Source organism: Chamaea fasciata, unplaced genomic scaffold, assembly GCF_029207755.1.
Source record: "Chamaea fasciata isolate MVZ Bird 193981 ecotype frontalis unplaced genomic scaffold, bChaFas1.0.hap1 SCAF_8, whole genome shotgun sequence".
Lineage (NCBI taxonomy): Eukaryota > Metazoa > Chordata > Aves > Passeriformes > Sylviidae > Chamaea > Chamaea fasciata.
This window is the reverse complement of record NW_027094093.1, coordinates 39,033,565-39,171,770: the sequence shown is the minus strand read 5'-3', so window position 1 is coordinate 39,171,770 and position 138,206 is coordinate 39,033,565. Positions and strand designations below refer to the sequence as shown.

The following is a 138,206-nucleotide window of genomic DNA, read 5'->3' as shown; positions in this document are numbered from 1 at the left end:
GCTGAATTGCCATTCATTTTAATCGCATTGAGGCCTCAGTTTTGTCTTCTTGAAAGTAACAGACATTGGCAGGCATTTTTACTTGAGGGGAAGATGTTGCATGATGTAGGAAATCAGGAGGTAATCTTCCCAAATTCTTAAAATGCCAAGTCTTCGCGTAATCAGAGATTTTAGATTAGCAATCCTAAACAAATGATGATTTCCAGCGTCTCTGGCCACTACAGAACACGGCAGAGACTTCACGCTGTGTTTCTGAGCCAGGCCCTGAAGAAGACTGGTTATGTTATTACTAAGGAGTCTAGACTTGTATCAGAGCAGACGTGAGTCTCTGTACTTTACTGATCCGACGCCCATCTGCCATCAGTCTGCAGCAGGGCTCTCCTGAATCCCAGCACCAAAGTGAGTGCCATAGATCACACTTTGCAAGTCAGATAAGGGGGGTGTGCAACAGTAGCAAGCTGGCTATTCTTTAAGGGATGAAAAAAGGGAAAAAAAAAAAAAAGAAAATCTAAAGAGGGAAGAAAACACAACCAGCCACCCTGGCATGGGGCTGCAACACATACAAATTCAATGTGTCCATGCCTAATAGGTCTGACAGATCTGGGACACATGTAAGACCAGCCAGACTGGTTAGAAACTAGACAGGTGGCAGCTAAATTATAGACTGTCCTATTGCTATGTTTAGTAATACCCTTGATTCAGTTTCCACTCATGCTTATTAATATGGTTGGATTGTATTGCATTTTATTCACTTCCTCCCACAGAGAAATAGTGGGTAAAGTACTATATTATTGGAGACAAAGATGAAGAGCTAGGGACAGCTGTAAACAGAGAGAGGAACAATTGAATAAAAACTGATAGGAAGAGAAAGGCTGTTGGGTTTTTTTGCTGATGGGCATGTTGTCTTTCACCATCATGCCTAGAAAAATGCCTATTGGACTTGGGAAAATCTTGTCTATAGCACCCAGAAGCAGGCCTACTGCCCCAGACAATACCATTTACTTGGCACAACTGTCTCCAGGGGAAGAGGACAGCTAGAATGGGTTCATGAATGATTCCAGGAGTAGCAGCTGCTCTTTCTCCTGGCTAGCAAACAAGAGCACTTGTACAAAGAGCACTTAGATCTGCAATAAATGCAATCCTTAAAGGAGTCATTCTGTGTTTTAGTATTGCACAAATCAAGTGTTATTCACAGATCTAGTGAAATGCCTGTGTAGATGTGGAGGATGAAGCGTATGGCCTTCCCTGCAGCCAGAACAGATCACAGCCACCACTAATCAAGGGCACTATGCTTGTCTTTTAAAAGCAAGTTAGAAGGTAAGTGGGGAAAGCCCCATCCAGTACAAAATTTCAGAGGTCTTCAACTCAGTCTTGCTATCATCAGAAGAGGATTTACTGGGAATGCTAGGATGTTATACCATTCACTACGTTAGCCCTGTCCAATGCAATTCACAAATTGTATTACTGGAGGGTTGATGCAATAACCTTTTATTAACCATCGATGAGCTCTATCAGCCATGTGCTAGCTAATAGAAAAAAAGAAATTGGATTATCACCCGAGTTCATGAGCTTTTTTGTTGTTGTTGTTGCTTTAATCTGCATAATGGATCAAAGATTTACCCTGTAACAACTAGTTTAATTACAAATATACAAAATCAGGGAAGGTTAAGACATAGTGTTCAATACTACCACGTTGCACAAAGACTTGTCTACATTCCGAACCATGGCTAAAATGGCACTATCTAATTAACGTGGATATGATTTGGGTTTTGTCTCAAGGAAAATATCTAATCTTGGGTGTTAGTGGCTGAAGCCACAAATCCTGAGTAAGAGTGTCCTCTTTGTAAATGGCAAAGCAGTAGGTTTTATCACATTCTTTAACCATATCAATGATATGGAAACGGGCAGATTTAAATCACATAATTATTAACAGTAACTATCCTTAACTGTCCATTCTTACACCTCTTCACAGAAAGGGATTCACAAAGGCTGTTTTTTCCACAAATGGCTTAACTTTTTGTAGTGTCTGTCCTTAACTTCAATAGGTCATAGTCTGAAATTTTAAGATTATCAGAAATTGGTGTTCTCTAGCTGAATAGTTTATACTTATCCCTATTAGTAAGTCGTTCTTCAGTAAAATTCACTTTTAATAACCATTTGGAGATAGGAAGTTTCCAAAGACTTTTTGTTAAATTTCTGACCAAACTGCTAGAATCTTGTTTGAGAGCACATTTTTTTAAAATGCAATTTAGACTACATCTTGACTATTCATTTGTTATGAAGGATTTCAGGCAACATCCTAAGAACCTTAACCCTCTTCTTTCAAAGAGAAAAGGCAGCAAAAAGGTCTCAAATCTAGAAAATGGGTTTTGATATGGCATGTTATCACACAGATGATCCCAAATATTACAGTAACCATTTCTGAAGGTGACAGAGGCGGGAAGAAGACCTCCATGGACAGCAGTCCTAGAAAAAGGAAAATGCATCCTCGGGACAAAAGTCCATTTATTCCACATTCGCTATGAAATACAGGTTTTGAAATACACCACCTGCTGTGGGTGTGTGGCTTACACAGCCAAAATGGAATAGGTTGAAGAACTTGCAGACAGGATGAAAACCAAGGCAATCTCAAGTCATCCTTCTAATGCGTTTTTTTTCTGCACTGAAGTGTTATTAGGGTTATCCATGGACTTGTTCTTTTTACTGTGTCAGCTAGAACAAGTACTAAGAGGATAGTCCCCACGGTTGACACTATACACATCCCTGGGGCTGTCTTTAACGAATTTAACCCTTTTCTTCCTTCTGCAGGCTGTTGTGTCGGGCACTGTGCAGGCTCCCCAGAGCAGCGGTCACGGCCCCGAGGCTGCCAGAGCTCCAGGAGCGTTTGGACAATGCTCCCAGGCACGGGGGGGACTGTTGGGGTGTCTGGGCAGGGCCAGGAGTTGGATCGATGATCCCGACGGGTCCCTCCCAGCTCAGGAGATTCTGTGATTCTGTGTGCACTAGAGCTACTGAGCATGACACTAAATGTATTAGAGGGTCCCTGGTTTCTGGACTGCCAGCTGGGGTTGTGGCGTTGCTCCTGGTTCACTTGCTAAACGGTAGGTCTGCACCATATAACTTTTACAGAGGAAGGAAAACTGGGATGTGAAGAAAAGCAGAGTTCATGTTCAACTGTCTGTGGTAAACATACACAAGGAAGATTCCTGAAAGTGGACAGTAAACCAGAAAGTTATCCTCAAAAAATAAATCCAAATCACAGTTCATAGCTTAAACAAATTGGTAGATGTGGTACCTGTAAAAGGCTGGTGGTCTCTATCCAAACTGTAAGATAAACTGCAGTGATTCTGGAAAAAAAAAAAAAAAAATTGCAGAGACAAGAGAGTTTAGAACAGATTAAGCCCTAAAGAAACTACTGTAATACTGACAGTGAGAAACACGGCATAACTCTTACAGAAGTAAATAATTTATCAAAATACATATGTAGGCTTTACAAGGCACTTTGACCATAGTAAATTTTTTTTAAGGCAAGGTTAAAATACCTGCTTTTAAATGTTTTTATATGGGAAATTACCTTAAAACCTAATTTTGATATGGGAAGCTTTGAAACTAAAAGACTTTAATTTCATCAAAATCAAACTGAAATAATTTTGGCCCATATGGATCCCAGTTTTATGAGATAAAACACTGTGGGGCACACCCATCCTAAAGAGGTTTCCCTCTAGTTGTTTTACCTTATAAATCTCTACTTCTTTTTTAATATCCATCTAAAATCATTGTCCAGTGTTCCTGAGAGGTTTTTTAAGCATAAATATATTTATCCTGTTACCAGTTTATTTTAATCAAGAAGCTTCTATGTGCCTTTTGAATCACATCTGTTCTTACTTTCAAACAGTGTAAAGTAAAAAGCAACTAAACCACACTAACAGATTAATTTTGTAAGTATTACTTATACCTTGGGTAGGTGGACCAAGTGTACCTGTATCTTCTTTTGAAATTTTAGGTTTTGGCTAAACTTGTATTTTGTAAGCTAAAAGCATGTGTGTTTAAAATTACAGAAATCATTAGAATTGTTAAAAAAATATTCAGTTATGTTTTATAAAGGTGATGAGTTCATTTGGGTTTTTTCCTATGATTACTATTTCTGGAATTCTCATACTATAAAAAGTGTCAATGTTTAAAAATCCTTCTTTACTTCTTTTCTTCTTCCCATGTTCCAAGTCAGGAAGAATAAAGCTCTATGGAGCACAAAATTATACTTCTAGTGCTGTTTTATTCACCAGGGAGCTCTTACTGCTCATTTTAAATAACCCTGATCAAAATGCTTCTGTTGGTTTGTTTTCTCAGGATATCTACATGCTCTTTCATTCATTTCTGAGGAATAACCAGTCTTCTAACTAGAGATACATAAAGTTAAAACAAAACAAATACTGAGAGCTTCAGAAAACATCTGAAACAGCTACCTTTTCCCTTTCCAACAGCTTTTATATTTAAAAAGAAAAATCTAAATGTTTGTATACCTTGTGAACAAATATCTTAATAAATAAGAAGAATTCCTCACCTTAAATCACATATGTCAATTGCTTCTCATTTTTGCAATAGAAGAAGCTACTAGGGAAAAGTCACAACACATTTTCGAGAAAAGAGAGTATTTAGACAGGAGTATTTTCTTCCATCTTCCTATCCAGGATGATGTATTCAACTCGGGCTAGAGCAGTGGAAATTACTCCACTGGAGGTGAAAATGTCTTTGTTTATTGTCCTTTAGTAAGAAATTTTAGCTACCAAAAACTTGGATAGCCTCAAACTATCTTTCTATATACCTATTAGATGGGATTAAAAGAGTTTTTGAACAAGAATAATAGCAGTGTAAGATTTTACTGAAATCTATCTGAGCTCTGCTACTGAGGATAGTGTGTAAGTAGGGTGGGGAGTGCAATATGTTTTACTTCCGTGTTGATGAGAATGGACTGCAGTCCAGATACAACGTAATTATCGTTTTTGTAACATGGTGACTAATTCAGTGTTAAAGCAGAGAAGGAAGTGGGAGCAGCAAAACATCCGGAATTATTGGTTACAGTATGTACGAGGAATTCATTCTGCTTTTCCTGTAATTGGCAGTGGAGTTGTCTCAAAAGTTGTCTCGAATTTATTTATTTACCTTAAGTTTTATTATGTCAAACATTTTTATGGGTAGGAACAAATGACTGTGATTGAAACATAATTAAAACCAGAAAGCATTTGCAACTGTTGCTGAAATTATGCCTCTCTCTTGCTCTTGTTTTATGATCGAACAGAATAATATCCCATTCTTAAGGTTCCAGTAGGAAAAAATGAAAATGAACATCTGTGTTTTGCTGGGCACTTACCAGGACCAGAGTAAATCTCTTTGTCTTGTGCCTTACACAAACAAGAAAATAAATATCAAGTAGCTTTGACTTGATAAATCATGCGTAGGATTAGGAATATAGGCCTTGTTTCTACTGTTGTATGTACTACAAGTGTATTTCACCTGTGGAAAAGCTGCTCAGCTTCCCGTCTGCTCGATTTTACTTTACAGAGCAGATGTGGTAGATACAGTGGTGCATTTAAAATATATAATCATCTATTTAAAACTAAAGGGTGTGTACATAAATGTAACAAAGGCCTAGCTAGAATTTACCTGAGAAGTGACTTACACGAGAAAGCCCCTATATGCTCCACTGTGCCCATTTTAAACCAGCTTAAGATGAAGAAATTGAAGGAGAAAATAAAAGGATTTTGTCTTGCCCAAGGATAGAGAACCACCAGCCAGCAGAGATGGGAAGGGAGGAGAAGCTAGATGAGGTCACAGTTCTGCATTTGGCAGAAGGCTTTCATCAAGGAGGCTCACATGAGGGTGAGACAGCGTATCTTCACCTTTGCCTCACACAGAGAGGACTGCAAATAACAAGAAGAGGTGGAGGGGGAGAGTGGCCTAGTGGGCATCTGGCAGCCGGCCAAGGTGAACCCACCACACAGACACTGTTGGAAACGAAATACTGTAGTGGATGCTCATTTTCTGATCTGGTACAGGGAGACTTGTCTGTTTATTCCTTGAATGTTCCATAAGTAGGAAATGTATCAAACTAAATCTCTGTCAACTTTTACAGACTTTTTCCTTTCTCACAAGTGAATTTGATAGCTCTGTTAGGAAGATGGTTGTATTACTGCTATGCACATACCTCTAAATAAATCTAAATCTTCCTGCCTGGAAGGACTGAACCTGAAATCTGAACCTCTGGTTAGTGACATACGGCTTTTTCGTTTGAGGCAAGCTTGGGTGAAATTTGGCAAGTCTGGAACAAATTAATTAGATTATTTCCTTTCTAATATTGTGCCCAAACCCACTGGGTGTCTCATACGCAGCACCTTACATAAAAAGGGGTTCGTTTTTGATCATATTACTTCGATCTGGAAAAGGGGGAATTTTTATGTGTTACTTTGTGTTCCGGCTAGCGAAGCTATCTTCTCAAGATGCATAAAGGAAGTGACAGCTGTTAATAACTTTCACTTCTTTCTTTTTATCTGCAGCCTCAAAGGTCATTTTTTGTGCTCTCCCACATGCCAGGATGGATGTGTGATCCAGAAAGGTTCTAAAAGCCTTGACCCAGTGCCTGAGAAGTTGTGCACAGGGGAGGAGGATGGGAGGGTTACCCAGGATGGGATTTTGAGTTGTGAGCGTTGCAAGTGAGGTAGCATGTTCCCACCCTGCAGATACCATTTGCTTGGGGGTTTTTGGCCAGAGCCTTAGGAGAAATACACAGTCCTTACAGAACACAGGGCCTATTCCCTTTTTGTGTTCCATTTAGGGGTCATACCCCAGTGACTCAGAGGGCTCTGCTCTTCATCTTGGAAATCAGGATCTAAGATTCAGGAATAATTAAATGCAGGCTTCTCCTGTTTCACATGAATCTTAACTTTATAACTCTGGGTGAGTTTGCATTTTAGGGAAACAAGAATGGCTTTGTGTCCCACAGCATCAAGTCCTTTATTTCTGGTTTGGCTTTTTTTTCTCTTTTTCTTTTTTTAAAATATCAAATACAATATAAAAGGCTTTCATCTAGATGCTTCACACAATTTTTGAATTTTGTAAATAATAAACTAGTTTTATCCAAACTGTACAACCTAAATAACATCACATTCATAAGACAGAATAAGAAAATTTAGATCTTACATTTTAAATCAGAATCTTAGTACAGTTAAGTAGCACTTCTTAACCTTTTCATTCTTAGAGCTTGAGACTACTAACAAATCTATTGTTTCCAAGAGTAGCCAAAGCAGATTTGGCCACAAGCTGTCAAAACAAGAAATTATCACAGCTAGAAGTATCTGCTTTCTTTATGTATGTTTGTTGAGTAGGTGGGAACTAAAACGTTAATGAAACAACTTCATTTTTCAAACCACTATTCAAATTATTATTAACATAAAAACCTTTAGTGTTTTGGCTGATGATTTAGCTGTGTTTGGCAGAAAGTCATAGAAAGAAAATGCATGGCACACTATTAGCATGTTCACTTCTCATTAAAGATTTAAAGGATAAAAAAAATTCTAAAAACACAACCAGTAATATTTTACTTCTAAAACAATGAAATCTGGGAGAAAAGGCTTTTACAATGGGAGCAGCTCTGAACAGCAGCTGGTAGAGCCTCTTTAGAAGACTTTTGTGTGAATCCTATGCTGAACAAAATGTGGAATTTAAGCTGTTGTTAAATGCAGATAAAGGTCAGAGATCATGATCTCCAGAGACAATTGTTTGCAGTATTTCCAACTTCTTTTATGTACAGGAGGCATGTGCAATGCAAGAAAGTGGACAAACCACTGCAAAATAAGGTTTTCTTGGCAACAGAGAAGAATTTACTGCTTCTAACAAAGACCAGCATACAAATGGGTTTGAAATTCAGACACGGACAACTGTTGGAATCAAGAACTGAGGATAAGCATTTGTCTTGCATCAGCTGGCTGGTAGGGAAAGGATATAATGTAACTTTGTTCCTAGGAATTTACCCCTTTGTCACTGGAGCACTTCCATATGAGTTCACAGTTAGAATCTGTAGATTTGATTTTTAGTTATAAGCATTTACAGCACCTGTAGTTCATACCTATTAACATCACATGTCATGTCCTGTGATGCTCTCTGGAATGGAGTATCCCTTCAGCCAGTTCAGATCTGCCGTCCTGGACGTGCTTCTCCCCAGCTTCTTGTGCACCTCCTTGCTGACAGAGCACAGGAAGCTGAAAAGTCCTTGACTTAGGAGGAGCACTGCTGAGCAACAACCAAAAGCATCAGAATATCAATATTATTCTCATACTGAATCCAAAACACAGCAGTCGCTGGACCAGCTACTGAGAAGAAAATGAACTCTGTCCAGTTTAAACCAGAACACCTGTGCAGACACTGGCATCTCCTCAGATTCTAGTGAAAACTAATATTGCATCTGCTAGTGTAGCGAGTACTGATATCTTGGACACAGTTCTGCAGATTTCACTCAAGTAAATAAGCTTTGTATATGTAACTGACTAATATTAAACTTATACTTACAAATATTACTGACATCTTGTGACACTCTTTCTTAGCTCACTAGACTGATTATCAAGCAACAGCCTTGATATGCTACGGGGCTTATGGACCTTCTCACAAACTATAATTGTTAGCATGCTCATAAATCTTTCTAATAAAAGGTGTTAGAAGAAGAAAAAAATAAAATTGATATGAAGATACTGGCTGCATCAACACTGTGTTCCCAAGTCTGCAATAAGAACTTGAGCTTGGACACCACTGACAACACATTAAAATGTATGTTTTATAATTTATTGAAAACATACAGTTTTCTCTGGAAACGATTTGGGGATATCTGTTTTCACTGGTTTGGAAATGTAGCTTTGTTTTTACTTGTTGATTACCATGAGATGTGCCACTCTTCTGAACTAACTACAGTATTTTTTTTCTTCTGCAAATACTGAGAAGCCTACAGTCAGGCTTCTTGTATAATGTATGTAACATTTCTCGTTCCCAGTGAGACGTGTGAAAAACTAGAAAGCAATTTAGTTTCCTTTATTTAAATGTACATAGTCCTAATGCTTTTGTATAAACGCACCAAATCTGAGTTCTAATTAATAGCCAACTAATTTACTTATGAAAAACAAAAAGAATGGATGGACATTTTAAAACAAGGATATTGTACTCAGCCAAAAGGTTTCAAATGGAATGGACTGTTTCTGTTGGAAGAAACCAACAACAATCATCTAGTACAGCTGCCTGACTTCTCAAGGGCTGACCAAAAGTCAAAGTTTGTAATTCAGGTCACCGCCCAAATGTCTCTTCTATACTTGGGACATCAACTCCCTCTCCAGGACACCTGTTCCAGCATATGACCACCCTCCTGGTAAAGAAATGTTCCCTCATGTCTAGTCTGAACCTCCCCTGGTGCAGCTTCGAGCCATTCCCACACATCCTGTCCCTGGATCCAGAGAGGAGTGCAGCACCTCCCTCTCCATGTCCGCTGCTCAGGACCTGGTAAAAAGCCCAGAGGTGGTCCCTCAGCTGCTTTCTTTCCTGACCAGACAGGCCCAGAGCCCTCAGCTGCTCCTCCAGGACATGCCTCCCAGCCCCCCACCAGCTCGGCTGCCTCCTCCAGCACGTCATCCTCCAGCACGTCATCCTCCAGCACTGGGGCCCAGTGCTCAGTGCGTCTCATGGTGAGGCCACACGGATGCTGAGCTCAGAGGGACCACCATCTCCTTTTGTCATCATCTGGTTCCTGCTGAGTGCTGCCAGCCAGCACCCCGGGCTGAGAATTGAAAGTATAACAGCAATTGATGCTTCTATACAAGAAGTACATGAAGAAAACAGATGGAAATACTCAGTCGGAGACTCAGGAAGCAGATCATTAGGCTAAACACGGGACTGCCAGATCATTCTTCAATAATTGGATCTGTAAGAGGAATTTGCTACGTAATACAAGAACTGCATCTCTTTGTGGTCAACTGATCCTTGCCTAGGAGAGGGAAAAATCAAGTTCAGTCTCCTTCTAGGAAAACTCTCCCTATCTTTTATGAAATGTCCTTACATTACACTATTGGCTAGGATGTGTATATGACAAAATAAGGAGGGTGGGTCCTGTCATTGCAAGCTGTTACGTAGAAAAAGGTTGAAAATAATTCAATATTCATGTAACCAGGAAATAGGATTATTTCTTCCAAAATATCATTGCCTTTACTACTAATAATCAGACATATTCACACATGAAAAATTAGTCTGTTTTCACATAAATAAACTGCCCTTCTGGATGAAAAGATAACTTTTACATATAGATTTTCACATTCAAAACATGATTTAAAAATCAAGGATCTATTGGAATGTTAATAAGCATAAATGAAGGTCTCATCCAAAATCCAGATAACAAAAATTGTTTGAAATCACACTGTTCTTTTGCTGATCTATTATATTTTCTTCCCTGAGACATATAGTTTTCTGCTGAACATATTTCTCTTGCCTAATTGATGCTGCTTATGTGATCCATCATGTTCCAGACAATGCCTTCATAATACTTTCTTTCGTGTTATCTGTAGCATGAAGCACACGTAAACTATAATGACCCATTGGATATTTTTTGAGCTAACTGCTGCTCTAACATAGAAGGAAAATCAAAGACAGTCCTAAACCCCAATATCAGGCCCAGTAGTGAGTAACCAGCACAGGAGACAATGAAAGCCTATTTCTCCATTGGATGGACGGTGGTCTCATGTCTTTAAAGGCCGAATTCCAATCCTTAGGTACAGGAGGCCAATGTAAAGATTATTGAGACGCAAGTGCGTAAGGTTTCGATGATCCTTGCGGGCCGCTGCCAACTCAGGACAGTGCGGTTCGGTGATTCAGGGCAAGACGCACGCTGGCAGACAAATCGCGGCAGTAACAGAGCAGTCCACCCGGTGGCGCCCGTCCCCCCGCAGCGCCCCGGCCCGCGTGTCGCAGTTAGGAAATATTTCGACTCTTCGGGATGAAAATTGCTCAATACCTGTCAAATATATACTGCTTTAATAGAAATACTGAAAATCCTCGTTAAATAAAACGCATTTAGCCTTTGTCTGAATTTTCAAGCCTCAAAATAAGAAGAATTCAGCCAGAACCAAATACAGAGCCAACTCCAGAACTCGCTGGAAATGGTGAGTTTCAGACCAGCAGGTGGAGATGGAAACGATCCTGTGGGGTGGCATTTATCACTTAACCACTGAAACCACACACGGCCAAGATACCATGTACAAAACCTAAAGAAAGCAACAGTACACCAACAAAACAGAAAAAAGGCCTTCACAATATTTTATTTACTTTAAAATACCCATTTGTAAGTAGAAAGAGGTTTCTGAAACATATTCCGGCTCAATTCCTCCGTTGTGTAACCACACAACATCGTGTGAGGTTTTTTCCCTTTTTCTCAGCACTCATTTTCCTCACTGATGCAGTGCGGTTTCTTTTCCCCTTGCCGTAAGCGTTTATTAGCGCCACTTGACACAGCAGCCCTGGCCGGTGAGATCACACACCCGGGGTTGGGGTAAACACTGATTTTGATGTGTCCCGCGACGCTATTTCTCCACTCTCTCGTGAGGACAGCTGTTCACGAGAACATCTTGCTCTGGAAGGCTACATATTGAAGCAATTTTATAACTTCATTATTATTGTTTAACTGGTTCCCAGTGATGTACAAAGAGGGGAAAGACCACACTGCAAGACAAACTGTATCACCCCAATCTTAATACTCTCAAACTGCTTTTAAATACCCTCTGAGAAATTGCTTTGTTGCAAGCCATTATGCTGCTTTGTTATGCAATTTCTGCGTATTTTTTGGTAGTTATATGAGAAGGACGAGGTCACTTATAACATCACTGAAATAACTGAGTGTATATACTGGGGATAAGTTAACGTCTTTAATTTTTGAAAATATCCATGGCATCTGCACCTTCTAATAAATTTCCTACTTTTCTTTGTATCCCTTGCTAATAAGGCTCGCATGCAATTTCACCAGACTGCAAAACTGCAATAAACAGATCCGCCTTGCTTATATCTCATTATCAATGTTAAAGATTCTTTTCAAAAACTATCAGAGACTTTCTATTCAGTTACAGTCATAAAGGCTGATGTCACTTTATGCCTTCTGAGTCTCAATCAATTAAGAATTGGTCAGCTTTGAAAACAGTAACGGATTTTTTTAACTGCCTCCTGCTTCTTCTTCAAGATCATCTGTCTTCTAATCTCAGACTATAGAAAGAATTTAGCATTTTGCTGAACAAGTAATATTGTCTGGAATTTAAATAATGTAGATTCAGTAAGAAAAATATTTACATTTGAGGAAAAGTGCATTGAATTATGGATTATTGCTTATCCGTGAAGTTACAATCCCAGATTTTGACTCTAGCTCTGGAGAGCAAAATAAAGGTCTCACAAAAAGAAAGCTTATAGCTTAAATTTTTGTAACATAACTCGGCCCGCTTCTATTTATTCCACAGAATTAAAATTTCTTATGCTAATATATTTAGATTCCTGTGATTACACTTCACGCAATTAAATTTAGAGTGTGTTTTGTTTGGAAGGTGTCGTACCTATTGCCTCTGCATTATTGTCACTTCATAAAATAAAAAGCAAATACAGTAAAAAACACTTGTAATATCTCACAATTTAAGGCACATTCATGGCATTAGGTAAATAACTTAGTATCTTAGCTATCAAAACTGTAGGTTCTTCTGTTTACCTTAATAAATAAGCAGAACTGCCAGTTTCATATTAGGAAATAATGTAGAGAAAAGCAAACAGATAATTTTAGCTCCATAACCAAGTTCTATGAGTTGCAAGTGAAAGGGAAAAACAAATGCAGTGTACTCCTTTAAAATCATCAGTCCGCATTCCTCATTGCCACTTCTAACATAAGTGATTACAGGTAATGATTATTTTATGATAAAGAGTAATTCAAACAATTATGCAAAACAAATATATGCAATTGACATTGATTATGTTCATGAATCCAAATAGTAGCAGGAAGGAAGGAAGGAAGGAAGGAAGGAAGGAAGGAAGGAAGGAAGGAAGGAAGGAAGGAAGGAAGGAAGGAAGGAAGGAAGGAAGGAAGGAAGGAAGGAAGGAAGGAAGGAAGGAAGGAAGGAAGGAAGGACACTAGAACTGAGTCTACATATTACACCTTCTCAGAATTTCTGCCACAACTCATTTAGACAACAGTTCTAGACTTTCAAAAGTCTGGTTGTTATCTGAAGATTCACACAGGATTTATAAAGTCTGGATAAAATCAATGTTCAGAGCCTTGGGCTCACTGGTCCCTATTTACCTGGCATAATATTAAGTGCTTTATAAGGATCCAAATTGCTGGGTTTGTCCTCAGACTAAAATAAAGGTTAAATTGTGCCTCTCCAAAGATTTGTTTACTAGTAAGTTTGGTGCTTTCTGCAGTGAGTTTTCATCAGATGGGTAGTCATTATCCTGGCCTGAGATATTGATGACATTAGGGGGGCTTTCTGTGCTCACCTTCACTCACGTGCTAAGACATGGCAGTATTGTTGATACAGCATTTGGAAAAAAGTCCTGCACTGTGAGCTAAGTCCATTGCCCACAGAAAAAATGACATTAGGACAAGGGGAAAAAATAACCACTAATTCCATAGTTCATTTAATCACAGTCTGCTTATTCCATCCAACTTCCATTGCACATCTCTTTCTGAAGTTAGTAAAACTGTTTTCTGTGTTCTTCGTTTCCTCTGTGTTGTATATATATATATTGAGTGATTTAGGAGTCCTCCAAATACAAAGTAGGGTAGGCTATTTAACACTTTACTAGACAAAATATTTATTTTACTTTTTCCCTACTTTTGCCAAATAAGTGCTTCTTTCCACTGGTACTTTACAATGAGGAAAAGGAGTATCCTGTTAGAGCCGAAAAATCAAGACTCAGGAGAAACCATCAGAATTGTCAAAGTAAAAAAGAATAAACATGAGAAACTTGTGTCTTTATCACATGGAAACACAGGCAATGGAGGAAAGCATAGGAATAATGCCAAAAAAATGGAAAAAAGAGTCTGATTATTTTGAGGAAATTACCTCCATTTTGTACTAAAAATATTGCATTAAAAATCAGATGTATGTCCGCATCTTATCCAATCATCTGCAATAAAAAACCAGCAACATGTACACATTCTTGGAGGAGTGTGCAATTATATGCTTGCATCCATTAAGGACAGCAAAGAAGCTAGTACCATGCTGCTGGGAAACATGCAAATGCCAGGAGTCAGCAGCCTTCTTACCAATTACCTACTTAAAATGAAACCTTTCCAAAACTATCTCTGGCCTGTGGCAATTGTTTCCTTTGTCTAGATGATTGCTAAAAGAGTTTTACACCTGAGTCTTGTATAAAGTCAATTTACCTGCCTAGTTTTAAGCAGTAGGCCAGTCTGTCAGTTTGAGCGCATTGTGTTAAAGTACACCTTGATGAGTTTCTGCTCCTGCCGAGGAAATTAACTTCAAGTGAAGATCAGAGTAAATATTTTAAAAATTTTTTGAAACAAATTCTGGCAAAATATGTTTTTTCATAGCCCTAAGTAATTTTTCCCCCACAACATGCCTCTGTTTATATTTGGAATGATATTTTGCAGATATTGGAAACTCATAGCTCTCTAAAATACCTGTGTGGTTTTGCTGCCTTCTTCATTTGTCCTTGCACACATCTGCCTCCTGCTGCCATTCCAGTAAGGTTCATTTTCAGCCTCTGCCACTCCTGGTTGTCACCCGTCTTTTGACTTGAAAAAGACAGGAATAATTATGTAAGCCATTCACCAATTAGCTTTTCTTTCACACTTACATGTCGAAGGTTAACAGCATACGTAAATTCCAGAGTTCTGTTACAGACTTCTTGTGAGATCCTATCAGTGGATGTGCCCAGGTCTGATGGACAGAGAGACTTTGATGGGGGTGTGTTCCGAAAGGGGGCCAGTTTATCTCTGCTTACCTGCATCTGGAGCCACTGGCCCCTGCAGAGGTGACAGTACTGGCACCAGCACGGTTGAGAGACATAATTCAATCATGCATTCCCGAGGAAACGAGGCTCATGCAAATGCCCTGCCAGTCCCACTGTTTACTGTCTTGACCAATTTCAACCCGTTTTGAAAGATGGATAGAAATCTTTCCTGCACGTTTTCTGAAAATCAGTGACTGTGCAAAAGTGAATGACAAAATAACAGTAGCCATTTGAGGGACAAGCCCAGAGTGTGTAAGAGTGGAGATGACTAGTTCCGAGCCTGAACAAACAGAGAGAAGCTGCTTGTTGCAACAGAGATGGTAACTGGAGATCCTGAGTGAGCAGTAAAAGCAGACAGCAAGAAAACTTGTCGGAGGTCTCGTTTGGTGGCTGTATCTTTCCAGGCATGAAGGAGAGTAATAAGAATTAATACTTTGAGTGAAGAAGAGAATGCATATGCTGTATATTCTGGTTGGAACAAACCTCCTGGCCAGCCAACTCTCACAGATTTACATTAAGATAACGTACATTGTCTCCACTCCTGGAAAGGATACCGAGGGGATCATGGGATAAACAGGACTACTGTGACAGAAGAGGAGTCAAAGGACAAAACCCCATGGAAATAATGTCTTCCCGACTGCTCTTTTCACTGAAAACTTGCATTTTGTGCAAGCATAAATATTCTGATTTCTTTTAACAACATCAATAAACACAAATTGAAATAACTCTATGGCTAGTGGGACTAGCAAGGCCTAGTTTCTTTTCCCTCTCCAGAAGGCCACATTACAGCTTTCGCTGTAGTTAACAGAAGGTTAATAGGAGATAGGGCAGAGAATCAATGCATGGGTTATTACATAGTTTTTAGACTAAAATATCTATTTTCTAATTCAATTTCCTTGAACAAGTTGGATTTTTAAATAAGAACTAAGCTTATGAAAGATCAAATGTTTAATTTATAGAGACAAAAGTACTCCTGAAAGTAGTGACAAAATAAAATAGATTCACTACCTTTTCACAGACTGAGGACTTAGAGAATTTTTTTTTTTTAATTGCCATGCTTACAAAGAAACAGCAATGAAAATTATCTTTGGATTGAGATGCGTAAGTAAAATCATTCTGTCAAAAATGCCAGCACTCTGAGAACAGGAATCTTTAATGAAACACCTCTCTGGTCATGGGTCTCAAATTGCTGCTGTGCAATTGTGCAATGGCAATACAGATCAGATTACAAGGAGATATTTTAAATAAGTCTTCATGTGTTTGTTATTGCACTGTAGGAAAGCAACTGTAGTCAAAATACAAAGCCTGATAGTGATGGTTGCTTGTGTGTGCAAAATGAAGAAGGACATCAAGCTTCTACTTCATGTATGGTAGCAACATACACACTATTAAGGCACATGAGGAATTTATCAACTCAGAGACAAGAACGAAGCTCTGAGTAATGACTTTTTTTACTGGTCAAAATTAATCTGGAACCAGAGCAGATATGAATTTAAATCAGTTCTTTACAATATGGTCATTAGGCCATATATGAGACCATGTTTATGTGACAGTTGATTCTGGAATAAGTAGTCCTGATTTGGCATGCCAGTTTATCTGTAAGGAATGCTTTTATCAGTTTTCATATGTGGCATATTAAAACATGTATTTGCCAACTTTGCTTGACTAGTTCAGATGTTCAGGTCAAGCACCTATGTTTGGTGAAGATCTTTGCTCAGAAAACAGCTCTAAATTTCTGTGCATGGAAGTTGGTGAATACCCTATACTTTTAGAAAACAGGTAGTCAAACTGCATATTCAGGTAATAAAGATTAATTACTGAACCTTCAATTTAATAAAAAACACTTCATGTCAGAGGTTGAGACAGAAAGCCTGTTTTTCTGTGTGGTTTTCATTTTCCTTAACTTAAAGACCAACAACTCAGTATTTCATTCATTCAGTGGTCCAACTTATGCAGTAACTGCCTAAGGAATTGAATAGACAACTGCCTCCTTTGTCTAGTGCCCTAATGCTCCACCAAACTACACTAGAATAATAAGCTCATGAGAACAAAGAGGCCAAACTGATGTCACAGGAGCTTTAGCCCTGTTTATTCTCAGCTCAGAGAACTTGTCTGTGCAGTCTTGAAAATATTTTTTTGTTATAATAGTAAAATGTAAGGCCCATAAAGTAGTACAGGATTATTTCTATAATATGTTAATTTTCAGTCCTTAGGACTGCTCAGCTTAATGGATGACTGACATTTAATTAGCTGTCAACTTTGTAGTCCCTTTCAGAAAGATGAATCTTAGATTTTTATGTATTCAGTTTTCTGAAAAATTTAAACCAATAGAATACGAATCAACGTTGTCAATTTCTCCTCCTCCCCTCCAAAAGTCTGTTCTTTCTTTCTTGTTTTATAGCTGCCACCCAGAATTTAGGAGGCCAGACACCTTTTTTTTGGCCGTCCAAATCTCCACTGCCCTGGAGTGTTATTAGACGAATGCATCAATATGTAGTTGTCTTTTGTGACGAAGCTCTTGTGCATATAGGCAACCCCAGTACTGTCCTCTGGTGTGGATTTTCAAACATTCACAAAAGAGGGATATCTGGAATTTCGAGTGGCTGCAGTTACTATTCTGCATACATCTTAATATTCACAGGAATGAGATGATCTTTCATTCAAACCATTCTATGATTCCGTATAACTGAAACGACAGAATGTCATGGCAGTTCACACAGATCAGGTTAAAGGGGATCTCATGAGCACCAATTCATGTTCACTCAAATTAAGAACATGTGGGCAGGTGAGGCAGATGTAATTTCCAGGGCTGACTGCATCAAGCCAAACTTAAAAGACCTACGCTGTTTAGTGCACCAGTTGTGCTGGTTTTTCAACCTAGCCCTAGTTGAAATACAACTAATATTTGGACTTGAGAAGAAAAAGCCTTACTTCTCACCTTCCACAAATTGTGTAGGAAGCTTAGGCTGGCTAGACCAAGGAACCTGCACACCACCTCCCCCCTGCCAACTTATTTTGGTTCCATGAACTTCAGTGCACATAGAAGACAGCCAAGAAATCTACAGATGTTGATGACCACGAGAGAGGAGATCAGGGCAAGTCTCAGACAACCATAGGAAGTAACTTAATAGGTAATACTAAATACCTCTGGTGTGCCTCTAAAACTCACACTTCAATGAAAAGACCTAGTATCAGTCAATAAAATGAATACTATTCAGCAGAAGTAGGGCAAAGAAATCAAAACTTGGATTACTTTTGTCAATTCATTTGGCTTGAAACAAATTGGTGGAAGTTAGGGTGGCACAGAGAATGGAACTAGTATATTTGATGTTGGCGAAAATAAAACCCCATACTTTTAACTGAACTCCTTGGTAGACTGAATGGAAAAACATCAGTAAAAAATAATGCACAGCTCAAGGTCTAACAGCAGAAGCACATACTTTTGTACTTTCTGTGACAGAAAATTAATGCTTAGTAAGAATGAGTCCACAAAGTTTGGCAGACCCTTAGTAAACACCTTGTCTTAATAAATGCCCATGAAGGAAAAGACAGGCTATTGAGGACTTGCTTAATGAAAGGTTTCAAATACAACTATGGGAATTCTTTGCTAGCAGTTTCCTTGACATCGTCTAGATCTCTTGACTGAAGAACTATAATGATACTATTTAGTTACCTCTTAAAAGTTGTCTGAGACTTACCTTGATCTTCTCTCTTGCGTTATCAGCATCTATAGAATTTGTCTCTGCCTTCTATGTGCACTGAAGTGTACAGAATGAGATCATTTCAGGTTAGCCCGCAATGGAAAATTGCCTATTGTTGGCAGTTAGTTCTCACTCTTAAACAATGTTCAATGCTGGACAATCTTGTTGAACTGCCTCGACCAACACCGATTTTTGAGAGCAGATAGAACATCAAGTAGTGATCAAGCCTTTTTAGTAATTCTTTGCCATTACTCCAGCTTTTTCATAGCGCTTTCACAAAACACGGCCTTTTAAGAAGCAAGTGCACCTATTTGCCTTCTTTGAAGAAGAATCCTTGCTAGTGACGTAGGTGAGAAAATTTAATTGTGCAATAAACCACTCTAGTTGAGTATGAGGTCACCTCCAGTCAAACTTGTACGAGCAAAACCCAACTTCACGCAGAGATAGAGTTTAATCACCAAGATAGGACTCGGACTCAGGTGCTTCAGTCTCTCTGCAGCTAGTCTGGCAGAGGGAGCACAAACTCCAAAAGGCAGGGTCTGCCCGGTCTGAGGCCAAGTTGCCTTGCTGTGCAAGCGGGCTGTGAGGCCACGGCCGCCCTCCCGGCCGGGCCGCAGCGCGGGCCGTTTCTGCTCACCTGCAGGCCGGGCCCCGAGCAGGCCGTGGGCGCTCCCCTCACGGGCCCGCAGCGGGCCCCGGCCGCCCGAGGCCGTGCGGAACGGAGCCGGGAAGATGGGGAGCCGGGCAGTTGGGGAGCCGAGGCGCCGTGGAGATGGGGAGCCGGGGAGATGGGGAGCCGGGCAGTTGGGGAGCCGAGGCGCCGGGGAGATGGGGAGCTGAGGAGCCGGGGAGATGGGGAGCCGGGGAGATGGGGAGCCGAGGCGCCGGGGAGATGGGGAGCCGAGGAGCCGGGGAGCCAGGGAGCCGGGGAGATGGGGAGCCGGGGAGCCGGGGAGCCGGGGAGCCGGGGAGATGGGGAGCCGGGGAGCCGGGGAGCCGGGGAGATGGGGAGCCGAGGCGCCGGGGAGATGAGGTGCCGAGGAGCCGGGGAGCCGGGGAGCCGGGGAGCCGGGGAGCCGAGGTGCCGGGGAGCCGGGGAGCCGGGGAGCCGAGGTGCCGGGGAGCCGAGGCGCCGAGGTGCCGGGGAGCCGGGGAGCCGGGGAGCCGAGGCGCCGGGGAGCCGGGGAGCCGAGGTGCCGGGGAGCCGGGGAGCCGAGGTGCCGGGGAGCCGGGGAGATGGGGAGCCGGGGAGATGGGGAGCCGGGGAGATGGGGAGCCGAGGCGCCGGGGAGATGAGGTGCCGAGGAGCCGGGGAGCCGGGGAGCCGGGGAGCCGGGGAGCCGAGGTGCCGGGGAGCCGGGGAGCCGGGGAGCCGAGGCGCCGGGGAGATGGGGAGCCGGGGAGCCGGGGAGCCGAGGTGCCGGGGAGCCGGGGAGCCGAGGCGCCGGGGAGCCGGGGAGCCGAGGTGCCGGGGAGCCGGGGAGCCGAGGTGCCGGGGAGCCGGGGAGATGGGGAGCCGGGGAGATGGGGAGCCGGGGAGATGGGGAGCCGAGGAGCCGGGGAGCCGAGGTGCCGGGGAGCCGAGGTGCCGGGGAGCCGAGGAGCCGAGGTGCCGGGCCGGCTCCGGGGGCCCCTGAGGGCGCCGGGCGGTGCCGCGGCCCCTCGCAGCCCTCAGAGCCGGCATGTGAGGGGACGGGGCTGGAGGCCCCCGGCCTCGGCGGGCTGGAGCCTCGGAGGCGCTCCTGCCGCTTCTCCCCTGAGGTGAAATTGCCACCGTCAGCGCCCAGGGCCGCTCCAGGGTGTGCAGTTTTCAACAGAAGGAAACTACAGCCACAGCTGAGCGTGGGCCGAGGGTCACTAATACCGTAAAGACAGAGAAAGGATGCAGGTAGGGCCTTGTCATTAACTCTAGACGTATTCCACTATTTGCCCCCCCCCCTTTTTTTTTAATAGCTGTTTTAAGTTTTTCCTAAACTGCTAAAGTACTACGGAAAATGAGATTGAATTAAGTATATATAACCAGCTAAAAATACTGGGAAAAGCATCGAGGTTATTTTTAACTCTTGCACTTCATGAACATACGCAATCTTTTATGAGATGCATAAAATGCAGCTGTATTTATAACTGCTGAGTATGAGTTAATGCAGACATTCAAGACTAGACACTTGGAATGTTTTGGGCTTTATTTTTATTATTTCTCTGTTTATGTTAAAACATAATGACAGAAGAGGCATCAAAGCAATCTTTATTGATTTCTATGATGAAAATGTGATGAAAACCCTGAATTTTTAGAAGCTAAAATTTGGAATGACATGCTTGATTTGAGAATACTACCTATTATAGTAATGAAAAGTTCAAACACGATACACCTTTCCCACTTAGGATAATTCTTACCAGCTTTCACAGAAGCACAAATTAGTCATTTTACCAGGCCAGGAAGTGATATAGCATAGAGATGTCTATAGTGGATAGCAATAGATTTATGCATTTTTAACTTTCAACAAAGAAAGTTAATATAATCTGGAGGGAGAGAAGGGAAAAGGTACAGGAAAGGCCAAGACTGGAAGTTTTGTCCTACCAATACACATATGCCAGCTTTTTACTATTCTAGTTACATTAAGTAGCTTTTTGTTACCTTTTTTTTTTTCCTGGCCTAAGATTTCCCCAGATATATAACAATAAATGTAGGGAGTTTAGAATTTTCAGTAGTGTGGAAAAGGTCCTTTTCTTCCTTGCTTCCCTGTAAGAAAATGTTGGTTACTTTTGTACAAAACAGTATGAAATTTCCATACTATTTGTTGCAGTCTTTTCAGAAACACTTTTTAAAATATTCAGGTTCTGATAGTTGCAATAATTATCTCTAGATCCATAGTTCAGCTCCCTGTAGTTCTGAAAGAAGCCTGATCTTGATTTGGGTTATCTCGTGACACATGTGGTGATAATGTTCTGAGGGTTCTAAGATAGTGCCAGTAGATGTGACATCAAACGGATGATGCAGAAAATGTGCTCGGATTGAGAAATAACAGATTAGCAAGAGATTCTGAAGACATGGCGATAGGATAAACACTTTTTTTTTTTTTTAAATGGCAATAGTATTGTACTCAGGACTATTATTACTGAACACTTTGACAAATTGTATTATTATGAATTCCTAGCAAACTATCAGTTCATGGAATGTGTATTTCTTTATCAACATATACAACTAATCTTGGTACAAAACTATTTCGAAGAAACTTTTTTCTAATATTTGGAACGTGGAGCTTTACAGGATACATGAAATCACAAGCTTATGATTTCAGCTCTTAGTTCTGTCTACCTCAATCCTTGTCTATAAAAAGAACATAATCATTAGTATTCTTTAAATGTAATAGTTACTCTTTGTAAGAAAATGAAGAAAGAGCAAGGGAATGTAACTTTTAAGGGCCTTTGTGTCTTTTACCTTTCAATATAGCTGTCATCTAGAATAGCATTTACAGTGTTGGAGGGGGAAATTAAATAGACCAAGGGGTTGACTGTGTTACGCCGAGGGCATTCTTGGACATTAGACCCGTGTCCTCAGTATTTCCCTCAGTGAGCGGTATTGCTGTGAAAGTCATTATCTCAATGGCCGAAGGGAGGTGTCAGTGCATTTATCCTCCATCCTAGCTTTTTTGCAGTAATTCTTTCTCTGTTTTACATATTTTCTGATTTACGGATGCATCACCAAGGTCTTACAATATAGAAATGTGTTTATAATGTCTTTAGCAAAATGGCAAACACAATAGGGATAGAGTAAGAGAAGAGCTATAAGCTGAAGGATCTGAACTGTGCAAGCAAAGCTAGGTTCTGCCTTGAAACTAGAGGTTTTGCAGGCACGAGACACCTTAATTAAATAAAACTTGAACAACATGCGTCCCTTAAAAAAAAAAAAAAAAGAAAAGCCAGAAACCCAGCCACCCAACCAACCAAAAAATCTTGGTTCTGTTGCAGTATTGGTGATCTGCATTATTCTGTTTTAAGATATAAAAATCATCCAGACAATATGCATAAATTTGACATAGTTTTAAAGGTAGGCAACTGGATGGTGTTTTATGGAGAAAATTATTAAAAGTACACTAAAGGCAACACCATTAATAGCCTAAGTGCAACTTGAAAATGCATATATGGACAAAATAATTTGCCACACCTCTTTTTGGTGCACACAGCACTATATATGCAGTAGTAATATGCTGTATTTTAAATTAGGTTCATGGACAATTAACTAAGACTGTGCTGAAATTTTTGCAAGAGTTCTTAATCCTTGTGACCTGGCCAGATTCCAAGTTGGCTGATTACATAAGATTACTTCCTGCTTAAATATAGTTTAATAAGAGATTCCGTCACTTCCTGTCCTAAACTACTGTATACTCTTGTCAGCTATGTAACAGCTGTTGTGTTCCACCCTGACAGAGCTTCTTTTCACTTAATGATGCAGTTACTATAGATCTACACTAAATTTTGAGGTAGGCCTTTTTGCATCCTTGTGGTTAAAGAAGCAACAGGAAAAAACCTCGCCACACAACATCATTTGATCAGAGAAAGCTAACTGCAGATTTGGTCAAGAAAATGAGAGCTTTGTAGGCATGAGAAAACTATCCGAGTTATCACGTAAAGTATTTTGTAGACCTATATAGGGAAGGGAAAATGCAAAATATGCCTAAATAGCAAAAAGCATCCATTTTTAGAAGGTAAAAATTAACTGAAATTGCAAGTTAGTGTTTCCTTGCTTTAGTTCTTCTAAAACACCTAGTGAAAAAATGATACAAAAGTAATCCCTGATTCTTTTGTTTTTTATGTATGTCTTTAAGTCACTTTAATTTGCAGAGTTTTTGATAGAACTGTGAGCTGTCATGGTAATCAAAGTTTTTCAGTACTTTATTTGCTAACATTGCTATCGGCGAGGTTGGTACTTTTCCAGTCAAACAGAAAAATGTTACCTAATTCTTTTCTAATGTAGAGGTAATTTATTGCCTGACTGTAACATTTAAAATGACCTTGGTTTTAATTAATTCCAAGGGTAAATATAACATCCTGGATGTACGTCCCAAACAACTTGCAGTCGAAAGCACCCTAGTCCTTAAAATCCAACGTTGGTTCTGAGTACAGGACAGAGCCAGATATTTTAACTGTAAAATTTAACAGGAGTATCAGTACAGAAGGGACCTAGTGAAGAACGGTTTTTTACCTCTCTAATTTCAAAAGGTTAATATTTTGATTGTTTCGATTGAACTGGCATTTCTCACTTTTAGAGATTTGATTGGTTAATGAAAGGACTATTTTTGATCACAGGCATGAAAGAGATGCTGCAGAAGCTATGGAAGGCAAGGTTGGGGTATGAGATACTGCTGAAATGGGATTGGCAGAACAAATCATAGGTTTCTCTATCTTTTAAGATGAGCAGAAGTATCCTTTAACAATTTATGAGTGAAAGGAAATAATGCATAGCTGCTTTCACCTCTCTCACGGTGAGATGTGTTGTAAGAAGAGTGCACTTTCTACAAACTGTATTTGGTAAGTTGTCTGTACCATAGGCTGATGCAGAAACTCCTTAGGGAAGATTTCCAGGTTTTTATAGAACATGTAAAGTCTAGATTCTTGCAGTCTGGGTTCTTTCCCATCCTTCAGAAGTTCTTATTTTGGTTCTTCAAACCTGTGTTTTCTACAAACCAGGTATGGCTGCTCTGTGGATTAATTTAGTTCAGCACCTTTGCAAAACTTGAAAACAAAATTTACATACATACTGAATTGCAACAATTACAAAGCATTTCTTAATGAAAGCAACTTAGTGGGGAATGTATTGATTAGTTTTATATTTTTTTATAAACTCATTTATGCTTTTAAAGATTCCTTGGCCTTTTGCACCTTGACCCTCATTCATTGTAGTGAAGTAGATACTCATTTGACCACTCCAGGATGGCATAACAAAACCACATGTATAAGAGCATAAAGCCAGGGGTACTTAGACATGTTAAATTGTATAAGGAGCTGCCAGAGAGCGGTAGCGTAACCTCTGCAAATGCCGACAAGTACCTGTGATGACAATAAGCCTCCTAAACACAGAGCAAATTCAGCAAAACGGCTTTGCAGTATTTTTGAATGTAAGGTGTTAAAAAACAGATTGCACGTCAAAATTGAATGATATATTCAGGTTTTTATGAAAATCAACCTTTTATTTTTTTATTAATAGTATTCATTAAATGATAACTATCTCAACCCTCCATCAGGGGATGGACTAACCCTACTAACGTTATAAAAATTTTGTTATTTTTGATTGATGGTAACTTCCTGCTGGTCCTTAAAGTGTGGCAAATCTGTTTTAATATATTTTATGATAATAAAATGCATGCTTTGCAAACAGTGCACAAGACACCTGTTAGCAGATGTATATAATATAGTTTCTAGTCCCTAGTGAATACTGCATAGCCTTTTAAAACACTTTCAAAGACCTTTTGTTTGTTTAGGTGTATAAGAAGGTCTGTCTAGAACAGATCCTGTTACAGGATCAGAGTTTGGAAATGTTGTGTGAATTTTAACTTTAGTGTAGCATCACAAACAGCTGGGCTGCTACAAACGAAAGGCTGTAAACCTGTGCTGCTAGCCTGTGAGTAGAGGTGCAGAAGGGAGAAACCTCTTAAACTGTCTGGGCCTCTGGAGAGATCATTGCAGTGAATGCTACCTCTGTGGTCCCACAGGAATTTTGGATTTGACCTTGCAGACATCTATGTACGGTATGTAAATGACCCTTGTGACATCAGTGTTATTATTCAAATGTGAGGTTATGTGTCTGTAAATACGGTGCTTATTTTATTCTTTTTTTCTCCATATTCAGCAGTTAAGATTATGAATGCATTGGTGCATGCAGCTAGTTAAAAAATATAATGATAGGGTCAAAAAGCATGGCAGAAAATACTAAGGGAACTACAAGACTCTGCCATGGTGTGTTTTTTTTAATGGTATTTACACTGGAAGCCTGAAAAGAATGTTAAGGCTAACTGTATTTGTAATTAATGCATCATGAAAAGGAAGCAAAAGAAAAAAGAATCCGGTTGTTGTGGTATATGTGCTGCAGTTTGAATTTGCATTTTTTAAAATTGAAAATTACAGCTTTCATACTGCCTGAGGGAGAACAGCCAAATTTGAAAGCTAGGGACCTTTCTGATGTAATAGTTAATCACTTTGAATGCATCAGTAACGTCCAGTAACAACAGCTTCTGTTCAGTGAGCATATTAAGACAAAGGAATTGTAATATGTTTTTAAAACCTAAGTAAGTTTTGCAGTAGTAAAACTGATTTGTTTGTGACTAGTGCAAAAACTGTAACTTTTTAAACATATTTTGGTGTAGACTATAAAATACTATACAGCTACCCAAGTCTGTATTAATAGTTGACCAAAATTCAAATTAATATTCAAGACAATGAGAAAGATACTGTCCATATTTTGATGACAAATATAACCCAGCGATGTAAACTTGGCTAGTTGACTAAACTTTGTGAAGAGAAACACGTGTTGGAACCTGTGGTTTTGTGCTCACGTTGATTAAATTCTGGCCTGCTGAGCATTTCAGAAAACAAGGATTACATAACATTGTCCAAACATAGACACATTTGTCGCAAGATACTATAATTGCTCTTACTAACAACAACAAAAAAGTATTTGCAATGGTTATTTAGAGAGGTTGTAATAATAAAATTTCTATTATAACTAGAATTTCTTTTAAATGTTACAAGCAGCAATATTAAATATGCACCAAACATCCAGTAAATTTGATAGTGAGTTATCCAAATCCATTGTTTGTTTCCCCTTACAAAATTCTGTTATTTCATGAGTGGCAGTGTTGTTGTATTGTAAAATGTGTGAGCTTTTGATGGATAACATTCTGAGCAAAGCAGCTGTTTATTGTATCAATACTAGTTCTTACCTCACACTTTTTTTAGACCATTATTAGTAAATTTTGAGGTTAGAGAGGTACTGACCCAATCAAACATGTACAGAGCTCAGCCTCTGAGTTAATTAAATGTGGGTTAATACCATATTATAAGGAAATCATTGTCCTTATTACAGTTATTAGGTAGTTAGTCAAATTATAGCTTCAAAGGAATGCAGAGCATGGAGAATTTGGGACTAAATTATGCATTTGAACCTTAGGCCAGCTTTTACTGTTGAGACAGTTTGCTGCTAAAAGAAATTGCGTGTCATTGAAATTAAATGCCTTTCTGGGGATGGATGCTTCCACTTTTTAATGAAATTACTGAGTGTGGTGTAGTGAAATGATTAAAATCTGTATTCCGAGAATGTGGTGGACAAAAAAAAAATCAATAAATGCTAGGAAACCTTTGCTGCTGGATGTGAATCCTTGGAATGAAATAGCCTGGTACAAAAATAATACTTAAAAACATATCAGTACATTAATGTATTTAGCATGAGTCTCACGAGACATCATCTTCACTAATTTTTAGCATAAATTTTACTGTGTAATGAGAAGCTTTCTTTTCTCATATCCGTATTAGGCAGTGTTTTTGCCCTTCCCCCAATGCTCCTGCACTGCAATCATTGTGCTTGCACTTATTATGTTACAAATGACCGAGGTAAGGCTGACATTCTCGTTGCATGCAAAAAGAGCTAGTCTGCCAGGCTTTTTTTTTTTTTTTTCCTAATGAAGCAGCTTTGTGAAATCTCCCCATGTGTTAATACTAATGAAGATCCTCCAGCACAATTAAAATCGAAGCCAGTGGCTGAAGAGGAAACAGAAGACAATGGCATCTTTCTACATGTGCATATTTCTTTATGCATAGATCGACTTTATTTAGAAATATTGTTGATTCTTAGAATGCTTGTATGCTTTAATAAGGTTTAATAAGTATTTAGTATTTAATAAGTATTTAGTGTTTTAGTATTTAATAAGTTTTTACCAACTCATACTGAAATCACTAAGCTTTCATTGCACTGTGGGTTAACTTTATGGTGTTATGGTTTGTAGGGAGAAGTCCTTGGGCTCTTGCAGTGTACTTTAACCCTGCTTGAGTTTGAGACTATGCCAAGGAAAGAAGAGGGAAAAAAAAGGAGGATACCATGTGTGTAGTGTGAAGGGCTGGTGTAGGGAAGCACAGCTTTTAATTTTCTGCAAATAACCTCTGTGGGTTGTTTCAGGCAAGACGAGAAGATTTGTATTTAAAAGATGTATTTTTAAATTTTAATTCTTGTGTCAGTACCTGGTGAGTGTTAATACTTCCCCTTCATTTTAATTTAATTCCGCCACCCTTGTTGCCTGCTTTACTTGAATTTATCGAGTACTTGAAGAACTTAAAAGTCGAACGTTGCTTCTTTAAAATGTCTCCCCTTTTAGAAGTGGATCGCTTTTTTTTTTTTTTTTTGTAGACGGCAGTTGTTTACACCACAGATTCTATTGTTGCTTTATTTATTTTTTTAACCTGAACCTAATCTGTAGGTTCTTAAGGTGGGCAGCTTTGTTTCTCCGCCGACCGATCAAGTCTTCATTAAAGACTGACCCCAGGAGGCGGCCTGGAACTTTCTGTCGCTGCTGAAGACCGCGGGCAGCTCACAACTTTTCCCAGCCCGGGGCGGGCGCGGGTCCCGCGGCGAGACTCGCGCGCTCCCGCCGCGCGCGCCCGGCGCGGCCCCGCCGCCCGCCCCGCGGGGAGCGCCGGCGGTGACGTCACCGGGGGCGCGGGGTCCGCGACCCCCTCCAGGGTCCCGCCGGCTGGGGGCGGCCGCCGCGCGCGCCGCCGCCCGCGCGCGCCCCCGCCCGGCTCCGGGGAGCGCCGGGAAGGGCCGGCCCGGCGCGCGCCGCCCGCACCGCGGAGGGGACGGAGCGGGAGAGCGGGAGCCGCGCACCCCGCGCACCGAGCGGCGGAGCTTCTCCCAGGTGAGCGGCCGGGGTGTGACGGCGTTCTGCCGCGCCGGGGCTCCCGAACCCGGGTAGCGCCCGCCTCGCCCGCCGCGTCCCCGCCGGTGCGTATCGCCCCTTTGTTGTGTGGGCCGAGCGCGAGTCCCGCTGCGGGGCCCTGCCCGGGCAGGGCTGCGGCCGGGAGGCGGAGTGGCTGCGTGGAGGTGAGTCCCGCGGAAGAGCCCGGGCCGGGGTGTCTGTCTGCAGACGGGACGGCCGCGTTCCGAGCGATTTTAAACTTTGCTCGTGGCCGCACGCCCGCGTCTCGGCCGGGCGGCGCCGGTCACGTCTCCGCCGACGGACACCCGCAGCCTCCGGGGCGGCGCGGAGGCTGCCGGCGGCCGCCGGGCGGCTCTTTTGTGTGGCGCTGTGCGGAACGCTCCGCTCCCGGCGGCCCTCCCGCCCCGCTCCCCTCTCGCGGCGGGCGCTGCCCCGCTCCCCTCGGTCGGGGCTGTCAGGGCGTGCGCGAGGCGGGGCGGCGCGGAGCGGCCGCGGGCAGCGGCTCCGGGTCGCGCTGCCCCTCGGCGGGCCGGCCCCGCGCAGCCCCCGCTCCCGCGCGGTGAGTCGGCGCTCCCTCCCTCCTGCCTCCTCCCTCCCTTCCGCGGGGCGCGGCGCGGGCCGGGAGCGGGCGCCGCTCCGCTCCGCACACCCGGCTCGCTGCGGGCCCCTCTGTCCGCGGCTTTGTGCGTGTCCTGTCCTTGTAAAGAGAAACAAGCAGCTGCGGTGCTGGGCCGAGTTGTTGAAATTTATCCCTTTGTGTATATTACAATATCCTCCATTTTTCTGCCCTCTAAACAACAAGCCTTTCGCCATCTTGGGCAAATTTTTATTCCTAGGTCTGACCGTCTCTTTTAGAAGGGAATGAGTAGAAAACCTGAAAGCGCTTCTGGATAAGCATCAAAGTTTAGGGAATGTTACAGGGACAGATAGTGACGTCATGTAAAGTTTAAGGGGATTTTTCTCCAAGACTCTGTGCTTTCCCCTGGAATTCCTGCTCTAACGTGCTGTAAACTGCACTTTGAAGAGAAAGATTCCTAGTTGAGCGTGCACGTACAGGGGACACTGTGAATATGCTTCTTTATCTGGTGTCTGGTTTCATATCAGGAAAACAATCGTGCGCACCCCCCCCTCCCCCCCCCTTTTTTTTTACTGCCCCGGCCTTAGTATTTATTGTGCAATGCTGAACTCTCAGATTATTTTGAAAATCGTTCTGAAGTTACTGTGTTAAATAACAAATTATCTGGAGATCTGCATTGGTTTTGTTTATGGCAAGTATTAATCTGATGTGAAGTTCACGTGAGATACTTGGTACAGGATCTTTGCTGAGAAATAAAGTGTCTTCTTGGCGTGAGGAACATGGCAATACAGACCTCCATTTTTAAGAGACAGACCTGGAGGTATGTTTGGAAGCAACAAACTTACTAAGGTATATTATTAAAAGGTTCCGTCTGGAAAGTACATATAAATATTACATGTAGTTTGGGTTACGTTCCAGGTGCTAAATAATGTGTGGCTAAACGTAGTAACTGTGCTAAACTCATTGAAATAACCAGCCTACAACAACTCCTTACCCAAAATCCAAAACCAAATCTCTTTTCCTCTGATTACAAGTTTTGCATCAGCTATTGTGAAAGGGAAAACAATAAACGGTACTGTTCTGTTAATTTGGTTCTCAATTGATTTTTTTTTTAAAATCTCATGAAAGTTTTTCTGGTCACATGACTTAATGGAACATGTAATTGGTAGGGAATAATTGTTGTAGGTAAAGTTTTGTTTTTCTATTCTTCTTTCCAAGCTTATTTGACTTGCTGCATATTTAAAGTCACACTATGGGGAACATAGAACTACTTGCGTTTAATTCACATTTTCTTTGTCTTCGGGACTGGGAAAAATACTGACAACAGTTAACATAGGAAGTAGTAGGGATAGCTGTTTGTCCATCAAGACTTTCTTTCTGTCCAAGTCAGTATTGAATACTGTACTTAAAGCAGCCTTAAGGTTATGTTAGAACAAATGTCAGATGCTTACTTTTATTTTTCTTTCCTAAATGCATCAGAAATTGTGGTTGGATTTGCTATTTCCCATCTGAAGGAAAGTGAAAACATGAAAACAGTTGAAAGCGTGTACAGCAGGCGATTCTAAATTATAAATGTGATTAAGGTCTAGAAGATTGGATAGGTTATAAATTGTGAGCAACAGAGGATGAGTAGTTTCCGAAAATGGCAGTATAGCTTTGATATCTCATAATAAACTACATGCATGTTTTTGTCAAAATGCTGCAAAATCAGTAAGCTGCATAATGTTAAGAAAATGGTAGCCAAGGTGATTCTTGTAAAGTTTATGTAGAGAAAGCACTAGGAATTGTTGAGGAATCTTCAGTGTTCAAGAAATTCTATGTTCGCTTCCAGCAAGTGATGCTGGTTTAATGATAGGTCGTACCAATTCCTGTAAGCACAGGGAGCATTCATATCAGGTTGTGATGAAGTTGTTCATAAACAGCACTCTCTGAAAAGTAAAAAATATTTCTTCAGAGGATCAGATATTGTTTCCTTTTCATTCCTGATCCAAAGTGTGTTCTGGATGGCACTGTGCAAGGTTTTGGGACTATTGTGTATTCAAAATAAACTGGAATTGTGATGCCGTGTTCAAGTTCCAGCCCTGACAGGGTTCATCTTTGCAATAGCCAGGAGGGGCTGGGACCTAGGACCCAGTAGTTCTGACCACCTTACCTCTGTTAGTTAGGGGTGGGAAAGGCAGGCAAGGCACTCTATTCCTTTTGGGGACATGGAAACAACAATACCACCAACAATACCCTAGGTTCTCTCTTCCAAGTGACCCTAGGGCATTGTTGTTTCCCTCTGTCACTGGTATTGTTGCTATTACTGTTCGTTTTCTTATCTCATTGCTGTTTCCAGTAAATTGTTCTTATCTCAGCCCATGACCTTTACCTTTTGTGCCTCCAATTCTCCTCTCCATCATGAAGAAGGACAGGGAGTGAATGGGCAGCACATGGTTTCAGTGGAGCACTGATTTGGAGAATACCATTCCTAAACCATGATATACAGGTATTTCTCATCAAAATTATTTTCTTTAACTAAATTCCCCTGTGCTGGGTTCCTTATAGGTCTGTGTTCGCACAAAAAGGTAATTGTTTTAAAGATTCTTGTGGGTTGTCAATGCCATTGTAAAATTTTTTGAGAAGTGTGAGAGACAGAAAACCTAAATACATACTTTGTACCTTTTGGTGAAAAATACTTGATTGTCTTGCACATGTAGTAAAATGTTTTGCATTTTCAAAGGATGAACTAGCAATATCTTTATATCCTGGAGGGAAAGAGCATTAGTTGACCGCTTTAGTATATTTGTTTAATCTTTATATTGACTTTCTGTTAAGAAGAAAGTTCTTCAAGACTGGCTTTTTTTGTCTTTTTTGGAGAGACACTTAAAATGCAAATAAGAAGGTAGTGGAAGCCTTTCCTTGTAGGTCCTGTTGCCCCTTTTCATGTTTTCTTTGTTTGCACGTTTATTGTAGAACTGCGTTGTAAAGGAGCAGATGTTTTGCAAAACATCCTGATGTGTTGCTTTTTCATATGGGAGTGCATAGCTGTTCCTTCTGATGCATCGATTTGACAGCTGGTTGATTTCATGAAACTGCTAAGAAGCCATTAGTGGTGTCATTGAATTCAAATGGAACAGTCCCTCCCAGCCTGAACTGCAATTGTTAAGGTCTCTGTTGCTACTTTTCTGTTTCTGTGCAGGACGTGAAATTTCAGAGTTGCAAATAAAATGAAACTTGTGCACCCGGTCTCATATCCCAGAATGAGGGGAAGGAATGTCTCACTGCTGTTAGTTCTATAATTTTCTTATAATGGCATATTTGAGAATAGGAGATCTTGGCTGTTGGGAGGTATAACCAACAATGTAGTTTCCTACGCCCGCCCTTCCCCCTCTCCCTCTGGCACATTAAAGGTTTCACTGTATGAACACTCTGCGTTCAAATCCCTTCTCTGTGATCTGTCTCCCAGACTCTAATGTGTAGGTATCTTTAAATAGAACTTAATAGTGTAAATAATGGTGAAATTTTTTATAAAGTTTTTTTAAATAATCGGTCTATTCTAATAGAGTACTAAGAGTGATACTTAGGGTGTTTGTCACTTAAATAATTTAGCCCAGGGAAGATTCCCATAGTCTACCAGTTTTTTCCCAAGTGTGGTTCAACTTCTGAGTTAATAATCTAGTTTTACTACAGTATATTCAGTGAATTATACTACATTATAAACTAGCTTGTGATTGTTAATTGCCCCCACAAGGAACACTGAAACAGTTTTCAAGGTTCACAGTGATTTTTGTGATAGTTTGATAGTTTACAACATTCTGAATGTAGACAAAATGTAATAAGTATGTGTTGGCTAACGTATTTTATAGAAATGGGAAGTTTGCATTGGAGAACATAGTGCAGTATTTGAAATCTTGGTACAGATGATTTTCCCCACTGCATCACAGAAGGAAATGAAACATTTTAAACTTTTTTAAACTGACATCTATGCTTTTAAAGATTTTTTTGGTTATACTACAATATTTTTACTGTACATAACAACAGACAAACCAACAAGGAATCTCCAGAAGATTTGTGTGAGGAAAACAGTAGGTTCTCATTAATTTTTTAGTTTGTCTTTCTTAGGACTTTATGAAGGCGAGGCAATATTAGTTTCACTGTTACAGAGATAAGGACTCTGGAAGAGTTTAGTCTTTTACCAACATCACAAGTAGTTGGTGGTAGAGGATGAAAAAAAGCTGTCTTCACTGTCTTTAATTTGTGGTGTGCTGGGTAGTTCCCTTGAAAACGGAAATGCGTGGTTTGTTAGTCTGTCGAGTAATTGCTGCGGGTAGGTAAGCAGAATGCAGCACGTAGTCATTAAACAAAACTGGGGCCATGTATTCGTTCAGCCTCTGCAGAAGGGCCAGGTAAGATGCAGTATTTTGCCATTATTTTGTGTCATAATCATACAGTCTTAAGTGGAAAAGAAGTATGTAGAACATAAAATCCAGTTAGCACACAGTTTCACCTGTTAGCTGTGTTAAGTTCTTGTCCAAGTTCTTTAGTGTTTAAGCTCTTTACTGTCCTGAATTTACTCTCTTAAACTACCATGGTCTTGAGCCATTCCTTAAAAAGAGAAGAACGAATATACTTTGTTAAAGTCCAATACAGAAATTCCTTTGAGATTTAAATGGAAATAAATAATAAAAGTAAAAGTAGTAATGTTTTTGTAAGTAATTCTTTTTGGGGGAGGAGAAATTGTGATTTGTTTTATTGTGGTGTTAGCATTTCATGAGACGCTAGGTGAAACAAACTCTTGGATTGTGAGGAAGTCTTAGCGCTTGTTTCAATTTTTTTTAATGTAGCAACAAGGAACAAAAGATACAAGGGTTTTTTCAGCTTAGTTTAACAGAATTAATCTATGCATTTGACACAATTCCTGATACCAGTTCCTTCTCTTTTTGTAGAATATCTTTCAGATCATCGGAAAAATGAGCAATATCAAAACAAGTATACATTTTAAAACCTTGCTTAGTGACAGATGGTCTTTCAAACATAGTCTCTGAAGGTAGGGACTTAGGAAAAGATGTGCTGGGCTTGTCAGTGTCTGTATGATGCCTGTGGCCTTTGATGTGAATTCTCTCCCTGTACCTTCCTCCTCATGCCCTTCAGGGCCTCCTGAATGTCTTGTTTTTTGTGTGTAAAGGACATAAGACTCTTTTCACTTGATGTAGGTCAGGCATTGTAAAGAGCTGAATGGGTTAAGCCTTGGTACTTTGCAAAAAGAGATTGCAGAGATTTTTCTAGCTGCTGAGGGAGGAATCATCCAAAACCTTAAAATTCAAACTACTAAAAATGTAAAGAAAAACTACCTGAAAAATTGTTCTACCTGGTGGACTCTACATTAGTAATTAATGGGACTGCTAAATTTAAGTACTTGTCAGTGGTAATGTTTACAGTATAAATCCTTGGGAAGGAAGGTAGACCTAAAAATAATACGGCGACTCTGATAATGCTGTTGTCTTTTTGGAGCCTCACACAGAACTTAGGGAATTCTGCTCTGGAATTGTTGGAAAGGATAATGAAGAATTTTCATTTTTTGAGTAGCGATCAACCCTACCAGTGTATGCCTATTCCTGTAAATTACAGGAAGTGTAAGGTAGATTTTCTTTTGACTATTTAATACAGTAATTTACAGGCACAAAATAATCTGCCTAGCTGTTCTTGAACTTGAACCTCAGTCATGAGTCTGTCAGATTAGGAGCTAAAACCTTGAAATCTTCTAGAGAGTGTTTTTTTCTTCATTGAGGATATAGATAATGTTTTTGGATTGTGACCCTGTTTCTTAATCGATTTGTGTTAATGAGCTAATGCTTTTCTAATGCTGAAAGATTCTTTAGTAAACAATTCAGTGCATTTTACCAGATGCCTATTTTAGAAGAGTATTATGTAATATCCAAGTATAATGAACAAAATAGTCCCACAACCCCCTCCTCAGCCCTCAGTCGTTCTACAACAGGAAGCCAGTTGGACAGAAATTATTGCAGTGGTCCGTCGGTGCACGGGGACATAATTGTGTGGATTTTGCCCCATTTTTTGTTCTTGCACTTTTCCACAAGCATGCACTCATTAATCAAAGGCACTGTACTGCTGAGGGCAAAGAGGTTCATCAAATTGGCAGCTAGTTTGGTGTAAAGAACAGTGTGCTGAAGCTCTTAACGTGCTAGGACATAAATAAATCTTATGTCTTTGTATGCAAACCCTGGAGGTTAATACTGTATAATTCAGTGTCCTGTCTTTGTTTTTATGATGGATGTTTTTAAGTGTTTGAAGCTTGATGCAAGCCTTCAAGCAGGTCAGGGCAGACAGGCTGATTGGCTGAAGCAGAAGCTTGGCAGAGGGGCTTGTGTGTCTGCTGTGGAGGGGTTTCGGGTTTTTTTTTTTGACTTGGAGATCATTGTTGTATTGCCTGCGCTGTTGTAGGTGAGTTCTCAAAACTGACAACCCTTGCTGTGCTAATGGACATTGTAATGAAATGCAAATAGTTTGGTCCTGTTTGTTCCAAAGTTGCTGCTGTTTGTATGTGGCCTTAACAGAACTAACGTGGAACAAACCAAAAACTACTAGGATTTCCTTGTTAAACGGTGCTGGGATTTGGCTTTAACATGAATGAGTTGCATGTTCATTATTTAAGAACAGCTGGTTACAGCAAGTGCATAGTCATTTTCAAGCTATTATAAACCATTCTTCTCACACATGGAGACTGTGCTTGAGCTTTTGTTTTTTATTGATCTACCTGCATTTGAAATCTGGTTACTGCAGTCACAGAGGGACTTCATTGTAGCTGTGCTCGCATCATAGAACAACCTCAGTATTAAATATTTATTTTTAACTAAATGCTGAATAAAATGTTAAACTCTGAGCTTTGAAGAAACAAGGTGTAAGAGTGAGCAGTGACATACATCTTAAACATGAAATCTTGTTAAGTAAAGATTAAAAAACTGACATCAGCCAAGCTTTGTAGTCCTTTTGTAACATTTGTTGTTCTGAATAAGAACACCTTGTTAGATTTACCCAATGTTACCTTGCTAACACTGTAGCTGCGGATTTTCTTTTTCATGCATTGTATACCCAGTGCTTTAGGGGGAAAGCCAAGAAGTATAAAATGTGATTGCATTACACAAAGTGAAGGTGTAGTAAAATACAAGTAAGTAGTCCTGTTGAGTATCCCATGGAGAAAATAATGGATGTATTAGGAATGACTGTACTTTTGTAAAGGTATGCTTATCTATCATTATAATGTGAAAAGTACCTACTTAGAAATATTAGTTACTAGTATACATAAGCCGTGATGTAAAGTTTATCTCCCTGCATTCAGTTTTGCTTTTCAGTTAGAAATCAAGCATATACAGAAAAGTGTGATAACTTTTCTGTATTTTTGTTCGCCCTAGTGACTAGAACTTTTATAAGGAGTAATATATTTTCAACAATAAAAGTCAGTTTTCCGAAAACGAACATCATTGGTTCTTGTGGGAGTAAAAGAGAGCCCAAAATTCCTGCTCTCCATACATCTTTTGATCCCGTATGTTGTAAATTATTAACTTGTTACTAATTTATAACCTGGCATGTAAATAGAAAGTATTGCTGAAGAAAGTTGTGAATAAATTCTTACTTCGTATGTATGGGTCCAGGAAAATGGGAAGCCATTAAGGGAGGTTTCTTACAAAACCTTCAGGTGGGATAAAAATATCAAACATACGTGTCTGAAAAAGTCTAGTTTTTCAAGCTGTATCAGTTGATTTAATAAAAGATGTTATCGCTCCTTACAGCTTTGGTCTTGTCTGAGTAGTTACAGCAATTGAAAAAAATGGATAAACTGTGAGAAATGCAAGCCAGTATTTTTCCATTGCATTTCTGACATTTATCTTCCTTGGAGTTACCCATAGCACTTCACTGCTTCATTTCAATGTTGAAGAAAGAGCTAGATCAGAGACAACTCAGGCTACAACTGTGTGGTTCAGGAGAGAAGTGAGGTGGAAGAGTGCTCAATAGGTCCCTGGGGGGACCCAACCTCTACAACAGTTGTAATGCCAGACACAATTTCTTCGTAGCACGATTGCAGGAGTTTTCAAAGCAGCAAGGAGATTTCCTATTTGGGTTTTTGGGGTGCTCTTAGTTACCAAGTCTAATGTTAGAAGCAATAGACGCTCCCATTTTGGCTCTTACAGTGAAATTACCTTACAGAGGAGTCTAAAGAAGTGAATTGTTAAGAGTCTGGAGGGGAAGCCATCTGAAGAATGCCTGAGGTCTCTTGGTTTGTTCTGTCTGGAGAAAAGGAGACTGGGGTCAGACTGCACTGGGGTCTACAGCTTCCTCAGCAGGGGAAGTGAAGGGGTAGCTCTGGTTTCTGCTGTCTGTGATCAATGACAGGACCTGAGGGAATGGCTGTAGCTGTGTCAGGGGTGGGTTTAGGCTGGATATCAGGAAAAGGTTCTGTCCTCAGAGGGTTGGTGGGCGCTGGACAGGCTCCGCAGGGAATGGTCACGGCCCCAAGGCTGCCAGAGCTCCAGGAGTGTTTGGACAGTGCTCTCAGGGACCGGGTGGGATTGTTGGGGTATCCTGGGCGGGGCCAGGGCTTGAATTTACTGATCCTTGTGGGTCTCCTCCAACACAGGATATTCTGATTTTAGGTGATTACACATCCACCCTCCTCTTAGTGATCGCTGACACTTGGTTAACAGCAGACAGTGATTAAATTTTTTTCGCTGCGTTGTCAGCCGAGACCATGGTAAAGAGCGACTGTCCCAAAGAAATGGGAAGACAGTTGAGATCCCAAGTCTTGACTAAAGGGAGTGAAATACTGTGGATTACTGAAAAGAATCAGAGCAAGACATTCCAATAATTATTACTTTTCTGGCAGCCTAGTAGACAGTGCGCTTGGATTTAGTCATACCAGAAATGTAACGGAGAAGGATTTGGAGGATAGGGTTTTAGAATGGGTGTGTATTTGAACACAAAGCAGGTATCCCCCATTTTGATGACATACTGAAGTCCTTCTGTTTGGTGTTTTTCATGTCTTTTTTGTTTATTTTACCTTGCTAACAACTTGCCAAATAAAAAATATCTAAAGGGTTTATATAGTTATATACTCGCCACCTAATGCATGTGAAAGTGTTCAGAGCATTATATTTCAGAAAAGAGAAAAATGCATATGGAAAGAATATATTGCTAAAATGATAACAGCTTAGTAAGGGTCCTTTATTGTTTGGCCTTTAACTGTGGTATTAGCACTGTATTTTTCTGCAGTTCTCTTTTCTTTTCTAGAAGTGCTTTTCAGGCCTGATTTTCCCCCTTCAAGGCTTAGAGGGTATAGCAAGTTGTCCTCATGAAACCAAATGTATTTTTGAATCAGAGTGGGAAGTACTGAATCCATGGCTGAGCCTTATCCAGCGGGTTAGTTTTGAACTGGTTTTTTATGATTTGTAAAGAGTAGCATGTTCTCTGTACAAAGAAACAGTCAAAGGGCGTGCGGGGAAGGAAAGAACTCGCTCTCACTTACTTTAGGTTAAAACTAATGTGAAGTGCACCAGTAAGTGCAGTCAGTTGTGAAGTGCCCTTTTTCGCCTGGTATTAGGAACTGAAAGGAACAGATTATGCTATGTCATTTTCCTTTTATTTATATGTGAGAAAGATACAGAGCAGCTTGAAATACTTGCCTGTTTTTTGGGAGATGTTTTTCTATGTCAGCCTGTTTCTGATGATCATTGAGGTAAATTTATAATCTTTTGACTCTTGCAGATGCCAGTAAATTTTCAGTGTTAGCAGTCAAGATGTTATAGATATACAGCATATTGCAAAGTTTATTGTGTTGATGTAAGTGGTTTATACAGAGCAGTGTTCAAATGTAGCCTGCAGTCTTTTTTTGCGGTCATGGAAATGAATTACGAGTTCTGAGAGATCTGTGAATAGTATAAAGACTTAATGTTAAAACAAGCACGGACAATCACTTTTAAAAGATGTCTAGGCCCCTAAATGCTTAATTTTTATAACTGTGGTAATTTTTATACCTTGCAATTTGTTTAAAATAAATAGATAAGCAATCGTCTTAAGGAGGGATCTGTGTTATATGTTCTAGGAGACATTTGAAATGCATGTAAGTGGGATCTCTTTGTAAAGCTGAGTTACTACTTTTGCTTCATGTGCCTCTTTCCCTTGAAGTACCTGTTGTCAACATGTAAAATTTTATGACCGTGCCTTGTGCTCACCTGTTTGACCATATGCCTGTCCATTCCATGCCATAACTTTTGTTTGTCATTTTTTCTCAGCCATAACTTAAAGTAGGCTAGACTTTCAGCAGTAAAGTTCTACAGTTTTCTGGAAACTAATCGCTGTATTGAAGAAGATGCACAGATCAGACCTGCCAGCTGAGGAAGTGGTAGGCCAGTATTAGTATTGCTTCACCAATGCCCCAAGCAGTTCTCTGATTCCTCAGTGTGTGCCAACAAGTGTATATGCTGTCAGCACTGTCCTTGCAAAGTGGACTGTTGAAGTGGACCTGCATTTCCTCATGCGGTCTGCTTTATGGCGATAGGAGAATGCAAAGAACCATCACAGGTACGCTGCTCACAGGAGAATTTTTTCAGCCACCTCAGAAGTAGCACATCAGGAGACCTGGAGTAAAAAGCTTTTGCATGGTAGCATGCGCATGGGTTTTGCGCACAGTAGAATACGGATAGTGGATACTAAATCTTACTTTTTTTGGATCAAAATTTTGTTCTCAGATTAAATTCAATATGACTTCAGTGAAAAAATGTTGCCGACTTTTAAAAGTAAAATGACTAGAATGATGTTTACGTCTGTAACTGCAAGCAGTAAGTAATCCAGTAATTTCTCTTGGTGAAAATACCTTAGAATCATTCCCATGCGCGCATTATTTCTTATTGAGGGCACACAGATAGTCTAGCACAAGTCTTGTGTTCACTAGACTTGTTATCTTTCCAGTCCAGTGTTATATGAGCGAACAAACATTTGCATTTATGGAATGCATGCACAGAGTAATACGCAGTTTTCCAGAGCTTTCATTTTAGTTGAAGGTGTTCTCGGAACCGAAGTCTGTGTTCTTACCGGTGCCCTGTGAAATGGATTGTGTGCATTTGTCACAGGGATGGCTTACAGACAGCTGATTGCTGTTTCATTAATAAAAGCAGGCTGTGCTATTTTATATAGTCGAATGTAAGTGAAAAATACAAGGTTTTAAAAGATAGTCATAGCTATCTGTGTGAGGCAAGCGAGGTGTCTGTCTGCCCTCCTCTACCCCCAGCCCCCTGCCATATATTGTGGACTGGATTTCAGTGATAAAGAAGATTCACTGCCATCCTGTAAATTGTAAACTAGACTAACAAGAGGCAGACTTGTTTGCCAGTTATTAAAGAGCCTGCATAGATAGCTACTTTTGTTGTAGTAGAAATCATACTGGTCCATGCATGTAGCAGTAATTACCTTCTGTGGATGCTAGAAAATAAGTTGTCATAGAATTGCTGATAAACAGGTTTCAGTATGTTTTCACTCATTGAACAGAAGTCAGGTGCCATTAGATCAGTATAAATTACACTACTTTGGAACAGTAAAAGTGTAAGACTACAATTTCTACAGGACTTGAAGAGGAGCTTAGTTTCTTAAGCAGGACATTTAAGTTCTTTTTTTATTGTCTTTTTTTCTTGTAGACAGACTATTTTACATATAAAAATCAATGAAATAATCAGAAGTTGCATTTTTAAAAGTGTATGGCCTCAGGATGATTAATTTTCAACTTGCCTGTTGCTTGCTTTCCTGTTCTGTGGTTTTTTTGTTTGTGTTTGGGTTTTTTTTTTTTGTTTGTTTTTTTGGTGGTTTGTTTTTTTTTTAATGAGCCATAAAGAGTCAGAGGTCAAATGATCAGCAGTCTGTAGATATCAAACCAAAAGTGAGTTTTAGATCAAACTCATATCTTGACCAGCTTTTCTTCTAAATAAATGTGGTTTGTTAAAAGCAAAAGAGTTCTGTGGTAGATTTTTACTAATCTGATTCAATGTTTCTTGTCTGAGAAACTCAGATACTGGTTGATACTTAGGGCAATATTTAAAAGATGCATAGCATTTCTCTTGATGTTCTTCTTAGATGTACTTTGAATTCCATTACTAGCAGAGTTAAATTAGTGCTAAGCAGTGGTGGAGGTTTCATTTTTGAGCTCAAGCTCCAGCTTTTAGGAGCTGAAAAGTCAGGGATATTCTATTAGGAAACACTTCATTAATTCAGCCGTGCTAGCTTGTGACCTCTTGTCGTGTCATACCCTGTAGTGGTCCTTTCCACTCAGGTTTAAGGCTGGTTTTTTACAGTATTTTCTCTTTTAATCAGTAGACAGTCAGCTTCCTTTTACGGATTCCTAAGTTATCCTGTCAAAACTGTGTTCTTATCCTGAACTTGAAAGCTCACAGAGCAGGAGAAAATACTTGCAAGCTTATTTTTGCCCAGAAAGAGTAGGGAAGCAGAAGAAAAATGGTCTGAAACACAAGTTTTGGATTTTCAAATAGGTACCCATTATAGTGTCTGCAGGCTTGCTGTAATCCATGCTGCTGTTAGCTTCCCATCTTGCAGAAACCTGGTAGGATGTCTAGTACATTGCTTTTGTATTAGAATGATGCTAGTATAATGGATGTAATACATGTGAATGGTTTGAAATAAAAAAATATGACTACCAGTAATTCCTTATTTTTAGACTATATTTTCTGAGTATAATTCACAGGGTTATTTTTTCCCCCCCTTGCATATGTGGCCAAGATTCACACCAGTGCTTCAGCAAGACTGAGGGAATAGGAGTGGAGAATCCTGACAGCAGAGCCCATCACTCACACCTAATTATCAATTTCATTTTAAACTAGGTAAGATTGCTAGCTTGCTTTACACTTGCAACTTCCAGTGATGCCTTGTAGTCTGTTGCTTTGGTGGCACAACACTGTCTCGATGTTTTTTGTTCATTCGTACGGTTGAACTGGTATGCGAGTTCTTTGAACTAGTTGTTACCATAAATCTTTTTGCCAGAAGAATTACTGCAGTTCATAAGTTGATACCATAATTCTTTATGGCATTTCACTGTTAAAATGCGGCTAAATAAATGCCGAAGGACAGAGGTGAGATTTGTAGAGTTGTGTGTGTAGTTCTGAGCTCCTCAACATGGGACTAGTGAAGTGCATCTGATTAAGGAGTTTAAGGGACTGGAGCATCTTACCTGCAAGGAAAGGCTGAGAGAGCTCAAACTCCTCAGCCCAGAGAAAAGGTTCAGGGGAATAGCATCAGTGTTCATAAATACCTGTCTGAAAGGTGCAAGAAGGACAGAACCAGGCTTTTTCCAGTGGGTCAGAGTAAAGATGGGCACAGACTGAAACACAGGAGGTTCCGTGCCGTGTGCTCTGGGATGACCCTGCTTGAGCAGGGAGGCAGGACTGCATGACCCGCTGCTGTCCCTTTCAAACTGACCCGTTCTGTGAGGTTCCCCCCAAACATCAGGAAACTCTTTCTTTGTGGGGTTGGCTGCGCACTGAGATGGGTTGTTCTGAGAGGCTGCAAAGTCTTCGCCCTTGGGGATACTGCAGAGTCATTTTTTGTAAGGCAGTAAACTTAAATTTAATGAATGTTAAAAAAAAAACCAGAAAACCCCCAACAAACCCCTGTTTGTAATAACCACCCCCACACACTTTTTCATTTTTAGTGGTTGTTTTGAAAAGTAATGCTGCCTACTACTAGACATGTAACTAGAAAACATGCTGTGTGATTCATTAGCTTGTAATTTTTATTGTGATTAGTAAGAGAAGTGTTCTGATCTAAATGTAGTGGTTCTGTAAACTGATAAAGATGACTACAAGATTTTTAATGTAAATTAAATATTTTACTAAACACTGTAAAATGAAGATACAATAATTGAATGCGATATGAGGTACTTGATTATCCCAGCTTATTTGAATCCTGATCTATTTTCCTTATGTATTGTGCTAGTTATATTACTAGATATTTGTTATTGGCATCTTTCAGTGCAAGGCTACGCCAGTCAGATTTGAATATGTGCCTCTTCTGTCAGAGCATGAAATCAGACTCTGGTTCTCAAGAGCAGAATGGTAGAGTATGCATTGGGAAGTGCAGAAGAGGGAATGTGGTATTACTGTCTAAGGACTATGTGAAACAAGTGTTACTCTGATTGTTTTGTATGACAGCTGCCAATGCAGGATTGTTGTCTTGGAAGAAAGAGCGAGAGCCTAAAATTGTAGGGGTTTGCCCTGCCGAGAGGGAGTGGTGTGTGTGTTTGAATATTGTATTATGGTGACTTGGTTTATGGATAGATGGAAACTGTAGGTCCCTGTGAGAATATTCCAGTGCCTGAAAGTGTCACATATGTGCATAAGAAGGGTACTGCTATCTTGGGTAGGAGCGAATTAGAATTGCAGTAATTTTTGTTTTTCCTTAACGTGTGTTTACGGGTAAAAGCTGTCTCTCTTGCTAAAATGCTCTTATTTGTTAAATCTGTTCATTTTTTTGTCTGATGCACTTCTAAAATAAAAGTAATGATATGTAGTTAATGGTTTCATCCTGGCATTATCTACGTTACGTTTTCTGGAAATGGATTTGTTCTTGGCTTTCCAGGAGTTCTCTGCCTAATAAGCCTTCCAATACATTACTTAGGATTATTTTTTTTTCAGATTTTAATTGTGAGTTCTGCTTTATGAAAGAAAAGGACATTAGGTCATACCTGCTTCAGGTTATGTGGTTTCTTGTGTACTTACTTCGAAAAAATCTTTGTGTATATATAGTCAATCAAGAGAATAATTACAAGTAACTTTAAATAGTACCTGTGTTTCTGCCCCAAAGATGCTGCTTCTGCTTAAGGTTTAAATTAACTCTTCAGTGTCACACAATATGGGGGGTATTTTTCTCTCATGGACCTTGGGCTCTAAACGCCACGTAATTGGTAGGGCAGGTTTAGACCAGATACTGGGAAGGAATTCTTCCCTGTGAGGATGCTGAGGCCCTGGCACTGTTTGCCCAGCGAAGCTGTGGCTGCCTTGTCCCTGGACGTGTCCCAGGCCAGGTTGGACAGGGCTCGCACCAACTTGGGATAGTGGAAGGTGTCCCTGTATATGCAGACGTATATATACACATGCATTTTTGAAAATTTATTTTTACGAGTTGAATTAATTGGTTTTGTAGGCAGGCACGGCCATGTTTCTGCGACCGATGTCGAAGTATACAGACATAAGATCGGATACAAAGGATGTTTAAAGGATGTAGCTGTGCTTGGTAACCAATTAATTTCCAGTTTCTTTTGGTTGAAATGCTTTAGCTTGCAGCTGGTAATTGCTTTTATTGGAGAAGATACAAGATGTTTATTGTTTGTCACATCAGAGTGTCTCAAAGTTTTGGAGATCAAACTGTTTTTTAAGGACCTGGAAATAATATCTTTACATAGAAAGAGTTATCTTCTTGTTACAGTTTCCAGAGTAGGACTCTTATATTAACTTGTGTACATGAAATAATCTAATTGTGAATCAAACCTATGTTTCACGCCGTTTCTAACCATTTATTACCAGACTTCAGTGCTGGGAGACTTAATAGAAGTGGCTTACTCATGTTTTCGGTATGTCTCAACTGCCTGTGTGACTATAAACACATGTTTAATAAAGGTACCTGTATCACTGGTGAGAATTTCCAAAATATCAAAGAATTCAAAGTTTTTTGTACTCTTCATCGTCATCTTCATCCTAATAGTCTCAATTCCTGTGAGACTTCACAGTTGCATTGCATTTTTGTTTGAAATAACTTAAACTACTAGTTTCAAAAGGGTTTTTTTTAAAACTTTCTAATAACTTTGGTTTTTTCTTCCTTTGATTTTTTCGTTCCTACTTTCTCTGTCTTGTCCTGAGCTATGTTTGTTTCTGTGCGATTTTATAATACTGTCTAGGAGTCTCTGAATGTACAGTGCAGCGAGGCTTTGTCTGTGACTGGGGCACTGTGCGAAACAGTTACTGTGTCTTTCAGGCAGACTGAAGCAGCTAGCTGTGTCAATGCTGAAGCCGTGTCTTGCTGCTCCCCTCTGGTTTGCAAGAGCTTCCAACCTTGCAGAGCAAATACGCGGTCTCAAGGTAGCGGTCAGTCTTCAGAACGAGGGTCAGCTCCTGCCGGTGCACTAATTCGCAGACTTTCTCTTGTTCTTTAGCTCGGAATGGATGTTAAAGGCTGAAATGGTACTTTGCTAGGAGAAAAAAAATTCTTTTTTTTAATCTTCTACATGACTGACAATGTTCCTTTCTTCACTTTGTTACTGGCATGATAGAGTCGTTAACCAACATGTCCTCACTTGTTAGAGAATAGCCTTGACACGATTTTTGTTCCTCATACATACAGAAGTGACCCACAGGGAGGTTAGATAGAATGGCCATGCTTTTCAGTCCTGAGTGTGCTTGCTGATCCCTGTAGGTGCTGAGTCAGAGAAAAATTCTGTCATGTCTGTAGAATGTGGGAGTCGATGAAAACTAATTAATGCAATGCAGAAGCCTTTCAGCACTTCTGGGCAAGCTTTGCTGAAAGATCATTTTTTCACAAGTCTTGAATCTTGATGAAAACACCTAATTATGATGTAGACTATGTCATAGCTGACATCATTGCTTTCAGCCATCATAACAGTGAAAGGTCCTGATGTGTAAAGGTTCGTGGTGTAAGTGTGAATGATGTGCTGTCGGAGCCTTGACAGTCCATACAGCTTTTATTTCTTCCGCGGTGACTTTTTTTCTGAGTAGCCAAATGTCGGAATCTCTCCTTGCCAAGCTGCAAAAATTGTCAGCAATGCGAATAAACCCCCATAGCTCAGCTTTCTGAACTTTCTTGCTTTTTAGCTTGATCTGTTTTAGAGAGGCATGTTTTGCAGACACGCTTTACTTGAAAAATGCAAAAAGGACTTAAAAGTTGAATTTGTTTTTTAATATAACTGAACTAAATAATGCCTCCAGTTGATTGTTACGCTTTTGTGGTCTGTTGCACTGATACAGGAATAAGCTCAAAGGAGGATTGTCTTTGTTCTTCACGCAGTGTATACAGAGATTTTTCAGCATTTGGAGGTTAAGTAATGAACAATTGCTTTAGAATGAGAATTAGTAATATTTATAAAGTGTCTGAAAATGGTCAAACAAGCAAGTTTAAGTTAACGGAGACTTAAAGAAATAGGACAGTTCAGAGGATAATAGGGACTCTGTCTAGAAGGTATTTACTTTGATATGATTGTAGTGCCAGGGAAGGCTTAGATTGGATATTAGGAGCAATTTTTTCCCTGTAAAGGGTTGTCAAACCTTGGCCACAGGCTACTCAGGGCAGTAATGGAGTCCCTGTCCCTGGGGGCATTTAAAAGCCATGTGGGCGTGGCACCTGGGGACCTGGGTTAGCAGTGGCCTTGGCAGTGATGGGGAACAGTTGGACCCAGTGGTCTTGGAGGGCTTTCCCAACCTGAGCAATTCTGTGTAAGTGGATCTCTGTGCACAGGGATTGAATATGAGATGTCTCCAGGTGCACAGATGAAATTACTTGGATAAAAAAATACAGTGGAACTATGCGTGAGCCTCAGTCAGGCATTTCGGGGCCAATTCAGCGTTCCTGTGTGCACCGTTCTAGCAACTAGCTTCCGTATTTCCTCTCCAACAAAGAGGTGCAGTCTGCCCACTGCAGAATCTGGTACTTATGTGAGGGTCTGTGTGGCTTCTACTTTGATAAAGCAGTGCTCCCATACTCACTGTAAAAATCTGGCTTCTTGAGCTTAGGATATTTGTCATAGAAATGGACAATTCCTATTTGCTGCTGGAAACATGATTTCTTAGTACAGTGAAACTGAATTAGCATTTCGTATCTCCATTCTGTTTGTACAAAGTTAAAAAGTGGGTAGAGGCCTTAGTTTTCCTGCCACTTCTAGAATTTTGTCTAATGTAGGTGAAGAGTGGGTAGTTTTTTGAGGACTGATAAAATAATAGTGTGAGAAAACAGAATTTGGGGGGAGTAGAAGTTACGCTTGTGTTTCTCCTTTCAAATACTTAATAATCTGGGGAAAGTGCAATTGCAAGTGTCTGGAAGAAACAAGAAGGTCTTGAAGAAATGAGACCGAGTGTAACTAGATCATATTGAAGAGGGTTGTGTGGGGGGGTTTTTTAGGCGGGTCCCCACTTCCCGCCCCCTCAGTTGCATTGTTTCTGTTTAGAAGGTGCAGCAAGAGCTGCAGGGAGCTTATCCACGGAGGGGTTCTGCACAGCAGGGAAGAGTATGCCAACTGAGACTCCACGGGCCAGTGCTTGACTGAGTCGCTGAGGGAAATGTGTCTCTAGATGGGAGGCGTTTGTGCAGTGACTTTAGTGATTCTCTGACGCGATTGTTGCATTGGGAATCTCCTGGTAAGGCCTCATCTGGAATACAGTTTATTTCTGTTTTGTTCCAGAAGGATTATTCATATTCAAGAAGCATATTTTTGAAATAGATGGAAGGAACATACACCGGGGTTCTGAGGTAATGTGGAGACTTTTACAAGGATTTGAAGGAATTTAAACTGCTTTAGTTTAGCAGAATGTATATCTTGCGTCCTCCTTGCATCCTCCTGCCCCATGGTCCACAAGCTCCCAAGAAATAAGTGTAAGGAACATAGAAATTTCAGGATTCAAGCAAATGGGGTCAAGCTGATGAAGAACAATTTTAGGCTGAAAACCTGAAGAATGTAAAGATTGGCAAAGGAAATCAAATCCGAAGGTGGTATTTGATCCATTATGACAAGAATTGTGTGATGTGGGATAGGAAGGAAGTAAATTTGATCCAGAAGTCATTTTCAGTTCTGTGCTCTTTCCATCCTGGTTCAGTGGTTTGTAGAAGGGGGCAGGGGGAGAACTACAAGCAGATAAAGCCACCTACATAAATCTTTTAAACTAAATTAAACCCGGAACCCAAAGTCTTAGAGAAAGCGATTGATTTATGTTCCTTAAATGTTCTTCATTCCAGCTGATACATAAATATGGTGATCCAATAGTGAACTCCTGTTGAATTACCAGTTTTCAAAATCATAAGGGATAATTTTGCTTTGGCAGATTCAACATTTTCTGAGATTTTTTTTTGGTTGATCTTTTGTTCAAAATCCATGTTTTTGAGTGATTGGTTCTCCAACATTAGTTCACCACAGGAGACAAGTCTTTAGAAAACTATAAAAAAAAGTGTGTTTTTTTTAAATCAGAGTACTTTTCTAGAGCTGTATTATAGGCCCATGCCTTCGGTCTTCATTTTGACTCTTCCAGTGGAAGGAGTTTTCAATAAGTACATTGTCATCTACTAGTCTTTCGTTGGTATTGATGACTTTTCTGCTAAGCCTTTTAAAACAACCAAAAATGGTGTATCTTGTCTTACACAGAGAAACTCGCTTCAGTTTTTTTCAAATGTTAAGGTAAGTTTATGGGAATAAGGGCTCCCCATTTTATCAACTGTTCTTTCAGTAGCGTTTTTAAGAACTACCGGTTACAAATATTAATGGAAGTATGAAACAGATTGATAAGGTTCCCTATTCTCACTTCTCAGTCTTTCATAAATGCTACAACTTTGTTAGCTTTCCCCTCACAGTAAACTTTCAGAGCAGACAAGTCCTGAATTACTAATGAAATCCAGGAAGAATGCAACCTGAAAGCAGTGTTCTTTCAGTCTTTGTTTGCAATATGATTAAAAAGGGCACTCGGTTTTTAGAAGACAGGCATATCTTTTGTAGTATGTTTGCATTGGAGAAATAAGCAAATTGCCACCGAGATAGATAGAAAATGTCTTCCCTCACGGCTTTATGAAAACGTTGTTTTATTTTGCTGCATTCTGCGGTGCTGTCAGATACTAAGTTTCTATTTAAATGAGAAGATGCCAGTGCCAGAATGTAAACCAGTTATTCCAGTCCTGCTTAAAAACCCACCTTGGGAAGTGATAAGAGTAACAAAGGTGGGAATTCACCTCATCCGCTCTTCCCACTGAAGTCTAACCTTAATTAGCTCCATTTATATGCTAATATTAAGCACAGGAAGCCTCCTTTGTCTTTACCTTTTACCCAGTAAGGAAATAATGCGGCCTGAGTAGATTACATTAATGTTGCATAGTCAATATTGAAATTTGAAACTAAAGAATAAAATCCCTCTTGTCAATGTTAAGTGTCCCGTTCTCCATTGACCACTCTCAGGTTGTTTTTTGTTGTTTGTTTTTGTTTTTTGCTTAAGTACTCAACTTCCACCTCTCTCCATTGCTATTGAGTGTGGAATGTTGGCGGTTTCTGGCCTTTTATTCTTAAACTGCATTAGGATTTGGTTTGTGTCTGAGGATAATTTGTTTTACACTTCCTAGTAATTCGTTCTAAAACCAAATCTAAAAAATAAACCACAAAAAATGCTTCTCTGTAGGGCTTTAATAGAGTAACTGGGAGTACCGAAAGGAAGAAGAAAGTAGTTTCAAGGACATCCAGTATTGCACAGTTAAATGGTAGATCCGGAGCTTTTCATGTTCGTGTGTGTGCAATTATGTCAAGAAAGAGAATATTTAGTCTGAAGCAATGTTCTTTGGTCCTTTAGAGTAGTTCTTTCTTTTAGTGTGTGAAGAAGTTGTTGGTGTATTATTTCCTTCTGTTCACGCCAAATCGTATCTTTGCTATTGAGTTTGACCTTGGTTTTCCATTTATGGCATCTGTTTACCGTGTGCATTGGACACTGGGGCCAAAAGCAGTCCGAGTGCTTTTAGTCAGAGAGCCGTAGTAAAGCCTGTTTTTGAAACTATTTCATGACTTGATTCAAGGCTGAGGAAGCTGTGACAGTGCAGCATCCCTGCCTGCCGGGTGCTTCAGTAGCTGGTTATCATTCTTGGCAGGTGGCAGGCAGGAACCTGAAGAACTTTTTTCACTGCCCTCTGCTGAACCTCTAACCTTTGTCCCGAAGTTCAGGTTTTGCGGGACTCTTCAGTGCCTTCAGGTCTGATCCCAGCCCCCAAATTAGCAGTGCCACAGAAATGTGTGTAGTCAGAAGTAGGACATTTGTGCAGAATACTAGCTGGGAGCAAGTACTTGAGCTTTGAGCTTCAGTTAATGACAGAAGTGCCGCATTTCCAGCTTAAGAAAAGAAATATCACCTTGTGTTCTGCTTTCTGGAAGACAATTCAGGACTCTAGTGAGCCGGTAGGATGATTGAGAGTGTAGCAAAATGCATACTTTTGAAAGTTTCCCCTCTCTGAAATGTTTTGCTCCCGTTGTTTAAATGGTGTGATTACCGTTTGGTATCTTCTATCTCCAGCCATGTTTTGGTTCCTGTAGGCTGGGGTTTTTTGGCGTGTCAAAGCATGGCAGTAGGGTAGACAAGGAGAATATCAGTGTTTGGATTTCCCCTTGGGAGAATGAACATGATACCTTTCCTTTATAGGTTCATGATGTTGCCACTGACTGTTGTGAGGAATGTTTTGTTCCTGGCTGTCCTTTGTCAAGGAGGAAAAATACCTATTGCTTTCCTGGCAGGCCTGGGAGTGTAGCTTGACATCGGTGGCCAGAACAAACAGAAAAAGCAGTTGCAGTTAATGCCCGCACATTTACAGGTTGTAATTTAAGATTACGTTAAAAAAAATACGGCTGCTGTTGATGCAATTGCCTGCCTAGATATAAATTAGCTAGCTTGCCAAACTCTTAAAGAAGTTCTTGCTCACGTAGATGACTGAAGTTTTGTTTTGTGAACTTATTAGTGTGCTTTCTTGTCTATGCCACTGAGATAGGTGGGCTTTATGCTCCCAGCAGTGTGATGCTGTAGAAAAGGATCTGGAGTAAAAATACCTGTTTCTCTATGCATTTGTTTTCTAAAAAGTGTTCAGCCTAAAAGCCCCAATCAAGGGAAACCCAAAGAAAAATCCTGAAATGCCATTTTACTGTAAGATTTTGATACCTAGGCAAATTATGCCAATTTGCTTGGTTTAAATTGTCTGTCAGTGTAGCTGAAGAGAGCACCTGTAAGCTTTGTAAAGCAAGGCCATGTTTAATCTTACAGAAGATATTTTTAAAGTACCAGGCTGTAAAATTTCACTGAATCTTTACATGTCTTCAGTGAAAAAATACATCTCTGGAAACCCCAACAGTATTGGATTTCTACTTCTATAGCAAGAAACATTTTTCTGAAATGGAAATGTTGCATCTGTTGCGCTGTTTTCGGTGTCCTGTACACTGTGTGTGAACTAGGTGTTTAGAAAAACTAGATCTACCCAGAGGAAAAAAAAAATCTGGAAAGTAAACAGTCCAAACAAGTGCTGAAAATTATTTTGAATTTTAAATTTTCAGTGCAATATGTGTCGATTGTGTACTGACACACAGATGCTTCTGAATTCTCATATCATGAGGAGAATTTGAAATCTGTGTGCTAGAGAGCATCACTAATGGAATGAAATTCTGATTCCATTATTTAAAAAAAGAGATTTTGCATTATTTTTTGGGAATTATTTTACATGTTGACAGATTCCTCTGGCTTACTGTGTTTATCAAGGGGGGATACATGTTGTACTGTATCATTCACAATTTCATTATGGTATAAAGGGGTATGTGTATTTAAACAGATGGTTGCAAACGAATCAAGTGTTACTATATAACATTTATCTTCAGCTGTTCCTCTTGTAATGGCTTCATATCTGGCAGTGGGAAACAGTGCATTCAGTGTGCTGGAAATGCCTCACTTTTTTTTTTTTTTTAATAAATTTTAGTGTTCTGTTTGATGTGTCCATGTCCTTGTAAAAGGTACTTGGTGACTCAGTTGATCATCAGTTGTTTTCTGTTTTCAGGTGGCTGAGCAGCAATGTCACAGAACTGGCCACCTTGGTCATAGTAAGTAAGCTGTAGCAGTAAGCATTCTGATAGTTCTCTGAGAAGCGTGACTCATACGGGGAAAAGGAAAATATTATTTACCGAATGGCTTAGTGCTAAATTCTTCATCCTGGTCGTGATTTCAGGCAGACGTTAAGTACAGCCTCAGCTAAAACTTAATGGATTCTTAGTCCATGGGTGCAGTTATTTTTGTGACTTCGGGTTAAGCTGTTGAGAAGGTCTTTAGCAATTACCGTAATACTGCTACCTTTCTCTCTGGATTACTTTGTACGTAGGCTTGAAATTTAAATTTGATAGCGTGTAATTTTAGTTTATACCTTTAGTAGTTTTGATGTCTGTTGTACAGTTTGCAGATAATTGAGAGTGTGTGCTGGCAGGTTAATTCCAAACTCGGTTTTAGCACCTTTGGAAGGCATTTTGCACAGTCAGAGAATAGGTGATATCTTGCTAGATGTTGAGCATGAGTGTTCTTGTTTTACTAGACTGGGTGGTACAGGGGAGTCCTATGTCTCAATAGCGACCTTCTGGCCCTCAGCCCAGGTGTAACTTTTCAGTCAGTAGAGGTGAAATTTGCACTGACAGTAGGGAAGCCTAAATCAATAATTTTTGCATGCTGGTTAAAAAAAAAATTGTAAGATTAAATTTAAAAGGCTCAGGTTTCCGATGTGCTTTCTGTTCAGTGTGGAGGAAGCTGTGACAGCCGCTACGTGTGTCTTAGTACAGTGTTTATGGGAATGGCAAGAGCACCACCAGCAGCTGCTAAATTCAAAGAATGAACAGGTTAATAGGAAGAGAGATCTAATAAACAGGAGGGATCATGTGTAATAAAGTTCAAAAAACCAGTTTTCTAGTGACCATATTGCTTAGCAGGCAGTGATAGGAGAGCAGGTGAGGGTGGGAGGTATGATAGCCTGCTATTTCAAAATCATGAGCAGCATTCTGAACCGTTAAAAAATTAAAAAGCAGAACTAGGAAAGTCATTAAGTAATTTGCAATAACAGATGGAAATGGGAAGGCTTTATCTAGTATTTAATATTTAGTGCAGAATCAGCTATTGTGAAATTTCCTGTAATGCGGTAGTGTACTGCCAGCTTCTGTAACCTGAGCTGGTTTTAGTGAAAAAGTCTTCATTTAATGAAAGCTTAACGCTGTTGGTGTTTTGTTAATGAGGTAATGTTTTTTGCTGGGATGTACTGAGAGTGCTACTTTCCCAGCCTCCAGTGACTGGAAGGACGTAGAAACTTTCAAGAAGAAGCTTTCAGTTTTGCAGGGGATAAGGAGATGAAATATGTAATTGGTGTTAAACATTACGTGTATGTTTGGCTAACTTTCTGACTTGGGAAATCTTGTTTTTAAAAAAGTCCTTTCCCTTGGGAAGGAGATACAATTCCACTAAGAATACAGGTGCATTGCTTGAGTTACAAGTTGGTAACTTGTAACTTCTTGACTTCTGAACACTCAGGTGTTAAAAGAGCTCCTTTGTCCCCAATGCTTTGGGAGTTATCATCTACAAACAAGTCCTACTCTGTGGGGCAGATTTTCCTGGGCCTACAGTCGTGGAACAAAAGCTGCTGCTGGTGGCAGCTGACCACTCTTGCTCTGTGGAGCCATCAGGATGAATGCTGCAGAAAAGAGCGCCTTACTCAGGAAGGTGAGAAGAATGCTCCATAAAGAGTCAAGTTGACATACATGAATTTCCTCTCTTTAGGAATGCCACTGGAGAAGAACGAGGAATTTATAGGAAGATATATGCTTTTTGATGAGTTTTCTTGTAGGCATTAAAAAAATGAGAGAAACAATAGCTGGGTGTAGCTCTTCCTTTCAACAAACTTAGTTTTGATGCTGGCTGCTAGTACTGGCTTAGTGTGCCAGTTTAGTTTCTTTGTGTGTTTGTCCAACCATACTTGATGCTTTTCTGAGAGATAAAAAAGACCAAATCTCTGAATAATAATAAAAATTGTATCCTTAACCATCTCTACCATTTCTGTGAGTATGGCCAATTCTTTAGCATACAGAACATACTCTTTGCTATGAAGCAATAATAACCCTTGCATCCAAACAAATAAATGGCTCTCCGGTGTGCCTGGGGTTGTAGCAAATAGCTTGATGAAGGGAGAACTTGAAAAGATTGCGAAAAATGGCGAGTAATAATTCCATCTCTGGGGTCAGTTGTGGTGTTGGTGGTTGGTCTGTTTGTTTGGTGGCATGTCTTTTATTTTTCATGTTACAGTGACGCCATTTTAGATAGGAACTTCCTCCAGATACTAATTTCTACTCCCCAAATACAAAATTCTTTTAATTCCTGATTGTGGCGCTTTTTATTTGTTACAAAATTCTAACAGTCCCAATTTATTTGTGAAAACAGCTCATTTTGAGTGTTGACACAGTACTTGAAAGTTATGCAGATAATACTTCTAAAAATTTTTCTATATGGTTGTAACTAAACAAGTTATTCATGGCTGTAATAGTAAAAAAAAAAGAGTTCAAAGTAAAAGATCAGCTCAGCAGAAGGCTGAACAAAATTTTCTGGAGTAAAGCTAGGAAATTGAGAAGAGAGGCCTCTGACAAAAATTGTGATGACAAGGCAAAGTTTTGAGAGATGCTGCCTTTACAGGAATACTGGGGTTGGGTGAGTATAGCGATGAGCAGAAGCATCTTCCTCGGTGAGATCTACACTTAAGGATTTTTTCCCCATTTTTTGGGAGGGGAGGGTGGAGGGGGGAAAAAGAAAAGCAAAGAAGAGCAAGATGTTAGAAGATTCAGAAATCAACCATTCTACAGTAAGTTTAAGTAGGGATTTAACAGGTTTTGAAAACTACCCAATTTCTTTTCACAGTAACAAAGTATTCAGTGGCCTACTTGGAATTGGTGGCTAGGAGTGTGAAAGCAAACAGCAACAAAAAATGAGTGTGAGTCAAACCCATGAAAGATTTCATGTGTTTTGGTTCTAAAACATGAAAGCAAATTGCCAAGAAAAACCATTTTCTTACTTGAAATTTAAATGTAGATAGATAATAGCCTGTTTGCAGCTAAATAAAAAACCAGAAGACTTGCAGAAACAAGCAGGTAAGGCAAACAGTTTTTATTCTATTTTTATAAAACCATCTGCTTTATCACTTGCAGCTTCTATATTGCAGAATAAAAGAAAATTAACAAAAAATGGGATTATTGAACCGGAAGTGAAATTTGATAAGTCTCAGCAGCTAATGAGAAGCTGTTGATGACAAGTTGGAATACACTTTACAGAGAAGTAAGGAGGAAAGAAAGAAGAAAATTTGGTGAACTAGGGTTAACAAAAGTAGTTTTATGGCAATTTGAGCGTATTGGTAGCTCCCTCTCCACAGCTGTTCCCCTCCTCATCAAAAGTTAGCTTAAGTATCTAGATACATAGCTGTATTTGCCTTTTTACATCATGTAACCACTCTAAAAGATGCAGCGAATTCCTGGAAATGTGCATTTGGTTATGGAAAAGGTATCTCTGTTTTATGCCCCCCCTCCCCCCGCCAAACAGTGCTGTGCCTACAGTGCAAGGAAGGTGTGGAGCTGCCAGAGCAGGCCTAGAGGAGGCCACAGCAGTGATCGGAGGGCTGCAGCTGCTTTGCTCTGGAGCCGGGCTGGGAGAGCTGGGGCTGCTCACCTGGAGAAGGGAGGGCTCCGGGAGAGCTGCCGAGGGACTGGGGACAAGGGCTGCAGGGCCAGGACACGGGGAACGGCTTCCCACTGCCGCAGGGCAGGGCTGCGTGGGAGACTGAGAAGGAATTCCTGGCTGGGCTGGAATTCCCAGAGCGGCTGTGGCTGCCCCTGGCTCCCTGGCAGTGCCCGAGGCCAGGCTGGACACTGGGGCTGGAGCAGCCTGGGACAGTGGAGGTGTCCGTGCGGTGGCAAGAGGTGGGAGGAGGTGGGCTTTGTGGTCTCTTCTAAACAGAATCGTTCTGTGACTATGAAAGGGGACTGTTCATGGTTTGTGGTGATTATGTTTGAATAGTAGCAGTTTGGGGGGTTTTTGACAGTGTAGGTAGATATATGCTTAGCAAGTTCAGAAAAAATTTCAAAGCTTCCAAAACAGACCGTCCCCAAAGAACATGAGAATTTACTTTCTTCATACACGTGTAACACCTGGAGATTTAATTACATCTTCACTTTAGTATACTAACAGTTAACATTGACTGAGAAACTTAAGATAATACGATTGTAACAGCTTTATGTGCTTGCAGTAATTATATCAAGTGTAAACGAAACACAGGGCAATTGTGCCTTTTTTCCCACTTGTTTCTATGTAGTTATTTTTAGAAAATGATTTTTTGCTAAAAAATTGGAAGTAGCTTATTGCTGTATGTTGTCTGCAAATATGGTTAGTGTGTATGGACTTGTATATCCTTGCTTGTATGTATTTAGATGCCTTTATTGAGTACAACAAATTAACATGTTAGATCAAACAACTAAAATTACGAAAGTAAAATTACAAAGGGACTGAATGTTTCAAGGAAAGAATTAGCAAACTACGTATTTCTCTGTGGAATAACTATTTTTTTATCATAGTTTTCTTTTAAACTAATAGTCTACATTTGATGTGTTGTAGGTTATAACAGGAAGGCAATTAAAAAAACAAAACCACAGAGCCCCTTGACCGACACAGTTTCTGTAAGACTTACTCCCAACTCTGTTAATGCTTCCGCTGCAAACCAGATTTAATAATGGTTATCTGCTGAAAGGCAGATTCTGATTTAGTATTGTAAATCCACTGTGAAGAGGAGTAAATGGTTTGTTAAACTCTACTGTGCAGATGACAACTGGAGGAGCTCAGATGTAAATTCAGTTTTTGGTAGTATCACCGTGTTGTTTAGGCTGCCTGATTTCTCTTTGCAAAAGCAACATTCCGTTTGCACAAGAAAGTGTTTTTGTTGTTCACAGTTCCTTCAAAAGTTTAATAGTTCAGAAATCTTTCCAAGTGCACATGATTTGATTAGAGTTTTCACTTTGTTTGCTTTGACTTTCTTACAGAAGGAAATGTTCTTAGCATTTAAAAATAAAGCTTTGCCCACTTATGGGAAATGCGAAATATTTTATCTTACCAAATTTCAGAGTCTTAATATACAGTAGCTCTGAAATTTAGATGTTCAGGTTAAGAAGACATTTCTAGTTGACTATTGAAAAGATAATTTTCCATAAGTAAATTGTGGCCACCTTATATTTTCAATCCAAGTCATTCAGAACTTTTCTGCAGGTGACTCACCTTGAGCATTGTGTCCCTGTTTCAACTAGAAAGCTTGTTTTAATAGGATATAATTCACCACAGGGAAGCTCCAAAAAGTCTGGTCTTTGTAAGGGCTTTGCGTTGAAGGAGGGAGGTGTATTGTATGTGGGGTTTTTTTGCTATTTACCCAGACTGCCATTAATAATTTTACATTTGGTTATTCAGAAGTTGAGATTGTAAAATATGTACTTTATTGGTGTTACGAAGTAATTTTTTCATAAAGATGCTGGCAAACTTCATCTAGTGTTCAAATATTTTGCTCCTGTCTACTTGACATCTTGAGGGTTTGTGTGGCAGTAGTTGAAGTTGTGGGTATCATATGCGATTACATACATATTGGTAATACAAAATTGTTTCTTCAGTATAAAACCAAGCTGCAACCTTGCCTGTTTTATAATTAGTCTAGATTCATTCATCAGCATTTTGAGACTCCAAAAGTTGCTGTCTATGAGTGCCTTCATTAAAGTCATGTTGTAATGAGCCTGATGATGGAGTGTATATTCTTGTGCTGGACAGAGAACATCTGTGTATGTGTGTGTATATGTGTTAAGGCTTAGCAATATACATGTGTGTATGATTGGTTTTATTAATCCAGGTATAACCTGTTTTTTCTGAGGACCTAATTCATTAGGTATTCTTTCAGTAAGTCTAGATTCTCTTTCCTCTTCTGACCCAGCTCTAATCTGGATTTTTTTTTTTAATCAGTTTGTATGTACATCAAGAGCTGAAAGTAGTTTTGCTGGTTTCAGTGAGGCTGTGATAGTTTATTCTGTGTAGTAAGTCTCTTACCAGGCATGTTTCATTTATTTGGGAAAGAATAATGTAAATTGTGATGGTGTGTATGTACATTATGTAAATGCAGATGTTTTCTAACCAATTTTTTACATGTTTTGTCAATAGTCAGAGGTTTTCTTTTTAGGTTTTTCAGAGGTAATTTCTTTCAGGCAAACACAACAATGAAAAGCATGTACGATTTGGAGTTCTCATTTTTGCACAATTCAGAGGAAGTCAAGAATGGTGTATTAGAGTACAGCTTAAATGCATACCAATTGAATGAAGCATGGGCTTAGAGCTCTTTGAGGGTTATATGTATCATCTGCTTTAGATACTTTACAGAGGTGATGTCAAGGTGAAAGCAGACTTGCAGAATGGTTGGAAATCATTGATATTCTGACTCCGAGGCTGTAAATGGCTCTGTGGCAGATGGAGGCTTTGTCAAGGAAGAAAAATGGCAGCTCTGCAACATCATAGACACTTGTGCTTAGCAGCTCAGCACATAGCCTGTGACCTTCCAGTGTTCAGGAGTTCCTCCTGTGCTTTAATAAACTGTCCTCCAGTTTTACTCCCTAAAAGTAGATAAATAGTAGTCATTATAATTCAGTGCAATTTGTAGTATTTCATTGTGAAAAAATTATAAGCCCGCTTTATTGCTAGGTATTAAAAGTAGGCTTTGAAGGATGCTTTCAATTTCTGCATTGAAGTGCCAGTGACAGTGTTAAACTAAGCACTGTGTACCACTGAAAGTGAAGGTGTTCGTGTGCGTATGCATGGGTACGAGTGCAGCACAACACAAAACCTCTGTCTGCGAACTGGATATGTGTATGTGCATATTCTGTGTGTGAATGGGTATATGTTTATGAGTATTCTCTGGAATATTTGAGACACTGTAAAATGGACAGTGTTCATTTTTGGAATACGTTCGTACTCCGAGCATCTATATCTGTGATTTATTGCAGCAAAATACAGAATTGTAGACTACGTACTGAAGTAGCATCTTCTTCAGAGTTCAGAGAGAATAAATACAAATAAGTAAATTTCTGGGTTCATGCTTCTTATTGATAGAAATTCAAATATGTTTTAGCACCTGGCATTATCTTATTCTGTGTGGTGTTGATACGGTTTCATCTGTATTCCTGTCTGTTCTTTTAAAATAAGGGTTCACTTTTATTAGTAGAATCAGTGGTTTCTGTGTTCTCATGCCTGTGAAATTTTTGCCAAGTGTGTGAGTCGTGAAGTTTTGTGTCATGTGCTTAAGGTATATACATGATTGCCTAACGTCAACAGCAATGTACCAGAATCACGTATTTCATATGTACAGCAGGTTTGCGTATCTTATCTTTCTCATTCGAATTAACACTGTATCATTTAACAGTTTTCGCATATTCTTAGAAATAGCTTATAGAAATTAGATTCCATATCCACTAGAGTGATCCCTAACAAAACCAGTGATGTCAGTTGCTGTAGCGTATGGCTTCAAGAGCCTATAAGGTCTTGTAGAAGATGCTCAATTGGACTGTTGATCTCTATTACATGGCAGTAAGTCATCGTTAAAAGTGCAAGCTTTTCACAACCCTCATCTGCCAGCCATAGTCTTTAGCCTGCTTCACAGTTGTTGGAGTTTCAGAAAGCAATCACTGTTTATCACAGAAGAAAATGACCTATCAGTTTCAAGGGTCAAGGTTGTTGCATTAGAGCTTCTTTGTTTCAGAGCCTGGAGGTCATATAGTCCTTGCTTTTATATTAATCGTGCCTCCTCTATCTCTTCAGCTTCAGTCGTTTTGAGATGTGATGTGGATGGCTTCATTGCAGAGGGGCAGATGCTTCGTAACTGGAAGAAGCATTTTTGATAGTGTGTGATAGTCTTCATATATCTTTTTATTAGGATTTGATAATGCATGAACGAGAGGAAGACCTCCTCAGATGGCATGTGCCTGGGTGGGTCTATCCTGTAGCCACATACCTTTAAAACTGAGGAAAATGGAAGAAAAAATAAGGCCATGTGTTTTCTGCCTTTAGCTTTCAAAGGCTCTTAATGACATAGGTGCTTGTTAACTTAGCAATGGAGCGCAGATGAAGACAGTTCATGGACATTTTCTGTGCTTTCAGCTACTTTCCCAGTTCGTTATCTCCAGTATCGTGATGGTATTCTTCCTGGGCCGTACGGAGACCATTTGATACAATTGGCTCCAGGGATGCTTAAGTCCATATTCTGGCATGTAATTATTTTTCTCCTGTTTTTTTTTCAGTGGCCTTTTATGCCTTTTGGGTTTTTCGGATGTTCTGATGGCTGTTGTAACTACGAAATGACTGAATTGCTTCCTTACATCCCCCAGATAAAATAAATTACAAATGACTTCCATTTGTTCCATGAGAGTTGTGTGCAATTTTTGTGTACTGTAGTAAGTAATTATTTGCCCTTTCCTTTTCATGGAGTTAGGGGTTTGTAGTGTTAAATTAAAAAAAAAAAAAGAAAAAAAAAAAAAGGAGAAAAGCAAACAGCCATGCCCGGCCAAGCAAGCACCATGTCATGTGTGACACCCCGCACCCCCCGCCTGCTTCTGCAAAAAAAAAAAGCCAGTCCTACCAAACAAGTCAGCAAACATTCATTCCCTGTTGTTTTGTATTAGGTTTTGGCATGACTTTGGAGCTTATCAACCATATTACTAACCTGATAGTGCCTTGTCCTAGTAATGTGTAATTTGAATAAGTTCAATTGAAAAAAAAAATCTGTAAAATGAGAACAGTAGAAAAAACCTAGTGCACTGTATTCTAGTTTCAATAGTTTTGGGGTGATTTCAAAACATAGGTTTAGTACTTTTGGAGGTAGGGGTGCAAACAGATTTCTTTTTATCCATGAAGTATAAGAGAGCAAACAACCTGCAAAACCAAAATATGATATTAGTATAATGAGAGAAAAATGTATTTTAAAATACCTTTGTAATTTTTAAATTTTTATGGTCATCTCTGAGTAGTAGAGTAAATAATTCCAGTCTGTATTAATCACTTTTTCAGTAAAGTGTTTTATGTACTGTTATGTATCGTTCATGCTTTAACGTACTGTCGGTGAACTTGCTGGATTGTTTTACTTTATTCATTCTGGTTTTGCATGTTCAGGCAAAGAAAATATACTGGTATTCATGTAATGATGCTGAATTCTGTCCTGTTTAATCATTAGATAAATAGGGTATTTTTCTGAAATGTAGTGTTCTGTTAAATTCTTGGATTAAGGGGCGTGCAACTTGAACTATGAAAGTATAGTTTGTTCCAAGTGACAGCCGGTTTTTATTAGATGTTCCTGCAGTTTTGCAGAGGAAATAAAACTCCTTTGTTTCTATAGTACCCTTTGATTTTTCTTTCAAGGCTACGTTAACAATGCTGATAGAAGCTATGCAGTTAGAATCTACATTTAGCAGTAAGCAGAGAAAGAAATTTTGTAAATAGAAAGTGTTGCACATACAGTGTTAAAATATTTTGCAGTATTGCTGTACTTTAAGCAGTGAAACCAGGAGGACAGGATACTTGAAAGGTCAAAAAATGAGAGAAAGAACAAATGATGCAAAAAGAAAATGACACTGAGGTCTTGGTTTAATACAAATGTATTCCAGGTTGATGGCTGATTTCATTAGCAAATCTCATTGTTATGCAATGTCTGTTCTTCTGCAGCAAAATGAATATTGTATTCTCAGAGGATCTGTGTGTGTGTGTGTACTTTGATGATACATAAAGAATATATTTATTGTGTTCCAAGCTTTAAAACTTCTGAAATATCTTTATAGTTTTGAAATAACTTATTTTCAGTTTTCCAGTAATGTGGCAAATTAAAGGTTATTTTAATGGAAAATAGCAGATAACCCTCCTTCTGTGTGCATTTCTCTGCTGTGTTTGTTACCTATGTGATCTTTTCAACCAAAATCTTTTTTGACCAAACAGCAGTTAATACTGAATTTATCCCCCCGCCCCATATATATGTAAAGAAGATTAAGAATATTGGTTTCTGTAGTGCTTTTTAAAATGGATGATAGTAATGGATGCAGAACGTGGAAATAAACCTCATCTTGGCGTCAAATCTCATAGAATTCAAATGACTACATTTTAATAGATTATCCTGAAAAATATTAGCAAAACTTTATGGTAAGCTATATCAACTTTATTATGAAATAGCATGTTTTGGTGCGTAGGACAGTGTGTTCCTTGAGATCCTGATATGGTTTAGTTTGTTTTGTTTCCAAGTTGCTAGTTAAAACCATTCAGTAATGCTAAGACATCTTGATAATCAAAATGCTAACAATGAAAAGGAGCATACGAGAAAGCTTTGACGCAGGAAAATTAAAATGAACTGAAATTATTTAATTCAGTTATTTTTCTATGCTCTTTGAATATTTATTCCGTGTATATATACTTTGTGGGGTTGAAATCTAGTGGCAGATGTTTGGAATGCTACTAAATAAGTGATAGTTTGGGATTTTTAGTAGTTCTGTGATTAGTTTTAAGTAATGAGCTTGCATGAAGAATGATTTTGGGCACTGACGTAATGTAAAGAATAAGGGTTTTGTGTGACTTACGTGCACTGAAACAGTTCTGTACTTATCAGGGTTTTGGTGGAGCTGTATTTAATAGGAGTAGAATATGACTCTGAGTGATGGTTCAGTGGTAGCTGCTGTGCTAATTTCAAGTCCGAGATACCGTTTAAGGATCAAATTGACAGGTGCGGTGTTCATCCATTTTATAAACAATTCAGTGAGGACCAAAGGGCCTTTTAGGTAAAGCTAAATCATGAGCAGTATGCGCCATAAATGTGACCAGGATACGCGGGAGGCAGAACGGAGGGAAGATTGTTGCCTCTCTTCCGTTGGGAAAGGACGCCTCTTTCCCTTGGCTTTGGTAGGGCTCTAGCCACTGTAAGCATGCAGATTCCTTGTTGTCAGCTGATGGGTCTTAAAGATCGGTTGATATTGCTGTTCTTGGTGGCAAGAAACTATTTGAAATAAGGTAATCTGTCTCTTGTGATGCATCTTTGTTTTCAGTTTAGGGACCAGCTGTAGACCAGTGAGTTCCAGTGGTGCTAAATGTATTAGCAGAACTCAAGAGTGGGCTCCGTACAGTAGCATATGTAGGGAAAAATGGTACTGAAGCTTGTAAATGTTGTCAGGGTCTGAATTTATAGGGCCGCAAGTAGGACTTGGTTTGGTGTGCCATTGCGTTAAGGTCTCTGCGGGGTAAATGGTGGTTGAGGCTTCTGTTGCAGGCTGAGTGAGGGGAAGAATGTCAGTTGTTGGGCGTATCCTTTGTGGACACTTCCCTCCTCCTGCCAATCTTTTGTACTTTAGTTGGAGGTCACTTCTATTGACTTGTTAGGTTTTTCTTGAATAAAACAACGTTTAAGAATTGCTGTTATTCCTTAAGTAATATATTATCCCTTCTGTCTCCTCCTTATTGGTCCATGCAATTAAGCGTCAGAGGATTCCAGCCAAAATTGCTAGAAGCAAAATACAGACTACATCTGAAACTTTTATAAGTAAGCACATTGATTTAATAAACTGCAGGAAGTTTATGCTCTCCAAGACAGTTGATGCAGCTGTGTTCACAGATGATGCTGCATTTAGGTATTGGACCTGTATTCATAAATGTTTGTTATTTTGAACAAGTGTTTCTGCTATAAAGTAACTTATTTTTTGCAACGATTTTGAAGTTGGATCAAATTATGGTACAGAATGGAAATCTCTGGCTTTGTTAGCATTCACTGCATGTTCCATAGGGATTACACGTTCTTCTCAAGTGTGTGTGACCAACATTTATGGCTTAACTGCTTTTATATATCTTTATCACAGGACAAACTGAGATCTTCTAAATCACAACATGTGGAATAGAGCTACCTGAATGATTAGAGGTAGTTCTAGATAGACTGAAATCTAGTAGGTAAAGTTTTCAGGATTTTGTAATTTATGAGCATGGATTTAATTCCCATGGGCAGCGTTTGAAATCTCAGTGGACGAACAGTTCAGTATTTTATTTACTGTTATCATTTGTATTGTTTTGTGAGATTTTGATTTTTTTATTTGTTTACCTAATCATAGCCATAGCTAGAGTTGTATCCAATACCCATATTTATAGATTTGCTATATAGAAAGTGGTACTGTTGAAAAAAATAAATCTTTCACAAAGACAGTAAGAGTCCGTTTGGGCTCCACAGGTTGAGGCCGTGCCATTTCATGAGGGCCGGGGCTGGTGCGTGTTTGAGGTACAGCTGGAGTAGTTGATTTATTAGATCATATTATGTCTGTTTTCTAAATTAATTTTTTCGTGAAGCTGAGGTGTTTGGCCACCAGTGTTTTGGTAGCCTGTAAAACCTCTGTCTGAGAACAACAATTGCGGTTGTTGTAGTTCAGTATACTTAGCTTCTCTGATGGCTGCGGTGGTAGAAACCAGATCTGTGCTTTTAATGTGTCACTGACTGTTGCTGGACTGAGGTCTCATTGAGCCTGGGCTTCAGAAGATAAGTATGGACCTTCTGTTTTGCTGCTTCCAGTGGCATGTTTTTGTTTCTCTCTCCCTCATTGCTCCGTCAGTGCTAAGCAGTTGTTCCACAGTAAGTATTTTTCACATTAGGAGCAATATGGATTGAAATAATTTTAGAAAAATCACTGTTTATGAGCTATTATTTTAACATTTAGTACTATTCTACGTGATTCTCCTGGAGTCCTACAAGAATCAAATTCGTGGCTGTATTTTAGCTTGCAAATTCCTGATATTAGCAGATTGAGGGTTTAGATCATGGTCTCCTAAATCTTGCAGTGAAAGCTTGTTTGCAGTGATACTAGTACCAAACTTACCCTGGTTAAATACAACATATATTGCTTTTAAAAACTATTTTAAGACTACTGTGAGGAGTGCTGCTGATACTCCTTGTTTTTGCAAAGGCATTTCTCATTTGACGGTTTGGAGTGTTACTGCTTTCTTCAGAAACACTGCACATGGTTTGACAAAACTTTCTTGTCTTACAGAAAAGAAAAAAGAACATGAATGAAATGCTGAAGTGTTGGTGTAGTTTAACTTAAGGCAATGAGTTGATATGCAGGTGTTTGATGAGGAAATTGTGGCTGCACTCCCTATATCTGTAATAAGCACAGCAAAATTCTTGGTGTGTTGTTTTGATTGCAGAGATCCCTCTTAATTTATCTTAGGTTCTTTGGAAGATTGTGAGGACGGAATCACTCCTTCACTGGCAGAGGCTGCACTTTCAATGTCAGGGTTTGCTGATACAGATGCACCCCTTCAAATTTTGTGATCTTTCCAGTAATGCTTTCTGTATTTTTTTCCATTGGTTTCCTTTGTTTCTTTCCTAATTGTGAAAAACGGCTGCAATGTATTTCTTTCACTGTTATTAGCAACTTTTTTGTTGCATTGTTTCTTGATTTGTTTTGTTTAGACGTGTTACTTTGGTGTATTCCCTAGGCAGTCTTTGATGCTGCTGAATTTCTGAGAGAGGAAGAATTCCATTGATCCACTGCCCCCAGCCCTCAATGCCTTTGTATCTCTCTCCTGCTATACAAATGATTTTTCTCGGATTACGTGTTGTGATTCTGGCCCTTGTGCTGTTATTTTAGGCCGCTGTAACAGTTTCACTTTTATTGACAGGTTGTCTGATAAGTTAACTATATTTATCCCTTGCAGAAATTCTATATTCTGTTTTTGGACCAAATACTTCATTCTAGTTGCTTAGGAGAAGTGAGCTTTTTGTTGTTAGTCAAGGTTTTTATTTTGGGGGGAGTGTTCTTGGTTTTTTGTTGGGGGTTGCTTTTCCTTTTTTTCCCTTCTAATTTTCATAGTAACCTAAGACCCTCTTCAGTTCCACCATGAAGAGATGATTTTTAAACTGGAGCTTGTGGAAATCAGATTTTGGAATGATTATAGGTAGGGAACAACCTATAATCTCTTCTCACTGTGTCATTGCCATGTATGTAGTCCATATGTGATTATTTCTTTTTGTGAAGGAGAAGTTTTTGGCAGTTTCAAGAAAAGCCATTTGAATGTATTTTCTTTTAAAATTGTGGTAATTATTTAATTCTTACGATTTCTGCAAATTGTTAGATTTCTTTGTGCTTTTTTTTGGAGGTTGGTGCTTAAATTCACGTGCAAGGATTAGAGTTTGTTTTTCTCAGTTTCATATTTTTCCAGGATTGTTTCAGGGTGTAGTTTCATAGTCCTTTTGCATACCAAAACAACTTGGGGAGCAGTTTGTTCTGGAGAGTGTGTGCGCGCGCATGTACATAAGCATCATTTACATGAAAATAAAGGTATTTTCCTTGGGCTTGGCATAAACAAGGAGACAATGCAGGCTGGCACCGATGCTTACGTAACGCTGTCGGAAAAATTTCCTTCACAGTTCAGTTGGTTTTATGTTTTTCTGCTGCCTTCTCCCCTCACGTAATTAAAGTACAGGTGAAGCTGCATACTTCTCCTGAGCCGGTTTTGGTCCGTGAGCAGCTGTGTTTCTGGTGATCCAAGTGCTCCACCTGCCTTTTGGTTTGTTTACCAGGAAATCAAGATGTGTAAACTGCAGGAAGCACTGTTTGACCCTCTCTGACAGTATCTCATTACAATAATTGCTAATCTCTGAATAAGACAGCCATGTTTTGTGTGTAACACAGAGGGAGCTTGTGGTAGATTTTAGATGCTTCCTTAAATACAGCTTTGTCAACGCTTGCTTGGATTTAATTTTCGGGATAGCTTTTGACAATAGACATCTGGCGACCTTTGGGTTCAGCAAACTCGGACATGATAGCATGTGTGCTTTCTTCCTTCTTGACTGAAAAAGAGAGCAAACAACAAAAACCTCCAAGAGCGAACCCTCGGCTTGTTTTGGAGTGCTGTCACTGCTCTGCAGCGACAGGATAATGGCTACTTCCTGATTAAACCCCTCTCCACAGTAAGCTGTTCGTGTTCTTTATCTGTTCTCCTGTAATGCCAAGTGTTCGGTGCTTTCCTTCTGTTTCCTTCCCCCGCCTTCCCCCCTCCCCTGCACCTGCCCCCCCCCGGCCTTCCCTGGGTTCATAGTTTGAAATGTTTATGGATTGAGGAAGAATATAAAAAGAATATATAGAGAGTAGCGGGTTTTATTTTTTTTTAAATTCTAAACCAACTACTGCTTCTTGTAATGCTTGTCTGACAGTAGTGATGAGCAGAACACCTGATTTTCATGAGATTAAAAAGCCCCAAACCGTTGAAGTCTATTTAGGTTTTAGCCAACTGGTATTACCTTTATGAAAAATTTTGATGAATGCTCACTGGACAAATGCAGTGACATAGAATGCATGTGTTTCGTGCAAATTCTGAGGTATTGGTATTTTCTTAATATTTTTATCACTTCCTGAACTGTTTCCTGTCAAACAAACTTAGTCTTTCAAATAGAACAAAACAGCCTTTTGGTCAGCTTCTCTTATATGATCGTTTGAGTGCTGTTTCTATCTTTATTAGAGTTGATGTGTTATTTTTACTTGAAGTAATTTCTCAGCTCTTGCTGCTGAGGACCAGGTGAGTGTAGGCTATCACTCAGTGCACAAGTGTGGTCTTACTTTTCTCAAGAGTGTCAGTCTAACAGATTTGATACTGTAAAACAGTGGTTACAGCGGGTTTTTGGTCTCTCGCAGCTTGTTACATGGGTCTGCGGTGATGATATTTTTCTTAAGGTTGGTCTTGTGTTGCGCTAGTCTAAGTGGCACAGCATTTGCAGTAGTGCTGTACGTACCGTGGATTAGTGTGCTGGCGTTCTATAGTATACAATAGCAGTTCGTGTTCTTGGTTACTTTGTGGAAGTTTAGAGAAGTGCTAAATTAAATTATGCAGTTCTGATATAAATTAATAATAAAATAATACTGTGTTCTTGGTACCAAAGACTTTTGTTTTCCTTTTGTAAGCTAGAGTATGAAAAACCTTGTAGTGAACTCCTAACCAAAATCATTGTTGCTCTTCACAAGTCCACTTCTTCTATTATTGTATTTTGTGTGGAAATAAAAGGATGTACAATTTCATTTGGTGACAGGACATATCCACTATGTTGACAGAAACTGGAACCGATAATGAAACATGGAGAAAAAGTATGATTCAGTTAATAGAGAGAGATGTTCTTTTACAATAGATGGTTAAAAAATAGATATTGAATTAAACAGCTATTAAAAAGCTTGTGAAGTAGACAGCATGTATGAGGTATCTGCTTTGTTCTCTCCGTGAGAAAAATAAGGAAGTGAGGAGCGGCGTTCCTCCAGCTTGAGGAAGAAAGAGGGTTTTTGGACATGCTTGACCTATTAGTTCACATGAGTTGTTAGCAATAGAGAAAAGGGTGTGGACAACGGAGTGGCTGGAGCATGTAGTTACAGGTCTGTTTTAAGGAGAGCAAGGCAGGAAACATGCCATGGGGAAGAAAGGAAGAGGGATTCAACGTATATTACTGTTTTAAAGGGTTCTCCTCTTCGCAGGGTGGTGAAGACGGGCTGTATGGCAGCCATTGATTTGAACTGCTTTTTCCCCAAAATACTTGTGCTGTATTCTGAGGATTGCTGAGGAATGAGTGCCATTCTCTGAAACAATGACCTTTTCATCTTGAGAAGACTGACTGAAAGATAAAGGTTTCACGGGATAGCCACAGGTTTTATATGCAGGCTGCCTCCCTTACAAGCCCTTTAATACTGGTATTTAATTTGGAAGCCTGGTGACCTGGAGTACTATCCTATGCACTAATGTATCTTACAAAACGAGATTCTCTTGGGTTTTTTTAAACAAAATACTGAATTGCTGCTGTTAATAGATAAAATTTATGTAATATGGTATTGCAATTAAGTTACAGTAGTGCTTAATATTGACTCTGTCTATGAAATGTCCTAGAGTTTGGGGACCAGCAAAGCATATGTATTGTCTTCCAGCAGATTACCTTGCTGCGCAGCTGTCTTCTTGTACCCCTGCTGTTTTTTCCAGTGTCCTGCTACCTGAGTGTTTTGAAAAGGTTTTCCTTGCTGTTCCCAATCTTTTTGCATATTCTGCCACTGAGAAGACTCTTAAAGTTTGGTGCCTCACAGCTGACCTTGTTGGCTCAGGCTTCAGCTTAATTTACAGAACCGGATTCCTGAAGAACAGGTAGAACAGCCCTGATGGAGCTGCAGGAACTGCTTTGCCCGGGCTGCCGGGGGGAAGGGAAGTGTGGCCGGCAGCAGTGGCCGAGGGATACAGCTGGCTTTGCTGTGCAGGGAAGGGAAGTGCCACGGCTCCTCATGGAGCTTTTGGATTTTGAGTGATGGGTGGCAGGAGTGGGGGCTGCTTGGGCTTCGTGCTCCCGTACCCCACAAGACAGCCCCGGCTTTATCTGTCAGATATGACCATCGTTGACCGCTTGTTTTTGTAGAGTGCCTTTAAATTTTGGAAGAGTAGTTTATTGCAATGTGTATCACTGTTAGTCTTCAAAGGGTTTTCAAGCTTTGCCAGGAAACAACGCCTGGTACAGCAAAAGTGGACTCCTGTGTTTTAACCAGTGTTCTTTAATCATGCAGGAAGATGTAATGTTCAGCATGTGGCTTTGTTAGAGCTTGAAATCTAGATACAGTACTTTTGTTCTGAAGATGGAAGTATGGATTGCCTATTATCTTCTTTCTTTCCAATTTGTGAAAATAAAACTGCGATCTGGCAGGGTTTTTTGTGTCTAAGCACTTATTTCAAGTTTGTAAATAACATCAAGATGTCAGATTTGCATCTGCTCGGTTTGTAAAAATAATGTTGTGAATAGAGTCAGCCAGAATAGTCTTCTGACACAATAATACCTGCGGTGGCTTCTGTTGAGGCTTAGTTTTATTTCTTTGTATCTTAAGACCCTTGTTATTTTCCCTTCTAGTTATTCTGTTTACCTAAACTTTAGTGGACTCCATTGTTGTTCTGTGGGGGTTTTGTTTTGCTTAAATGTCTCCGTTTTTAAAAAAGTCATGATACCTTTCAAATTAGAAGAAACAATGAACAAATAACCTAGGAAAGATATTTTGGAAAAGGGGGTGGATGCTACTGATGAAGCTGACTCAAAACAGTGGCTGTTATGGCATGTAATGCTTCCTTCAGGAACTGGTTCTGGGTTTCCAAAGGACCGTGAGTGTGCAACTGCATGAAAATGTGGGAACCATTCGCCTGTGTCTCTGCCTGTTAGTGGGAACTATTGCATTCCTGCTAGATGACACTGCGAGGTGCTTTTAGGAGTTCAAAACTGAGGAATTAGCATTCCTCAATGATAGGGTTTTTAGTCAGGGTGCCAAAACTCAGTCAGTGGTGTGAGAGACTGATAGACTTCTTCTTCCCTCTCCCTTGGGCTAAAGCTAGTTGTCGTTGGCATTGGAGAACCTAATGTGCAATTTAGGTGTTGGGCTTTTTCTCTTTTTGTTTAAATGCAGAATGATATTAATGTTAGAATAAGACTGAAATTTGGTGGTATTCTAAAACAAAATCAGGACCCTTTGCAAAGCCTGAGGCTGATATAGGAACACACTGAAAAGATTTGTTTCTCCTGGATGCTTTTCTGGAACTCTGAATTGGTACCTATAATTCATTTCTCACCAGAGTATGCTGGTGGTTATAGTGTTTGTCAATATTTGAAGGACTAAAATAATAACTTAAGTTGTTAGGATGAAAAACTCAAAAACAAACTCCTAACAAACTAACTGCCCAAAAAATACCTAGACCATTTGTTAGGAAGGACTTTGACTTCCATCCTTACCCCTTCTTGTTAGAGTGTACGTGGTCTGTAAGTTCTGGACTGCAGGGTAAAAGAAGCCTTTTTTAGCATCTTTTTTCTTACAGGGCAGTGCCCATGGACTAGTTCTGAGCTCGTTATTTTGTCACACATGGTGTTCATACTCCAAAACAGATACTGGATTCGTAGTTACTTCTTCCCCAAATTACATTTCCTTTAGTTTACGTTTTTAAAGATTAACTGCAGTCATTTCTTCATGTCTTTTTTCCCAGCATGAAGCAAAATAATACCAAGTGGGCAAAACACAGTTTTCGTAATGACTCCTTTTGATAGATCTTGTACGTATATATATTAGAGCAGTTACTTTAGGCTTCACAAAGTTAGCTGTTGGTTTAATGCCTTCTATTATTATTTGGCAAAGTTAGGCAAGATTCAGATACAGAAGTACTAGAAAGCATGTTTGGCACGAGCACTGTTGAATTTTAACGATTCCTAGACAAGCCTGTGGCAGCTTTTGCCATCAGAGGTTCAGCAGGACGCTCCCCTCTGTAGGTGTTTTCTCCGGCTCTGCTGGTGCCTGTACGTGGAGCTAAGCTTCCATCTTGAGCTTGAGATCAAGTCGAGCCACTGAGCCGTGGGAAGAGGTGTACCGTACAGTGGCTAAACAGGAGCTAAGTTTCTGAGTGGCAGGATACCGCCAGAAAAGCAGAAAATTTGCCTCTGTCAGATTGAAATTCAGGGTTTGGAAAAGCACAGGAAAAAAGGCATTGACTTCAGCTGTCCCAGTTTTCTTACTGCTTTTTGAACTACTGCTGCGTAGCATTTCTAGTGTGGGTTCCTGTCCTTAGGGTGGTTCAGAGCCACTCTAAGCCAGAATTTTTGCTGTGTATTTAAAAAATGTTGTATTGATTATCAGTGTGCAAAGATGGAAAAATACTTCATTATTTTAAAGTTACAGAGGTAGTTGTAGATAGTTTGCTCAGTGCCCTGACAAACTGAAGTAATAGTATAAAATGCTAAGTCTGGCTTCTGTAGAACAAGATGTAGTAGTACTAGAATCCAGTGCAAATAAACCCCAAGGTATTGAAGTCTCATAATGAGAATATTTAAAAAACAAACGATATGTGGAGGATGGAAAAGTGAGCTTTTACATTGAAACTGGAAACATGTTTTTAAGCTGAACTGTTAGGCATGAAAATAAAAGCTGATATTCATCCCAAGATAGTATAAAATATTGCAATGGTCTGCTTGTTTCTTGGTTTGGGTTTTTTTTAGGAACAGAAAGGTTTCTGAAACCTCAGTTCTGAAATGATAAATTCTTTATTTTGGTTTGATGACAAAATCTGGTGAACGTGCCTCTTTGGGGCATTTAGCAGACTGATGCCAGAGAATCTTTGCGTTTGAACGTTCTTCAGATGCTATGACTCCAGCCTTGGCAGTTATGACAAGAGTCCAGACTTTGCATCAGTTTTATGTGGTAGCACTCTTCAGTTGCTGTTCAGATCCGCTTAGAAGCGTTGGAGTACGGATGTGTAGTGCCGTCATCTCGGCTCCACGGGCAGAGCGTCCCTAAGCCTCAGTGTCGGCACAGAGCTGTACCGTGCCATTGCCACCCTGCTGTCCACGTCGTGACTGCTCCTCTGCCTGAGCTGGGTGAATTGCACAGCTTTTCCCTTGGTAAAAGTAGCTGACAGGATGGTTCCTTTCTTCTCGTCTGAAATTTGCTGTGCTGCAAGAAGTGGCTTGGGCAGCTGCTTTTGTAGGGTGAGCATTCCTGACTGAAGTGTGTACATCTGAGTAAGAAGCTATCCCCATCTGCTTCTGTGTTTTGAGGGTGATAGTGTCAACTTTTCCTTTCCTAACCCATCTCAGACATGAAAATGAGTGCAGGGATGTGTGTTCTTAATAACAGTGGTGACTGCTAAACATGGGCGTGTAAAGTTGATAACCTCATACAGAATAACAGATAATGCTGGTAGATCTTATTTTAGGAGGGTAGATTTAGATTAGGTGTTAGGAAGAAATTAAGGGTGGTAAGGCACTGGCACAGGTTGACCACAGTGATTGTGGTCTCCCCGTCCCTGGCACTGTTCTAGGCCAGGTTGGACGGGTCTGTGGGCAGCCTCATCCAGTGGAAGGTGTCCCTGCCTGTGGTGGGGTGTGTGTCTGTGTGTAATGGAATGAGCTTTTAAGGTCCCTTCCATCCAAACCATTCCATGGTTCTGTTTATGTATTTGTTTAAACCAGGCTCTTGGTGTTGCTACTCTGGGTTTGAAACATTTAAGGAGGCTTGGGTCGTTTCAGCATTAAGTGCCTCTCTGTGGTGCTGTGTTGCCTCGTGAGTACTTAGTCTGGCCATACGCTTTTTGTGGTACAGATTGGATAGATGAGCTTTCTTGCCCAGCATTATGCAGCTTTCAGAAATATATTCTGAGGTTTGTCCGGAAGGGAGGCCTATGGAGGGTTGTAGTTTAACCTGACCTGTGTGCCCCTCCTGCCTCCATGGAACGTAAAGTGAGTTATAATGCCCTCTGTCATTTGTAACTATTCTTTCTTTACCATAATCATGAAAAGTATGAACGCAGAAATATCCAAAGCGATGCTTATTTCTAGTGGAAAGCAACACAGGTACTTGTAAAATAGGAGAAAATAAGCTTTTCAGTTGCAACTTATTTTGCATGTATTGTTTAATGATGTGTTTATCCTGTTGGATAGAATCAAAATAGAGGCATTGTTTAAAGGATCATTTTATCCTAAGACTAATTAAAATGGCCACTGCATATTAATAAAGAATTAGAATGGCAACTGATTCCCTTCTCTGTTTCTGTTTTTGCCAGGTGAGTAGTTACACCAAACTTGAAAGTTCTTTGATCTGCTTTGAAGTGGCTTTTAGTTAGTCACCTTATATGGGTGAAGACTGTTAAAACAAATACTTATGTAATTGTGACATCTGTGTGATTTTATGAATGTTTTCACTGCCGTGGATTCTGATGCAGTAAACAATGAGTAGTTGTATCACTGATTGAATATGGGTGATGTGAGTCAGAGGAAGGCTATAAAGTCCATTTAGAACATAATGCAGGAATGTACAGTGCTTCACAGGGTATAGCTGTATTAAGTGTACTGGTGCATAGAAGTGTCTTTGTATGATGTTTCTGGAACACAAGCCAATCTGCTGATGATTCACAAAAAACGGTTTTATTGTGCTGGTTGATTTAGTAAAAGAAGTTTTGTCGTGGTGGCTTTTTTTCCTAGAGAATTTTACATAAAGTACTTAGAGTAAATTATTGAAAGTGACATAATTGCAGCAACATCCTGCGAAATTTGCAATACGTAGCAGCTAACTTTGCTTTTATGGTTTGTACAACATTTGAGACGGTGGATCTTATTAATTATATTTGCACTTTTATTTGAGTGTAAGAACCTCAATGTGTGAAACGTCTCAGCAGTAGTAGGCTGTGTGTTGGAAGGTCTGTGACCAGTCCTTGTCGCCAGAGCAGGGAGCATCACTGGGAGCCTCGGCTCTCCATAGCCCGTAAGGAGCTGCGCCCATTCCTCTGGGTACCTCACTTCCTTCTCACCTGGGGCTTGCTTGTGTTGTGGGTTTTTTTGTCACACCGCTGGTTTTAAACCCTCCCTGTTCCTGTGGCCCTTGTGGAAGGTGTGGAAGGCGCCGGTGCTGCTTGGCCTGCTGAGTCACCTCGGGGCTGGCACCCATGCTCTGCGTTGACCTTCTGAGCTGACCTTTTTGGACACTGCATTTTGCTTTTGTGATGTGCTGGACTGTGTGTTGTGAGAGGCTCTGAGGTGCTTCCCTTCATCAGCTGCCAGATTTCTGGCATCAGAGCACTCATTGACACAAGAACTAGTGGCAGACTGACAATATTATTGTGATACAACTAAATATCTTGCTGTAAGGCAAGAGAACACCAGATGGTGGGTCTCTTCTATAGTTGGGGGTCATAAAGTTGTTACAAATTTCACTTGGTCATTGAGAAAGCATATTTTTACCCAACTTCGTGTGCGAGAGGTGATAATTGAGATAATGAAGTAGTAATGGGAGTGTTAAACTGGAATTTGGAGTTTAGATGTCTTCAAAACACACTTCATAGTACTCACACATCCCAGCTAGCATTGATAGGATACTGAATCCATGATACTGTCCCATGAAGGGAGTTGTTTATCCCATGAAGGGAATTACTTGTTTATACCTGTTTAAGAAGGGGGTTTTTCCTCTGCATTAGGGTACATTCCTGTGAAGATTTTGAGCATAGAATAGGTAGGTGATTGACTGTAAAGAAATTTCAACTGGATATATTTGAAAATGATTTGATTGTTGTTTGATTCAGTAAACGTTTATTTGTTTTGGGGTTTCTGTTTTTATTAAACATTAGTAATTTTTTTTCCCAAAAAGACAACATTTTTCTTGTAAAGCTTCACATACTTCTCTTCTTTGTTCCTTTTTACTGAGAGATTACTTTCTGTTTTCACTGGGTTCAGTTGCATTATTCTTGTTCACCATGGAAAATTCTGGGAAAATAGCTGGAGTTTTGGGCAAAGCATTGAGAAAAACTGGCATAAATCATTACACCTGGAAAATTTTAAGTAATTATTTTCCTAGTTTTACTTAGTGATTTTTCTCTTTTACAGATATGAGAGGTTAAAAAACAGTCATGAAAATTCATAACTGTTGATCGACAAAATAGCTCCAGTGGAACAAATGTTTCACTTGTACTTGAGGTTAAAAAGAATATGAATCTGCTGGAACTGGTATGGACTTTTTAGTCACAGAACACATTAGGTCTACAGTGTAATTATTGCTGATCCTGTCTAATGACTGTTTTGGGATTATCTCTTTTGGAGTTAGCCATCTGCTGTGGTTAGAGTAATTAAACGTAATTTAGGGTTTGAAATCAAAAGTATGGATGTCTCTAGGAGAAGACAGTAAATTTCTTCCATTCAAAATAATTCAGAAATACCAATATTCCAGTTCTCTATTAAAGACATTAAGCAAGCAGCTAAATTAAAGTTTGGAAAAGCACCCTTTCAGGAACACTTCCCAGACCCCTGCAAACTGAAATCAAAGGAGCAGTGTGGGGTGGGAAAGAGGGGAGCCTTAAAAGGGCAGCTTATTACTGTTCTCCCAGTTCTGATTTGATCAAACAGATGGCTTATGTTGGTTAAAAGCTTGCAAGTATAGCTATATTTACTGTATTAAAAATGTATTGATTTGCCAAGGATGTCTTCTTATTTATGACTCAAACATGGATTGCTTGTAGGTGGTTCTTAACTCTACTTATTTCTGAAATGCTTTAGACGCTCACGTCTGAGGAGCTGAGGCCTGTCAGCCTGACCTCAGTGCCCAGGAAGGTTATGGAACAGATCATCTTGGATGCGGTCACGCGGCACATCCAGGATAACCAGGGGAGCAGGCCTGGCCAGCGGGGGTTTAGGAAACGCCGCTTGTGTCTGACCAACTCTGTCTCCTTTTATGAGCAGGTGACCCGCCTGGTGGATTGGGGGAAGGCTGTGGATGTGTCCGCCTGGACGTCAGCAGAGCCTTTGATACTGTCTCCCCCAGCGTTCTCGTGGAGAAACAGGCAGCCCATGGCTGGGACAGGTGTGCTCTTTGCTGGGTTAGAACTGGCTGTGTGGCCAGGCCCGGGGTGTGCTGGTGAATGGAATTATTCCGGCTGGGGTGGGTCACCAGTGGTTTCCCCAGGGCCCAGCATGGGGCCAGTCCTGTTCAGTGTCTTTATCGGTGGCTGGGATGAGAGGATCGAGGGCACCCTCAGTAAGTTTGCGGATGACGCCGCGTTGGGTGGGATTGTTGGTCTGCTTGCGGGTAGGAAGGTTAGGAAGGCCGTGCAGAGGCGTCTGGACAGGCTGGATCGATGGCCAAGGGCGGCTAACTGAAGTTCAGTGAGCTGAAGTGCTGGGTCCTGCACTTGGGTCTCAGCAGTCCCCTGCAGTGCTCCAGAGCGGTCGGTGAGCTGGAAAAGGCGCTGGGGGCGCTGGTGAAAGTGGCTGTACGTGAGCCCAGGTGGCCAGGATGGCCAAGGGCACCTGGATTGTGTCAGTGCCAGCAGGACCAGGGCAATGGCGTCTAGTTGGCGCTGCTAAGGCAGCCTGGGTGCCGTGCCCAGTTCTGGGCCTGTCCTGAAGAGGAAGACGCTGAGGGGCTGGAGCGAGCCCAGAGGCTGAAACAGAGCTGGAGAGGGGGCCCCGGACGCAGCCGAGGAGGGGCTCAGCCTGGAGAAAAGGAGGCTCCTGGGAACCTTCCCCCCTCTACAACGCCCTGAACAGGAGGGCGGAACCGCCTGCTGGGGTCGGGCTCTGCTCCCAGAGGACACGGACAGGACTGGAGGGAACGGCCTCAGGCTGTTCCAAGGGAGGGTTGGGTTGGACAGCAGAGGAATTTCTTCATGGAAGGGGCATCCCCAGGGGTGCTGCGGTCCCCCTCCCTGGAAGTGTTCCCGGCAACGCTGGACGGGGCACTCAGCGCTCTGGTCTGAGTGACAAGGTGGCGATCGGGCGCAGGTTGGACTCGATGGTCTTGAAGGTGTTTTCCACCCATTTAGATTTTACGATTCTGTGGTCAAGACTTATGCTAGCGTTTTATTATTACACACAGCGTTACAGTTTTGGGGTTTTTTTAGAAATTTGAGAGTTCTGGATGTTTTTGTGATGGAACACGAGATAAAAAGTTTCAATCCTGAGTTTCGAATGAAGTGTGTTAAAGTTTAGAGGTACCTTTCCTTTTACGAGGAAATATTGTAATAATACCAGTTTGATTTGTTTCTGATTTCCCTTATGCTCTCTGTAAATATAGTGACTTCACTGTAGCCGAAATTAAAACAACACCAAAATACAACAAATTTTTATTTGTATGAGGAATGCTTATTGGCCTCAAGTAAGTTCAGGCATTTGTAATGACTAAAGAACGTACTTTGTCATAATAATTTGTGTCTACTGATGTCTGTATACTAAACATAGTAAATCTTTTTACTCTGTGTTTGCAAATGCTGCAGACTTAAGACCGTAGATGCAAACTAAAACTGTAGTCCGTTACAAACGGGATTTTCGTTAATTATTATTCTTCAGAACAGTTGTAAAAGCTAATGGACATATATATGTAATAAACACTATATGCAGTATTTTCCAGTGACCTACCTCCACTTACCGGCACGTTAGATTGATTATAGTCACGGATTGCTAAAAATGAATGAGGTGTTCTTTAACTGTGGCTGGAAAACGTTTAACTGGAGTAAAGTATGTAGTTAGGAGTCCTGAATGAAAAAATTAAAATGTTTAATAATATTTTTCGTTTATGAATTTCCTGAAAAAAGTAGTTTTGTTATTTCTACTATTGTTCTGAAGAAGGTCATGCCTCTAATATTCAGTGTAGTAGTAGATATCTTTGTTGGTGCCTTATCAGTATAAGTAGCTGACTTTTTTCGTGTTTGCAGAAAAAACATAGGTGTTTTCTGCATGTGTGAAAACGATTTGTGATAAATTGGGCTGTAAAGAATAAAAGCAGTGAAGTCTTTCGGTGCTGTTGAGGGTAGAGTGGCTGTTTGCAGTTGGTACAGAGGGTTGGCAGTTCTGTGTGACAGCCTCTGCCTCCTGTGTTAGCAGTTTGCACTGTCCCAAAGTATTGTGTTTTGTTCTGCTGGCTTGCAAAGCCTGGAGACTTTCCCTGTGCATAGAAATTGGAATGTGTAAAAAGTATTAGTGACAAGGCATGGACAGTTTAGTTAGAATGGGTCAGTGTATCTTCACAATATTTTGCTTTTCTCCGTTGATTTTGTTTTTGTATTTGCTGTGGCTTTTTAAGTTTCGTTTGTGCAGGCTGAGACAAACCAAGGATCCACTTTCTGGAGAAGCACATAACAGGTTTTGTGCTGTCTTTCCAAGGATGCATTTGGGAAGTCACTTCTTAATACAGCTTTGGATCAGAAGGGCTGTTTAACATATCAGTTTTCTTAATTGTTTAAAATAGAATTTGGAAAAGTCTGTCTTTCTTGTGTACTTGGCATTCTGCTTTCCAAGTACTTGGAATGAGTTTTTGTAGCAGTTGTTTGATATAGGTTCAGTACTTACCCCCTCAGATTTTAGGCATAAATTTGAGAAAGGGTGTTGCCTCTGTCCATGAGGGAGACTTCAGGACAGGAACAGGTTTCTTGGAAGTTTCCCAGTTAAGAGTTCAATGTGCTTCTCTCATGGCATTTTTAATAGTACAGGGACTTGGAAATTTTTTCCCCACCTTATTTATACTGTCATCCTGACTCGCCTTCAGCTGCTGCTCTGGCAGATTGAGTCAGACAGTCTGTTGATGCTGCTACCACTGTGCAAAGACATCATTGGCTTGGCTTCTTAAGTATTTGAGAAACTGCTTCACAGAATATGCTGAGTTGGAAGGGACCCACAGAGATCATTGAGTCTAACCCTGGCCCTGCACAAGACCATCCTGAAGAGCCACACCATGTGCCTGAGAGTATTGTCTGAACACTTTCTCTAGTGTTTTTAATAATAGTATTACTGTCTGTTTTTCTTAAAATACACCTTTGTCCAGTGAAATAAGTCTGGTGACTTTTGATTTAGACAATTCATGGCACAGATAAAAATGTCTCATTTTGTATAAAAAGCTCACCAGTAAACACCACCACCACAAACCCCCAGCAACTTTTCTTCCTGTATTTATTCCGTCTCCCCATAACTGCTGGGTCTTTCTAGATGCGGACGTTTTGGCATGCACTAGAGGTTCTTTAAAGTTGTCTGTCAGGGAGCAGCAGAGAGCAGGGCTGCGCTGCGAGGAGGGGTAAGCTGGCAGGTGAGGATTACGCGGGCAGGGCTTTTCCCAACTCCAGCACGGTCGCGTGCGGTCTGAGCAGTGCTGGCCTGGTTGGGGCTGGACAGAGCGGTGCAGTCTGTCAGGCCCAGCGTCCGTCCAGCTGTCTGCTCAGAGGTACAGAAGGCGGGAGCTGATGCCATCCTAGAGGGAAGCTACGACATGGGATGTAGCCAGGAGGCAGGAGGGGCAAGGGCAAGCTGCGAGTGCGATGGGCTGGCTCTGGCAAGGGCTGAGGGCTCCAGCCCGAGCTGAAATGGAGCTCCTGAGCTCCACGGGGTGTGGTAGAGGCATTCGAGTTGAGATGTGGTGTAGCTCTGAACAGCAGTATGGAATTCCCATAGTACTGCAGCTCTGCTGAGTTCCCTGACAGGTGGGTGCTGTTAATGGGATGTGCCTCTCAAGTGAAGGTCTCACAGGAACCTCTTGAGCATTGTGTGCAGATCCTGAGACACGGTCAGCGCAGACAGTCCCGCAGCCCCTCGCGATTTCCTTTGCTGCCATAGAAGACAGACGTTTATCTTCTCTCTTCCAGATATGGAGTCTGGAGAGCGGTTAACGTCATCATCAGTCTCCTCCACTGCAGCTGCTTCCACTCCAGCGTCTTCGACACCGTCGGTAGCTTCAGAAGTATCGAAAGGTGGCCACTCCGCCGGAGCCGCCACGCTGAGCTCCGCAGTCAACACATGTGGTAAACGTCACTCAAGTCTCTATTGCAGCGTAATTTGAGTGGTTGTCAGCACTTGGAATTGCTGTGACAAGTCAAATGTAATAGGGTTGAACGGGTGAACCCGAGAAAAATGCTTGAGGTTTTTTGGTTTTGCCAAGTGACATTCATTTGCTGTGAATACATCTTACATAGTACTTACTTCTTGAAGAAAGTAAAAATTGCCTATTTAAAATGCGGGAAAAAGGTTCCATTTGCAAGGCTACCTTGAAAGTGAGGATCAAATAAAGGGTTCATCTAGCAAACTCTGTGCCACTTTCAGATTAAGTGGTGACGATCAGCTTCTCGAGCATACGTCATGTTCTCAGGGTTTAAGCCCAGTCTGTACTTTGGTTTTACTTTTGGAGGAATAGTTTCTTCTAATGGAGCTTGAAATGGAGAAGATGAATTTCACAGTGCCAGTCTTGGATAATCTCGGCCAGAGTGAAATATCTTACCTTGAATCAGAAATACATTTGGAAGATTTCTCCATGCAGGAATCTCATTTTTGTGACTGAAATTCCTATTTCAGCTGAATGATGCGTACGTCATCCACAGAATAAGAAATGGTAGACTCTTCCCTGCCGTTTCTCATTTAACTTTTAGAAAACAGATCTGGTTTTAGAGAACATTGTTTCTGTTAGCCCTATTCCTACATGATATATGGTAAATAGGAAGTTTTTTCAGCTTAAATTCATGGTAATCCCCTGTTCTCAGAAAAAACTCACTTCTTGCAGCAGAACGAGCAGAAGTATATTCTCCAAATTGATACAGCTTGATAATAAGTAATGAGTAGATTCCAAGTCCCCAACTCCATCCTGCATTTGTTTATTTGCAGCTGCCCCAAGAAGCTGAAGCCAGAATGTCTGCAGACCTAGAGTTATGTCTCAACTACTTATTTTAATTTCTCTAAAATCAGCCATAAAATTCTTAACTAAAACTCTTCTGGAATAAATAACAAAGTGTTTCGTTTTTCAGTACCCCACCAAAGTTCATCTCCAAAAGAATTTTATTGTCTATATTCATTAGCCCATGCCACTTGAAATGGTTTTCTGTGGTGGTTCCTAGAATGTATCAGGAGCTAATTTCCGTATGGCTACATGTGAATGTACATGCCTGACCTGAGGATTTCTGTGACTCATTTACCTCTCCTTGCTGCTTTTCCTGTCTACATATTATATAATGTAGTTCTGTATCTCCTGTTAATGTTCTGCACATTTATAGGATATGAAATTGGTCTGCCAAAATACATAAGACTGAAGCAGATGAATAATGTAATAAAGGTACTAAACTGTCAGTTTTATTCTTCATTAGAAAATACAGATAGTTCTTCACTAAAGGCCTTTAAAAAATTCTGTTCTCATCTTTTATTTTAAAAAAGTTTCATTTCTGTCTGATAGCTAATAGTTAAAAAACTGATAGTAATTACCAGCATTCATTTTTTTTTCAGGTTTGGATTGTTTTCCTGGCTGCATCTGATGTTTAAGAACATACATAATTTTTCAGGGACACTTTGTCTTCCCAAAACCAAGCTGGAATGTAGTTTACTATCAATACTGTCCCATCAGTTTTATTTATGAGTACATCTGTTTCTCTGCTAGCAGAGTGCACTGTGGTTGCTGTTGTATCCCCTCTGAAAAGGTTCCACAGAAGTGTTAATGCTGCCAGCCAGCTGAAGACACTTTTCCCTAGAATGACCCACAGTGTGTCCTGAATTTACAAGATACTCAGTAGCCAAGATAGATTATATACTAGCCGGTTCTAATCTGAGGTGTTCTTCACTCCTGTGGTATTTAAAAAACCCCAACAACGTCTGTCAAACAGATAATTGAATTATCTTCTAATTTAAAAATGTATTTTTCTAGTATCTAATAAAATACTTTTTTAGGAATAAGCAATTATTCTTACTAAGAAAAGGTAATGCATGAGATTAGAGAGGTTCTTTTTAGCCCGATTCATCCCTTTATTTTCTTTGCAACATTCAGCAGTCTGTTAAGTAGTCTCTGCAATAAACTTGATTGCATACTCTTGTCAGGTGCCCGTGACACATGGCGAGTTAGAACTGGGAGTCTTTACTCTTCGCCAGGGAGATTAAAATACAAGTAAATTATTTTGGCATGTTCCCAGGTCAAAACGACAAAAGCACCTGTGTGAAACTATTGTGGAATATATAACATACTGTTAGTCTGATGAGTTAATTTGCACTAGTTCCTGAATAATTAAAGCGTTCTAATCAAGTAAACAGATATTTTAGTTGCTTTTTTCCTATTCCCCCATCGCTGAAAATAAGAAGGTGCATTGGAAAAGTAAATTGCCTCTGGAAGGAGGTTTGCATTCACCCTCATGAGAACAGTCACAACTTTGGAAGAATATAAATCAGTCGCTTTTTCTGTAAATAAAACCGTAATTCAGTGTTTTATCTTTCTGAAAGGCAATAATACTAGTGTGCTAAACTCTTCTAAGCTGAACATTCTAAGCTATGTTGTTTTGATGCTGTCACATCTGGAAAGGTCCTTAATGTTTAATTTTCAAAAAAGGGAAGTTCATTAACTTTATTAAGTTACAAAACACAACAGTTTTGTTGGGTTTTGGTTGGTTTTTTTTCTCTTCCTCAGACAAGAGGCTGTTTTTGCCAAAGCAAAAATCTTCAGTCTTTTTGGAGTTCCCTGTTTCTCCTTAATGATATCCAGGACAGTTTTAAAAATGTGCACATAAATGCACGAAGCCATTCTTTGTTGCTAAGATACCAGCATTGCTGAAATGTATGTTGCCCTTTGGAATAATGCTTTCAATCATTTATCTGTGCAGTGGTCAGTAGAATTTAAAAACCATGCTCAAAAATATTTAACCTATTTGAAAGTGAGCCAAGAATGTTAAGGAGTGAGATTTAGAATGAAATTTAGCTATGTGGAGCATGTATAAAGTAAGTTAGTAACTTGAAGAGCAAACACTAAAGTAGGAAAATTAAGGGAATACTAGAATTCATTGCTAAGCAGACTGCTAGTATTTTCATCAGATAAGAAAGAGGGGAAATGTCAGTACAGTTCAGTTTAGTATTACAAGACTTCTGCCATTTTTTGTCTGTGTTTTATTTTTTCCATATAAATGGAAGAAATAAAAATGCGTTTTTTAAAGAAGAAAATGCGTATTCTAAAATGGAGGTCTTCTCTTTCATAGATGCATCAGGTAATGGCTTAGATAGCACACTTAGTCTTTTTTCAAGGCCATAATAGTTTGTAGCATAGTGCACAGTTCGCTGCACTTCCTGTATGATGAAGAAAGTTGCTGAACAATCTCAAAGCTTCTTTTAACTTGGAAGGTCCTCAAAGTATTATGAAACTTTGCAAGGCAGTGTTGCTCATCAGCACGATTAAGAATCACCACTGTGGTCTGTGAGAGAGAAGCTTTGTGGAAGAAGATACACAAATGGGGTTTGGGTTAGTTATGGTTGGTTTTTGGGGTCTTTTTTGTGATAATTTACGAAGTGGTGTTAAAGCCATTTGAACTAAATTCAGCAAATGTAGACCCGAAACACGATGCTTTTAAACTCATGTCAGAAGTTCAGAGAAATACTCTACGCATCACCTGCAACAGTTGGCATCGATGAAGTGCAAAACCCTCCTTGTCTTGGAGGAAGGAAAAAAAGACACCTGAACCAGAAATCTGAAATCAGTAAGAGGAATTTCCCTGCACTGTGTATGTAGTATTCCCATTATGTTGCCTTGTAGTTGCTAGTAAATGAAAATCCTAGTGAATGCCTTTGCATTCCTAACACCTGATATAGGGTAAGTTACTGCAGTCAGGAACTCATTCCAGAGTTGCTTCTTATATACACAGGCACAGTAATAACATTTAAAACATGTAGAGGGACAAGTAGGATTAACAAACAAGTCAGTGGTTTGTGTGTAGAAGTCCACCAGAAGCATGGTCAGTGTGCAGAGGCCTTTGTTGATGATGGGAGTCTCCTGGAAAGCAGGGCGTGCTTGGTCTTTCTCGTGCTGTCTTTTTTGACATGATGCTCCTTATATTAAAGGATGGCACAAATGAATTTATTGTTCTTTGATGTCAGTCTTCTCCTGCTTTTTCTCTCCGTTAGGGCCTATATTGTTCTTCTGGTTACGTATGCTTTTTACAGTCTCAGAATTCCATGATTGGTTTTCCATACTTGTGTTCAGGCTATTTCTAAAGCTGAAGTTCGGTTCTGAAACTCCTATGAGATATCCTCTACTAGGATTACAGAATTTCTAGGTCTTTGATTTTTGTCTGTCATCTTTGCTGTTCTGTATTCTTCCCTTGTCCTACCCTGTGGATGCATGCTGACTTGCTATACTGTGCCTGCTCTCTTCCGTGCTGCCCTTCCCCAACCTTCCAGGTGTGTAGGGGCTCAAATAACTTCTCTATTTACTTTTTTTTGGTCGCTTCCCCTGTTCATTTTCCTTGTCACATGTTTTCCTTTCTGTATGAGCTTCAGTCTCCTTAGCGTTTAAGGTAAGCACAAGCTCCAGCTATGCTTACATTTTACCTGTAATTTTTACAGGTTCATCTAGCTTTAGTGCTCCCTCTGAGACCACATTGCCACTCACTTCTCCCCTGCCTCTCACCACCACCTTGAAAAGGGCTGGAGAGGAAAATTGGAGGCACAAAAGGCAGAGGTCACAGGTCGAGATAAGAACAATTTACTGGAAACAGAGAGGAGATGAGAAAACAAGTACTAAGAGCAGCAGTACTGACAGAGGGTATAAGAAACAAACTGTTCAAATGGAAAACCCCCATTGCGACAACAGACAATTCCTGGCCTCTGCCACGATGTGCCGGCTGGGAAGAGAGCCCTTCTCCCTGGAACAGAGGATCTTTCCCCTGCCCATGATCTGGGATTTATTTGAATAACCTTTGGGTCCTGGCCATGCCGCCTCTCAGCCACTGCAAAATTAACCCAGTCCTGGCTGGAACCAGGACACCTCTTCGTCCTGTCTCATCTTCGTCTTGTCTGCCCAGCTCCCAGTCTGAGAGATGGCATTACTCATACTGAAGTTAGAAGCAGGACCACCAGTTGAAACTAGGTCATTTGAATGGAGTTGTTTCAGGAAATAAAATAGAGGCTGCATTTTTGCAATGGAGCGTCAAACTCAAGGATAGAAACCTCTCGCAGTGGCTGTAGAGTTACCATTAGGTAGCTAGCAGTTCCTCTATTTAAGAGGTCTTTTCATGGGGAGCAGCTTCAGATGTGGTTTTGTGGTGGAGGCTTTGGAGTATTGCGAGGCTCAGATTGCAGAGTTGACTGAAAGCTGTTGTGTTACTTCGTAGTTCTGATGGAGGAAGAGCGCTGAGATAATGTTTAAGGGTGATCTGTGATACTGATTTAGTCTGTAAGACTAGCAGTTTCATTTGGGGGTGATCAGTGTTATACAGCTTTCTGTTAAGTATTAATTTTCAGAATGCATTTAAATAGAACTGCATTGCAATCTATCAGAAAGGCTTTAATGACTTAAGACCAAGAGTTGCTGCAGGAAATGTCTGTCATTGAGAAGTTCCTAAATGTTTTGTTCTCGCTTCTAGATTTAGTAAATCTGCTCTGGATTGCACACAGCGATATGCTTACTGAGATACTTAAATATAGTATTAGAAAAACTGAAGTTTGTTTTTATTTCCTTTGCTTTTCAGAATGGTGGCGAACAGCAGACACGCACTCTCGTCCTGGTGCAGCTTTTTTCCCACCACTGTTGGGAATTCCCACACTGTTTGCTCCTCCTGCACAGAATCATGATTCTGCTTCATTCCACTCAAGAGCTACAGGAAAAAGTAGTCGGAGCAATACAGACAAAGGTAATGGCTGAAGTTGTCAGGAAATAATCATATTGAACTTCTGCACATGCAGAAAAATGTGGAATTTGGGCTTTACTTTCCTCATTCTTCCCATTCCTAAAGAGTTCTATAAAAATTGGTTCTGCTAAGTAAGGATGTTACATACCAAGTATGTGTTTGGCCTTCAAATCATGGGTCCTCTGTGTGATTAAACTAAAATAACTCCAAATCAGAGCGACACTTTGATGACAAATTTTAGTACATGTGGCAAGTAACTTGTGAGTAGTCAAGGATCTTGTTACGTGTCTGTGAAATGTTAGTGTGACTGGGGCATCTGAAGGAAATTATCTGTTGCTTGAGATTTATTTTAGATGTCACGTTGTAAATCTGTCATCTTTAGGTATAAATGGATCACTGAATGGCAACAGTACCACTGCAGTCTCGGCTCTCAGCACGTCCATGCTCTCCACTAGCATTGCACCATTGGCAGGACCAGTGAAAACGGTAACCTCAGGAGCTGGGGGACGCAAGTACAACCAGGAGCAAAGCAAAGTTCAGCTTTTGGACACCAGGGCTGACAAAATCAAGGACAAGGTAAATACACAGAAAGAAACTGAAGATTCAGACAAAAAATTTGGCATGATAAGTGTTCTGCACACAGGAGCATTTTTAAGTTTTCTTTCCAAGTACAAAGTGTTTTGGGTTCTTCTGATTTATTATAGCGAGATCTGTACCCTTGTCTCTGTAGGGTACAATCTTTTGTGTGTATTGGCTTTTGAAATTTTTGATTGTTTGGGCGTTTTTTGACATACTTGTGAACCAAAAGTTACTATTAGTGCTAATTTCACTAGTCAATAAGTTAATAGCTGTGTCTAACACCTTGTTTTATTTATCTTATTTTTTAAAAAGTGTGTTTTTAACACCAGTAGTTGATACTATTCTATTACAGTATATATCTATACATAAATTGGTATTACAGTTATAACATTATCAGTTATTTCTGTGAATTTAATTAGGTTTTCATGTATATTATGAAAACAAAAAGAAAATTTTTAGATGTTAAAGATGCTTTTCTGGAAGTCATTTCCTACGTACCAGAAGAAAGAACTATTATTAACTGTTGTGTTTCAGCAATAATCTTTGCCATCTAACATGAAAGACATGAGTAGTCTCAGTGAGTTACTAAACGTTATTATACTGACCTAAGCACTATGAAGAACTTTGCTACTCTTGGAATCAAAACTATTTAAATAAAATAGAGAAAATGGTGTACTGGATGGTGATTACTGTCAGCATAGAAGCTAAGGGAGTAATTCTCTACTGATAGCCATCCAGGCTAAAATCTTTTTCTTTCTTTATATTTATTTATTTTTGTTCTGTGGGTGAATTGGGCTTCTTGCTTTCTTTCTGTTACTCAGCTACATTCAACTGCCAAATCTCAATGATTAAATGTGAGAGATTGGCTTTTTCAAAGGACAGCTGGTGCTTGATGTATCTGCATAAAAATAGGTGTTAGCACTGAAATGGTTACTTACAATTTTGTAGTGATACCAGGGAAATTATTAAGAATATTTTCCCTCAAAACATTCTTCTTGCTCAACAGTTGACAGCTTTTGAAAGTATTAAGCTAGTTAAAGGTATTTGGGAAATCTTTGACTTTTTTCAGGCTTAAATACTAAAAATGGCTCTTTCTAAAATTATGGTTTTGTCCTGGATATCTGCATGCAAAATTTAGCTTTCTTTCTGTGGCGCACAGCAGAGGTAAAGCTTTTTCCAGGTGGTGTTTCTGTATTTCTGACTATTACTACCGTTAGGCAGACTCCCAAACAAATTTCTCTTTTAATATCTCTAAATACCTTCCAAAAAGGTACTTTCTGGCTCTGCTTTATCCAGAAAATTTGATCTCTTTTTGCCGTTTGTTTGTTTGTTTGTGTTTTTGCTTGGTTGGTTGGTTTGGTGTTTTGGTGTCCCCCCCCCCCCCCCAATTTCTGTCAGGATGTTTGTCATCATTGCTGTCTTCTCCTTTGTGTTACCTTTCCTCTTTAAGTATAAATTGGGTACTGTTGATAGATTCCTTGACGCAGGCACTAATTTCAAACTCCAGTTTTACGTGACTAAATACTGAGGTGCTGTAAAAGATTGGATTCAACGTGCAAGTACCTTTCTTAAGAACATTGTGTTCTGTTTCTGAACTTCTACGCCCTCTGTCTCATGCAGATAAATGTCAGGGTGTCAGTTTTCTAAGTTTCTAGAGTAAATTTTTTTATACTGAAATGGAGTTTGTTGTTCCTAATCTCACTTGATATGCTGATGTTCATTCATAACTTCTTTTCCTCTGAAACTTTTTTTGAAGTAATTGGTATTTGTCATTGTAATGATTCGAACAACCTTTTGTGTCAAAACACAGAAATTACTCTGAGAGCTCCAGCGTGAGGATGATTATGATTATTAGAGCTGGGCTTTGTACAAGCGATGCTATGCTTTTAAATTTCAAAGTGTAACACTTGCCTCTTCTTAAAAGCATGTCTTATTTTAAAACATTGTAATAGACTTCTCTAAAAGTTCTTTTCTTTAGGGTTTTAGTTTTTTTAGTATTCATCTTTTGATTTCTTCAGTCATCTCCTTAGTTGGAATTTCTTTTTGAGGATGGTATCTAATGGTTAAAATATTTATTAATGTGGTTAAAATATTTATTTATTTATTTATTTATTTTATTTATTTATTAAATGGTTAAAGATATTTATTTAGTTTTAGGAAAGAAAAGAAAAAGGAAAAGCTGATATCAAACTGTTTTTACAGTTGGTGAAGATCAGAAAGGTTACTTTCAATATGATGTAGTTGTCAGAGTGTTTCAGCAGATTTTGGTCCATTTTTCAGAAGCAAATTCCAGAAGCAATTTGATGAACATCTTCTTTTCAGTCCTCAAAACTGTACATTGCTGTAGAGCTCATACTGTGAAAGTAGTTAAATGAGCGTGTCACTGAAGCTTTGATAAACCTAGTATTTGCTGTTCTTTCTGCGCTAATTTGCAATACAAGTTTTGGGTGTGAATTTTTTTGGAGTCGGCACATTCTGCGGAGGTTTACTGGATCCGAATTCGTGGTCAACGTTCTAGGCCTAAATTCGGCATTGCTTTCTTATGTAGTGATGTCAGCATCAGTCAGAAAAAGACTTCAGTGGAATTTTGTGAGCAGTTTTTAATGTTCGTCATCTTGTGAAGCACTTTCTCTTTAAGCATTGCAGATCACTTTATTCCAAAGTCTCAGTTCCCTTTGTTTCAAAGATTATGTGTAGTAACAAGATTATATAACAGGCTAAAACTGAAGCAGTAACAGAGAATTCATCTTCCCGGCAGAAGCCCAGGAAAAAAGCAGTGGAGAGCTCTAGTAACAGCGACAGTGACTCGGGCTCCTCTTCAGACACCTCAAGCGAAGGTGTAAGTAGTAGTGACTCTGATGACCTAGAGGAGGATGAGGAGGAGGAGGAGGAGGACCAGAGTGCTGAGGAGAGTGAAGATGATGAATCTGATTCTGAAAATGAAGCACATCACAAAAACAAGAACAAGGTATGACACCTCACTCTGCTGCCCACAGTCCTGTTGCTGCAAGCTGTTTGCGACAAGTTGACCTACTCGCGTCCGTGAACAGTCAACAGTTATTTAACTGCACGTAATAGATGCTAAGAATATTTTTTTTTAGGTTTGCTTCAGGGTTTTCTGTTTGTGGGGTTTCTGGGAGGGGTTTTTTGATTCTTCTGTGTGCATGCATGTCTGTGTAAGGCTGTTCTTTACAGGCTAGGAGTTTACAGTTGGTAGACTGTTATTTTTGTTACAAAGTAGGAAATACAAAGAAGTTAATACTGTGTGCAGGTAGTGAATTGAAAATAAGTCGTTGTGGATATTGCTTTGGCAGTTGCTTTTTTTCCTAGTAGAGTGGCTACTTTTCCCTAGTAGTAGAGCAGCAAGACTGGAACCCTTGGGATCCTGGTAGGTTTACCATCAGAAATACATTTAGGAACAACCATGGTTTAATACTCCTTCTCTAGTAAATGTTGTTGTCACATGCTGAAACTGTCTGGGGGAAAAAACCAAAAATGAACGATAAATATATTACGAGACTGATTAAAAAATTATTATTGTTCATCCTCATTGTAATTAATGGAGGCTGATCATATGTTTAGCCTTTCTAAAAGGATCTTTAACATACATAATGAACAATCAAAAATAAATATTTTGCAGGTGCTAATGCATAGTGGTGTAACAGAAATGAAAAGCGATGGACAGAAGTCACAGGAAAAGTCTCAAGAAAAAAGAACACACCAGCAGATACCTCTTGTGTCTGATTCCCAGACTCACTCATCATTCCAGTCCCAGCAGAAGCAGCCTCAGGTTTTGTCACAGCAGCTTCCGTTTATTTTTCAAAGCTCTCAGGCAAAGGAGGAATCTGTGAACAAACACACAAGTGTAATACAGTCTACAGGATTGGTTCCTAGTGTGAAACCTTTGTCTTTGGTACATGAAGCCAAAAAGGAGACCTATTTAAAACTCGTAGTTCCTTCCCCTGATCTACTCAAAGCAGGGAATAAAAATACCTCTGAAGAATCTATCACTTTGACCAGCGATGTTAGATCTAAACGGGTGAGTGAAGTTTTTGATTGTTTGTAACCTGTGTCATCTGTTTAAAAGGATGTAACATTGTGCCATCAAGCTCTTTTAAATGTAGTGTATTAAAATTATAAGTATATATATTTCCGTAATCACGGGAGTTTGTGTTTTTAGATTTGATCTGGGTTTCTGAATGGTGTAAATGAACTAGATTGCGTGGGTCATGCATCTCTTAAGGACAATGTGGATCTGAAATCAGTATCAATATAAGGAAAGTACTTGTGGGTAAATTGTGTGGTCTGGATATTTTTTCTGTGCTTCTTGGTTCAGTCAAAATGCTGATTGAATTCTTCACATATCTAGTATGTAAGCATGGCTTCACTTTCTTGCAAGTTGGATAGTTTCAAGTCAAAGTAATCGAAATCACCTATTTTAAGCGTGATTTTAAAGAAGCTGAACGCCATTAAAAAAAATGCTCAATGTGTGTTGGATTTTGTTTGCTCTTTAAAGACAGATACTTGTGCACTGATAGCTGTAAGAACTCAGTGTGGCCGTTTCCATAGTTTTTTAGAACCAAGGAGTGGCCTGGGTTGGAAGGAGCCTTAAAGCTCTACCCTGTCCTGCCCCCTGCCATGGCAGGGACACTTCCACTGTCCCAGGCTGCTCCAGCCCCAGTGTCCAGCCTGGCCTTGGGCACTGCCAGGGATCCAGGGGCAGCCACCGCTGCTCTGGGCACCTGTGCCAGGGCCTGGACCCCTCCCTCAGTTTATCTTCCTTTTTACTGGTCAGGACTGTTCAATAAGTTTATATGTCTGTCTTAACGCTTCTGCAGCTCCCAAAACTTTTAAATCCTCAGTTTGTTTATTTTGTTCATAGTGATTAAAGTGACTGCTGATGAATATTCTATTCAGTGAGATTTGAATGGGGATTGGAAAAGAATAAAAATCTGGCATTTTACAAACACTGAGGCTTCGGCTATATGCAAAAATTAATATATTAAAAAGTACATTTACCAAGGCAATTATTATGATTATTATTATCATTATTATAATTATTAATATTATTGTTATTGTTATTATTTTATTTCAAATTTTGTTTTAAGTAGTATTTGGGAGTAGTAAACTCAGTTCTGATTCACAGCTAACACACCGGCCCTCAGTGAGGACTTGACTTTTATTGCTAGACTAGAAGACATAAACTGGTTTTCGTTTCCAATTTCCTGTTAGTTGGTAAAATTCAAATAAGCTTGTCACTTACCAGGAGTAGCTAAATAAATTATAGTTATGAGAACATCTATCTTTGCTATTGAAAGAGGCTTCTGTTTTCAAATTTAGGTTACGAGTCTTTAGCTGGTGATAGATCACACATTCAGTAATTCTCTAAAACTTTTACTGGAGGTATGCACTGTGTGAATATTTATTTTAGAGATCTTCATAATTTCATATTCAGTCATAAATGGTAGTAACTTCCGAGGATGTATTGTGTTTGTCCTAAGTTTCTGAAAGTTGGTTTTAAACCATACCATCTTTATCCATTTTTTATATTTTCTATTGAAGATGATGTGGTCTTTTTTCTTTGGAAGAGTCTTCAGACTAAAGACACTGCAAGCTTGACGTGTTTCTAAGCTATTACTAAGTTTCACGTGAAGAATTTCAAGTACTTCTCTTTCAGTTAAACAATTAACGTTTCACAACATTTCTGAGTAACACCTTTTCCCTCATTTTTAAAAATAAAATTTTTCTACATCAAGAGTCCTCTGTTGGTTTTCTAGTGTTGTGGCCATTAGTGTGTTGTATTTGTCTTGTGCTTTAAAGTGAACGAATTCTTAAAGGTACCTGTACTTTCCCTCATGGGATTTTTATATGCTCAATTAAGTAATAAGAAGAGGTTTTCCTGTGCTGGTACACAAGAGTAGTATCTTTCTAAAAGTGTCCTTTTTCATAATGATTGATAACTTTATGAAAGTCTCTGTCTAGAGCATTGTAGCAGGTGAGAAAGTTTCCCTGCATAATTTGAATCAACTTCATCTTGAGTTCAATTGATCTTTTCCTACTTGATTTACAGTGAAAAAGTCATGCAAGACTTGCGTAACTAGTGGTTACTTATCTCTTCTGTTGTGCCTAGTATCTGCTTTTGACTTTCTGAAAATGGCTTAGCAGATGTTTAAAATTTCCTAGAGCTCACCTGCCTGAATACCAAAGAAAGCCAAATAAACACCTCCCGTTTTATTCCTCTGTCTTCTTATTTCTTTAGGAACAGTATAAACAGACATTCCCAGCAGCGCAGCTAAAGAAACAGGAATCGTCTAAGAGCCTGAAGAAGGTTATTGCAGCTTTGTCAAGCCCCAAACCAACATCTAGTTCACCAGCTCATCAAAAACTCACATCCTTGGAAAACAACCATTCTAACCCATTCCTGACAAATGCACTTTTAGGTAATCACCAACCCAATGGAGTTATTCAGAGCGTCATCCAGGAGGCTCCTCTCGCGCTCACTACGAAAGCGAAACCCCAGACCAAGATCAGTGAAAGCGTAGCCGTTTCTAGTAGCGCCCCCTTTTCTTTGCCAATAAACTTGAGTGCGTGTGCGAAAAAGACAACTGGTAACCGGACAGCTGTAATGCCCTCTACCTCTCCTGTGTTACCTGGTTCAGGAAAGGATAAAGCAGTCAGCAATAATGCAGTAAATGCAGTAAAACCACAACACCGCCTTCATTCTGCAAAACTGGTGGTGGAGCAGTTCAGAGGGGTAGACTCAGATGCCCCCAGCAGTAAAGACTCTGACGACTCAAATGATGATGACGACGATGATGAAGATGAAGATGAGGACGATGAAGAAGATGATTCTGATGATAGCCAATCAGGTGGTTTAACCTTTTTAATAGGAAAAGCAGAAACTTAATTTTTTGCATTTTGAAAACCTGCATTTCCCACCATATTTTAAAATAGGGGCAAGAAGTACTGGGCCAGCACGGCCCACACAGTGCCCTACCTGTATCCTGGAAATTAGCACATGTGTCCCCATTCTCCATTGTGTCATGTCCAAAAATCTTGCTTGGGGTGTTCTGATACTTAGTCAGCTGTCCTTGTAAGGTGGCTCCTTAGCACTTTGGAAAGGCTGTCAGAGACCTGCCTTCCACGTTAGTCACCCAGCCTGCAGCTTGGTGTGACAAAGTGCTTAGGAAGGCATTGACGTTAAGGCTGATCCATGGTTAATGACTCTGGCAGACAGAGACCAGCTGCAGACAGGTTTCCTAACCAAAGAGGGGCTAAACAAGGGCCTTCAAATTTTCAGGAGTGGCAAGAAGGGTGTGTTTCTGTGCCTCATTCAGGACTACAGTAGCCCATGAGCAAGTAATTGGACGGTTTTAAGGGCTGCAGACCAGGCTATGCAATTTGGAATGACAAGGCCTGTTTTAAGGAGTTGACTGGATTCACAGTCACTGCTTTGTCCCGTGTGCTGATATCCCTTATGTCCGGCCCCCCCCTTCATCATTCTCTTCCCCCTCTCATCCACACACTCTTTGCTAATCGTTTTATCTCAGGATTGTATCTCACCTTTAGTCCCTTACCCTGGCTGTCCTTGTGCCTTACTCTTCCTTTGCCCAGATCGCCGTATTTTCGATTCTGACCCCTTTCAGTCCGTGTCTGGTTCTGTTGTTTTCTGGTGGAATTCACACCTGTGAAATGCCCTTCCTGGGGCAATGCCCGGCTGCTGCCGGGCTAATGGGGTGATTTAGCTGTAGCTCATTTTGGGTAAACAGTCTTGAAATACTGCAGCTTTTGTCACTCATCTCGTTCCCATTCAAAAGAATGGTGTGTTACCGTGTAGAATTACTTAATGCTGGTATATTTGTAGTCATTTTAAAGTTAAGGTAATTAATTAGAACCTCCTATTTATACTCAAGAGATGCTGTTAAAAGAGCATATATAATAAGAGAAAAGACTTTGCAAGTGTTAGAACTTTAATGTACTTGCCAGTATTTTCCAAGACATAATGAGCCTTTTGCCACACTTTCTTTAAACAGAGTCTGACAGTAATTCTGAGTCAGATACAGAAGGGTCCGAGGAGGAGGATGATGAGGATGATAAAGACCAAGATGAATCGGATACCGACACTGAGGGAGAAAAAACCCCGCTGAAACTGAATAAAACTGCATCCTCTGTGAAGAGCTCTTCCAGCGGTCTTACAGCTCACTCCACCCCGCTTAATCTCCAAGTAGCAAAGACGTCGAGCTCAGCACCAGCGGCCTTATGTCCTGAGTCCCAGCCTGCAGTGTTCCTCGGGACGGGAGCCCCCACCCTCACACCAAGTACACACTGTGGTATCTCGCTCTCTTCTGTTACGCCACCATGTGATAGCTGGGGGCCACGTGTTGTAGAAGTAGTTGCAAAGATAGTCCAGGTGCTGGTATCAAATGACGGCTCAAGGAGGTTTTTGCCCTAGGAATAGTGCTTCACTGGGCAGCCGCGCAGAGTCCTCCTCACTTGAGGTTTTCAGATGCCCGTTGGTCAGGGTGCGAGGTCATCTCGGCAAGGCTTCCTTTCCCAAGGGATGCTGGACCAGGTGTCTTTTGACATCCCTGCTGACTTTGGCTGCTGGGTGACTCTGATCTTTTCACTGTTTAAAGCAGTCATTAAGATCTGTTAGCCACATTGCAAGTTCTCCAGACTAGAACATTACACTTAGACTGGGACATTTTAACTCGTGTAATTATTTGAGAGAAGATAGAAATAAATATCCAGAGTTTATATTTATTACATTAAAACTCTTCGTTATTAAGTCTTGGGAATTCTCCGTTTTATTCTGAAGTGGTTATTCTTACTTCTGATTTCTGTACATTCTAGTTTGTGTACTGAATCTTCAATTTTTGCCCCTTCCTTGACAAACTTTGTGACCATATTTTGTTAGAATATAATTTTCCAATAATTCTTTCAAAATTCTCAGAATTTATGGATTATGCGCAAGAATTTATTTTTAAAGTGTTCTTGGAAAGTACATTTAGCATTTGCCTGATATTATATAGTGCCTATAATCCATAATTTGGTGACTTATTTGGCAACATTTAGTAATTACTATGGCTACAGTAAAGAATGCATTTTTGGAAGTCACACTTCTTAATTTGCATGGTAACAATGAAATGAAAGCACATATTTCCTACTTGGAATTAAGGACTTGATGTTTATTAACGTGCATATAAGCAGATTTTTAAATGGGGACATCTGCTTATAAATTGTTTTTTACATTTGGATTAAGTGGAATAGGTGCTTCATTCCATGTCACACAAGGGCATTAGCTTTGGAGCAGTGTAATGTGATCTACCTAATATTTATCCCAGAAACAGGCTTGTTAACTATACAGTTTATAAAAGATTTCATATGGATTAGGAGTGATCCAAATGGGTAAATTAAAGAAATAATGTTTTTCTCAGGGACCTATGTTGACTTGTGGTGCTTTGAGAGGTCTGATAGCAGATTTTTCTGTTTATAGTAGTAGGAAGTAGAATAAATAAGTTTTACGTCCTTGCCTTATGTATAATAATACTACACCTAAAAATGGCCTAATAAGAATCAACATAATACTAGAAAAACGCCTCTGTGAGCGTTTTGCCTGGAGTTGGTCAGTCACAGGAGGGGTCTTGTGGTCTCTTATCTGTGTCTGTTTTGCACTTTCCACTTCACTTGCATTTGGAAAAGCAGCCCCCCTCCCTGCCCTTTGACCATTCAAACTAATGCAGTAGTCATTTGTGTTAGGTTAAGAGTGCAGACCTGTGTGTGAATTTTGGGATTTGAGCACAGGCATTTCCGCAGCGCTTTTTCTAGGGGGCTCCTCAGATGTGGAAGGAGCTGCTGGCAGCTCCCTTGGCAGCAGGTGCTGTGCTGCCGGGAGAGGCTGGAGCGAGTGCCAGGGGTCAGCCTGGTGATGAATGGCCCTCACTGCCGCCTGTTCCCAGGGAAGAGATGTGTCACATTCTTGGCAGAAGGTCCACACTACCTTTTTGAGGAGTGCATCTCCCAAAAGCTGCTCTGCGTGCTCAGTTCCTGTCCTGCGGGTGTCCGCGAGGCGCAGGAAAGCCCTTCACCCTGGAGACCCCACGTTTGGCCGTTGTCTCTGGGCTGCTGTCGGTGTCAGTTGCTTGACAAGCGCCAAACACAACACCTGTGTGGAGTGGGAAAAGCTGAAGTAGTTCTGAAAATTCTCTTCATTTGGCATTTGACTGCATTCTGTAGACAGTGTTCTTGGAAGACTAAACCTATTAGAATATGGATCTTTAAAGTAAAATGTGCTTTTGTTTGCATCTTCTTTACTGAAAACAATTACATATGGTCTTGTCTAGAGAAACAGGCGTGCAAGGAATTAAACTGGCAATATTTGAAAGCACTAAACAGGACAAGCAGATAGGCGTGGGATAGTTAGGTGTTCTGTTTACAGTTCCAGAGGATGAGGTTACAGGAAACTTAGAGGAAAATGTATTTTAGAAGGACAACACTTACATTAGTTTTCTTGGTAACTGAGGTACATAATGGCGAGAATGAAAAAACAATTCTCTTGTTCTGGGGATAGGAACATAAAATGCACATTTTAGGAACATGATTTCTTTTGTAAATTCTGTTCGGTATTAATCAGAGATTCTGTTCTAGGTATTTCAAAAAGACGAAGAGTTGCAGATGAACGGGAGCTGCGTGTTCCTCTCGATTATGGGTATGTTACCTATATACCTGGCTTTCCTTAAAGGGAGACAATCCCTTGGTAAAGAAATGAGTTTAAAAATGTGGAGACTGAATAAAAAGGAAAGGGCTTCAGCAATTTAGATTTCCGATTCCCAGGGACGGTGGATCTCTTTAAAAAGTGTCAGCATATTTCATGTGCATTAAATTTGCTCTTTGGCAAACACGACCCGTCTCTTAGCTGTTTTGCTTTGGAAATTATTCTTGATGATCTGAACTGGTAAAGACTCCAAATAACTCCCTAAAGCATAGCTCTGAGCTGTTTAAAATCTGGTAGTGTGTAAGTCGCTTGATAGAAATAAATTGGTGTACTTAGTCAGTTTGGACAGTTTGATTTATGATACTCTAGTCACATTTTCCTCTTCCTTTTTTTTGTAGAATTCTTGAATTGACACAAAATACTTGTTTTTTAAAAAGTGTATTGTTGTATGCAACTATTTCATATTACTCTAGCTGGCAAAGAGAAACCCGAATAAGAAACTTTGGTGGTCGTCTTCAAGGAGAAGTAGCATATTTTGCACCTTGTGGAAAGAAGCTGAGACAGTATCCTGATGTAGTAAAGGTACATTAATTTTTTAACTTCTGTGTTCTAGTGGTAGTACGCATGCTTGCAGTTAAAATACATAATTTTTCTTTTCTCCAGTAGAGATACTTGTTTTCTGTGATGTGAGGTGTAATGTATCTCAGTCTGTTACTGATTTGATGTCTTATAAATGCGTATCCCTTTGACAGAATATGCAAAACGTTACACTCACAAAGTTAGCTGTACATCAAAGCTGGGTTGTAATTATTTACAAGCTGAAGTGGAAAAATATGTGATTTTTTCAGTATCTCAGCAGAAATGGAATAATGGATATCTCAAGGGACAATTTCAGCTTCAGTGCAAAAATAGGAGTGGGTGACTTCTATGAAGCCAGAGATGGACCGCAGGTATCCATTTTTTAAAAAGTAAAGTTTTTGTTCCAAGGAGCATTAACTTAAGTTTAGGTGAAATAATTTCTGCTACGATCTGAAGCATTACCTGTTTTTAGCTAAAAACCTATTTTTACCTGTTTCTAAAAGCTGCACGTGTTCTTAACAGTAGTTAGAGATGTGGACAGAGCTTGATCCTCAGCTGTGTTGAGAACCACCTTCAGTGGCTTTGTTTGGAGGCTGCTTTAATGGTCAGCTCTGAGTCTGGCTTGGTTTGGTCTGAAAACTTGGATCTATGTATTTTGTCTTAGTATTCAGGTATTTCTGACTTAACTTTGTTTCTTCTTTTATTGTATACTGCCTCATATCAATAGTAATTTTTGTGTAGATGTTAAATCCCGCTCTGTTAGTGTGTTCCTGTGCATAATACATGTACGTGTGTATGTGTGTGTTTATATATATATGTGTAAATTGCATGTTTTTATATGCAAGTGTCCCCTGTATCAGGAATACTTGTCTGAGCATTGTGAAGTGTGACACTTCTACAGAGGGGGATGCAGAACTATGCCAGTCATGCTTTACAGTGGTAAAATTGTTGGACAGTGTGTAGATAAATCACATCAGGATAAGTAAAACCAAAATTTTAAGTAAATTGTTACTGTGTTTGTGCAACGCTGTGTTACCGTTACTGTATTTTGGCCGTGTTGCCGTTTCTCCAGGATGTGCACAAGAATTTCTGTACTTCTCTCAGTGCAGGTATTTGCTTCTTTAAAGGATGAGTGTTCGGAACATGTTACTAGCTCTCAACAGTCTCGCGTTTGGGCTCGAGTTAAGCCTTATGTTCTTGTAATACCTTGTAGAAAGATGTAATGTTTGCATGGTATAGATTTGGAAGCATTCAAGGCTGAATTCGTGGTCAGCAGCTACTTCTAGGTGGCGCTTCCTGGCCTACAGGCTAAAGCATTGCTGTACTTGCTTCATGTTTGGCCTTCAACAGTTCCAAGTTCCTGTAGTTACGAGCTTCGTTATGTACCAGCATGTCTTGATGAAAGAATTCATTTTACTGGGATGTAAGGTAATGGCAGGGTATCTGCTCTCTTTTTGCCCTGTTCCCTTCTTTGTGTCTTTGCCTGTATTACTTCTTTAGTCTTGTCCCCTTCTTTAGTTATATCTGTCTTCTCCCTTTAGTTGATTTGTCGTTTGCCCTGTGATCTGTTGAATTTGAGAATGAAGGCAGCATGAGGGGCAGATTTCTATAGGCAAGACTCGCAGTGTGAACATTAGTTTGCTGTGCATACCATCACAGAATTTGTACTGATGTGGTTTTTGATGGGTTCCACTGAGACTTGGGTACACAAAGGAGAAGTTTTCCTATTAGAAAAAGAGGGCAGCTGTGTCAGATGTGCTAAGATGTGTTTACATTTTATGTGTGAATGAGAAGTTACAGAACAGTGGAGCTACACTCAGGCTGATAATATTGCCTAGTGTAACAGTGTGTGATACTGATACTTCATAAAAAGAGTTTGCACCCTCTTTACTAAAGTTTTTTGAATCATCCAGGTTCAAAATAATACATGATAATCATATCTTCATGGATGTCTGGAGGTAATTCCAGCAATTTATTTTCTGCTTTTGTGATAATTTTGATTATTCTGTATAGCCCTTAGTGATTATTTATCCCTTCCTTCGTTATATATTTCTGTATATATCTTTTGAGACATGCAACATGTGCTGGGCTAAGTTTCACACAGCTCTAAGGTGAAACAGGAAGTGAATAAAATTATCTTAAGGCTAAATCAGTGTTATTAAAGATTTACCTATAGCGAGCCAAACATACGTGGATTACCCGCTTCTGTTGGTGCCTGTGTTTCTGTCTTGTGGGACGCAAACCACCAAATATTGGAGGTTATTCAAAGCAGTGTTTGAATGCGGTAACAGAAGCATATCTGCAGAAGTGGGCCACAAAGGAGTGGGACTACAAGAATGGTTGAAGTTTGGCAAATGTGAAAACTCAGTGACTGGACCTGGAAGCTTTAAACTGCTGGGATTTATTTGGAAAGACTAGTATGAAAGTGATTTGGGGTGATGGAATAAACATGGGTCCTCCTGAGTTTAGGTACTGTGTACTCTGTCCTATGCTGAGTTCTGCAATTCAGTTTGGAAAGCTGTGTTGTTAACTTTTCCCCACAAATCTAATCAGAAATCTAAGTGGATTTTTGCTTCTTGCAAAGTGCCTGTGGTTTTGTTCATTGGCTTGATTAACAGGATTGGAACTTGATTCTGCTTTCATGCATAGTTGTCTGGTGTCGTTTTGGCAAATATCCTGCTTGAATGTCAGAAATTGAATAAAGTTATTTTGATTAGTTTGAACAATAAACCGCAACATTTCACAATGTTACTCCTATTTTTTCTCTAATGTTGGAGTGGCAAAGCTTCAGTTTTATGGAAGCCTGTGATTTTCTTATGTTAGGGCACAACCCCTGTGTTTTATCTTCGAAATGTCAAAAACCCAGAGTATCAGCCTGTACGTTCCTTTAATAGAAATCTATTTTGAGTTAGATTTTAAAAGTTGCTTGAGCACAAAATATAGATGGTCAATCAACTCTTGCTTAACCCTTCATGCCTTTGTTCTGGACTATTTTTGTTTTGTCCTCTCCTAAACTTGGAAAACGTGTGTATCCGCAGTGCCCTTTGACAGGACATTCTGTCTTCTCCCGTCCCTTGAAGCACCTGCTCCTTGTGCTTATTGCCTTCCTTTGATGGCCGCTGGTTTCTCTTTAGGCAGCATTAGGAAAATGTAACACCCAGCGTGGTCTCTGGTCCTAACGACCTGGTAGACCTCGTACTTCTCTGCGATGCGTATTTGTTATCGTTAGTATCGTTAACTGCACAGAATACAAATACAGGGCAAGAGCAATCGCCTTGCTGTTCTAAGGTGCGTCTGTGCTCTGTGAACTATGGCTGCTTCTCCCCCTTCTCTTCGATTCCTGTTTTGCCTCCCCCGGAACGTACATTTTATGAGACTAGGTTTTCTAGGTTGGAAGCTGGTGTAGGTAGTACGTACAGGTATTAAACCTACCTCGATAAACTGAACCTGTGATAAACTGCAGCTGAAGTACTAGGCAGAGAAACCAAAGTGACACTTAGGTAGTACTCTTCAAGACAGTTAGAGAGTTAACTTCTAGTCAAGTGGTAAAGGTGAATATCTTGGATTAAAAAGTCTTGGGGTGCTGCATGCTGATGTGGTACACACTAATGATGGGGTCTTGGTTCTGAACTGTGCATTTTCAGAACATAATTAATAGCAAAGCCCTTTGGAATGTGTGCAAACCAAGTGTGTCTTGTGCTCTGGGGGTGGTCCTTAGCTGGGAATGATTCGGCCTTTAGAAAAGCGTCTTTGCAGACGCTGATAACTCCTTTGAAAACCGAATGTCTCGTTAACAGACTGCCATTTCTTTTGCTGAAGTTATGCAGAACCTTTGTGACTGTGAAGAATGAGCAGAAATAATTAAAAGACAAATTACCAAAATAAGCAAAAATCATTTATTTTGTGGTACAGTAAATTGGATTTTAGGGTTTATGTACATGGAAATGTGAAAACTAAAGCATTCTAAATGTATTTTTCCTGAACTGGTATTTAGGGGGATTTTTAAGTTACCAACTTTCCTTCTTGCTTTAGCAGACATTTTCAAAATTTTTTACAAACATTTTTAAGGCAAGTTATGAAGAAGTCCTGAAGGATGCTTAGCTTGCTGGTTTTTCCCCTGCCTTTCTCAAAAGCTTGGTGAAATGGTAGAAGATATTAAAATTTTGAAATACTGGTGTTCAGCTATACAGGATCACCTAGACGGTGCTCCTTTTCTACTCAGTAGACGCAATAAACTCTGCTTTTTAGTGACCAGTTAAAGTTATTCCTTTGTGAGGATTAACTTGGATATTTTTATTAACGAAGTATTTTAGAGTCTGCATTCCTGATGTCACAAAAGACTGTAGTGCATGCTTGCTTTGGTTAGAGAGTAGAATTCACGTAACTTGCGTTTCGATACGTGGATGCTTAGAAGTTACTTTTCATCGATTCAGTGTTGGTGCAGAAACTGTTTTGCAGTGAATAAAGGGAGAACTCAGTTGTACTAACTAAAACCTGAAGATTAAAATGCATCTGTGTTTTTTCAGCTCGGTTGTTGAGCTCTACAACACTGAAAAGCAGTATTTAAAAATACATTACTGCCTTTGCTTGTTAGGTATGCCAGAATTTCTGTAAACACGCTCTGTTGGAAGACAGCACTCCATAGCTGGACACATTTTTTCATTCATGTGGAGCAGTGGATTATGTGAAAGCAGAATTGTTGTTGTTGGGTTTACATAATAAGGAGGAATCTGTTTTGCCTTTTAGAAAGGGTTGAACAATTTGATTTGGTGAGAAATAATTAAAAATAACACGGTAATATCTATTAGGTAAAAGCTTTGTATATGCTGAGATAGTCTCCAAAGTCTTTCTTAGTGGTAGAATTTGCAAAAGTTCATAGTGAAAGTCTCTCGATATGTAGCTTCTGTGCATCATGAGGAAATTGTCCTGCCCAAATGATACTTTACAACGCTTTCGTAGTTAATATCTACAGCTCATCTTAGGTTTCGGGTTATTGCGGTCTGTGTTTGTAATACCTCTCTGTGAAATGTGTCAATTGAAAGGGCGTGCAGTGGTGTCTTCTGAAGGAAGAGGAAGTCATTCCCCGTATCAGAGCCATGGAAGGGCGTAGAGGACGGCCCCCAAACCCAGACAGGCAGCACTCCAGAGAGGAGTCCCGGAGCCGGCGCCGCAAGGGCCGGCCTCCCAATGTCGGAAGCGGTGAATTTCTGGACAACGCCGACACAAAGCTTTTGAGAAAGCTCCAGGCTCAAGGTGAGAGCTGTGTTCATTTGTCACAAAGAGTTCATGTTTTTCCTAAAGGCGAGTGATTTGTCTCACTAGGGCATTGATATCCAGGATTTTAGTGTGGATATTCATTGCGTGCTCTTATTGAAGACTTTCTGAAGATCAGTCAACAGTTACCTGTATATAGGTTTTAAATTTTTAAAGGAAGTGCATGTGTAAAAGCTTACTCTGTAGTTACTGCACAAGAAGCTGACGGTATTTTGGGGAGTTCTGTCATGTGGGTCCAGGACCTCAGTCCTCTGAAAAGCAAGCTGAATTCAACCTCCAGAAAATCCTTCCTACAGCTGTCTTCTCTCAGTGTGTCCATAAGCAGTAAACTCAGATTTCAGAAATGCTGTCCCGGGGTTGTAGAATGCTTCAGGGGGTTGCTAATTAGCATAAGAACGGCTGACTTTGGGTGACCGCAGGAAAGAGGTGTGTTACCCAGGTGAGTGTGCTCTTGCTTCATTGTTAAAATGGATGACGTAATTACATGAGGTGACTGCTCAGGAAAACTGATTCCATGCTTTCTGAATAAAATGTTGATTTAGTAGTTTTGAAACAAATGTCTTCTGCTTTAAAAAGGAAAAGAAAATGGTTTTAAAACGAATCAGCATTATTGGCACGACTCTGTCTTTTAATAAATGATTTTTTCCTCTGAAACCAGTATTATGTAGAAAGTATCCGTGTTCATTTGCACTGTGGATGCAGTTACAGGCACATGATGTGCCGTTAATGGTGGTTCATAGAAAAATTCAGTGAACGCCAGTTTGTGCAAAACAAATCCTCTCTTTGCTCTGTCTTTACAACGTGCTAATGCCTGGAACACAAACTGTATCTTTATTGTTGGACAGACCTGTTTTTATGAACTTACTATTTTCTTTTTGTAACAGAAATAGCTAGGCAAGCAGCGCAAATAAAGCTACTGAGAAAGCTTCAGAAGCAGGAGCAAGCACGAGCTGCCAAGGAAGCGAAGAAACAGCAAGGTAAGTATTACCTGTGCAAATTTGTGCATGCCAGGGGATTTTTTGGAAAAGTGTTCATGAAAAGCTACGTGTCTGTTGCCATGTTCTGCTGATACTGTTTGCTTATTTTTCTTAGCTATTATGGCAGCTGAAGAAAAGCGAAAGCAAAAGGAGCAGATAAAGATAATGAAGCAACAGGTAAACTGTGCAATAGCTAAATAAGCTCTTTAAATGATGTTTTAAATCATTCAGTATGGTGTCTTTTAAATATTTAGTAAATTACTGAGTATGCTGATTGCAAAGTGTATGTTTTAAATCTAGTTTTAAAGACCACACAGTGTATGTTACTTGAAATTCTAAACTCCAGTGAGGCCATCACTAACCCATGTCCCCAGGTGCCACATCGGGACATCTCTGAAATCCCTCCAGGAACAGTGTCTGCACTGCTGCCCCGGGCAGCCTGTGCCAGAGCTAAACAATCCTTTCCATGAAGAAATGTTACCTGATATCCAAGTTAAACCACCCTCGGTGCAATTTGAGGCCATTTCCTCTCGTCCTGTCCCTTGTTCCCTGGGAGCAGAGCCTGACCCTCGCCTGGCTGCACCCCCTGTCAGGGAGTTTAGGAAAGCAGGAGGGTTCCCCCTGGGCCTCCATTTGTCCAAGCTGAGCCCCTTTCCCAGCTCCCTCACCTGTTCCTGGTGCTCCCGCCCCTGCTCCAGGTCTTTTGCCCCTCTTCTCTGGACATGCTCCAGCCCCTCAATGTCTGTATATGATCTCAGCATCCCAACACTTGCAAGAAGTGCTGGGTTTAGTTTGCCTGTAAGGGATGTGGCTGACATGGGAGGAGGACAGAGATGCTGCCTGCCACTGTGGAGAGAAAATTCCTGCGGCCAAAGCTCAGTTGAAGTTGGAACTGCCAGAAATGTGGGGAGCAACGGAAAAGAGTTTTTTCAAATACATTTATGGCAACCCTGATTGTGTTTATAAATTGGGAGGTGAGGGGCTGAAGAGCAGCTGCAGGCAGGAGTCTGGGGTCCTGGTTGATGGCGGGTTGGGTGTCAGTCAGCAGCGCCCTGGCACCCGGCAGAGACCTCCTTGCCCTGGAGGACGTCAGACAAGGAGGGGTTTGTCCCACTCTGCTCTGCGCTGGGGGGGCCTCACCTTGAGTCCTGGGAGCAGGTGTCGGCACCGCAGTGTGAAAGGACATGACACCAGTAGAGGCTGTCCAAAGAGGACCATGAGCATGGGGGAGGGACTGGAGGGAAAGTCCTGAGAGGAGCGGCTGAGGACACTTGGTTTGTTCAGCCTGGAGAAGAGACTGGGGGGAGACTCACTGTGGTCTTCAACAAACCCAGGAGGAGCAGTGGAGGGGCAGCTCCGGTCTCTGCTCGCTGTGACCAGTGACAAGACTTGTGGGAGCTGCTGGAGCTGAGTCAGGAGGTTTAGGCTAGATGTCAGAGAAGGGCTGGCCAGCCCAGAGGATGGGCAGGCACTGCAGGCTCCCCAGAGCAGCGGTCACGGCCCCGAGGCTGCCAGAGCTCCAGGAGCGTTTGGACAATGCTCCCAGGCACGGGGGGGACTGTTGGGGTGTCTGGGCAGGGCCAGGAGTTGGATCGATGATCCTGACAGGTCCCTCCCAGCTCAGCATACTGTATGATTTTATGACATCTTGAGGTGTTAAAAAACCAATAGAACTATGAAACCCTTTCACGTCTTTGAAATCCAGGTATTAAATCCTGACATACTTCTTTTTTTTTTTGTTTTTGAGTAGTAAACCAAAATTGGTGTTACTGCACACTACCTTAATCCATAATTGTTATCTATCCGTAATAGCTAACAATTCTTGTTGGTAACTGTTAAAATGTTTCCTTTTTTTTTAAGAAAGTGCTCAGTGTAGTAGACGTGAAGCTAGAAGTTGTCGCTCTGCCACACGAGTTGCAGTAGGAAAGGCTGAGAGAGCTGGGACTGTTCAGCGTGGGGAAGAGGAGGCTCAGGAGGATCTTGCTAATGTAGCTAGGCACCTGCTGGGAGGCTGCAAAGAGGTGACCTCTCAGAAGTGCCCAGTGACAGGAGATTGCCAGCTTCCGGACGTTGGGAATCACTTTGTCATCAGGATGGCAACTGAGAACGGGAGCAGGTGGCCCAGGGAGGCTGTGGAGCCTCCCACATAGATTTTCAACAGCAGCCTGGACGTGGTCCTTTGTAACTGGTTCCAGGTGACCCTTCTGGGGCAGGAGGGTGTGGACAGGGTGACTTCCAGATGTCCCCCCCCGCCTCAGCCAGTCTGCACTTTTGTTTAGTGTGACAGTTGCAATGTCTCCGCTTCTCAAGGTAGCCCATACTTGTTAAAGAAAAGGAGCACGCTGTGATTTTCAAGTGGTCCTTAAGTTCCAAGGGTCCAGGGAGCAAGAATTTTTAAACTGCCAAATGCATCAAATCCACACCTTGTTTGTCATCATTGTATTCCTTCTTGATGTGTAACTTGATAAACCTCATGATTTCAATGTGCCGAGTAGTTCTTCTCTGATCTAGTTACTTACTGTGATCTCTGCTGAAAGGTTCGTTCTGTATCAACTCTAACCTTTATGGAGTTGAGAGGGTGTAGCACATGCTTTCAACTTTTGCTCTGTTTTGTTTTAAAGTGTAATGGGGGATAATAGAGATTTAAGGTCCATGCTATGAGCTTCACATGGTGGAAAAAGTTCAGTACTGTCTGAACAAGGCCTCTGAATTAATTCTCTTGATAAGGTTATATAGTGTTGGACTTCTCAACAGTTCAAGGAGCTGCTCGGATTTGCCTGGAGTTTATAAGACTTCATGTATTGGAGCTCTGTTTGTCAGAAAACTTTGTATGTCTTTCTCATCTGTGATTGGTTTTTTACTGTTAAATATTTAAGATTATCTTTTCTTAGGAGCTTGGTTTTGGTTTTAGTTATTATTCAATAAAGTGTATACATCACTATGCCTTCTCCAGAGTGTAAAATTTTAGAGTGGTCTGTGTTCTAAGAGTCTCAGGCCAGCTCACAAGAAAACAGTGTATTCTATACAGATGGGCATTACCCTCGCTGTTGGGAAAGCATCTGCTGTCCCAGGGAAGGTAATTGAGTTCCTTTTCGAGCTTCTGGTCTAGGCCCCCCCAGCTTGCAGGGCTATTCCATGGTCTGGGTTTTGCTATTAAAACTTCACAGCAAGTCCAGTTGCTGTGGCTCAGTCAGCTCTTTTGAGATAATAAAATCTCAAATAATGTGCTAGTGAATTTTTAATAGCTAATTTAACAGACACACCTATGCAGCACAGGTAGTGTGAAATAATTCCAGCGTTTGCCATAATTACATTTCTCAGTCAGTGTTATGAGACTTTGTTCAGATTTTAGGAACTAATTCATGAAGATGAATTAAATTACAATATGGTTGCCCAGCATCCGTCTGTGGAGCGCATGACTCGATCATTTTCTTCTCACCATGATGAAATGTGCTTAAATGTGTTGTAGTTCCCATGGTTCCTGTTCCAGTTACTTCTTTTGTTACCACACGTATGCAGTTCCATCCCCTAAACTGCGTGCTGAGGTTAGCATCAGTTACCTGAGTGCTTTAAAAACCTGGAGAAACTGAAGTGTACTTAGCTGAGCATGTTACCCAGCTCGCAGGTGGGTGAGTGTTCCTGGCCGACGGAGCGTGGGCTCAGCTCTGTGCTGCCAGCGGGACCACGGTGACCTGAAAAAAGCTGCAAGAGCGGGGGCACAAACAGTGCTCGGACAGATCTCGCTCTTTCTTGGTTAGGGAGATCAAAGCATCGTCTATGTCATGGCAAAGCTCAGCCTTCCGTTCATTCCTAACTAGCTCCGTCATTGTCGTCAGCTGGAATTTGAATGCTCTAGTTCCTTACTTGGTCATTAATCTGGTCCTCTTGAAGGTGTTTAAAAAATAATAAGAACTTTGACAACTCAAACATGAGCACCTGTGCATAACTAGGCTTCCTTCAGGGTGATACCAGACATCTAATACAAGTAATGGGAACAGTTCACTAAAATGGGTGAAACTCACTAACAAGAAAGTGTGGATAAACTTTGTCATTTTTTAAATGTAAAAATAAATTTCCTTTATGTATTTTTTAAAGAAATAACTTTCTTACCCTTCTAGGAAAAAATTAAGCGAATCCAGCAAATTAGAATGGAGAAAGAACTTCGAGCTCAGCAGATTTTAGAGGTAAAAATAATGGCTCAAATGTAATTTTTCCATTGCCATTTTAAAGAATGTTGTATTTTAGTAGTCACACTTGTAGTTAGGAGTGTAACTAAATATAGCAGCTCTAACAACCTTGATTTCCAAAGGCCACTACAAAAATGTGTCTTGAATTATTTTTCTTAAAAGACCATTAACTTAGATCTGTAACCTTACAGGTATTCACACTTGGGCTCACTGTTTTCTGTCAGCGTGGTCTCGTGTGTACCTGAGTTAACCGTAGAGCAATTCCTTTGTTAGAGAGCAAGTTTGCAGTAGGAGGATATTAAAACGGTACAGTGCTCCGCTCTGTATCAAGTGCAGTTGGTTTAAAATACTATGTCTGTTGTAGAGTATACTCCGCAGGTTTGCTAGTGTACTAGCAGAGATAGATTGCCACTTTCCAAGTCTCCATTGACATAAAAATGAACAGTAATCTCTTTGCCATTTATATTGTTTCTGTGTGTACTTGCTTTCTTAAAATAGCCGACTGAAGCAGTTTTGAGTGGGACTTGAAATTCTGGTTTAATTTTTATAAAGTAACTGAAATGTGAATTGATTGGTCATGAAAGCTGCATCAGAGATTTCTTGCAGTATACACAATAAGTGATGATGTTCTTAACTTCTAAAGGTACATAACTTTGCTTCTAGTCAGATTATTTTCAAGTTGTGACGGTGCTGTTGTGTGTTTTGTGCGCATAGGCAAAAAAGAAAAAGAAGGAAGAAGCAGCAAATGCCAAATTATTGGAAGCAGAAAAACGAATAAAGGTTAGTTTGGAGGAGCTCCAAAAACAGGAACTGTGTTATTGTACATAATGTACAATATTGATTGTTGATGTTGATGTATAAAAGCAGTAAATTTGGGAGGCTGTTCATCGATGATGAAGCTGTACATAAAAACATGCATGTATGGCTGTAAAACCATGCATGCATGGTTATAAAGAGGCATGAAGCGTATGCAGAGGAGTTTGTGTCTGTGTGGCACACACACACAAAGACACAGAGATAGCACTTCATGTGCCATTACCACGGTTTACATAACAAAATGTTCGTGCAGTAGCATTATTCACAATGTTCTTTTAAGCACACCGAATCAAAAAGCTATGTTGTTTCTCAGCGAGTGTAGTCTTTTCTAGGCTGAATGCATGCAAGACTACAGAACTCTTTTACAAATCCTGGAAAACACAGTGTGTGTGTGTGTGTGTATATAAGAACTTCTATTGCTGCTTTAGCATTCTAGGTGTGTTCTAACATGGAACTCCCAGCTCACCAGACTTACTGTCATGTATGCTGTGTGTACTTCTCTGTAAGTTAGAATTTAAATCGGATGTGCTGATTAGTGTGGCAGAACTGTGCAATTTGGTGAGTAAATTTTGTTTGATGTTTTAAATGCACTCTTGTTCTTCTGTTGAAGGAGAAGGAGATGAGAAGGCAGCAGGCTGTTCTTCTGAAGCACCAGGTTGGTATAAGTTCGGTTGACCAAGCAGGCAGAATGCCAGTTGTGAGCTACTACTTCCAGTTGGATGGGGGGGTGGAATCCTCAAAATGCACACTTTTTAAACTTCTGGGTTTGATTTCTGCACAGATTTTCCTTTGCCTTATGATTTTTTGCTTTGCTTTGGTATTGGGGTCTTTTGGGGGATTATAAAGTGGTTTTATGACTTTGTGATTTCTGTTTCATAATGTTGTGCCAACTCTTTCTACCAGGAGTTGGAGAGGCATAGACTAGATATGGTATGGGTATGTTTATTTTTGTACATCTAACACCGCATTGTGATTTGGTTGTGATATGGTTGTCATAGCAATGCATAAAATGTAGCACTGGCTGCTGTCATATTACATACTGCTGCATGGCTTTACAGCACAGTGCATTGCATACATCTGCTTGTCTTGTCTGTTAAGGAACAAAAGACATGTCTTGAACATGTGTATAAATTGAATGTGGCGATAACTAAATGTGGTTCTTAACCAGGGATCTATGTTAATGATGTCCCAGTAAAAAATTGACGAGTATATACAATCAGGGATTGATGCAAAATTAATAGGTAGCCACTTGGATGATTTTTGCAAGCCTTGTCCCATTCGCTGGGAATGAATCCAGACATTTTAAGTACAATTTGAATTAACTTGTTTTAGAAATCAAGGTGATGTCTTCCCCTTGTAAGATACTGAGGAAATTAGTTTTCAGTTGTTGGTAAATACATAATGTTACAAGTATATGATGAAATATTAGAATGTAAGTGTAACCTTACCAAACTAGATGATAAAATTCCTATAGCCTTTACTGGGGCCAAGATTTGCTCTTCAGCTGTTCAGGCAAAAGCCCTGCACTAAGTGCCCTACGATACTGCTCCTTAATGCTTTTGAGGCTACTGACACAATTTGCTGAGGGACAGGCATCAGTTAATGCAGGTGTTGTTGCATACGTATATGCACCACCACTGGCTTGATTAAAACCGATCTAAAGCTGATAAAATTGTTAATTTGTTGCTTGGTTACAAAAGTGTTAATATTTGCAATGTTTGAAAAAGACCAGTTTAAAATTTCTGCTGAATTGGCTATTGAAGAAGTAAATTGCAAGTTTCATCATAGCAGATGTAAGGTAACTGACCTGTTCCAGCCAACCATTATGCTTTTTGTTCTGCCAGCTTATGAAGGAGCATCACAACTGACCATAAGTAAATCTGTATGCTTCTTTTTTACACTGTCTCCATGTTCATTGCTTTACCTTTTTGCTTTTGATTGTTCTTGTATTTGCTTTCTAAACCTGAACTAAAACATGCACAGACTCGGCCATTCTTGTCCTATATTTAGTATTTACTGTGACTTGTCTATTAATGCTAAATTTGTTACTCGGCTTTTTTACTGATTTGAAAACGTGGTTTAGTTTTCTTCTAATATTACCTGCTTCAATAGGAACGAGAACGGAGAAGACAACATATGATGCTTATGAAAGCCATGGAAGCACGTAAAAAAGCAGAAGTGAGTATTAACCTCTGGAAGTTTGAAATTTTCATGGTTTCATGCTGCATCATCTCTAGAAGAGCAGTGTCTTTTTATGTTAGGTATAATTTAACTTGTGTCCATTGCAGCAATAGGACTAGAAGCATTAGGCACAAATTGCAATACAGGATATTCTTTAAGTTCAAACTTAAAAAGAATTTTTTTACTTGGAGGGAGGTGGTTGAGCGCTGGCACAGATTGCCCAGTTTTGAGAGTTCTGGATGTTTTTGAGAAGAAACATAAGTAAAATACAAAACCCTCACAATTACTAATTTACTTTTGTTTTACTTTTCCTGTATTTCTGTATCCTGAGGCTTTTTTTAATGTCTGTATCCCCAGACTTTTGTAAATGAAGTGAAGATAATGAAGATACTGAAATAAGATAACTGTCATTATTGCAAGTAGTTGTTAAGGAAATTGTTAAAACTTTTCTCTAGGATTTACAGATTTCAATAAAGGTGACTGACCAAACCCCAGACAAACGGAATAATACTTCAGCGCAAGGAAATAGAGGAAGATGGTGCCCTAAGCACCCGTTCCACTGCTGGGAATCAGGATACCAGGCTAAATGGTCATTTAGTCTGATCCGGTGCTGATTATACTCTTACTCTAATAAAAATAGAACAGTGTTTATTTCAACCAGTAAAAGTAAACTTTAAATAGATTTACAAAACGTAGTGCAGCTAAAGTTTTCGGTTTTAGTCATAACTGTAAATTACTGTGTTGCCACATAAATATCCCTTTATACATCTCTTGTTTTCTTCTGTTGTAAATTGTTTCGAATTGGCGTAAACAAGTTGCAGGCCATGCCAGTTGGCCTTGAGTCACTGACAGAGGCTAAGGTAAAAGGCAATAAACTATTTTCAACAAGCAAATCAGAGGGCAGTTTCCATTTTGAAATCATGCTAGGGCTCTCGTGTGCTGCTTTAGTGTACTGTGATTTTTCCATGCAAGATGTGTCTTGGGAACTCTGTGTAGATAGAGAGGGCCTGTGTTGGCAGTTCGGAGGATGCTTACACAGCTGTCGAGCAGGTGGGCAGATGGGAATGGTCCCACTGGTCCAGCGGTCAGTGGGGAGCGTCCTGGCTTGGTCTAGCCCTTCTTGTCCACAGGGGAAAGGCACACACAGCATCCTCAGCTTGGTATTGTGTCAGGTTCCTGAGTGGGGGCACACACACCATAGGGGTGTTTGTTTATACGCACGGTTCTGTGCTCGGATGGGGTGGTGCTGGTCTGCGGCACGTTTGTGCATTTTACACTTGATCCTGGCTGTGCAGGGTGTGTGGGAGCTGTGTCGTCAGGACAGTCGGTGGACTGGTGTTGAACGTGTGGCAGCAGAACCCCTGGCACCGGGGTTGCGAGAGGCCACCAGAGCTCCAGGTTCTGAGGCAGTCTTGGCGTGTTACAGGCAGAGGTGCTGTAGTATTGATGTGACTCCACTGCAGAGGGTGTTGAAGAGACAAATGACAGATGCTTGGCTTCCCACTCGATGGTCCGTGTCTTCTTTTTGTGCATATGAGACCTAAAGGACTGTTCGGTTTCAGGTTGCATGCAAAGCGTATGGTAATTCAAGGCCAGAAGCTGCCTGTGGTTGAAAAGATCAGTTGTGTTTTATAAGGTACTTATTTCTAGTTTATGTCTTACGGGACTTTTTAAACCGTGTATTGTTTGGAGAGGTTTTTTGAGTGGTCTTTTCTGTAGCCGGTGCAGATTAACAGTCCTGGGGTGTAAACAGAGCCTTTAAAATCAGATGCCTTACATGGCAATTCTTTGCCGTATTTTCACTCAGTCATCTTTTTAAAATGGTATTTCAAAGAGTTTATCTGTGCAAACATACTTGAAACCTGTGTCTGCGTGGACAGGAGAGAAAAAAATGAATCTTACTTAGCTTTAGAATTTCAGTGATTTTGTTCTAGTTCTCCCCTCACGTTTACTTCAGTGGAGGCTCCTTAATTGATGTGGTGATTATTAAGGTTACAGAAATAGTGCTTTTCAAATTCTTAGATTGTTCCTTTGTAAGTTTAACATGTGGTTTGGGTTTTTTTCCCCTTTTAATTCTCTAAAGGAGAAAGAGCGGCTAAAGCAAGAAAAACGTGATGAAAAAAGATTAAATAAAGAACGTAAACTGGAACAGCGAAGATTGGAATTAGAAATGGCAAAGGAGCTAAAGAAGCCGAATGAAGATATGTGTTTAGCAGACCAGAAGGTAATCACAGCAACATGGACTTTTCTTGCTTCTTGTTTGTGTATCTTATAATTCTGTCAATAACTTCTTTCTTGCAGCCACACTCAAAGCATTCGAGTTTTAAATGAGGTCATTGGAGAACAATTTGAAATGTATACAAATACAAGATACTAGAACACTACACAGTAGTGTATGTTTAGTTAATTAGGAGCTTTTTGTTTAAGAGACCTGCTTCCCAAAAACCGTGATTGCTTCAAAAAAATTCTTTACTCAAGTTATTTTTACATCGGGAATATGCATCATGTCTCAGTACACAGGCACTGGATAGTCATCTAGAGAAGTCTTACAAGCTCTTGCTCAAAAAAACTTACTCTCCCAGTCTTCTGAGTTCTTAGTTCTTTTCCGTAAGGACTTTAAAAAGCTCAGGTTCAAAGTCTCTCTTCCAGAGAAGTTGCTTCCCTTTTTCCCCTAAATAATTTTACACCACCTTTTACAGTAATTTGGCTCAGAATAGATCCTTGCCGTGTCTCCTGGCCAAAAAGGAAGTATTTCTTAATCTCCTGCCCCCTATAAATTGCGGAAAGTTAAACGTGTTTCAGCTTTGAATGGACAAGGGGTGCCGGTTCCCTGTCGCCTGTACCTTCCAGCATCGTCACACTGTAGGTCAGAAGGAAGTGTCAGTCAGTTGTCCCAGCTGTCACCAAAAACATTTCCCTTTGAAAGACGCTAGCGAACCTTTCACCTTTCTTCTTTGCTTCCCAGCCTTTCCCAGAGCTGCCTCGCATCCCAGGCCTCGTTCTTGACGGAAGCACGTTTTCGGATTGTCTCATGGTAGTGCAGTTCCTGCGGAACTTCGGTAAAGTTCTTGGCTTTGATGTCACCATAGATGTTCCCTCCCTGAGTGTTCTTCAAGAGGGTTTGCTCAACATAGGGGACAGCATGGGAGAAGTACAGGACTTGCTTGTGAAGCTTGTCTCTGCAGCTGTGTGCGATCCTGGACTTGGTACAGGATACAAGGTAAAAAGAAAAAATCCATAGTGAACACCCTGTGTATATGAATGTATTCTTCATAATGCATCTCTGACACCTCTCTCATATGGATTTCCATTCTTTTTCCTAATTCTTTTCTTCAGTGTCACCGTTCTAATGTTACTGCAAAACTTTGTGTCCCATCAGCCTTCCCATTTTCCAGACATGGTACATTTCTGTGCATTTTCTCTACACACCAACACACATCCCGTTTCTATTTGGACCTTGTGTGGGGCACTGTCACATCTGTGGCCATGTCTTTTAACTCCTCTCCGTCCATTCTTTTGCATTCTCATCCTCATGTTACATTCTCAGTGAATCTTGCTTTTTCTTTCCGAAAGATCTGCCGTCTAGGTTACTTCATCAAGACCCCAATTCATTCATGACTCTTTCTTACTGGCCTTCTTTTTCAAGCCAATACAGCTTTCTTCCATTCTAGAGCTCTTCACGGCATCATTGTACAAAGCAGTATTCATCAGTTTTCAGTTGGACCATGCCTTTTTACTTGCAGTCCATTTAATTATCACTAATACTATCTCTGTTTTTAAAAACTTAGAGGTGAAGACATTCTAATTTGCTGCTGCGTTTAAGATTTACATTTGAATAGTTTCAAAGAATAATCATGTTTGAAGTCCTTATGAAAAAAGGCAAACAAACTCGTACCATCTTATATAAACAGTAATGTAGCCTGCAAAGGAAAAACGGTGTTTTTTAAACACGATTGTTTGAAATGTCTTTGTTCTTTTTAGGCTAAAACTATTCTTGGGGAACACTTACTGAATGTTGGTATCAATCGAGATAATGTGTCGGAGATTCTGCAGATTTTCATGGAGGCTCATTGTGGACAAACAGAGCTGACAGAGAGCTTGAAGACAAAAGCTTTTCAGGCACATTCTCCAGCTCAGAAAGCATCAGTACTTGCTTTTCTGGTCAATGAGTTAGCATGCAGCAAAAGTGTAGTAAGGTAAGATTTTTTCCCCAACCGGTGTGTAAAAATAAAATGTTAAAAATGTTGTAACTCAGAAATACTGTATATTCACTGTATTCTGTTACAGGAGGACTACTTGTGTTGTTCTTACAAAGAAAGCTGAAATTGGTTGAGTTACTGCTTCTTGCCTTTATGTACTGTTGATACGAAGGAAGAATAGAACTTTTCCATGTTTGCTCTGTAATTTTGTTTTCGAAGCTTGAACCAAAATTTCTCCCGCAATTTTTGGAATAAAAGATGAGGCTGATTGCAAAGAAATTTACTAGGTATTGTAGGGAATAATTGAGAGGAGGTTTTTTGAGGCTTCTGCAGTACACTGTTTTCCCTTTCTTCCTTTTGTTTTTGAAGACGCGTGTTGTCCAGGTTCTTTAAGTAGGGTCATAAGGTGAGGTGGCAGGCTTGATGTATCATCCAGAAGGTGTATGTTGCCTTTGTGGTCAGTAGTATAGCATTTCATAATTTTAAATCCCCCCCTACGTTCAACACCTTGTCAAAACCCGCCAATGTGCAATCAAAAGTTAGGAAGTGGCAGTTTCTGGGATGCCTGTTCTTCCACAGGCTGACTTTTTGTGGTAAAGTCTTCCATCCCCTAGTTGAGTGCTGCTTTGTTTCCTGGTGTATTTTCTGGATTTGGTACGCTGTGCTGCAGAAGTTATTCAGGGTTGTGTAAAGCAGGAATGGAAGAGATGCTTCAGGTTTTCCAAAACCGAGCAACAGCAGAAGTGGGCAGTGCAAGTGCCGTGCATCAGCTGTGCAAGAGAGTTCATGCGCATCAGTCAAATTCATCATAGAAAGAAACTTCTCTTGTTGCAGATGGCTGTTCGGTCCTATGTGTAGAAATGATCTCTCAGAACCTGAGTTCCTGTATTTTGATCATAGAAAGTGTAGATACTTTGATCGCAGAAGCAGCTATGGTCTGCTGACTCGCTGAGGCCGGCGTGTGTTGGAAGTGGGCGCGCAGGCGGTAACTGCACTGGAGCCCTTCCTTTGGTTCGTCGGTTTCTGCAGTGCACAAGTGACTGTTGGATTGTAGGTCCCGGGGATCCTAGGCGGAATACCTCAGATGTGCCGGTGGGAACTGCTTTTTCAGCACAGGCCACCGTGCTCTGTGCAAAGACATTGGGAGGCTTGACGCTGAGCCAGAACTATGAAGAGGAATGTTCAATGCCAGGCTTCTTGTGGAAAGCCAGCTGAGGTGACGCTGGGGTTAAAGACTGCCTTAGGCACAGCAGTGTGCTGCATTGGCATTCCTAGTATTGTGGTTTCCTAACTTTAAAATGATTTATTTTGAATTTTAATGATTTCTCCAAGGCAGTTATTTGAGGGAAAAGTGTCTGTATGTAAATGTCTGTCAGGAAAAAGATATGTAAGTTCACAGTTAATGGAATTTTTTCATCTTTGACAGTGAAATTGATAAAAACATTGATTATATGTCAAACTTAAGGAGAGATAAATGGATGGTTGAAGGCAAACTTCGGAAGTAAGTTGAATTTCCTTAAATACTACAATATTTTGCTTTTTTGCCTTTGTTCACATACACTGCTATATAGGGAATTGGTTCTAAGCACAAAATCAGCTGATGAAGTTACAGGTTTACCAGGAAATTAGCAATCAAACTGCTTAATTAAGACAGATGTGGTTTTAGACTGTTGCAACACCAGTTTTTTACAGTCTATTAAAGATGCATGAGATTCAGAGGGTTAGTGTCATGCAGACTTGGAGCAAAATCAAGTCTCGTTTTGTATTCTTTGGAGGAAACTAAAAAGTTTTAAATTGGAATATTAAAGGAGCCATAAAATTGCTATTGACATAATCAAAGTTTATTTGGACCTACCATAATTCCCAGTGTTCATTCTGAAAGGCATTTTAAGACAACGTGATTTTCATACAACAATTGCCAATTGAATTTTGCTAATTTATGTTATCTTAGTGTTTCTCATCTGTCAATGTCACGTTGTTCCCTATAGCTAGGGATCATATGTAGAATGCAAGCTTTTAGGTACTCTTTATATTTTTATATTTCTGTTTAAGGTAAAATTGGAACTTCTTAAGGGTTGTCAGTTTCACATTCACTGTTCTCCCATCCTACAAGACAAAATTCCATACAGCAACCATACTGGCTCCAACTATCAGGAAGCTGGACGGCAAAAAGTTAATGAATCACAGGGGGTAAAATGCATAGCCAGACTCTACTTTTCTTTTTCTCTGTCATCTTTTTCTCTTGCTAGGAACAGTAAATCCTTTCTTAGTCCTTGCTTTTTAGGTACTTTTATTTCTAATCTTATGTCTCCATTTTTTCCCTTTAATGTATCTCAGAAGGAAGAAGGAAAGAAGTAAAGAAGAAGGACAAGAGGGAGGTAGAGGAAAAAATTAGACCAATCAAAAGAAATTCTCTACTAATACTGCAGATCCCAGTCTGCACAGAGTTAATATATTTTAACCTTTAGGATAACCCAGATACTTCTTTCCTGTCTTCATCTGTGTCCCCTCAATGGGATATAGTTTAAGAAGTGTTTTTGAAGTTCTGATGTAGCCAACTTCCCATTAGCCAAACGGGATCCTTTCCTGTCCTTGTCTTCTTAGGGCCTACTTAGTCTTTCTCTCCCTCCATCAAACTGTAAGTACTTGTAGATGTAGGATCTTCCCTTTTCCTTGTCATCTCTCATTTCTTCCCTGTCAAGTAGTGAGCATCATACCCTGAAGTCCCAAGCTCCTCCTCCTCCTCGCTGCAATCATTTCTCCGTTTCTTGGTTTTCACCTTGTGTGGATTTCAGGTTCCAGTAGTGCCTATTTTTGAGTGCAGCTGATGCAGCAGAGCTCAGAAATGTTGCTCCTCTGCTTCTTTGAATTCACTGGGCTCGATAAATCTCTCTTAATCTTGGATTCAAAAGTTTTGAATTTCCCACTTTTTCTGATGAATTCCAAGGAGGTTCTAGAAGAGCCTTCTTCAATCAATTTTAACCGATGTTTTCTTTGTTATGTCAGTTGTTTTCCATGAGCCCCTACGACTGTTCTGGGGCTTCTCTGAAAAGAAATCCGTACACTGCAGTCTTCTTTTTGCTATTTTTTTCTGCTTCCAGACTTCATTCTTACATGTTATCTTCCCCATCCGTTCCCATCTTGATCTGATTTTTAAGCATCCCAGTCCCAAACAGTTTTGCATGGGAATACCTGGTTAGTCGAGTAGTCGCTGTGCGGTCCGCAGCTGTGACCTTTTCACGTGCCTGCAGACATTTTGTGCCCCTTCTGTGGGAAGTGTGTAGGGGACGAGCAGTGGAGGCTGAGGAATGGATTGAGTCCATCTCAGCTTTGTTGGCCCCTGTTTGCTGTCCTTAATCTTCAGGCCACTGTGTCCAGGCTGGCTGCAGGTGTATCCAAGAAGGATGAGAAAATACTCTGTCTGCATCACATGTGTTCGATGAAGGAATTTTTTTTGTGCTTATGTTCTCACTTTTAAACTGCGTAAGCTTCTCAGCTGGGGAGGAGGGCAAAAATAAATACAAAAGCCTGTGCTTGACAGATGCAAATAAGCAACAGTAAAATCACAGACTGGAAAACGGAATCACTGTGTTTTGTTTTAAGGGATGCTTTCCCTCCCACTCCTTTCCCTGCTCTTCCTTCTTTTTCTCCTCCTTCCCTCAGGGATCTTAATAAGTGTAATATAGATGGTTAGAAATTGAGTTCTGAACTGTTTCTGCTTAGCTGGTGGTCAATGAGAGGTTGCATCTACTTCCTTCTCAATCACATTTCGATGTGAATCTTGCTGCTAATCTGTTTTTTTGTAAAGGCACCTATCTCATGCAATCAAGTCGTCTTTCTTTGTGCTTTCTGTGTGACAGCTGTGGTCAGACTCTCACCTGAGATGATTCTGTGATTTTTTTTTTTAGCTAGATAATTAAAATCTCAGCATCTCCTTTTCCATTACATGTCTTCTCTTTGGCATCTCTTTTGTAGCCAGAACAACATAAAAGAGAATAAAAATGAAATAATGGGCTGTTAAAGAATTAGGTAATAATTTGGTTTTTTTACAGGACTTGAAACAAGTTTTTTTACTGCAATAGCGTTCCTTTAACATGCCAGTGTTATGGAATGCTCTGTGTAAATATATTTCTGTTGAATGAAACCATTGCAAGTCTAAATGATCATGATATCTGAGAAGCAGCATCGCTGGGGGAGAAATTACACATTTAGTTTGGGTAGGAGATGCTAATGCTGATTTGCCAAACTTTTCATTGTTTTGAGACACAAGGTGAAGTATGTTAAAAGTATATTAAAAGTACATGTTCAGAATTTCTTTGCCTTGGTTCTACCTAATACTTACGTGCAGAAATTACGGTGAAGGCACGAAAACTAAGTCAGAAAGTAGATTTTTCTTCTCTGATCTAGTAAGCATTGTAGATCAGATTAGAGCAGGCTTAAGCCAGTCATCTGGTTCTCTGATGAGCCACCCACTCTTTTATAGCCAGTGGACTTTATAATTCACTCAGCAGTTGCAGTTGCAGGTTTGGTCCATACCTGAAAGTGAGAAAGACAGAGCAGTTTATTATGTAAGGGTTTCTTCTCTCAGTGAGCCATATGTGTAGGCAGCAACAGAAAAATCATGCTGCTTCTTGAAATAAGGTTCTTAAAGTTATGCTGGCATTGGTTTCTGCCTCTGCACTACTCTGAGTAGGGACTGCTGCCTTTTTCTGCTTGTGGTGCTACCAAAGGAGAGCACCTGTGGTTCATTTGCATGCTTGATAATTTGCAGTATCAGGCAAGCTTCCTTTAGTGCTTGACAACATTACATCTTTATTTTTGCTTTCAGCAAAAGTAGCCTTTTTTGTTTCTTCTGATTCCCTTTAGGAATGTGAAAGAAGTGTTGGCAGGTCACTGAACATTCCCTTGCCAGCTTTATTACTGAATTGTCTTCAGGATTATCTTAGTGTATGTAAATCGTCTCTGAAATCGTCCAGCGTTGCAGCAGTCAGTCCAGTCATTGACCAGTGATTTTGGTAGTTAATTCCTCTGCACTGGCAGGAATTTCCAGTCTGTGCAAAGAGGCTTGAAGTTATCCTCGTGAAAAGGAAATTAGTTTTTTAAAAAATTTAATCAGTGGCCTGAATGGTATTGATGCTCAGTGAGACTGAGCGTTTTTGCACCATACCTGAAAATGTTACTTGCTTCCAAATCCATTGAAAGGCCTGAGATTTTTTTTTTTTAATCACTAAAACAGGTAAACATCCACTTGATATGGAAAAAATAAATGTATAAAACTTTATAAATTCGCCAGTGGATTAACGAGTGCATGAAAACTGAACCCAAAACAACATCAACAACAAAACCACGCTGAAAAACCAAAGCCCAGCAGTTTTCAAGTCCCCTTGATGATTTCTTGGCCAACAGTCTTTTTCTGGAAAAAGTGCTGCTCCCAGTTGAACAGTGACACCTTCATTTCAGTCTGTGCTGTTGAGAACTGGCTCTGGTGATCAGCGTTTTTGAAGGCTGATCCATTTGTCAGTATTCCCTGGAGCCAGTACTTGGACAGCACTCGTACTTTTAGCCACTTGCTGTATGGAATATTGTTCTGTAGGATGGGAAGAGAGAGGAGTACGACAAGGAAAAATTACGTCCTGGTAATTGTGTTTGTCGTTACCGTTCTGCTTTTCCCATCCTACCTTCTTCAGTCATCTCTTACAAAATCTTTGTCTTTTCTACACGTTTATAAATCTCTTCTAAGTCAGTTGCGTTTTTGGTCTGCGTGATAAGTTTCTGGTTCAGCCTGGCTATTTACACCTCCTGTGGTTCAGCATGTTTGCCTGCAAGCTCCCTGATAGGTGGAACTGTAATTTTTGCCGTGTGGAATCTTGTCTTATAGGGGTTTTATAGAAGAAGGAGGTCTACTACAACCATAATAACTGGTATGTAAGTTTCCCTTTTCTTTCATAAAAGGAAAAATGACAGTTTGAGTAATCTTTAGTAGTTGAGGTAACTAAAATTCCCCAGGAAAAAAGTATATCTTAGAATAAAAAGTTCAGCTAAAGGACTAAAGTAAAATAATACTTTAAGTTCATAAAAATCTGAAAAAAAAAATTTAACCAACCTTGCTGTTGCCATGCAATGTGTGTCATTTCATATTTCCAAGTGAGGATTTTTGCCTTTTTCTCCCTGGCTCAGGCACAGGTATTTCGTCATCTTGTTCTTAAATGCGCTAAATAAAAAATAAAGAAGTTGAAATGGTTCTTCCTTCTCTATCGTCTTTCCTGACTTCTCAAAATCCCTCCTGTGTTTCATTTCTTCTGAACAGTGACACAATAAAATTGACCTGGGAGAAACAAAGTCTATTGAGAACGGAACCACGAGTTGTAAGGGTTTTATAATGTCAGTTTTTCTTGTTGACTAGTGGCAATAAATACTGAGAAAATACCGTGTCATGATAAATCAGAAGCTCTAATTTGAATCTGAAAAGTATGATTTTCTGTCAATCTCACGGGAAGAGAGTTTATGCTGCAGACATAATCCATCATTTCACCCTTTCTCCTGTGTCCCAAGGCTTAGAATCATTCATGCCAAGAAAACTGGTAAAAGAGATGCTGCGGGGAGTGGGGACGGAGGTGAGGAGCCGCATTCCTTGGAGACCCCCGCCCCCGGCCGCAAGCGCCGGCGGAAGGGAGGGGACAGTGACTATGACGATGATGACGACGACGACAGCGATGATCAGGCAGATGAGGATGATGAGGATGAAGAGGACAAAGATGATAAAAAAGGAAAGAAGGCAGAAGTTTGTGAGGATGAGGTGGGGAATCGTCAGTAAAAGTGAAACTTTCTTTGTGAATAAGCTAAAACTTCTTTTCCGTCTGTTTTTCTGTAATATGGCATCGTTTCTCCAAAATGTTCCCGTAAAAAGGAGGCAAGAATAACTTACCTCCAGGGTTTCTCAATTTTTGTTAGTTTTTATTATGTTGTTAATTCTGCTTATAAAATCAGCAGGATTGATGCCATGACTTTTGTAGCAGAGTTATAATTTGAAGCGGCTTTACAGTCTCGTGTAGATATTGAAATGAAATGCAAATATGGACTGACCAAAGACTTTCTGATGGGGTTTTAAGAGATGCCATTATTTCACGCATGAGAAACACTTTAAATTATTTTGACTATCTGAAAAGCTTTGTAGGAACTAAGATTAAATTCTGTAGTGTTGTGTTCATGCACAAACTGAGTTACTTCCAGTTTTCAGCAAACATGAGCTTTCTCATTTGTCCACATCTGGAGTGGTGTGAAAAGATTCAAGGTGTATCCTCTTTTCAGTTATCATGTTCCTAGTGAAATATATTGCACAAGCACACAACTTGAACTTTTTTTTTTCTCTTTAGTATTTTTCTCTCATTTTCTATTACGTCTTTTTCTTGTAATGATGATAAGACATAGTAGTATGATTTTTTCCTGAAATAAATTTGGTGTGACAGTATATTTGGTGATTACAGGATGATGGGGACCAGGCAGCAAGTGTTGAAGAGCTAGAGAAGCAGATTGAAAAACTGACGAAGGTGAGAGATCGTTATTGTTTTTTCTTCTACAAATGCTATCACCACGTGTCATGAGCTGGTATATTAAACACAATTTTCAGTGCTCCAACTTATTATAAATTGAAATAAGTATCTGCTCTTGTTTTGTGAAAGTATGAATGATGCTCCAATTCATGACACCTGAACTGTGAGTTTAGTCTGATGGCACCAAGTGGAGGAGGTCACTCAAAAGGCTGTTCAGTAGTAATTGATAATATATTTGCACTTTGGAAAATAAAAAGTAGTGTAATTTTTCTCCAGATCTACTTCATATATTCTTGTTTGCTGATCTTAGAAAGTGATGACAGATTTGGTATAGGAAGCAATGGGTTCAGTTACTGGAATTGTGGTTCTGATGCCCTTCTTTCCATGCTGATCTCTGCAGCTGTGCTCCACGCCGATACAGGGCTGTCTGGGCTTCACGTTTTGAAGGAAGCAGCAATAGAATAGGAAGAGAAGTGTAAATGAGAAAGATGTCATGCTGTAATTAGGAGTACTCATGGCCCATGTTTTTGTTGTTCCTATTAGAAAATTTTTCATTTAAGACTTTGTATGTTGGTTTCTCTCATGTTCCGTATTGCAGTAAATGAGCAGTCCAGGATTCCACCTGACTCCTAGCAGTGTCAATTTAGCAGAGCAAGAACTGAATAAACAAACTGGAGTTCTTGTTGGCCCCCCTCAAAGAGCTGTGTTATATTCAAAGACAGAGTTTATTTTTGTGTGTTGTTGTTGTCATTCTTTTATGAGCTGTTAAAATATCTCGCCAGCACTCCCATCGCAGCTGCACTATCATCTGCCTTTAGGGCTCTGTTTACCATTTGCTGATGCTGTGTAGTTGTCAGGATTTCAGCTGTTCTTGTGCAGTGAAATCTCTGTTTGATCCACTCCTTTTTGAGAGTCAGGGATAAAAAGACAAGGTGCACCATTGCAATGTGTTCTTGGAGGAAAATGATAAACCTAGGCTGAGCCAGGGAGTGCTGTAATTGGTTTTTTAAAGGAGGCTTTGTAAGTAAAATCATCAAGGCAGTGATTGTGAGTAGGATATCACAACACACAGACACACCACTATCCCGAGTATCTGAGAGGACCTCCTTGTCTGACCCTCGAACTTCTGTTTAGTCTGGCAGCCAGGTGTTTTCTGTAATCATGAGATTTTTCCCCCCACTGATTTATAATGCTCTCCCTCTTTTCAATAGCAACAAAGCCAGTACAGAAAGAAGTTATTTGAAGCTTCACACTGTCTGCGTTCAATGATGTTTGGTCAGGACCGTTTCAGGCGCCGGTACTGGATCCTGCCCCAGTGTGGTGGTATTTTTGTAGAAGGCATGGAAAGTGGTGAAGGTAAGAGCCATAAAGGAGTGGTGGCACACAGGGCCACGACATGCTGCCCGTCTGTGGAGGCGCTGGCTTTGTGCAGCACTGTCTTCACCCTCAGCCAGATGCCCTCAGGCTGCTGTCAGTAGAGCTCTCCACTCGTGGTTCTCTGGTGTCTCTGATTGTGAAGATCAGGTAAAACCTTTCAAAACGAGGATTGGTATTTTGGAAGTTTTCAGTTGTTAAATTGATGATGCTTAAATTGTTTGTATCTTGATGGAGACCATAACTGTGAACACATTTTGAAATTTTAATAGGAGGGGATGTATTTTTCATTGTAGAAATTACAGTTTTTCAGGAGCAAGTAAATATTTGTAGATGTGCCTGCCATGAGCTGTAAGCCATATGTTTATTTGTGACTGCACTATCTGATAACTTAAAATAATGAGTTGGATTTTCTTCCTCCTTCCCCTTACGCTAACAGTTCTCTATTTAAAAGCATTTTATACTTTTAAGGACTTTTATTCTGAGTTGGCAGTCAGTATAAGGGTAGGAGAAAAACGGTTAGGAAAGACTAGTGGTACAAATAAGAGGAAAAGAAAGTTTTTTCCTTTCGTAAAAGGTAGATCTTTCTTTTCCACCTCCTATGTTTGAAGAAACTTGTTTTTTTAAATCAGCTTCTGCTTGCTGTACTTTAAATTTCTTAGATGTTAGATGTGTGTTTGGTTGTATGGAGAGTTCCAATCATGCTGGGTGGCTCCTGGAAGAGTGTTAAACTTCACAGACTGTTGATATTGTTGCACAGTCAAAGTTGGTAATGATTCGTATTGAAAGAAGTAAAATATTTAATGTTTTTTCAGTATTTGGGGAATATTTGATTTTGTAACAGGAATTTTGGTGCTGCTTTTCATAGCTGGCTGTGTGTTTAATGAAACGATCAGTTGCAAGAATAGACTTAGGCCTGTAAATATTGCACTCCCTTGATATCACCAGAGGGGCTTCTCGATGAGGCACACAGTGTCCTGAAAAAGAAAGCTGGCAAAAATTTGTCCCTTTCAGAGACTTGGCACTGGCAAACTGCTTCAGATGTGTGAATCCGGTAGCTTGTTGGCCATGTTGAGGTGATTTTTCCTAGAGGTGCCTAGTAGTGTTTAAATCTGTATGCCTAGAAACTTGTTTCCTTCTGCAAAGCGTGCTGCCCAGTGAGAAGGGATTTCATTGACAACATCAACAACAGCAAAGACATGAGAATCTACCAAGTGTTGATCCAAAAATGAAGTAATTTTTAATTCAAACTATCATTATAAACACTTCATAAAATAGGTGATCTGTTACAGATAGTCTGTGCTTCTTACACCTTTTTAGGTCTAGAAGAAATTGCAAAAGAAAAAGAGAAGTTAAAAAAGGAAGAGAGTATGCATATCAAAGAAGAAGAATTTGAAACTGAAGAAAAATTACATTGCTTAGCTACAACTCACTGTGAGCAAAAGGAAAATCTGAAAGAAAAGGACAGCACTAACCTGTTTCTACAAAAGCCTGGGTCATTTTCAAAATTAAGCAAACTGTTAGAGGTAGCAAAAATGCCACCTGAGTCTGACACTGTGTCCCCAAAACCCAATGGCAGTGCAGCAAATGGCTGCACATTATCTTACCCAAGTAACTCAAAAAGCTCTCTCTGCAGTCTGCAACCCCCTGCGTCACAAAGCTCCATCGAGAAGTCTGATTCTAATAACCTTTTCAGTCCGAATGCCAGTGGGACAGGAAAGTTCTACAGTTCTCCACTAATTCCAAATGATCAGTTGTTAAAGACTCTTACTGAGAAGAGCAGGCAGTGGTTCAGCCTGTTGCCACGGGTGCCCTGTGATGACACCTCGGTGACCCATGTGGACACGCCAGGGACCGCAGCTCCGCTCACTCCTCAGTCACATCCGCCGTCAAAGTCACCGTCACCTGTTCCATCTCCTCTGCTGGGCTCAGCCTCTGCACAGAGTCCCATGGGATTAAGTCCTTTTGCATTGTCACCGCTGCAGGTAAATACATTAATTTTTGAATAACTGGAATTTGCAAAGTTTATTTGGGCAGGATGTCTGTTTATACAAATTATTTCACAGATGTGGGATCATTATACCTGCATTTCTTTTTTTTTTCTGTTTCTAAATGTTAGTAACTAAATACAGAAGTTTTATAATACCAGATTATGATGTTTCAAGTAAGCCAATGTATGATATTTTGTACTTGTACTTCAGTAATTAATTTGGCTTTTAGGGTGTTGGCTGCTGGTATTAAATGAAAAGCAAGTAAATGCAAACTAGTTTTTGGGAGTGTGACACACCAAACCCTACCTTTAGGAGGTGTTGTTTTTTAGCATTAACTGGGCCCCAATAAGAAGTATTACATGTCAGTGTTACATTAGTTTTTCTGAAACTAATTGAAGTACTGAGTAAAGGCTTTCTTTGTGTTTTGATTATTGTTTGACAAATAGCATCCTAATCATAATTTAGGTTTCTTGGTTATAGTAATGGTAGTTGTGCTCTGTATAGCAGATGAAGACAGGACTACCTATAATGGGACTTCAGTTTTGTGGATGGCCTACAGGAGTTCTTGCTTCAAGTGTTCCATTTCCATCTCCTTTACCTGCTCTTGGATCAGGGCTGGGATTATCAGAAGTCAATGGTAACTCATTCTTGGCATCTAGTGCTCCTGCAAGTAAAAGTGAATCACCAGCGCTGCAAGGTGAAAAAATAGCTTCTGCCCCTTCTGCAACAGCTGAAGTTGCCAAGCCTGTAGATTATCCTAACCCAAAGCCTATACCAGAAGGTAAGTGTAATGCAACTCTAAGATGATAATTTCTGCAGTGCCTCTATCATGTTACAAATTCTTTTTTAATAATTTGCCTATAGATTTTTTTAATGATTGCCTAATCTGATCATGTGTGATCATATTAAAAAAGCACCTGCAAAGTGTTTATATGCTTGTCTTGATTCAGAAATGCAGTATGGGTGGTGGAGGATTACTGATCCAGAGGACCTAAAATCTTTGCTTAAAGTGCTCCATCTCAGGGGAATAAGAGAAAAGGCCTTACAAAAGCAAATACAGAAACACATGGATTATATCACTCTGGCCTGCATCAAAAACAAGGACGGTATGTAGCTGGTATTTATGTTCTGCATGGTGTTGGGGCGCCAGACAACTAGAGCTCTTTGGGACATGTTTAGCAGGAGAGTTAAAGTAATGGTTGGAAAAAAAAGGTAACGGTCTCCTTATCTGTAGTTGCCTTTTCACCGGCCTTGTTCTGGAAAGTTACTGGATTAGAGAAATGCCATTTCATAGAAATAGTTCTAGTGGTACAAGTAGTCTTCTTAAGCTCTGGTAACCTTCTGAAGCTCTTTCCATCTCTGTGACAGTGGCCTCTCCTTCCCCTTCTTGCCTTTAAATTGCAAGTTTGGAGGCATACAGAATTTGTTGTCCATATTGGGAATTTTAGAATAGTATGCTTTTACAACAGTTCTTCAGCATTTGACTGGAGTGATGGGTAAATCAGCTTGAATTGACCATTGCAGTTTTAATGCTAATTAAAATAATAAAAATGTGATTCTCAAATACAGTTGCAATTATTGATGTCAATGAAAATGAAGATAACCAGGTAACTCGGGATATTGTGGAAAACTGGTCAGTAGAAGAGCAAGCTATGGAGATGGATCTTGCTATTCTTCAGCAGGTGGAAGATCTAGAGAGGAGAGTTGCATCAGCTAGTTTACAAGTTAAGGTAAAACCAACTTTCAGTAAAATGTCTCATTTTTTAAAATAAGTGGTAAGAATTTAAAGTGGATAGCAGTCTTGGTGTATTGGTAAGTGCCTTCTTATTCCATCTTAATTGCCCACAAATGGAACAAATACACTGTGCAGTATCATAGAGATTTTGTGTTTGAAACGTTTTATTGCAGTTCAGTCTTCAGCTGAAGATGCTCAGAGTGGCATTTCCTGGAGAGTGTTCTCCTACAGTGCAGTTGTGTGTACATTTTGTTAACCTTCTCTGAACGCGAAGACGGTATTTCAAATAGACTTCTGAACTCTAGCGGGGCTTGCCACACTTCTGCCTGCTTTGTGTGATTGTTGCTGGTAATGCTTTTAGAAATGCCTACAAGTGCCTCAGAATAATTTGCTTGAGTACTGTAGAGCCATGGAGAACATGTAATGGTCATGAGTGTGATAGAGTTAAGAATTCTCTGGATTTTGGAATTTTTCCACGGTGGGTGTAAGGTTATCAAATTGTGGACGTTTAGTTACAGTACGGGTGCAGTGTTTGGGATCTAGTTTTTGGCTTGAGATGGATGTTACTTTCTTGTGTCGTGATACTGCCTCCTGAGCCTACTGAACAGGTAGACCTGTTCTGATGTTTCGCCCAATAGAACAGGATACTTCACAGGGGGATGAGAATGCAGACTGTTGCGGAAAGGTCCCTTCAGAAAGTCTGGTAATGCTTGTATTTCTTGATTAATTATTTTAGTTCTCTGGATATTTTGGAAAATGTCTCTACAGATGGATTACAAGTAACCAAGATCTACTGGAAACAGCGCTTCAATGACTTAGTTTGACTCCATAAAACAGTTCCTCTGTTTACACACTGAGTTAACAGCAACCAATAAATGCCCAAACCTTTCTATTGACATAGGGTTGGCTGTGTCCTGAACCCGCATCAGAGAGAGACGACTTGGTATATCGTGAACATAAGTCAATTACTAGATTGCACAAGAAGCACGATGGAGATAGTGCTGGAGGCGGAGAAGGCAGTGCCAGCTGTCTAGAGCGGAGGAGTGACAACCCTCTAGATATAGCTGTAACCAGGCTCGCTGACTTGGAGCGGAACATAGAGCGAAGGTATCTGAAGAGCCCCTTAAGTACCACCATTCAGATCAAACTGGATAATGTGGGCACAGTTACTGTCCCTGCTCCTGCACCATCTATTAGTGGTGATGGTGACGGGTAGGTTATTGAGATTAACTTGAAAAATTATTGTGCTTCTTTGCTAATTGGAGCCTATTTTCTTATTGCCTGTTATCTATGTACTTTCTTGTATGTCTGTGATCCATATGGATCATGTTATTCTGCATGGTGCTTTGTAAAGATTTTTTTTTGTTACGTTTGTTAATAATCTTGCAAAGTTATCTTACATTTAACTGGTCGTGACTAAGCTTTGAGGCACGTAGCCACAGTCTGTGCACTACATGAAATTTAGTTGCTTAAACCTTACACTTATTGGCTGTGTACGTTTTGTCATTGCTTGGCTTTCAGTGTGATAATGATTGTCCCACATTTAAACGGGAGCAAACACGGGTGTGACCTACTTAATTTGCCTGTATTTTAATGCAGAACTGAAGAGGATATTGCTCCGGGGCTAAAGGTGTGGAGAAGGGCACTGTCAGAAGCGCGCAGTGCTGCCCAGGTAGCTCTGTGCATTCAGCAGTTACAGAAATCAATAGCGTGGGAAAAATCCATTATGAAAGTTGTAAGTATCCAAACTGGTTTTGCTATATCCTGTTTTCCAACTTCAGGCATTTTAAGTTGAATAATGCATTTCTTATTACTTCACATAAAACCTCACACAGTTAACATGTACATTGTGCACAGATGAATAAGCCTAATGGAAAAGATTGTCCCTTGTTTCACAAATTCAGCACCCCAAACTTGCTAAGATAGAAAGGTCTTGTAAATGGTTACATTATTTAAGATGCTAATTATTCTTTGCTGATGACATCGAGGTAAAAGTCACCTTGCTCCTTCTGATGAAAGATACTCTTTCTAATGGAGTGTTTCTAACCTAACCTCACCCGTGACACAAGTTTTACACAGGTTCAACATCGTGTATCCTTCATCAGGGATTTCATTTTTCAGGAAGTTGAGATGCTCCAAATATGTGGCTTTTTTGCATGCAGAGTTCTCACAACTGAACATACAAATTAGGCAAGTGTGTGAGGAGACAAGCTGAAATACCTGTTTCCTTGTACACTCAGCAAGTCAATCTGTGTTGACTACATACACCAAAAAAAAAGCACACAGAGGGGGTATGTCAAAATTTGCATGGACCTCTGAATTCTCAAATTCCTGAAAATAAACCCTATTACTACAGCAGTAGTGACTATGATATGATTGAGTATGACCAGTGTTAATGTAGTGGGTGGCCAAGGTGATGCTTCCATTCCATTTGTGGTCCTTTCCCTAATTTTAAAATTTCTGTCAGTCCTATAGAGATTCTAATTACATCTGGACAATTAAAGGATGATTTATAAAAAAGCTGTAATGTCAGGCTGTACTTTTGAGTTTATATAGCTGTTAGTTTTAAGCAGTATCCTTAGGGCAAAAAGCTTATGAATTTGGTAGGAGCATCTGAAAAGGCACTGGAACATTTCAAGATGAAGTAATTTGTTATTCAGAAAAAAAAAGTATTGCTCTCAATTTGGTTTTCAATATTCTCTGCATTTAATTACGACACAGTTGGTTAGAGCAGGGTGTTCATAGCACCAAGGTCACGGATTTGGTCCCTGTACGGGCCATTCACTTAGGGCGTGGACTCAATGATCCTCATGGGTTCCTTCCAACTCAGAATATTCTGTGATGCCAGTAAACATATGTATTTGGTGAAAATATCTGGAGATTTTTAAAGTTCCTGAGAAAGATGTCTAGAAATAAGGGACTAGCAAAATCACACAATGTGCATAAGAAAACTGACTGTCCATTAGATGTTTTTAGGTTAGTGTGAATTTTAGGAAGTGCTGGGATCATTTGTTTTGCTTTACTGAATTTGTTCATTGTGGCCCTCGGGTAAGATCCTTACTGATTATTCTGTGGAAGTATTTTTGTAAAATATAAATTCTCTTTATTAAATAGCAACATACATATACAGTATGGGCACAAATGAAGAGAAGATTTCTGAGATAGTATGTTTGGGCCAAGAGGTTTTGATAGGTATACCTTTACTTCTCACAGACATGAATGAAATATAAAAAGTGCTCATCTTTTTTTGTGCTCTAGGGACGCCTGTCTTATAATAAATGAATTGCTTTTCCAACATGTTCCCCAAATGTAGCCTTTAAATTAGTTCTTTACATGTATGCTCTGAATATTCTTCTATGGATGTGATCATTAGCAGATTCTGACTGAAATAAAATGACAGTATTTTTGAGAGTGAATTTGTGTGTTTGAAGGAGAAGGGTAATTTGGGTACCATTTATGTGTGTCAAATTTTGAAAATTGAATTAAACCCATTTTTCATGAATTACAGTACTGCCAAATTTGTCGAAAGGGAGATAATGAGGAACTGCTGCTCCTTTGTGATGGTTGTGATAAAGGCTGTCACACCTACTGCCACAGACCCAAGATCAGCACCATCCCAGATGGGGACTGGTTCTGTCCTGCCTGCATAGCAAAGGTAACCCTCGGGTCAGGGTTTATTGTATGTGGCAGAGTTACAGGTCTACCCGTGCTTTTTTCAGTGAAAATAATGGTCTGTATGTTTTATGGGGGGCTCCCATTAAATTATGAGATTAGTAGTTTCATTTAACTTGTATTTTAGTGACAGTAAAGGCTACAGTTTTATTTGCTCTAAACTGTGGGCTTTTTAATGTAAGAAGGTACAGAATTTTCATGCTAATTCAATACCATAATTTTTAATTTCTGTTTTAAAATCTCTTCAGTATTTGTTTTCAGATTTCTTCATTAAGTGTTGACAGACCAATATGTCAGGTTCCATTTTAAAAGAAAAAGCACAGAAAAAACTTAGTGAATTTTTTTGGTATGTTTATATCAGTCATTTAGTAATGGACTCGTGTTTGTCTAAAACTATGTCAGCTTGATTGTTAGGAGGTACTGTTTTACTATTTGAATGTAATGCTTTTGTATTGTCACAAGTTGAGAACCTAGGTCATGAGTACCAGGAATTCCTGCAGCCTTGTTTGCCTTCAGAGAAGAGCAAAAAGTGAATAATCTCTAAGATTAAATATTTAATTTGTTTTATGTTTCACTTGTTTTGGTGCTTCTGTTTGTGATCTTCATTGCTGTCTCTCAGTGATAACACAGGTTTCTGTAATTTCTAGGTTATTACTTATTTCAGTTCTCTCTATTGTAGGCAAGTGGTCAAACGCTAAAGATAAAAAAGCTTCAAATTAAAGGTAAAAAAAGTAATGAACAAAAGAGAAGCAGGAAATTAGCAGGAGAAACAGAGGATGAAGACTCTGCAACTACAAGTGTTGCCTTAAAAAGAGGAAAAACAGACACTAAAAAAAGAAAAATGGATGAAAATGTTTGTGTGAGCCAGTTAAAGCAAGAAAATTGCACTGCTGTTAAGAAACCTAAGAGAGATGGAGACTCCAACTCCAAGGACCTGGCTGTATGCAGGTAAAGTGTCAGGTGCTAAATTCAGGGCTAAGTCTTGTTGAAACAAGCAGTACTTTATCTTTTTTCTCTCTGTTCTGGGGAGCAGGAGTGCTGTTCTTCGAGAAAGGTTTGCATCTGTACACATGTTCTGTGTGTCTGCAGGGAGGAGCCCAGCCCCAGGGGCACTGGCACCTTTCTCAGGGGTGTCAGAGACAACGTGCACGCTGTCCCAGGGGCACGCGCAAACCAGCTGCTGTGCCGGCACTGCTGCTCCGGCACAAGAGACAGTTGAAGCCTTCTCACAGTCTGGGAAAGTCAGGTTGCGCAGCTGGTTTGCCAGTGGTTTACGCTGAGGATCCAAGTTGCAGAACCATGTTTTCTTTTGGAATGTTGATCATTAGAATTTCATCTCACATAGGTTGGCTGGAGAGAACTTAATGCTGTTTTAGTTACTCTGTTGTCTGTCTCCATGTACATTGTTCTCAGCCTTGCAAAGGGTGCAGAATGAAGTGCTTTCCTTTTGTAACGTTTGGCAGGTCATAGGGAATTCATGTAATAGTGAAAACCCTGTGAATGCATGAACAGTTAAAAAATACTCACTTGAAACCTTGTTTTATTCAGCATGATTCTCTCAGAATTGGAAACTCATGAAGATGCCTGGCCTTTCCTACTTCCTGTAAACTTGAAACTTGTTCCTGGTTATAAGAAAGTTATTAAAAAACCTATGGACTTTTCTACCATTAGAGACAAGCTAAGTAGTGGACAGTAAGTAAACCTATTGTAAATTTCACTTTACATTTTAAAAATGTTTAAACACTGAAATACAATACATTTTAAAATTTAGTTTAGCCAAACTATTAGCTAAACTATTGTTCTGCTCTGACACATCTGTGATTACTTCTACAGTTAAAATAAGAATTCTTAATTGTATCCTTTTGTCTTTGCCATATCCAAATGAAATAGTACGTTGGGTGGGAGAATGTGTGGAACTAGCAGAAAAAGAGTAAAACTTCCAGGTCAAATGCACCAAAGCAATCAACAGGGAGACTTTTTTTCCTCATCTTTTTTCATGGAGACATCCTAGTGTTACTGCATGTCAGAGAGAACAAGCTGTGTAGGTTTTAAGCTGCTGGAGTCCCTGTAAATGATGTGGCTGTGGAGTGAATTGCCAGCTCTGTTGTGGGTAACCCCCGTAATGGTGGTTAATCGTTTTGTAGTGCTGCAATTAGACTGCACGGATTCTTAAAAGACAGGACCACGCTGCATGCCTCGGTGTACCTTCCCTCCTTGTTCATATTCCTGTGCTCTAATGAATCTGAAAATGGACCCTCGGCAGTGTCTGCCAGCTCCACACGGAGCAACTTTCCTAGGGTAGCACAAGGAGCTTTTTAACCTCTTCAGGCTTTTTCTCCCATGAATATGAGATTTAAGCGCTCCCCATGTGCTCATATCAGTAGGCTGGTAACTTTTTTTCTTATTTTTAATAATTTCTATGAATATTAGAACACTCTTCAGGCTATTCAGGATAATTAAAAGAATTAGCAAAGACAGTGTCACAGGATTATCTGGGCAGCCTGGTTTTTTTACTCATTTGTACATAATTTAGATAAATTCAGCTCTATTCAACATTTTGAAAGGACCCTGAGCCCAAGAATAGATGCATAAATGGAAAATAGCCGTAACATTTTAACTAGAAAGCTGTTGAAGAGAAGGAAGAATTAGTTTTCTACAAGTTTGTTTTCCAGTACAGGCATGAAATTCTACCTTACAGAACTTCAGAGAAAAATAACAAAACAGTGAGGAGAGAGTATTTCCATTCACTGATGTTCATTTTCTTGTTAGAAATTCTAATTTAAATTCTGTCTTAAGTATTTTCTCATGTAGTTGAAATAATTTTCCCCTTCGATTCTGTATGTTCCAAAAATCCTTCACTTTTTTTCTTCTTTCAGGTACCCTAATCTTGAAGCGTTTTCGCTGGATGTCAGGCTTGTTTTTGACAACTGTGAAACTTTCAATGAAGATGATTCTGACATAGGCAGGGCGGGCCACAACATGAGGAAGTATTTTGAAAAAAAATGGACAGAGATTTTCAAAGTGAGCTGAAGCTTCTAGAATCTTTTTTTTTTTCTTTTCTTTTCCTTTTTCCATTAAATGAGGACTGATAAGACCAGCAATGTGAACTATATTTACATGGAAGTGCAAGGCACATACGTAACTAATTTTTTCCTTTGAAATATCACAGGGTTGTGATATTAGTTTTAAAGGCTTCACTCCTACAGCAACCATGGCCCCTTGGTTATTGGTTTGTGTGTTTTAACAAACTAATTTAGGTAGAACAGGGAAGCACACCCAAAGAATTTCAAAGAAAGGGGTGTTATAGTGCAATAGCAATTTATCAAAACGCACTGAATATTCAACCACCAGAGCTCTACTTGGGGAAATGGTTCTCTTTTCCCTTTCAATAAATATCTATTTTTCATTTTTTTTACTTTGTAGTTTATTTTTTAGTGAATGTATTTAATTTTATGAATTATTTATGATTATACAGCATTCAGAATCTTCGTTTTCTATGAAAAGGAAGAACTAGAAAATTGCTTTAAATGTTGAAAATACAACAAGGAATGTTTTAAAATATAAAACAAAGCCAATTAAAACTGTTTACACTGATGTGCTGTGAAGGCACTAAAAATTAAACTTTACTGTAGAGTTACAAGTACATTTATATATATGTTGCTGCATCACTTGTGTAGTTAAATTGTATTTCAAGACAGTGAAGAAAAATTGAGACATGTATATACTGTTCATTATTGTTTATATTAAGTCTTGTTTTAAATATGTATGATGTGTACATATTGTTTGCAGACATTATTGTTTATGCCTTAGGAGGATGGTAGCATTTTATTTTAGTCTTAAGGTAATTATAGCTCTATGGCTTGTACAGTAATTATCCTCTACCAACACTGTGGAGTCTCCTTAATCTTGGTAGTGCCTGCCTTTAAAACAGGGTGTAGGGGATATTAGTTTTCCATTTTTTCTATTTTGTTATATAATTTCAAGCCCCCACGGCCTCAAATTCAAGTATAATCATTTGTATCCATGTGGAAGAAAATTGTGACAATTTCCTACGCACACAGTATTTTTTCATAGAAACATTTCCCTCCATTTGCCTTGCCACAGAATAACAAAAGAAGACATTTGTAACCACTGTGTTTTATCTACTGTGTGTTGTGGTGGCCTGTTGGGGCAGATAGATCGGAATTTTTTTTGTACTAATGTAAGAGTACTTGAAGTTTTATTTAAAAGAAATGTTGTGGAAAGGTAGCATTCTTTTTCTTTTCCTTTTTTAGGAGTGTTATTTTTCACTAGTATGTGTGGCACGGATACAATAAAAGACTGTTTTGCAAACCAGATTTTCTTGGCAATTTTAATACTTCAGGTCCTGTGTATACAGGTTTTTTGGTTTGGGGTATTTTTTAGATAATATCTTGGGAGTCTTGCATTTAACATTCAGAGTTCTCCTGGGCTTTTAATGGTGGTTCATAAGGAAGCAATTGCCAAGCAGTCAGAGCAGTTCCCTGCCTGTAAATAACGGAGCTGTGCCAGGCTGATCCCTGTCCTTACGGACGTGAAATACGCTCACGCCTGGTCATGTTTCTGAAGACCACTGTCCATGAAAGGCTTTGTCTCTTTTTTGGCCTGTAGAAGGGCATTAATCATAACCCTTGCTCTGACTGAAGAAAATACAGGAATTACAAGCAGATATTGTGGAACTACAGTACCTGCAGTTCTCTCACAGGATAATGTTGGGAGGAGTGTTGGTTTATGCTTTTAAACTCGGTCTGCCATGTTAGAGTCTTAGTGCCTATTTTTTAATGAAAGTTTCCATTGCTCTCCCCAGAATATCTTGTTCAGTAATGTTTTCCTTTATTCCAAAGTCGTGTTAGAATAATCTGTTATTACTTCAAATAAAAAAAACACATTTGGGTGTCAGTCTTGCATGCTAACATGAGCTCCCACACTGACTGCTCCACGCCTTTCCTTTTCATGACCATTGTGAAGACTTCCAGTAAAGAGGTTTGCTGGCAGGTACCAGAGATGTGAAGATTAATCACTGTTTTGAATTTATGACAGTAAGCTTGTGAGAAGGTGTTACAAATATGCTTAGATAATTGAGAATCTAGTTCTTCAATGATTTTTTTTTCCGATTCTGTACTGGTTAATGCTTTGTCTGCAATACTAGAACTGCTAGTTTTCTGAAATGTCAGACAGATTACCAGCTACACTACATACAATATCTATAATACAAGTTGCACTTTTTCCAGCTTGTATCCCAGTTCAGCTGAACAGCTGGGAAAGGTGGCAACAGCTACTATTAGTGATGACAGTGAGACAAGCATCATCTCTCCCTAACTTAACATGGTCTGTGTATTGCTTTCCTTGCTGACAGCCAGTGTCTTCATTAATCTTGCAATAAAATTAAATTTACAGGAAATACTATATTTGAACGGCAAGCTTGAGTCATGCATATACCCTCATGTCTCCATAGAAAAGAGCAGGGATTTAACCACTAGAAAAATGTTTGTAATGTTTCCTCTTCGATGATTTTCTCTCCCGTTGATGTTTGTATGTTTTCTTAAGAGGAAAAGTTTTCCAGTGTGCTCTCATCCTTTCTGAACAAAGCGTTGTGCCAGTTTTAGTTTAGAGCATTTATTCCAAAACTTTCAAATTTACTATTTTATAAGTACTGTAATGGCGCTCAATGAAGAGTGTTTTGGTTGAGTGTGAGTTTTGTCTGTCATCTCTTTGAAAAAAACGCAATGATAAAAAAGCAGCTGAAAATCAAAATACGTAGCTTTAAAAGAAGGTCTAAAGCCTTCTTTTTAATAGTGGCTGTCACCTAGGATTCAGAACAATCAAAGACCAGGCTTCAGCCGTGGATCAGAGTGTGCAATCAAATAACACGCTATAAAACAGAGCGTGAGGCGGTACAGACTGAACACGGAAGGCCGATCATTTAGGGAATGCTTCCTGGGAACAGTGACTCCGACAAAGTGACTTTGTCTTTCTCAAAACAGGTAGGTGCCGGCTAAACCGTTTATTATGCATGAGTTGCTGAGCGTGTATGCGGAGGGGGAGAGGGCGATGGTGTAAATTACCTGACGGCTGCTGGGCCTGGGGGAGCGCTCTCTGTGGGAACGCCCTTCGCTCTGCTCGGGGGCCGCGC

General features: G+C 40.0%; 2 protein-coding genes across 14 annotated transcripts; one reads left to right on the top strand and one right to left on the bottom strand.

The window, feature by feature from the left end:
• Positions 1-19,108: 19,108 nt before the first annotated feature.
• Positions 19,109-29,464, bottom strand: LOC136293580 (collagen alpha-2(VIII) chain-like). The gene is made up of 2 exons (XM_066190546.1): positions 28,425-29,464; positions 19,109-20,585 (listed from the first exon to the last, which is right to left on the bottom strand). Exons 1-2 carry the CDS (start codon positions 29,462-29,464, stop codon positions 19,109-19,111), a joined length of 2,517 nt encoding a protein of 838 aa, XP_066046643.1.
• Positions 29,465-67,028: 37,564 nt separating this feature from the next.
• BAZ2B (bromodomain adjacent to zinc finger domain 2B) lies at positions 67,029-136,392 on the top strand. 13 transcript variants are annotated; one of them, XM_066190532.1, is made up of 36 exons: positions 67,029-67,058; positions 80,237-80,392; positions 86,069-86,230; positions 86,610-86,803; positions 89,565-89,774; positions 90,447-90,845; positions 93,066-93,675; positions 94,840-95,136; positions 97,454-97,514; positions 97,994-98,102; positions 98,369-98,470; positions 103,142-103,352; positions 104,258-104,350; positions 104,466-104,527; positions 108,469-108,534; positions 109,252-109,317; positions 109,964-110,008; positions 110,257-110,289; positions 111,466-111,531; positions 113,618-113,758; positions 114,500-114,754; positions 115,516-115,730; positions 117,160-117,234; positions 122,286-122,529; positions 123,218-123,280; positions 124,495-124,639; positions 125,978-126,642; positions 127,153-127,429; positions 127,599-127,754; positions 128,218-128,378; positions 129,285-129,595; positions 129,983-130,118; positions 131,892-132,038; positions 132,735-133,003; positions 133,604-133,747; positions 134,932-136,392. In XM_066190532.1, exons 2-36 carry the CDS (start codon positions 80,239-80,241, stop codon positions 135,083-135,085), a joined length of 6,498 nt encoding a protein of 2,165 aa, XP_066046629.1. In that variant the 5' UTR covers positions 67,029-67,058; positions 80,237-80,238; the 3' UTR covers positions 135,086-136,392. The 13 variants fall into 13 exon arrangements, with proteins under 13 accessions (XP_066046629.1, XP_066046630.1, XP_066046619.1 ...); XM_066190533.1 differs by lacking the exon at positions 67,029-67,058 and having other exon boundaries at positions 93,066-93,246; XM_066190522.1 differs by lacking the exon at positions 67,029-67,058 and having other exon boundaries at positions 94,840-95,124.
• Positions 136,393-138,206: the final 1,814 nt, after the last annotated feature.

Coding starts and splice junctions, on each gene's coding strand:
- BAZ2B (XM_066190532.1), top strand. CDS start 80,239: ATGGAGTCTGGAGAGCGGTTAACGTCATCATCAGTCTCCTCCACTGCA. Junction 86,804..89,564: donor CTGACAAAATCAAGGACAAG/GTAAATACACAG, acceptor TCTTCCCGGCAG/AAGCCCAGGAAAAAAGCAGT. Junction 108,535..109,251: donor GAGCTCAGCAGATTTTAGAG/GTAAAAATAATG, acceptor TTGTGCGCATAG/GCAAAAAAGAAAAAGAAGGA.
- LOC136293580 (XM_066190546.1), bottom strand. CDS start 29,464: ATGGCGAAAGGCTTGTTGTTTAGAGGGCAGAAAAATGGAGGATATTGT. Junction 20,586..28,424: donor TCGCGGACCCCGCGCCCCCG/GTGACGTCACCG, acceptor TTACGGTATTAG/TGACCCTCGGCCCACGCTCA.